Consider the following 144,179-nt stretch of genomic DNA (forward strand, 5'->3'; position numbering starts at 1 on the left):
TTCTCTCCAAAGGAGGGCCTCATAGCCTTGGAACCTTTATTCTTGCCTTGACTTCCCATTTTAGAACCAGAACCTTTTCAAAACCTCAGGAGCAGACAGCGGTGTGGGGTGTGGGCTCTGTGCTAGGGCCTCTTGAATACCAAGCCTGCAATCCATCCGTTCTCCAGCGAGGTCGTTTGTTTCAAAACTAGTGGCTGCAGGAGCCACTGGGGAGTGAGATCATTTAGCAGCAAAAATATTCTTTCTCAGCAAATTGCTTGAAGCCGGGGAAGAAGCTTCCAGGTGGGTGATGCTAAGCACAGAGTGGAAGGAGGGGAAACCCTAACCTCAGGTTGTTTTTCTCTGATCTTGTGGGAACCAGCCACCCGTTCACGGGCTCTTCCATGTATCACAACATACATTTTTTCTTTTCTTAATCAGATTTGTGTATCTTTGTTGATTGATTTTCTTTCACAAAACTCAATATTTTTCCAGGTGCCTCTACCTTTTGTCCTTTCAACTGCCACTCACTCAAGAACGGCTCTTTGGAAAACGTCAGACTAGAAGCATATATATTTTCTATTTGTCTCTAGTTCCTTTGTACAGTTTTAACTTATTTTATCTTCCTGTTATTTTTATTACTTTAATTGAAGTGGTGGCATTATCCAATTTGCAAAGAAACCCCCAAATCAAGTTGGCTTGTCTCTGGATAATATAAAATATGCTATTTGATGGTGCATGATTTAAAAAATGAACATTAGGATTTATCTGTTTAATTTGTGGGATGGATTTGGTAGATGCTTTCATATTGAAAGAAGGCTTATTGGTTGTGTTTGCAAGATGCAATTTTCTCTTGCATTCCAGACAGGTTGCCATATAGACCAGGCAGCTTTCTGGAGACGCTTTCTGTGCTGCAAGCAAACCACAGGTGTTGTCTTGGCTGCCTGTTGCTTGAAGCACAGGGCCTGGGGACTCTGAAAGCCGCACCAGGTACTTCACCCGTAGCTCCTCTGACGTCCTCTGCCAGGCAGCATAGCCTGAGGGAGAAAAGCTCTCCAATGTGAATGCACAAGAGGAATCTGCAGGGAGAGGCTGAACTCGCCATAGCCATTAAAATTTGGTTTGGGGGTGAGTGGATGCAGAGCCGGCTCTCTGGGACCTGAGACGCCGCCCGAGTACCACTCAGAACCTCTTGGCCTCCATGCCTTAATCTGGCTGCTGCTTCACAGCCAGCTTTTTGGGGCTTCCCCCGTCTTCACACAGGTGCACCTGACAGCACCTCACAGGTGCACTGGCCAGGCCAGTGAGTCCCTGTTTATTCCACGTCATGGAATGCCTTAGGACTCCCTCAGTGCCCATGTTTACGCAGCCCAGGAGGATGGGAGACACTGCCCAACGGGGCATATCTTTGAGCACTGAGTGGATAATTTCTTTCCACTTTTGTTGTCATCCCACACCTGCATATAGTTTCTCAGCAGGCCATCCTACAAGGCTACGTCATCAGTTGCGCTCAGAGATGAGCAGCTAGACCGTGCAGCTCCTGTTGGTTTTACCTCCCTCTTCCCTCATTTTCCTCGGTCCTCACTTCTGCTTCCTGGGTTTGCATCCTCTAACAAGGGTTGTAGCACATGGGCTTTTGCTCCAAGTTGTTCCTTATGTGGAACCCAGGCTAAAGGTATAGATGCTGTGGGGGTGGCAGCCAAGTGGATACCCAGCAAAATCGGGACAACTGGGCTTGGCAACTTCTCATTAGTTGTCTTATTGGAGCATCTGATGACTTCAGGGGGAATGACTATGCCCTGCGGTGCCTTGGGAAGGGCTTGCAGATTTCAGAGAATGGGTCAGGGAATGGGATACAAAAAAAAAAAAAAAAAAAAAAAGTGCATTGTTTGTACCCATGCCAAGATGCTCCAGACCCCAGGGCTGCCTGGATCAAACACATGGCTTTGTCCCAATGGCGGATGGCGGGTGGGCCAAGTCTGAAGAGGCCAAGACCCCCCCACTCCTGCTCCAGTTCTACACATCTGCTTCCCACCTTGGAAGCACCATTCTTATGGCTGCAGTCTTTGAACTCTGATGAGGTGTGTGAAACACCCCATCGACACATCATATCAGATATCTTTTGAAATGAAAATCTCTTAGATGGTTTCAACTCATTCCAAATGTCACATGTATCCTCCAGGCTGAACATCAATCTTCCCTCCACCCTTGATATTGTTTGAAATGCAGTGTGGGTCTTTGGGCAGAAAAGCTGGCAAAATGGTAAGTTGGGGATTGACCTGGGGCTTGATTGTACTGGTGCTGTGCTTATCCAGGCACTAATCTTCCTTCATCCTATTTGGGGTCCTGCTAGCTTCTCCTCTGTTAAGCCCCGGCTCCTGTGCAGCACCGTCCTCGTCTCTCCTCTCCTCTCCTCTCTAAATTATCCTTGTCCTTTCAGGACTGACTCAGGTCCTGCATTCTGCAGCAGACAAAACTTGATTCTTGCATTCCATCCTGATGCCCCCAACACATGCAAATGTGAGCCACATAGCCTAGCCCTGCCTTGCATTGTCCTCCAACTGGTCCATGTGCGGGAATCTCATCTCCCTAATAAGCCTCTTCCTTCTGTGTGCCCTGATCAATGTCTAGCTGAGTGCCAGATACTAGAAATTTGGTAAATCTTTATGGATTGGCTTAGGGGCTTTGGAAAAAGGAAAGAGATATTTTCAATATTTGCTCCTCCTTCTCCACCCCATTTCGTATCCATTCTTTCCCTCTCCATTCCAGCCACATGTTTACTTGCGTGGATTTATGCAGACCCACCCCGTGACCCTGGAGATGGCAGTATCAGACCCATTGTCAGAGGGTTTGGTTAATCACCTGCTATTTCTCCAAAGGCACTTGGCATAAAACAAAAACAAATCAAATGCACAAATCGTGTCCTATATAAAACAAAACGAACGCCATAAAATGGGAGAAAAATTTAAGCTACAATGAATACTAACTCTAACCTATAAATAAGACCTGGACTATTTTCTGATCCTATTTTGAACTGGGAGCTATTGTAAAATGAAGAAAGAAACTTAAAATAATAGCAATTTAAGGCAAAGTGTGTGTTATTAAAAGTTCGTGCTGTTGAAGAGCCAAACTCCGATGCTAGTACCGAGATTTAATATGTACTTCACACAAAAATAAATCATGTAATATTTTCATGGCAGACATAGAATTTTATGGCTTTTATGACTATCATGGAATTGGGATTCATATTTTATAGACAGCTCTAATAACATCAAGAAATGCTCTGGGAAAAATGGGGGCTTAGAGGAAGACGAGTGATCACTCAGCAGAAGCCGACATCAAGCGTAATTAAAGCCCAAAGGTAAGGATGTTCCCCATCCCATGGGCTCCCGGCAGGTGTAGCGGGGGCAGTGGAGCCTGTGAAGATGGTAGCTCCATGAAGGGTGATCTTGGCAAAACAGGACTCCCCCAGAGCTGATCCTGAAATTACCCACCGTTGGGGTGGGAGTAGGAGCAATGCATTAAGGAGGAAAACACTGGCAAGGATGTTCTCAGGCTCGATCTCCTTGCTGGGGGCACAGGCTCTGTTTTTGCAGGGAGCGGATGTAATTTTGCAGGGGCTCCTAGGACTTCCTACCTCACCCACCCATCATCCCAGCAAGCTACCATCCCCCTGCAGCTGGACTTTTTAGAAGTTATAAAAGAGCTGAAAATACTCTAACGGTAACCAGCAGCTGTAGGCACTTTGCTGGGCTTTACAAGGATTACCTGGTTGCATCCTCACAGCCACCTATCGGGTGGAGGGCTGGGGGGCTTCTCTGTTTTCCTCACCTGGGCACAAACTCCCTGAACCCTCTACTGGTTGGTGAGCTCAGTGGAGAGTGTGTGTCCTTGATGAGCTACAGATGAAGACATGATGATAAAATTGTCTTCCCCTCTGAACCACAGATTACAAAATAACTTCTACTCCTGGGCAGACTGACACACATGCCGGCCTCCTGGTGGCCTCTCACTCCAGCCACAGGCTGACCCTGGCTTGAGCCCCCCTCAGCATCTCCCCCAGTCGCAGAGTGACCACCAGCCCTGCGTCTCCCTGAGCTCAGCCCCAGGCTGACCCCCTAATGCAGTCCTGGTACAAGTGCAGTGCTGATTCCAAAGGGACAAGCAGAGACTGAGTGGAGGGCTCTCTGTCACCTGTGCCACTACCACCCAGGTCCATCTACAAGGACCTCATCTCTTGACCATTCTCAGGAAACGTGCCTCTCCACGTCCTCAGAGACACGCAGCTCCTTCAGGCACAGCCTGTGCTGATCTTGTCCTCCAGCCCCATCTGGGTTCCAGACCCAACCCTGAGACTGTGACCTTGGCCAGTACCCTTCACGGGCCCGCCGTCTCACCTGTGAGAGGGGATGAACGCGCCTCCTACCTGCCCTCCTTGCCTTCCTCTGCGGCATTGTTGTGAGTACCTGGAGTCAGCCGAAGTGAAAGCTCTTTGTTAATTGTAGTGTACTGCCAGTGGGGAGAGTGCAGACATACCTGTGCGGTCCTTCTCCCCGGGGAACCCAGGCAGGCATGAGCAAGGCACAAGGCCAAGGCGGGCGTCTGCCCTGGGGGCTGTCACCTGCTCTTTCAGCCTCCCCACACCTTTCAAATGAGACTCCTGTGTCCACTCAGAACTGATGTACATCAGAGAATAGTATTTTGCAGCAATATTTCTGCTCTGCTCTCAGAAATATAAGAGCCTTGCCTTGGACAGTGTCTGTACAGGCACATGGAGGAGGAAGCCTGGATTCTGAAGGGCTGAGGGCCAAGCAGTTTTCCTTCCCCAGGCTGGGCCCTGGCCTGTCTTCCAGGTGGCCCTCTTGTGAGGCCTGACCTCTCTGTAACCCGAACGAGTGAGCTGTGATGAATGAGAGGCCACGGTCTCAACAGAGGCACTGTGCCCGAAGGAGAGCCACGGCCCAGGCCCCGGGTGTGCGGATCCCACGTCCCTGTGAATCGGGTCCCAGGAAGGATGTGGTCCTGAGTTGGGGCTAAGGCTCACAGAGGGCACCCTTCTTGGAAGCCGTGGCCCCAGGCCTCTGCCTTACTCCAATCCTGGCTCTTTGTAGATGGAGGAAGAGATTTCCAGTGCTGCCTGGGTGGTGCAGCTCTTTAGGACACTTAAAAACCTCTCTTTAAAGGTTTATGGTCATTTACATTCTTATTAAATTGCTTTGATAAAATATCCAACCACAGCCCCCTCCATCTGACTCTTACCTTGGTAAGATATAATTTGCAGTTGATTATTGTTCAAACATCCTTGGCACCACATTACGATCTGCTCATACATCTCACCCTCTCTCTGCCAATTTGGAGCAGAGGGAAAAAAATGGTTTCTTTGACCTTTGACTTGTTGGAGGTGGGACGTTCGGTCATCAGGGCCGTCGAGAATCAAACACCCCCATCTGCCGCCAACAGAGACAGAAATGGATGCGTGCAGCTCTGAACTGAGCTTGTATTTTTTTTCCCCTCGTGGTAAGATACAGGTATTTTTCAGAGTTGGAAAATGTCTTGAATAAATGAGCTTCGTATATATATGTTTTTAATGTGATTTGCCTGTATTTATTTGGGTGATCACAATTTATGCCAAGTGAAAAGGTTAAGCGTCCTGGAAACTGAATTATTCCATTTATTTGCAGACATGATGCAGTGCAGGACAGCAGAAGGGTGCATCCTCATCTTGCCCGGCCCCTGACCTCACCCCTGACCTGGACGTGGGCAGCAGAGCTCCGAGCTGCCCCCTCCGCACCCCAGGCTAGGGTGACCACCCTCGGGGGAAGGTTCAGGAGCCTGGCAAGTTCCTAGGGTATATGGGGGTGTCCACATGACTTAAACAAGCACTTACTGAGTGTCTTCTCTGCACTCTCTGCTCCCATTCCCAGGTTCCCAGAAGCCATCCTCCCAGGCCTGCGCTTTTGAGATCTTGCCTCAAGAGGAACAGCACCCATACTCTCGCATCCTTCATCCCCTCAGTTTGCAAACTTGTCTCCACATTGGTTCTTTCCTCACACCTAGTGAACAGCCCCAGGTGAACGCAGGCCGGGACGGGCGTCCACTTCATGACTTGCTGGGAGCTGTCCTGACTTGCGAGAGTGAGGCCTCTGGTCCACTGTGGAGGGGCTGGGACCCAGGGCTCCAAGGCCCTGGCATGATGCTTTCTGCTCCCACTCCCCCTTCTCCAGCAGGTCCATTTCCTTGGTGGCCTCTGGCAGAGACGGAGCAGCCTTTCGATTCCAAGGAAAGGCTCTCCTAGGGGAGGGCCAGCCTGGGAGGAGTCTGAGGAGGGGGCTCCCTGTGCCCCCCATCTGGTCTCTACCCTGTGCACGTGGCCGGTCTCGTGTGGGCTCAAGCCAAGCCTCTGCTGCCTCCGTGCGCGTGACTGTCCCGGGCCTTGGCCTCTTGGCTGGCTTCCCCATCACTTTCATATTACCCTGGAGTAATTGGATATTGGCAACCAATTACTGAATTTTTCACGTCAGCTTCATCAGTGACTCTTAGACAACCGCGCCAGAGTCTCTTTCGATGAAGAGAGGAATTATAATAATTCGCATTAATGTTCTGTCAGACATGGAAAGCCGAGGCACGCGGCCTGTGGAGGACGGGGAGGAAGGAGAAGAGGCAGCCCAGGCGCCTGGTGTAGGGACTGAGCCTCCCCTCCACCTGCTCACATCATGACCCCAAAGCTGTGTCGCTTTCTGCCCCTCCAGGTGTGCTCATGCATCTGTCCCTTCATTAGGAAAGAGGGATGTCCTGCCTCTGGGTAGAGGAATTGGGAAAGGCATCCTGCAGTGAATGTGGACATACAGAACCTGTGAGAGATGATCTCAGTGGTTGTAGAGGATGCTGACGGAAGGGAGAGGGGTGCTGAGGAAGTAGAGGGAGCTGACCCTGCTGGCCTGGCCACGTGATGCCCAGCCTTACCTTGGACACCACTGGCAGACACTCCCTCTGCATGCTGGAGGCTTCCTGCGTCTCATGTGACCCATGCCCAGGGCAGGCCAATGTGCAGGGCTCTTGGATAGCCCAGGAATAAAGGGCAGGAGGCAGTGGATGAATACCCAGGGCCTCATCCCCCAGTGGGACCCTCTCAATGCATGTTGCTTAGAGGATGCCCTGTGGGATTGGCTCTGGGTGTCCACAGAGATGTTTCCCCAGAACTCACACTTTGTTGGGTATCTTCTTTTCCCTGGCGCTGTTCCCTACTTCCCTACCCCCTGGGATCACCTCCCAAATCAACGCCTTGCCCAATTTCCTTGTCTCAGAATTTATTTTTGTAGCAACCGAAAGGATGGCAGCTGATGTTTGAAGATGGGACAGTTCTGACCAGAGAGCTGAGGGCACCAGCATCCTGCACTTTCAGGCTCCACACTGCCGGTCGGTGCCTTGAGCCACCTTCCCGCCTTCCTTCCCATCCTCTGCTCTGCTCTGCCCCAGCCCTCGGCCCATGCATGCTCTCCATGGTGGGCAATCTGATTTATCTGGAGTGTCTGGGCTGAGGAAGGAGATGAGCACTTCTCGCTGGGAGGGATTTTCAGCTCATTTCACAGATAAAATCAATCAGATCTAAACCGCACGCACTGCGGCCGCGAGAGGGAAACCCAAACAGCAGGGGCCAACAGGAGGCTCTTCCCTCCCTTTCCTTCTGGCTCTACTTCGGCCTGAGAGCAGCGGGAGCCATGGGCCCTCGGGCTGTGGAAGCTGCAGAGGCCCTGCTTCTCTCGGGATAATTGGCACAGGCCTGACTCAGAAGCTCAGATGGAGGATGGGCTGCAGCTAGTGGAGAAGGAAGAGGCCCCCAAATGCACTACTTTTGTCTTCTGGATGGTGTTGGTGGAGGTGAGGGGATGGTATGGGCACAACAATACCAATTATAAATTTACTTCTTCCTTTTGTTTTCCTCAATGATACTGAATGGAAGAAATCAGAAGCAGAAGGTGGATGGCTGAAGGGCAGTGCTTGGATCCAGTTCTCCTGGGCTGTCTAAGGCCTCTGGCCATTGGGTGGTGCAGATTTCTCTGCATTTCCAAACTGTCTGCATGGAGGAAAAGGGTCTAGACAGCCAGACCTTTCTAGGCTGACTTGGGGTCAGTCCTGCCACCCAGGAACTGGGACCTGTGTTGACACTGCATCTCCCAGCCTGAAATCTACCAGTAGCATCCACCTCTGGCATTCACACATCAGGAACATGGCCTTTCTCAGCCTGCAGCAGTTCTGTAAAGCTGGACAGAGCTACAACTCAGACCAAGAAAGTTCTGAAGGAGTCTGAGGGAGCAGGTATCTGATTTCCTATTCCAGCTTGAGGATGGTGGCTTTGGTCTCATCCCATCTTCCCAGCTCATAGCAGGTAGGAGGGAGACACTGCTTCCTTATGATTGGTCATTCTTTACTGTCTCTTTACAGACCCAGGTAGGTTCCATTGATAAGGCCTGTATCTCCTACAAGTGTCTCCTGTTCTCATCCAAGGAAGCAACCATGCTTGGTGAATTGCAGAAGTACCAGGGTTGCGCCCTTGTGGGTATCAGACCAGCTTCTTCAGGGAGTGAGCTGAAGTTGGCTAGTCAGCATCCATACCCTTTCTTCTGGCATCAGTACCTCCTTTACACTAGAGACCACTTCTCCCCCCTTCAGTTCATGTGGTTCAACTGGACTAGCCCAAATGATGGTCACATGATCTAAGCCAAGCCAGTTAGGACATCTAAGTCTTTTCAAGGAGAAACACTTGAAAGAGAGAGTCATCTCTCCTCCAGTTACTGAAAGGAGTGGATGTTGGTCTGTAGCTTCTGGCAGACATCTTGGCACCATGAGGAAAAGGCCTACCTGAAAATGAAGCCAATGCAGAAGGAAACAGAGGGAGAGATGGAGAGAGACAGAGTCAGATGACATTATCTGATCAGGGGTCTGGCAGGGCCTGAGGCCAGATCTAGTCCTGGACTCACACGAGCTTACAAATTCTCTTTCTCTCTTTTTTTCTTTTTGGCCACACTGCACAGCATGTGGGATCTTAGTTCCCTGACCAGAGATCGAACTCACACCCCTTACGTTGAAGGCACAGAGTCTTAACCATTGGACCACCAGGGAAGTCCAAATTCTCTTTTTTTGCTTAAACCAATTTGGTTTTCAGTATTCTCACTTGCAGCTGGCATGAGATAATTACCTATGGCTCAAAGGTGGCCTGTCAATTTCAATTAAATTCATTCTATTTAAATCAATTTGACAAACATTTACTCAGTTCTTTTCAAGCCTTGTTCTAGTTGTTAAGAGAACAAACCTGATTTTTGTCCTTAAGGAGCTTACAGTCAAGAGTGGAAAACAGATACCCTAGGAACTACTTTCAACGTAAGGAAATAAATACTCAAAGGTTCTTGTTAAAAGAGTGCATGCAAATGTACACATTAATCCACTAATTAGAAGTTGAAAACAATATGATGTGCGGACACAAGGAAGTGAGAGATTAATTCTGATGGAAGAAACCCAAGAAGGCTCAGAGGAAGGGGTAGTGTTTAATCTTGGCCTTGAAGAATGAATAGGACTTTGTTAAGAGGAGAATTAATGAATAAACAAATTAATAATTTAATGCAGCACAAGTTTATATTAAGTGATCTACTATGTGCATTGGCACAGCGCAAAGCACTGGCAGTTAAAGGGTGAGTCATGTATAGGTCATGACCCTGCAGGCTTCCTGTTTAGCAGAGAGGGTAACTCCTGCCGACAACTTATAATGGGATGTGCTTGTAGCTCAGGCCTAGTGAAGTCATCTAGAAGGAGAATGCAGAGCAATCAGTTATGAAGAGAGTCACACTAAGAATAGAAAACAGCCCAAGAAAACATGTAGAATTGGAGAAATGAGGAAAGTACGTGAATACCTTGAGCCAGGAGCTGCCTGTGGGGAGTGATGGATTGAGAAAGTGGTGGAGAATCTAGAACGTTGGACTAAGGGTCTGTGACATTATGGGATGAGCCGTGGGAAACCATTGGAGAATGTGGCCAGAAGTGTGATATCAGAGTTGGCCTTGGGAAAATTAATCTGGCCTGGGGAAAAGGAGGTACTGGGGCAGGTACTTGTGCTCCTGAATGCAAGTAAGAGAAACCAGAGCCAAATCTGGTGCTCAGTGTGAGGAAAGGAAGTGGTGTTGTCGGAGACCCTGGGACTAAGATCAACCTTCCCCTTGACCAGAAGCAGCCAGCTTCTTCCACACAGGGCTGGAGGATGTGCCTTTGGTGTTCCCAGGTCCATGCTCTTGTTTTGAACAAGAGAGAAAAGGATTCTTCCCCTGTTGCAATTTGAAACCATTCTGGAGGGAACATTGACTGGCCTATCTTAGGTCTTGTGCCTACGCTGAGCAATTATTTAGACCAGGATGGAGAATCGATACTTAGCTCAGCTTGAATCAAGTGACTATTTTCAGCCAAGACAGGGATGAGGGGGAGGCTTTATCAGAGAAAAGAGCCACTCTCCCTAGATTGGCAAATGTCTCAGGGCTGGCCCCTGGAGAGGTTCTTCTGGGCTGTGAAATCCCAGGTGATCTGCTTCATAGAGCTGGGCGTCCTCTAGGAGGGAGCAGTTGGGTCTGAGTGAGATCTGTGGGGGGAGGGCTAGAGAGATGTGGAGCATGTGGGAGGGGCAGGGAAAGCGGCAACGTGGGTGAGGGCTGAGCCAGTGGAACCATGCTTCCTTACCCACCTGCCCACACAGGCCATTCAAAAGCTTATGGTGGAAGGTGGGCCTCCACACGTGCTGCAGACCCACCCCAGGTGGCTTGCTGGAGGATGTCACAGCTTCTGCCCTTTGCCCATGAGTGTTTAGAACTACTCCAACAATTTTAGGAAGGGAATGACACACTCTTACTAGTTTGTTCAATATTTTATAACATGGCCTGGATGTTACGTATTTAACTGACAAAAAGCACTGGGGCGGCGGGGGGGAGAGGATGAAATTTAATGGGCTGCCTCTTCATCCCATATAAGGCTAGTCTTCATGAAAAAATGAAACACTTTGAAAAGTAGGAGCCCCAGAGGAAATGTGTCCCCGCCTTGGGTCTTAGGGCTAACATCTTTACAGCACACCAGTTAGAGTCCTACCCTCCGTGTGGGGTAACAGCAATTAGGCTGGCACCCCCAGCTCGGGCCCCGGCAGCCTGGCTGACAGACACGTCAGATTAATACATCACCAGGTATGAAAGCGCAGTTAGAATTTGACTGAGGTACTTCCAGCCTGAGAAAGGGAACGATTTATCAATGCAAACTTAATAACATCTATTTGAATCTAACTAAAAATCAATATTTCATTACCAAATTGTTAGTGAGAATGAAGAAAAATTGCGGAAGTCGGGCAGTTTGGTGCTAGGGAAGCATCAGGAGTTCAATGTGAAGACGGGATGATTCATGAGGCCGAGCTGGAGTAAGGGTGGAGGAGGACGAGTGCAGAAAACTTGGAGGGGCCCCCTCGCTCATGACCTTGGCCGTGAGGGGGGGAAACACAAGAAAATGAGAGTGACTGTCAGTTCCCTTCAGGGATGGAGCCCTCCATAAATCACAGGAAGCAGAGCAGAGGAGCAGGGCTGGGGCGGAGGGGCCGCTGATTTAACTCTTAGGACCCTGACGTCTGAGTTGTGTTTCCCAGCATGGGGCTGGGTAACGAATGGATGAGATCTGGGGTCGGGGGTCGCCTGGTGGTTATATATGCAAATGCAGGAGGGGTAGGTAGACAGGGAGAGATTATCCTCCACTCGATACAGCTAATCCCAGGACCAGCACACTCCCCTCTCCCATCAGAAAACAGGAAATGACAGCTTGCGTCTGGTCTGACACTGACATAAATCAGCTGGTTGGAGGTCTGCTTTAGGTGAGGTTTGGGGGAAGATTTTCAGTCTGAACATACAGATAGGAAAATGCTTTGCAGTGCCATGACTGGAGTGCAGTCTCAATATGGAAAAAAATCCTTGAATTTGTTTCAAAACCTGAGCTAGAAATGAAACCTGAGGATTTGTCTTTGACCTTACTGTTCATCCCGTTCCTCTCTGTGTTTAGTCCCCTTGTGCTGGCCACGCATGCCTAGCGAGACATTTAAAGAATATGTGTTCATCCTTTAGCAAGAAATAAAGGAGAATTACATAAGATGTGACTCTTATATGTATAACCCCGTAAATTAAAATCGAACCCCTGCTGATTTCATCTGCTGAGGGGGTGTGCATGGGGGGGACCCCACAGCACCTGGGATGGGAATCATGGTCCCCACCTGTGCACTGGCATTTTGGAATCATGGGAAAGGAGGTGTATTTGGCATTGTTGGCCTAAGTTTCAGGCCCTAATTACAACATAATTCACTTTAAAAAGTAAGGGTTAGCCTCTTACTCCCCTCAAAGAAAATGTGATATATTTTGACAGAAGATGGGAATATGCTTGTTTTACTCAAGGCTTTTTCTAGAGCAGAGCTAGTCTGCTAGGGAACCAAGGATGTGAAGCTGTGGATTGGGCATACAGTATGCTAGCATCGTCTTGGAAGTATGATAGGCAAGGGCAGAAAATTCTTCACATCAGTTCTTTATGGGAATGGAGAGCGCCATCCCCATCCTAAACTCCTGGGGGCATCTACAGCCATGTATCCAGGCACGTGGTGCCCATCAACACTGGGGAGCACTGCTGTTATGCCAGGCATGCCACTGAGCTCTTTTGCGAATTTCCTTATTTACAACCCTGTGAGGTAGGTACTGTTACTGTTATCTCCACTGAAAGGAACCAGGGCTAGGGATGCCAGGTGACCTGCCCCAGCTCAGACAGGAAGTGGCAGAGCAGGATTCAAACCCAAGTTCACCTTCTGAGCACATCACCCTCCCGTCCCCACATACAAGGCTGCAGTGAGGTCCAGGTAGGGTGGTTTTTGGTGTGATAACATCGTTGCTGCCTCTGGGCCTCTTCAGTAGGATGCACTCTTGTCCTGAGTCAGCATCACATTGCAGCACGAGCCAGCAGCCTGTGCGGTGCCATGGTCCTCACTGATGTTGAGTGTCAGTCCTCATCTATTTCATGATTTTCAGCAGAGCCAGCCCCAGGATTGTTATTGGAAACCTCAGGGCCCTGTTTGTATACATCTTTGTGACACGGATGGGAATCCAAAAAAGGGCTGAAAAACTGTAGTCTTGGCAAAGACATCCCTGGGTTCATCTTGACAATGGAATGGTCTGCCCTCCTCTGAGGCATAAGCAAACTCTCAGTTAGGGTGGGTGCCCAAGGGCGTTCTGCAGAAATCAGTGTCTACCACCTTCTTCCCGGGATTCATAAGCTGGGAGGCGTTCCCAGGGCAGGATTTAGGGTTCCTATCTTGGGTGTTGGCAGGACTAGTCACCGTGCCCACCAGCGTTTGAAAATATGAGCTGGAATTGACGCCAATAATCAAGAGAGTAAGTACCTCCCAGAATATTGTCTCTAAAAGTCTTTTGCAAAATTGCAGGGTCCTGATACATTTTTAAAGATGGCAAAAGTTGCCTGACTGAGAATGTCAGTGGGGTCCCTGCAGGGAGCCACTTCCATTCACCCTCTGCAACTGCCTGTGGGGAGCCTGCGGGGAAACATATTCATTGCCCCCAGTGCCAGGGTACGGAGTCCAAGCACTTACACCATAGGGTTCCTCATAGCTGAAAGTGGGCTATAGAATCCCCATGTGTATTGGAACCATGACTCACTGGCTGGAAACATGACTATTTTTAAGTGGAAGAAAGCAAAAAACACGTTCAGCATCGTCACATTCACCTCAAGTCATCGCATGTGCACAATGGGCCACACTAACAGGCAAGAACACTTAACAGAGGGGGTACGTGGGGGCGGGGGGGTTGACACCACACACCAGCACAGCTTGGAATCAGCGGCTGCAACCCATCAACTCCTGTCTGAACATGCTGGAGGGTCTTGGTGAAACTTGACCTTGCCCAGGCTTATCAGCACCTGTTTGTCGGTGATACTCTCACTGTGTTCATCACTCACCAAGGGCCATTTTGAGTTAAGTGCCTTCAGTTGGGAATTTTTATGGTCCCTGGAATTTTCCAAGGCTTCACAAAAAACTTCAGAGGGGGCCCAAATTCCAGTGAAATCCTGGCTTAGGATATACTAGATAAATATACAGAAATGCTTGGGAAAGTCTGGCTGTGTTGGGTATTGCTGAAGAAGGGATCACTGGAACTTGGAACATTGATGCAGTGTCCATGGGCTGCTATATCCATGTGGCAGAAGGTAGGTTTCTCATGGTTCTTTTATAAGTTGTGAAATGTTGCAGGAAATCAAAGTATATGAGGTGATAGATGCAAAGTACTTACCCCAGTTCCAGGAACAGAGTAAGCAATTGACACGTAATAGTAATAATAATTGCTTTATTATTTCTATCACTACTGCCTCTACTACTATTAGTACTTCTCCTACAGTTATGGCTTCAATTCAAGTCTGGACTTATTTCAACTACCTTCATCTAAATACACAACCAACAAGACTGGGCTTTGTATATACTTCATCATTTGTAACTTTTCATTCTAGATGTCTTTCTGGGTATTTAAGAACAAGGTGGATGCCAGGAAGAAGGACTGTACAGCTCTAAAAAGAGTGAGGTGTATCTCCATGTATGTGGTGGATGAGCTCCATGATTTATAGTTTTGTAAAACAAAGCAAGATAGAGAAAAAATACGTATGATGCACTATTATTTAAGAGAAAGGGGGTACTAATATATATTGCATATTAAATAAGTGAACTATACCATAGGTATAGTTATAAGAGGAGGGAAGAAATAGAGTGGGAGAGCGATAGAAACTAGACTTGTCTGAAAAATTGATTTGGAGCCGGATACATATTTCACATAATTGTCAAACACAATTTACTCAAAATAAAACAGCAGTTCCTAAAAACAAAAAGCAAAATGAAAGAGAGGAAACTGAATGTGTGTTGAGCTGGTTAATCTACAGAGAAAATTTAGTTGAGTTTAAAATAGAGTCCTTAGTGGCTTATATCTTAGGAAAACACTATAAACCCTGAAAACATGGTTTTCAGTATTATATTGTTGATATTAGTATTGTCATTTTGAAACTCACTCTCTCACACAGACATGTATGTATTAGGAAAAAGCAATGAAGTAATTATATTAATGCAATTAGAATATTATTATCATAAGAAAATATATAAATGTAATATCAAAATTAAGACCTAAATTGACATTTAAAATGTCAATTTGAATTTGTGATATAATTTTCTCTTAGGGAAGGAGAATTATTTCCTATCTGTTCACTGAAAAGCTCTTACAATGATCAGCTCAGTAGTATTGAGAAACCTTACCACCAGATTGCGGTCGCTAAATACCATTTTCCACCAGAATGGCTTATTTAAGATTGTTTGTACACAGCAAGAACTGTGTGAGGTAGACTTAGAACATTTTGTCATATAAGAAAGCAAGAAAGCCATCAAGGATGACTGGGGTCATATGAAAGAACTTCTACTGGCCAGAGATGTGACAAATTCTGATGACCAGAGAGTGTTGATATGAATGCTAACTGAAGTGAACTGTTCACTGTGATACTTAAAAAATCAAATAGGCTACCTTTGGAGGCCAGAAAATCCTCTCATTCTGAAAACTGGTAAATAGAAAGAATCCAGCATTTAAGTTGCCCTTCCCTTAAGAACTATACTTCAGGGTAGCCAAATAGTTGTTAAGAGAAAATTATCCTTTACAGAAATATTGCAGCTAATAAAGGAAGAAAGAATGATAAAAATGTCAGTCCCTGCAAAAAGAAAAAAAGATTCAGACAATGATTTTTAATGGCTCCTAACACCACAAGAAAAGAGACAACTGAGCATCACATGCTTCCTGATAGAAGCACACAGGGCCACCTCTGAAATGGTCTTGCAAAAAAGGAAAAAAAAAAGAAAAAACCCTGAATCATAGCCAGCTTCTAGATCTAAGTGCCATTTTACAGGAAGTACAGGGGATAGAGAAACATGCTAAAGGACACACTGGAGATGCAATCAGCATAAAGCAAAATCCAGCATAAAAAAATGTCTCTAGGACAAATGACACAGTTTCTTCAACAAATAAAAATATAGGGAGAAAAAAATAGAGACAGTTTAGAGATTAAAGATCAAATAAACCAATTGTAAACAAATACATAAACAAAATATCCCCCATTGTCTCATAAATATTTTAAAACTGACCAGTTATTTGATCATGTTAAGAACTGATTCTCATTGTTTAGATGTGAGAATGCTGTTTTTAGAAATACAAATGGAAATATTGATTAAACTGAAAATCAATATTTATTTATCAATTTCAACTTTTTGGAAGTATAAATGGAAATACTTCCTGGGATTTGTGTATGTCACAATAGTTCACCTTGGTGGTGGTGGTGAGGGGTGTAAGTATGGGGCAATAGATGAAACAAGACAGGCCATGATGGTCATTGTCACAGGTGGGTGGCATATATATTGGATCTCATCATATTATTCTCTTTATTGTGTGTGTGTTGAATTGTTCCATACGCCAAGTGAAACAGAAGTGTGTGTTAATGAGATAAGCCCTGTTTCTCACACATCTATGGAGTACATATATTTTGTCTGATGCTGTACTCAAGCTAGGGGATGAAATGGCTCTGACATGTCCTGTACTCTGGAAACTTGTTGCAGATGGAAAGCCAAGCCTAGGGTCGAGGGAAGAGTGGGGCGTGCTGAGGGTATAGGGGAAGATGCCACTGCTCTGCTCTGCTGGCAGTGTGCCTTCCAGAGAGATCTGACACCACAGGAGCCACTTCTCCCCAGTCATTTACCTCCCATGACTCAGCAGAGTCACAGAATGAAGGGAGTTGGAATTTTCCCTTTGAAAACTCCCTGGTGCAATGGCCTACCTCAACAAATATACTCCTTTCTGGCTAGTGAAAATATACATTGTTGAACCAGTTTGTACCCATGCCCCTCAAACTCCTAGTATACTCAGAACCCTGTACTTCATGGGCAGGCCACTAAACCATAAAGAGTGAGGACACCTAGCATAGCACCTTAGAGTAAGCAAAGAACTTGTGCTCACCAGGACACATGCTGAGTCAAGTCCTTTACTGCGTCTCAGGAGACCATGGCTACTTCTTGCTCCTGGGGTACCAGGTGGGCAGAGCAAAACCTGCCAATGTACTTTATCCCCTTTAGGGATGTTCATGGTAATTCTGGTTCAGGGAAGTCTGTCTTGAAACAGATAGATGAAGGCTCACCACCTTGGGCGACTGGGGAGGAAACTGTCATGCACCTCAGGGGACACTGTTGTAAAGGAGGAAAAACAATTTTCCCTGCATCCTTCTAGGATCTCAGCAAGGACCCCCCTGCCCCCATAGCAAAAAACAGATTAATGAGAGCAAAAGAAACAGAATTTATTAACATGTATACCTTGTGTGTACATGGGAGATGCCCAGGGAAAATGAGTAACTCTCAGACATGGATTAGAACTCAGGCTTAGAAACCATCTTCAGCTGAAAATGAAAGAAAGAAAGGTGTGGGGCAGGCCAATTATGGGGAGGTAGCTAGGAAGGGCAAAAGCACCATCTCCATTGATAAGGCTCTAAGTTGTGCCTGGCGATTAACCTTGGTCCTCCCTGGTAGAGAGAAGAGGAGGAACACATTAGTAAATTTATATCCTGCTCTTAGGCAGGTAGGTGAGGAATGCTTATACTGAAGTGGGGAATTTTGAGGTGGCATATTCCTGCCACCCTTCACTGTAATCTAATTAAGACACTTTTAGTCCTTTGTCCTAATGTGTGCCTATACCCTTAGGCTATTGCTGTTCAGGATGTGCTATAAGCTTGCTGCTCTTTCTGGCCAATCCTGATTCCCGGGAGAAATCCATGACTTATAACTTGAATCCAGAAGACAAATTTATAGGTGGTGAAATGACAGGCAGCTGGGAGGAAGCCCGTGACCACACGGCCCTAGGCTCCACGTTGTGAAGAGGACCTTGAGCTTCCCAGCAGGTTCTTGGAATCAGTGATATATGATGATTTTGTGGGCAGCAACACATTTAGCATGGCCCAGGAAGTATCTGTAGTGTTCCAGTTCATGGGCTTGGCCAAGGACATCATTTTGTGGCTTAAGACTCAGGAAATATAAGGCGGCCATTTTTCACATTTCTTCTTGCTGTGACTTGTGGCTACAGATTTCATCAGTGATGGATAAAGAGCCATGTGCTCTTTGGTTCTCAAGGACGTGCTTTTTCTTTAAACCACTCCTTCTGTTAGAGGGGTTCTGTGCACTGTAGGGGAACCAAAGCACCCTGTAGACAGAAACTTCTGCAGAAACCGATCATGTCCCTTTGCCCACTGAGGATGGAGTTAGATTCTGTTGTTTCCACATGGCTGTCTTTGACTAGAGTCTTTACTCCAGCAAAGAAAGGGCTCCTGGAGGGCTCACCCCACATCCACAGAGGGGTTGTCACAGAGAGCAGGCATGTGGTGACTGCAACAGTGGGATCTGGTTCTGCCCATGGCAAGGTTGCCCCCTCAGGGATGCAGGAGGCTGAACTGGCCATCGCCTGGCACAGGCTGGGATTGTGGAGCAGGTCAGGGAAGTGGACCTTCAGAGAAGGAGAAGGAGGGTGGGAGATGAAAGCAGGCTGTCTTCCAGCAACCGTCCAGAAGTGTTGACGGGGGCATGGGATGGGTTCACCTGGCGTATTTGTGTGCAGCTCCGGGTCCTCTGGCTACACAGCCAGTTTCTGCTCTCACTCTGTGCTAGAACTATGATGGCAAGAACACTTTGACACTAAATTCAGCCTTGACCATGACATCGTGGGAGTGGGCTTTGGATTTATGTGATAAATGTTTAATAAGGGAAACCAGTGCGGAAGCATTAGAAAGAAAACATAAGAGTCTGGTAGTCTAGTGGGCTCACTATCTCTGTCTTCTTCACCATTTTTTTCTTTGACCAGTTAAAGCAAGAAGGCATTTACTGGACAGCATAAGAGCGGGCCCTTTCTTCATCAATAATGAAGCATCTGGTATTCAAGTTCTACTTGTTCCCCATGCAAATGCCTTTCCACAGACAAAGAGAAGATTTCTTGGGGATTTTATATGATACATTTATCACTTCCATATGCAAGTCACAGAATTCTTTAGGCTTTTTTCTTACTACCAGGTTCAAAGATGTTGTAGGTCATCATCAACCACTTTAATGTCCTCTAAGGGCATGCAACTGTTTCCATGAATAGCCAAAAAAGTGGGGGGGGGGGGGGGGCTGAAGTGAACGCTGTCTCTGTGTGTGCATGCACGTGTGTGTGTTTGTGTGTGGGTGTGTGTGTGTGTGTGTAGAGTGGACATATTTCATGTCCAAGGCAGACCCTAAGGTGTGAGATTTTTGCGTAGGATTTCAACTCTTTCCTGTCTTGCCTTCAAAGCTATATAGTGTGATCATCTGTGTATGTGATGCAGAATGTACCTAAAAACCCTTTGACTCCAAGTTTCATGATACAGCTGTCTTAATTTGGCTTTCAAATACAGAGACACAGGGGCCTCTATGATATCAAACTCCAGAATTATTTGCAAATTTTAGAATATGCTTCAATTTTGCCTTCTTAAGGATCTGCAGCTCGGAAACAATATGAAAAAAATCCAGTTAATCATGATGAGATTAAAGGATTTTTAAAAGCTGAATTGGAGCCACATTTACATTCCCTGATAATTTCTTAATTTTCTTTCAAATCACCTTTCATCTTCATAAAATGAACTGTAAAAATCCTTCTGAATTCCATAATGTGCCAAGAAAAATGGGGAAAAATTAAGGAGGCCCCTACCTTTTAATCATTCTGTTCAATAAAGTGCTTTCACTGCACGCCAGGAAAAAAATGGAGGCTCTGGTGTCTGAGGTATTCTGTGCCATAAACTCCCATAATAGAAACAGATGGTGAAACTGCCTTGGAAGTGAAGAAACTAGTGTACACGCAGCTCACCCTAACATATGAAGAGATTCAGGGCTGACACATGAAGGAATGCGTTTGGCGCGGCGCCAGCGGTACACTCTAATTCAGCCGCGAGTGCTCAAGCTTAGGATGGGAGACCCAGAATTTCAGGATCTGGAACTCCAGGAGCTCCAGGATTTAGAACTCTGTGCAAGGCTCCTAGGGTCTTTCCAGCCTGCCCAAGGAGCACCACATTCTCAGTGTTTCAGGTGGCCACAAACTCTAGTAGGGAACTCACTCTGGCTTTTCTAAATGGTTCATAAAAACAATAGTGGAGAATTGCCAGCTTTGCAGGAGCTTCCTTTAACTAAGTTCGGATTTGCTTTTTACCTAGAGCTGCCACCAGTGGCTGCTGAAAGAGAGAAAAAATCTTCACTACAAAGAGACATCAGTGAGAATGATTGTAGATGGAAGGGAAGTGACACAGGGTACCAGTTTTACATGTGGCCCCTTTTGACTGGATGACACAATACATGCAAGGAAACTCTCCTGGATATTGTATTTTCCAAGTAAAGCCTAACACAATTTCCATCATCATATTCCAATGACATTAATACATACATTTTCTGCCTTGCTATGTTAGGGCGGACTAAAATTCTGTCACAAACAGATTCCAAAATGTAATGACACCAACACAATAGGCTTTTCTTTTTCACACATAGAGCTGTCTAGGGAGTCCAGGTGTTGGGAGGCTGCCCTACATGGGGGGACCCAGGCTCCGTCCACCTTGTGGCTCCACCATTGCATGGGGTCTTGTCACCTCCACTGCTGTCCTTAAACCTGTGCTTCAGACACATTTCCCTTTGTCTCATATTTTGCTGGGCAAAATCACTTGACTGCCACGTGCCTAGGATGTGGAGAGAGGGACTTCGGGGTCAGCTGCAGTGTGGGACACTGATGTAAGAGCCTCAGGCATCCCCAGGAGTGTCTTGCATGGACTCCACATAGTCAGGCCTGTCTGCAACTGATGGTCTCTCTTCTCTCCCAAGAAATGCAGTATCCTCTGATCTTCCATCCCCACTGAGAACTGTGGTTCTTGCAGGTCTGCCAAGCCCAGAGGAGCCCAGTGGTTCTGCATTTCCTTTAGCCAGAGTCACCTGATTCTCATAAAAAATGAGAAGAATGTTCATCCTTCCACAGGGCTCAGCCCTGGTGCCAACATGGGGCTGGTGGAAGCCTCAACATTTGTTCTTTTTTATCTCTGACCCCAGGCACTGAGGTCATAACATTTTCCACTTTACTTGCATGGAGATCGTGTCAGTAATTGGAGACCCCTGTTGGGAGATGTGGGAAAACTCAAGCTCTACCAGCCAATCTCAGTTTAGGTTCAGCCTGGACCACCCGTGTCCCTTTAGAATTCTCTTTCCAAGCTCTGGCCCATGCTCTGTGTTTCCCAAATCCAGGCCATGTGAGAGGAGTGGATGATAGTTCCACTCAGAACAGGGCCTTCTGGAAAGCAGGATTTACTTCCTGCCATTAGCGTTCCTTGGTCCAGAGAGGAGGCAATTCTAGTCTCTGCAATGCCTGGTCCTAGGATGCCTGTATGAGAATTTGGGAGAAGAAGACAGACTGGACCACTCTGATGTTAGCCTGCAATGCCTCCTTTGCCCTTTCCTGTGCTGTGACCAGGGACACTGTGAACAGGAGTGCAGGCCAAAAGGATGTGGGAACCAGGCCCTTGCTTAGCCAGGCTAGTTTGGAAAAAAATCCAGGTTTGGGGGACCTGAAGCTTAAACAGTTTGGGGGCCCTTAAGAAAAAGAACATAAAATTATGAATATGAAATTGCTAGTGTTGCTCCCAGGCTTGTGCCTGCATGGGGAGCTGGGGGTGGGTAAAAGCAGGCTGTGTGTCTGTGTGAGGCACACCAGCCAGTTAGCCTGGCTGGAAATAGGAGGTGGTGGAGGGCACCTGGGCTGAAGACCTTTCTGAGAGCGGCTGATGGAGATAAAGGAGGCCCTTCTGGAAGAGAGACCCCTCCTGCTCTGTAATGGGACGAAAAGCTGACTGCATAGGTGCTGCACCCCTGCAAGGCTAACTCAGCACTCAGCACTGGTTGAAGGAAAGGGGAGTGTACCTGGTGTTCCTTCTGCTTCTCCTACCAGATTTCGCTGACCAACCATTTCCTACCCTGGTCACCCCCAAGCTACAAGTCCCCCTTTGGATGAAATTTGTAATGGGCTTTCAGCCGAGCTTATGGCTTCCACCACAGAGTCTCAAGAGTAAACATAACATTATCTCCCCAGGAAGTTCTCCCACTCCTGTGCCTGGAATGGTGTAAGGAACAGCCTGTGTGCAGTAAATGTTGTGAGGAAGGTGGATTGGATGTGTGGAAGGACAAAGAGGTAGAAAATCAGACATTGCCTTCCAGTTTCTCTCTCGTTTGGTTTTTCCTCTTTCACTTGGATAGATCGTGAGCGAGGTGTGTACCTGACTCATCATTAGTGACCCCTTATGCCTGGCAGAGGGTTCAGCAGGAACCGAGTGGGCTGCTGTTGACGTTTGCGTGGCGTTGGAAAGGTGGCAGCCTCTGTGCACGGGGAAAAGGTGGGTTTACAGAAGGCAGCTCTTACGGCAGTCAGAAGACATGGGCGTGCCCCGGCCACCTCTGTGGGCCCGAGGCAGGGGCAGGACTAGGAGCCTCCCTCACCACCCATTTCTTCTCCTCCTAGCCTCTGTCCACACCCAGCTCCCCTGAGAGCCTTATTCAGGCCCCAGAGGCTCAGCCAGCCTCTCGGGAAGCTCCCCTTTTCGTATTTAGAAGCATCGAGGGTGGAGCGTGAGGGGCCAGGTTAGTGCAGAATGTTGGGCTCAGGGACCCCAGTAAGATGTTTCCCAACTGATTCTCCAGGCCTGCAAACAGATGGGTTCCCTCAGGGCCCTGCTCTGTGTCTGGGGGAAGGCAATGCCCAGGACTGGTTGAATTCCAGTGAGAATGTTGCCGGCGTTGATTTGCGGTTTGACAGTCAAAAATAATCCAAGCATCGCTTTGCATGTGATTTATACAAGTGTCTTAATTGGCATCCTGATTATATGATTGCGTGAAGTGCTGTTTTCAAGAAGGTGTATCTCTAAATAGAAAAAAGAAGGCATATACAGCTGCAACGTGTGCGTAAAGCTCCCCGTGAACTATGCCTTCCCCCTGCTCTTTTGCACCAACACCACATTTTCCGGTTTCTGCCTCTGTGCTGGACCTTTAGTGGGAGACATTTCTCCCAGTTCCATAAGTCTTTCAGCAGACACGGCGCTGGGTCTGCGGTTTCTCTCTGAATCTGCTGTATTTTTCTCTGCTGCACCATCTCCGAGACGTGGCCTCTCCTAGCCTGATTACAGCTAATTATTTTAGAAATGCATTTTAAAGGCAAGTTATCTTAACTTTATAACTAATCTGATGGAGAAGATCGAAGGAAAACCTGAAACTCATAAAACGTTCCAGAACATTATATTGTATGCAGTCCAGAATGTGACACATGGGGTCTTTAATAATTCACTGCTTGTTACCATTAAACAACTGTTAACATGCTCAAATAATTAGTGATGCTTGCTTGACATGTTTGCATCTTTAATAATTGATGCATTTATCTTAATTACTAACAGCATTATGATTGTAATATGCATCTTTTTTCTATCTTAAAATTTTAACAAAAACTGACTTTTTGCCAAAAATGATTATCCTCTAAGTTTTAATTACTCATTGTAATTAAATTGCAAGCTGCAGGATTTTACTAAAATATCTTTCACAAAAATATTTAATGGAAAAGAGGTGATTTGTTGTTTATGCAGCCAAGTTAGTAAATATTTCATAAGTTTGATATTACCCATTCAGCGTGGATATAAAATAACATAGCTTTCAAGATATGAGTCAATTTAAAAGTCCTCCAGAGCTGAAAATTTTTCTACCATTTCTACCCAAAATATTATTCCCCCTCCCCACCAGCCTTGTACCACTCTGTGTGTGAGACAAAGTTTCTGTTAACCAGCCAGGGATATCTGAATCTCAACATCTGTTACAGGAGGTAGTGTTGATTGGAAATCAATGGAAGGGCGATGTCCACACTTTTCCTCCATCTCCTGCCTGTGAACCTGGTTGACTGTGTAAGTGAGCTCAGAAAACAGCATTAGGGTGACATTTTATTAAAATGTTCCTCCTTGGAGGGGTAGACAGACATCCCACTGGCCAGGCTTTGTTAAGCTGCCACACAGCCTGCTGGAAGGTTATTAATTGACTCAAGAATACCCATGGCTGTAGAGAACATTAGCCCCAGGACAGTTCTGGAAGATGATGAGAAACAACTGCCTCATTTTACCAATGAGGAAAAGGAGACTTGCGAGCCTTTGGCCCAAGTACGCACAAAGTGATCAAGGTAGATCTTTAGATCTTTAGATGGCAAGACCAGAGCTCTGCCTATCACACTTGGGAACCTTCCCTTTGACCTGTGGCATGTTCTTGAGAATTCATCAGGGCTTCTGTCCTAGGCAGAATCACTGTTAGCACACTGCCCAGTTGCATGGAAGGCAGGGTCAGGGGCATTCCTAGACTTTCTGAATCCTTACTGGGATCCCATTCATTTGGACTGATCCCATACTTTCCTTGCCCTGCAGGGCTCACCTTGGCTGGAGGCATCAAAAAGTAGAATGGTTGGGACTTGAGAGAAGCCCCAACAAGTTCCCTTGGCTGGCTAGTCACTGCTGTGAGTCATCAGAGGTTTTCAAGATGCAAAGCAAGCAATTAACGTGGTTCTCTGGAAATGACAAGCAGACCCAGAGAAAAATCTGAGTTTGGGCAGAGAGAGGCCTGGCCAGCTGAGGACCCAGGCTCAGCCCACACCGCTCAGCATCCTGAACATAAAAATTATTTTCTTTGTCGGTGAAGCTCTCTGACTTCTTGGGGACCTGAGAAAGGGCCATGGCCAAGGGATTTCTACAATGCTAGCTAGTATGGGGAGATAGCTCCTCACCATCAAATTCATCAGTTGAGATGCATTTAGTTGCAAGCAGCAGAAAATTTTGACTTCACTATTTTATCAAACTGGGACCAGAGCTGCAAGGGTAAGGTGGGACCCTCCATTCACAGTATAATAAACTCATCGAGTCAAGGATGCTTGTTCTCTCCATCTCCCCACTCTACCACCCCCAGAAGCTGCTTCAACACAAGCCTGGGTCCTTTGGGTCACACGATGGCTGTAGCTCTCACATCCCTGCAGCTGTCACATCCAGACACAACAGGCAGAGAAAGAAGGATGGGCCCATCTCTCCCAGTGCCTTCCTCTTAGGAATGAGAACACCATCCCAGAGGGCCCTGCAGATTTCCATTGGCTGGATTTGGGTCTGATGCTGCCTCCAGAACCAGTCACTGGTGAATAGGATGGAATGACCAGGATTGGCTCAGACTCGTCATCCAGAGGTGGACTTGGTACTGGGTGTCCATCATTGTAACCAACGTGCTCCCCCAGGTCAAGCCTCCCATATTCAGCAGTCACGTGCTGAGAACAGCCTCCATGCTTGACATTCTAGGCGAGATAAAATGAATAGACACCGACTCTGCCCTAAGAGGGTTTCAGTTAATAAGGAAATGAGACATGTTCATAAAAAAAATAAAAAAAAACAAAAGAAAACAAAACAAAAACCTAAATGGGAGCCAACTGCAATTGTTTAGAAGAATAACTAAGTGCTTGGCTCAGCACAATTCACCAAGAATTTTCTAAACATCTTCTCTGTGTATAGATATAGTTTAGGTGTTATTGAGGAGACAAAAGAACATAAAAAATGCATTCTTCCTGTTAAGGGGCTTAGTTAAGGAGACAGGATACGCAGAGAAGGGGGCTGTCTTTGTCTTTCCCTGACTCCAGACAGAGGTAGGGAGGGCTCCTGGCTAGTTTAAAGGAGTATTTATGGGGAGTCATTTCAAAGCTTCTGCTGGGCTTTTGCATGGCTAAGAGAGAGGCCCTTAAGAGGTGTCTATCAGTTGAGAAAGCTTTTCACTCTAAGTAACAGAGAACCAGATTAACTGTGCTTGAACGTCAAGGACATTTATTGTTAAGAAGTCTAGAGGTTGGCAGTCAGCTCAGCAATGTAATCAAGGTTTCAGGATTTTCCCATCTTTCCATTCTCTCCCCTTTAGCCGGTTGGATTTTCATGCATGTGTTTTGCCTCATGATGGCACAATGGCCTTGCAGCTCTAGGCATCAAATCTGTGTTCAAAGCGGGAAGAAGGAGGAAGGCCCTGCTGGCCCACCCTCCTTTTGCACCCATCCTTTTCATCAGGAGCAAAATGTCATTCTCAGACATCCGCCAGCAGACATCCCTCACATCTCACTGGTCAGAGCTGGGCCTCCTGGGCCCCCCATGTGCAAGGAGCCTGGTGACCCATAGTAAGAGAAGGAAAGGAAACAGGGGTTGGAAAGACTGAGGTTTTGCCACCCAGCAGTGCCTACCATGGGAGGTGAGGTTCAGCAATGCACCTTCGTCTTATTTCCGGCAGGAAGACCAGAGGGGACCAGAGTGAGAGCAGAAAGAGGAAGGAAGGGACCAGAAGCGCCCTTCGAGGTACTGTGAGTCATTGACTTCACTGCAAGAGAGTTTCTGTGCACATGATGGAGCAGTTGCACAAATTCTTTTTCCTTATAGTTTAGACAGCACTGTGTTGAGAACGGATGCTGGTTTTGGTTGGGGGGGTGCGTGTGTGTGCGCGCACGTGTATGTGAGTGAACGTATGTGTGCACGTGTTTGATCCAACTCATTAGACAATTGGAAGAATCAAAACAAAACAAAATACAAAACAACAACTACCTGTAACTCCCATCTCTGGGAGACCTTTACATGGATGGCTTTGCTAAATCTGGTGTTGTGCCTGCTTTGCATCTGCGTCCTATATTTACTGCAATTATAGGGAAGAGTATGTGATACTATGTAACAATGAGGGGATGGGTGATTAAAGTCGGGTGGGGGCATAATCTAGAGCCTTCTCTTTCAAGAGTATATCAGAGAGAAAGCTGAACCTTGACCTAGAATAAGGCTGGTGCTCGGATCACACAAGTGACAGTGCATCAAATGTCCCTGGTCAGTGGTTTTGAGACATTATTCTAGTTAGTGTAAACCTGAAGAAAGGACTCCACAGGCAATCCCATAATGTAAGGTGGATTTTGGCAGAGCTGCTCTGGTTGGGGCAGGGGGAACACACCTGCCCACCCCCAGACTCTCCTCTCACTGCCAGAAGCAAATCCTGAGCCCAGGATTTGCGTGCATGGATTTGGTAAGGGGTGCTTCCAGGGGAACTGGGAAGGCAGAAGGAGAAGCGGAACACGGGACAGGAAGAGGCTGGGCACAGGTGGAAGGCCAGGCAACGTCTCACCGAGGGTGGTGCGTGCCTGATCCCACAGAGGACCCTGGAGTGTTAGTGAAGACGAAAGCTTTCAATCCGAGGCAAAGGGGCTGTGGCGTTCCCGCCTGTCAGCTTTGGGTTAAGGATAACCTGCACCTGCACCCTGTCTGTGGCAGTGAGGAAATTCCTGGGCATTTCATACTCAAAGGGGACAAAGCAGGGCTCCAGCCTCCCCAGGGCAGGTCTCCCCAAGTGAGCTGTTAACGCTGGCACACCCAAGTCAGAGGCACACAGTAAAATGGGATCTGCAGGGATCTGGGCAGAGCGATGAAATCCTGCCTCTGTAGGAAACGAGACTGAAACTGGGGAGAGGAGCACCCAGGGCAGGGAGGACTCCTGGAGCCAAGGGAACAGTCTGCCTCTCCAGGGAACCCACTAGCTTCTTTCCCTGAACCTCATCCCAGGGACCTGCAGAGAAATAGAAAACCTGCAGTGAGGGAGGGGGAGGGGAAGGAGACTAGCGTCTGTGGCCCCGAAGAGCACTTTTCTATGGATGTGTTTTTCTTTCAGACTTTATAGTTAATTTATTTATCTGACCACTCGGGAAAGGAAGAAAAGTACCATTTTATGAGTCCAGGACAGAATCAAAACAATAGCACATTTAGGTGCCTTAATTTTTCTGTTTCCAGAGATTTATTTCATTTTATTATATTTGACAGCAGTCAACAAACAACAAATAGGGGGCTGAGTGCCGCTCTCTCAGCACATAATGGTCTGTATTCTCTGCGCACAGGGCAGAGATTTTTTTTCCCTGCACACACATTTGGAACTTGCCTCATTGATCCTGAAAAGTAACATACAGAACTCCATTCTCCCGGCACAAGCCAGCAAAGTACCTCCAGCGGGTGGATGCCCGTGGGACCGTGAGCGGGAGGAGGGAGCTGTGAGTGAGCGAGTGTGTGGGACCTAGTTTCAGGGCTTGGGCGGGTGGGGTGTCATGTGGGAGTGTGGTGTGTGTGCACGAGCCTGTGGCGTGATCACGATTGCACATGATGGGTGCAGGGTGCAGGGTGCAGGTAACCACTCTGGGAGGCTCCTGAGAACGTGCGGCCTTGGAGAGAGGGTCCTTGTCTTTGGGGCGGGCCAAACACCCTGAATCTGTTAAAGCTTATGTCAATGTTGAAGGAGGGTCCTGACCTCACAGGAGTGGCCACCAGGGCCATAACCGGGCACTCCTATGTCCCGGGTGGTCAGCTGGAAGTCTCATGGAGGCAGTATCTACATGCATGTTGTATTCCCCCTTGTTCCAAGCCCACATCAGCTTATGCAGGGATTCCAGTTCTCCCCTTACCTCTCCCTTGGTTGTCTTAGCGCGTTCCCAGGGTGCCGGCATCTCTCCTGGGCTGCTGTCCCTGCCCCCTCCCCCCAGCCCCCGCCCCGCCCCCGTGCTTACTGCTGCTGTTGCCTGGTCCCTGCAGGAGGATGTCTGCTCCGCCCACTGACTCCACCGGAAGCTCAGAGACCACCCACCTCCGGGGGCTGACGCTGTGCTAGCCACCAGGCACCAGGCAGGAAAAAGGCATAGGCCCTTTTACTAGTTAACCTCCAACATAGCTGAGGCCAGGCTGTGACACTGGCAAGGCTTTACTAAAGGCTTGGAATAGCATCAGGAAATGCAGACGTAGAAGAGCACTAGACATAGCTGCCCCATATCCCACAGGCCCAGGCCAGCCTCACAAGGTGTTCTCAGGGCCTGGGCAGCCTGCAACTCCCTGTAAGTGAGCCTCTGTGCACCAGGGACTGGGTTATAAAAGGGACACCACCTTGTAAAAGGCAGTATCCACACACATGCCTCCATTGCCTTGGACCTAGATCCGGCCGGCAAAGAGGCCTGGAGAAGGAGAAAGTCCCCAGCCTGAGGCCAGTCTTGTTAGTTTCTGTTCCTTGATTCCTCTTCTCTGATGATTGATAGTGGGTGAGCCTCATTCTTTCAGGAGAAACTGTCCACCCTTCTCGAATTATGGCCATAGGAGATCAGTTGCAAAAGCGTGGCAGAGTCCACTCGAGAGGGCTGTATTGTTTAAACTGACCTTGCCCGCACTGAGGCATCAGTAGCACAGAGCAAGTCTAGTCCGCATCCTGTCTGGCCATGGCGAGCCTCTTTGGCCGTCTTCTTCCTGCAATTTGAGGGTGCTCAGCTATGGCCCACAGTAACTGCTGGTCCCTGACATGCCACCACTTACAGGTCCTCTCCTATCTAAATCCAGAAATATAAAAGCTCCCCTTCCACCACCCCGCCACTGCCTCCCGGAGCAACGACACCATGTGTGATCTCAGGCTGGATCAATCTCACACTCCAATTTACTTCCCCCGTCCAAACCCCAGTTCCTGCATTCAGGGCCGTCGTGAACTCTGCTTTTCCTGAGCACATGGAGCTGGTAAGTGTTTTCCGTTCACACCCTGCAAAGACATTCAGGTAGGTTCACCAGAAAGATGAAACAGTTCTCTCTAAAGGCATTTTAAAATTTCCACCTCCTTAGAGAGAGAAAACTTGTGGAAACACTGAGAGAGCAGTTATTCCAAGGTTTGCTCTTCCCATGGAAGAAGTGAAAACAAGCCTTATACAGCTCATCCCAGGAAGCACGTGAGGTTTGGACTGATTTAGTCAGGAATTCAGTTAGATAAAAGGAGCAGAGTGGCTGCAGTGGGCCTGACACTGTGTATAGCCCTTGGCCACAGGGAAGGATGGGGCCGGGTCCTGGTCCCCCAGGAGTTCCCGGTGCTCAGGAGGACACAGGAACGTCCTCAGAGGCCCTGTGGTGAGCAGACCAAGGCAGATGCTGCCACCGGGGTGCGGGGAGTGGCAGGGACACGGGGGTGGCAGACCAGCTCCCACTGGCGAGGGAGCGTCCCAGAGGCCTCTGCTCCCCGTCATGCTTACTTACTGCTCAACACTTTAGGGGCAAGAGATGCAAAGCCTGCTCCCTGGGTCAGATCTGTGAAGTTAAACAGGATATCTGAGTCTAGCTGCAAGTGAAAGGGCTCTAAACACTGATTCCACTTTTTCATCTTAAAGTAAATGCATAGAAAAGGCCAGAACCTGGGGAAAATAGATGGGACTCATTCCCTTTCTGCATTAAGTGAGAACAGTGCAGCACCTCACACACAGACACAGGGGGTTTACAGAGCAGCTCAGCCTGCATCTAACATAGACCCTCCAGCAATGGAGAGGATGCAGAGGGGCCTCCTGAAACCCGCACCTGCCCTGTGATTTGTGCAGGGTCCCACGTCTCGGGTGAGGGCCCATGAGTTTCCATGCTCTTTGCCGTCTACACCTGCCAAGGTCTTGTGACCTTCTGAATGATGATCTGTCCCCTGCAGGAGGGTCAGCCAGCCTAGACAGGTCCCTCCATGGACCCTCTATCTGCAGGCCTTGCCCTGTGCCCCGTGCCAGGACAAGACAGTGTGATGTGCAGGTCTGGGGGAAGAAACAGGCCCCGCCACAGCAGGTCTTGGGAACTGCACAAGCCCCACCTACTCGGCTGCAGAAAACGAGTGGCCCACGTGTGTGTTAGAGACTGTGGACTTGATCTATCAGTGGGGAGCATGTGCAACACTCAGGTTTACTAGGGCAGGGAAATAAATTCATGGCTTTCATTTTGCTTAGTGTTGAAACTCCAGCGATCAGAGCCCCTCCCCCCCCCGGCTCCCTCCCTGTGTTTCATCCGTGAGGTGTGACACAGGAAGGGCTCTGAGGGCTGGGCATGACTGATGCCTGGCAGTGGGGGAAGCTGTGGGGAGAACGGGCTGAGCTCGGGCCGGACGTCGGGACCCAGCCGACCACCGCCACCACCCCATCTTTGCCGGTCCACCTCCCCCCCACCCCACCCCGGGGTCAACAGTCAGAATGAGAAAGAACCATGGATTGAGGTCGCAAGAGTACACAGTAGCCAAGCTTCAGAGCAAGGCCATTGGCCTCTGTATCCCTACAGAGAAGTCACAGAGCGCATGAGACCTTTACTCCCGAGTCTCACTGTCCCAGACCGCCCAGGCCAAATGGTGCAAGTGAACTGGAGAGCTGGGAAACCACAGGTCCATCCTGAGCTTCTTCAGGGGTCCTGCAGGCCAGGGATGGTCCCAGACTCAGGAGCCTTAGGGCGATGGGACACAGGGTGGGAGCATTTCATGAGGTGGGCACACGAGGTGGTCTCCACCCGGTCACCTTGGGGCACCTGGGATGCTCACACACTGGGGCCAGTGACTCTGCTTGGATCTCAAGTCCCCCCTGCATTCCTCTCTGAAAAGCAAACCCTGGAGAGAAGGCTAAAAGGGAAGTGCCAGATTCTTTCACGGTTGAGTGCCTTTTTGAAGGTTGGCCATCGGAGCGTGTATGACCTGGGAAGGCGCTCTGGGCTTCCAGCCCATATCAAGGAGGGGAATCTGAACCCCAAAGTCAGAGGCTTCCAGGAAGAAAATATTTGTCTATCTTTTCAATAGGGTTGCTGAAGGCTGTGCCCTGGGGGCGCTCGGGGGACAGGATTGCACAGCCACTCTGGGGCTGGCAACCACAGAGCCCGAGACACTAAGATGTAACTTTAATGGTCTCCACTAATTCATGGGCTGCCTTCATGCACTTAGAAAGAGAACCTTCCTTCTCATGACATGTCCATTTATTCAGAATTAGCATGTAAAACCCTAAATTAGGCATCCTGCACTCGGGTTCTGACAGAGCCATTACTTTTTGTGCTGAGAGAGTTGAGTTAATTTTAAATGATTGAGACCCAACACCTGAGAGAAGCTAGCATCTTCAAACAGATCAGGCGTCCGTGGGCTCCGCTAATGCAGGAACACAAACTGGATTAAAATCCATTTCTCCTCCACTGGCCAGATGCACATATATGATGGTGCTGAGAGAGACCTGGTGTTGCCATTAATTCTGCCACAGCCAGTTTCTGGCAGAAACAGGCCAGGTAAACAGAAGGGTGAGTTTCAAGTGAAATCTGCCCACATGACCCAGGTAAGGAGTGGGAGGCTTCATGGGACCTAGTCCCTGTTTGCCAGTCACGGTGCTGGGCACGCAGGCCTCATCCTCAAGGAGTCCTGAGTGGTAGAGACAAGACAAATGAAAATGATGTTACAGTTGAATGGGAGCAGGAACCAGGCCCATTGCTTCTGTTCTCAAGGCCTCTCGCCCATGTTCCCACCTGCTCACAGGCAGGACGTCAGGCAGTTAGTTGTCCATCGACTTCGGAGCGGCTTCTGGGATTTGCTGAGGCGTCCTTTACATTGTGTGTGGCCAGTGCCCTCTAAAGGGTGGTCACTGATATGCTGCCTGCTGTGACCTGAAGTGTCTACCACCCCCCACCATGCTGGGTGCCCGCTGTCCCCTCCGCTAGGTCGCTTTAAGATTAAACTTGCAGCCATTGACTAGAAACTGGCAACAGATTCAGCCAAATGAGAACACGTGAGCTGCCTCTCTACCTGCCGGGGGGCGGGGGGGGGCCGGGGGGGGCGGGGGGGCTGTCCCCAGGGAATAAGCAGTGCGGGTCAGAGACTCCGCCAGCGGAGTCCAGAGCTGCCTCTCTCCCTGAGTGTGGGGCCCATTCCGGGAGCGCCCACGCTCTGCCCGCACATCCCAGGGGTCCGCGTTTTCCCTAAGAAACCCCCGTTCTCCTTGATCCCCTACCTCTGCCCTTCCCCGACCTGGCCAGGGTTGCAACCCTCCTAGTTGCCTACCCACGCTGTCCCCAATGTCATTCAAGGTCGCGTGTGTGACCACCCTGACCAGGTGCTAAATACTTCTGAACTTGCAAATCATCAGACCATCGACATGAATTGCTGATTTTGTTGTCTGCAGATATTTGAGCTTCTCTTTGAGCAAATCTAACAAGTATGTTGATGAGATCAGTGGGGCTACCAAAGTGTTATTGGCGGCTAGATTTCCAGCTATTTTCAAGTCTTTTGCAGGCCTTATTCTCTCTTAACCAGAGCTCCTCTGGCCAGAGTGGAGGGGTCAGAGCATGAGAACTTGCGCCATGTGGAGGGGCAGTGTGTGCTTCTGAGAATTGGGGACCTTTGGGTGAGGGTCCTGGGGTTGCTGTCTACCCTGGAGTCTGGGCCAGTGCAACTCAGGGCTTCTTGGAACGGCAGAGTCGTGTGCTGGGATCAGCATTCAGCAGACTGCCTGGAGCTGCGCTGAGCCTCCTAGGAGCCTAACCTGATCAACTTTCAGCCTGAGCTTGAACTAAATCCAATAGAGATTGGGTTGGAGCAAGAGACAGCTGTCTGCCTGGGGCCTGTAGGCTGCAGCTGCTGTGGGTGGCAAACCAGGAATATTTACGTCTCACCCCCTCACCCTGGTGTGAAATGCAAAACTGCCAACACGTTGCAAAGACTCCTGTGGGGCTCTGCTCCTGACCTTGGTAACTGGAAGAAGCCAGGTTTCCCACTGTGCCTGTCCCAGGATGACCGCAGCCCAGCTCAGCCCGGACTTCCAAAGGCCGCCTGGCCGCCCCATGCCTGCAAAGGACTCCCATTCATCTGCCGGGAAACAGGCGGCGGCACCGAGGAGTGTCGTGTTCAGTTTTAAAATGCCACAAATAACAGATTTATAGATTTTTCTAAATACATTATTTTAGCTTGACAGCATTAATCATTCATGCTTCCTTCTTTCATTTTTCTACCTGCAATGGATTATTGAAACAGAAAATAACAACGAGAAAGGCTAGAAGCAGTATCAAAATGTCAAGTTTGTACTTACAGTTGTATGGGCCCAGACAGGGTCAAGAGCCCCAATTATTTGTGTATGTACACAGTGTTACGACACGAAAGGTTATGTCACCTGCAGCTATTTTCCTGCAGATTTAAATAGGACTGATATTCAGCTGTACAGTGAGCTGCTGACATGGAACAGAGAATTGTAAAAGGCTGCAAACTCTGGTGTCAGAACCTAAAATACGAATGGGGTGATTGCAAGGTGTAGCTGTGGGCAACACCGCACGTCGTGGTGCGAATCCGCTCAATTACTTTGGGTTCTTCTAACCTGCCTTTTTCATTTACACATCAGGCACAGAGTGAAATCACAGGGCCAAGCTGGGGGTGAAACATCGGGACTGCCTACTTGCCAAGGCACCTTCTAGAGGCCAAGATAAAGCACACGAACCGAGCTAGTTAACCAGCTTGGATGGACACAGGTAGGTGTGTGGATGGACACAGGTGTGAGTCTGCAAGGGGTCATGGGTGCCCTGTGGCTGATGAAGTGGGATGGATGGGCTGAGGAAGGCCTGTGTGTATTCGGTAATGATCGCTCCCTTTGAGAATATAGCCCATTACATGGAAGGATCTGTGGAAATAATTTGCCATTTGGTTAAAATGCAGAATTGAATTTTTATTTTAGTTTTTTATTTTTTGGTCAGTGAACCACAACTCTGTCTTGCTCGTAAGTATTCAATGAATATTTGTGGTCAAAAGATGAATGGAATCGTACGTGGGAATAATATATGAGATTCTACCAAGTCCTTTCACAGACGACTCACATCTCCTTTGATCCCCTCCATCACCCAATAAGATATGTTCTAGCCACAAGTACACAACAGTAAAAAAATAGGTCGAGGCTCTGGAGCTCAAGCAATCGTTAAGTGTCACTCAGCTATTAATTGGCAGAGAGGGCTCAACCCCGCTGTTCAGATTTCTTTATCCCATTTGCTGTGGGTACACCGTGAGGATACCCCGGCTGACCCCACCTCAAGGGGTGGGGAACCTGAGTAGGTTAACGAGGGGTGGGGTCGGCCTATGTTCTGTCCCTGGTTTGGGAGCTTTGAGAAGCCATTTGCTGGATGGAAACTGCAGATGGAGAGAAGACCTTAGAAGGCAGTAATTCTCAAAGCCAACATAGTTTGTGGTGCCACAGAAATGCCACCTCTAAACAGAGTGGGATGCAAAGAAGTATCTTTTAAACCTTAGTCTGTCTAGGAATTCCTTCACTGGGCACCATCCTATCTCCCCACATTTATTGCCACATCTTCAAACTTCTTATACTCCAGCCATGCTGCTCTCCGTTGATGTTTGGGGACATGTCCCACAGTTTTGCTAGTTCTGTCCCTACTGCCCTACTGCTTTCCTCTCCACCCTCTATCCCTTTCTTTCCTGCTGTCAAATCTTTGCCCTCTTTCTTGGCCTTGCTCGAGGCTCCACCTCCTTCAGGAATTATCACCAGGCAATTCTTCCTGCATTAGGACTAATGGAAGAAACCAGTGTTGATTCCTGTGGACTTAAGCAGAAAGAAGAAGTTATGTAGGATTAGAACGATACATAAGTATTACTAGGAAACAAAGGGAAAAGGAGTTTCCAGGCCCCACAATGTGATCTACTGAATGGGTAAACCAAATGGATACACTGCATTGTATCCACACAAGGAAGGAAGGACTCATAATGCTACAATAGGGATGGACCTTGAAAACAGTGTTAAGTGAAAGTAGCCAGTCACAAAAGGCTGCAGGTTATGTGATTCCATTTATATGAAATGTCCAGTGCAGGCAAATCTATAGCGATGCAAAGTATATGAGTGATTGCCAAGGTCTGGAGGAAGAGGGGGTTGGGGGGGGGTGATTGCTAATGGGTGTGAATTTCCTTTTCATGGGGACGGAAATCTTCCGAAATTAGCGGTGATTGTTAACTCTGAATATACTAAGAATCACTGAAATCTACACTTTAAAAGGATATATTTTATGACATGTGAGCTACAGATTAAAAATAGAAGGATGGGAGCCGGGACAAGATGCTCTCAGGAGGATCTCCTTGTTCCCCTCATCCCTCATCTGCTTCCTTCTCTCTTGGTGAACGGCTTGCCTGCTTTTTTTTGCTCCCCAATCCACACAGGAGAAAATAGCCTCCTGCAGCTCCTTGAATTTACATTTTCTTTGCACAAGAGGCCAATCAGAAGAAGAGACTAGGATCTCTTGGTCCCAATTCCAAATTTTCAGGAACGGAGCTAATTGGCCTAGATTGGGTCAACCATTTGACAAGTGATATAACTGGGGCTGGGAAGGAGGAGGGTTAAGTAGTCTCTCTTGTCATACAGAGTGAGAGGAGAAGGAGCTTCCAGAAAAGGGATGGGGAAGCGCAAACCATCCAGTGTGGACCATCCACCACCATCTTGATCTTCTCATATACTGCTAAGATATCCAGATCTGTTACGTAGATAGATGTAGACATACACATATAGATATTCTTTTTAACGTCTCTGTGTTATTTGGGTATACTTTTCTACCTGGCACTTCTTGACTTCTAACACTTCTTTCCCTATTGTATTTTTGGTTTGTTTGTTTGTCTGTTTCCTTGGCTATGAGTCTTATTTTCTTAATTATATTAGAACTTTATCAGGTACACAGGTTATTGTCTCCTTTCATCCCTCCCTTTACCTTTTATATCTCATGTATAGCATCAGATATAGCCCTGGAGGTTTACTCTAGGATTCAATGTGGGGAGTGGGGTTTAGTTGGGCTTAGATCCAGATTTTATACAAGATTATACAATTTTAGAGGCCTTCTTTAAGAATACATTTTGCCTACAAAAATAGAATTGTAAATATTTACTTAGTAGAAAATAAATCATCAAAAAACACATTTGAAAAAGCTGACACAGGACTTCCTAGATGTCACAGTGGTTAAGAATCCGCCTGCCAACGCAGGGGGCACGGATTTGATCCCTGCTCCAGGAAGATCCCACATGCCGCGGAGCAACTAAGCCCGTGAGCCACAACTATTGAGCCCGTGTGCCACAGCTGCTGAAGCCTGTGCACCTAGAGCCTGTGCTCTGAAACAAGAGAAGACAACACAATGAGGAGCCCGCGCACCACAATGAAGAGTAGCCTCTGCTCGCTGCAACTAGAGAAAGCCCATGTGCAGCAACGAAGACACAAAGCAGTGAAGAAAGAAAAAAAGAAAGAAAGAAAGAAAGAAAGAGAGAGAGAAAGAATGGAAGAACAAAAGAAAGAAAGAAAAAGCTTACAAATATCAGAAATATCTCAGAAAATAGCACATTTAATCAACTAATTTTTATTAATTAACATTCTGACAAATCCTATAGTACATTTTTTCCTACTTTTTTTTTTTTTTGGTCTGCATTCTCTTTGATCAACAATTTTATAACATCATCTTTTACAGTGGGGATAGAAAGATTCTTCTAGCATGCATAAAGCATGCACATTCACACTCAGATGGATTTGCTGAATGACATAATCTTACAGATTTGTGCCTTACAAACATAAGATTTCTTCACTGAAAAGGAAAAGGAAGTATGCTGTGTTTATAATAGCGTGGTTTCTGTTAAATATATCCCTAATAGGAGAAGACTTCCTCTTTGACTAGGCATCAGTAATAGTTGATCCTACAATAATAATTCTACATGTCCGATGATTGGAAGATTTTCCAGAGTCGAGCTTCTGGCTCCATAACCCCAAACCTTGTTAATTCTCCACAGTCCACATATTTCTTGTGTAGGTGCCGTGGGAAACACGTGTATTTCAATAGAGACCCTGGTGCTGCAGTTCCATGACTGGCATGGGGAAGATTGGTATAAACACGAGAAGTATTCCTCAAGTCACTCCTACCAGCAAGCACACAACTACACGCGGAAGTGACTATGCATCCTTTCATAAATACATCCCTCCAACCCCAAATGGATGTAACCACACTCAGTGTGCCTTCAGTCAGGTCCCAAAACACCATGGCTGCTCCAACTCTAACCTACGCAGGAGGACTTATGGTGGAGGGGAAGTTAAAGCAGAAAGAGACAGTGTTCTCAACGAGTCGTAGTTAAAACCCCTAAAATCTTCAAAAACACATGACCATATGATCACATTCAGGGCTTGGCAGGAGCCTGTGCAGAGAAGGTGCCCTGAATTCAGGGCACATCATCTTCAAGTTACAATCACTTCTGTTCACAGTGTGTTTTTGGACATCAGAGAAGGGAGAGACGGGGGGACTTGGATGTACACTTTTTCTTCCCTTTTCAAGTGAAGTTAAGAGTTGTGAATTGGAAGATAACAGTCATTGATCTTGGCCCAATCTCTTCAAGCAGTGTCCTAAAAAATGGAAGAGGGAATCCATCTCTCTCAGATCTCAACACAACTTTGTGTCTAACCCTCAGGCCTGCTGCTTAGTAGGCCCCAGTGACTATCTGCTCAGAGAACTGGGGTTTCTGATAAGCTGATGGATGGTTTAATGGATGAGTGCCATGGCTCTTGATGTGAGGATCAAATGAGATAATGGATCTAAAAGCCTTTTGTAAATAGAAAGTTGCTGTACCAAAAATAGGTCTAGCAAAAGAGTTCAATTTGCTTAAGATACTCCCTATACCATGGAAGATAATCATTAATATTTTTGGACAACATCCTTCTCATCCAGCAAGCCAATTAGAAGGAGGTACTTATTTTCAAGGGGGGAAGGTCTGAAGGCTATTGCTGACTCATGTGGTCCTTTGTCATAAGGAATATGTGAAGGATGGGAAGGAGGGACCCCAAACCACAGCCCAGGTTTTAAATAATGCCAATATTTTCAGAGGGGTACCTGCCATGAGCTGAAAATATATTTTGAATACTTAATAAAAAACAGATATTAACCCATAGATGTTTCATTTAAAAGTGAGGCTCATCTTCTTCTCTCCCACACCCAACCCCCAGCCCACCAATGCTCTGTCACCTTTAGCTCCTTAGTCTGGCCAGGGCTTTTATTTGTTTGAGGGTGACTTAGCAAGATAACTAATAAAATAATGAGTCAGCGGAGCATGGGAATTGTTTTATCAGATACATGTGCAAGTGACCAAACACCCACAGGGAGGCTTACATAAAAAAGAGAATTTTCTCATTGGATTATATAAGTGGAAACTTCAGAGTTAGATGGTTTCAGGCACAGCTGGATTTAGGGTATACATGATGTCACCAAGACTTGGTCTCTCTCCCAGCTCAGCCCTGCCATGCATAGTGGTACAGTGATTAACATAAGCTCTAGATCTCCAACCTATTGGGTTCAAGTCCACTGGAAACCCAGAGAACTTTGTTCCCAAAAGTCACAGCAAAGTTACTGTGGCCCTTAAGCCCTGATAAGCTCATAGGTCCATGTCTGAACCAAATGCTGTGGCCAGCGGAAGAGTGGTGGTGTGATTGGTCAGGACTGAGGCCTGGGCCCACCCTGGTGGAGAGAGGAGTATCAGCCCCACACTGACAACATGGACTGAAAGTGGGGAAACGGTGGTCCTTCAAAAAGCAGATGCTGGATGGAAGGCACAGCCAACCACCAACCGATGGCTGCTCTCTCCAACCTCACTTAGAAACAATTGCTCTGAGACTTAAATGCAGAAGGACCAGCCTCCCACACTCACTATAAAGTCGTCTGAACTGTCCTCCAGGGCAATCGGCTTGGGAGAGTGGGGAACCACTCCATCAACAAGTTTGTCTTAATCAACCCACCTAAGCAAAGATGACAGCCCCCCACCCCCATCCAAGGTGTATGTGTGAATACATAAAACGGCGTTAACAAAGACAGCTGTTAATTGTGATTCTTCACAAAGGTGGTGTAAACAGAAGACTGCCAATGGAAAGTTTTAGTTAGGTTAATTCCAGAATGCAGTTGAAATGTGGTGAATATTGATTGTAATGGCCTCTGTTTTAAATATAATTAATTCGTGATCTACATAATTGCTCATTACCTGTACCTTAATTATGGGGCATAAAGCATTGTTTATCACTACCGAGGTACGGAGAGGGGGACAGGTTCACTCTGATATCTTAGGGTCCTTGGTATTTTTGTTGAAGAGAGCAGCGGGCAGTTCATTTTCTCTAGAGCAAGAGAGAGAGTGAGAGAGAGAAAAAAACAAGCTGTGTCTCCAGTGACAGCCAGTATGCAGAGACAGCCTGATAAACACAGGGCATTTATGATTCTTTTATGACTACATTTTCTGACAAGATAAAGTAAATACTCTTTTGTGGGACTTTACAACGGCACAAGGCTAAAGCTACTGTCCAAAGACACTGAAAAATTTGCGTATAAATAAACTGTGCTTCAGACTGGCTCATGGGTGAGGAGGATCGCCCAGCAGTTTGACAATTTTCATATAATACCATGAAAAATTTCATGGTTTTTCTTCATCTTACCGCTAGTACCAGCACAATACATCTTTTCTTGGGGAAAAAAAAATTATATAAATCTGTGATACTTTCTGTTTTTTTCCCACATACCGTAAATTCTAAAGGTAGTGCATATGTGCCTATTACTGTTAGTCTGGTTTTGTTAAAAGCCCAAGCAAGAAAACCTGAAAACCATTACATATGCAAGAATATCATGTTGCCAGAAACTCTGAGTTAGGTGAAGTTTTAGTGATTTTTGATTCTGGAGGGCTTTTCAGAAGTTCTTTTACACAGACTGTGTGGGAGATGGGTAAGACAAGGGGTGGTCTGTGGTCAGCCTTGTTTTTGCATGAGCTCAAGACTTTCCTGTGGAAGAGAGGGGTGCCCCAATGTGAGGAGCTGTGCAGGAAATCTGCATGCCGGAAGTGACTTCATTGGGTCATAGAAACAGAAGGAAATGAAGGGAGGGGCTGTTCAACCTCTCTGGAGATATTTCTGGAAGGGATCTAGTTACCCCAGGCCACAAATTCTGTTCCCACATGGCCAAATGGAGGTTTGGCCCATTCCTCCTTAAACAGGCAACTACTTACAGCAGAATGTCTCACAAGGCCTTGCCATGGTAAGGCCTTCTTGTTCATGTTTTCGTGATGCAAGCACATGAGTCCCACATCCTCAATCCTCAGATCAGGGGGCTGCCTGGTACCTCACATGGGTAGTATAGCCACTGAAAGAATCAACTAAGCAATGCATGGTAGTGTGCTATTTACCAAGGACAAGTGCTTTACTTTACCTCAGTTTACAAACCTGCATTAGGCCCCCAAGAATCTCTGGAAATTGAAACAAACAGAAACTTTCAAACAAGTAGACAATAGAAGTTAGGGGAGAATTTTTTTTTTCCTGAAATAAAAGCCAGAGGAAAAAATGATTAAATGTTTTTAACAAAATCTTTTAATTTATTTCATGCACGTTTCCTTTATCTTCTGTAGTGTGAGAGAATGGTTAATAGAATCCAGGTTTATGGCCAATAGAAAAAGAAAAAAAACAAAAAAACCCAGAAAATGAAATAAGAGACAGTTCCAGATAAATGAAAATGCAATGTTCCACGCAGGTACTACTTCCTTTATATTGATCATAGAGACAGAAGCTTACAGTTTCTCTCAGTAGAAAATCCTGTGTGGCCTTACTAAATACAGGTTGACAAATACTAAGAGGCTATCTGGCAGGAGCTGGGAATGCCATGTTTCCCCGTGTGGACCCCCACCCTGGGGATAGCTCAGTGCCTCTGAGCAAGGCACTGTTTACTGAGATGCGAACCTCACTTGCCAGCCGCATGGAATCGTGTGTTAGCTGGCTCCAGCCGCCATAACAACGTGCCACAGACGGGGTGGCTTAAACAAGAGGCGTTTATGGTCTCATAGTTCTGGAGGCCGGAAGTCCGAGATCAAGGTGTCGGTAGGGTCGGTGTCTCCTGGGGCCTCTCCCTGGCTCACAGATGGCCGCCTTCTCCCTGTGTCTTCCCATGGTCTTCCCTCCGTGTGCATCTGTGTCCTGGTTGCTTTGTCTTATAAGGACGCCGCCACTCATATTGGATTATGGTCCACCCTCAAGCCTCTTTTTAACTTAATTACCTCTTTAAAGACCCAAATACAATCACATTCTGAGGTACTGGGAGTTAAGACTTCAACATATGAAGTTGAGGGGCACAGAAATCAGCCCATAATAGATATTAGGAAAGGATAAGCAGAGGTAGGGGAATTATAAACTATTAGGTAGATACAAAAGACCCTCCCCTCATCCCCGCCCAGTGCAACGTGGATGGGTGCATTCAGACCAGTAGTTCTTTGTGGGGGGAGGGTGGGATTTTTCCACCCCGGAGGGACATTTGGAAACATCTGGAGGCCTTTTTGGTTGTCACACTGGCGGGGGGTGGCCCCTGGCATCTAGAGACTAGAGGTCAGATAGACTATTATAGATCTCAGACATAATTATTGCCAAAGTCAAAAACCTAATCTAGAGGGATTGGCCCCTTTTCCTTTCTTGTTATTCAACTTGCCTACCTGGAGGGGGAGGAGAGTCGGGGGTGAAAAAGAGGCAGAAAGACTTCCTCGTGCAGCGTCCTCGCTACCAGCTGCTAACCCATTAGTTGAGCTCATGTCTGACCTCAAAACATTTGGCGGAGCCCAGGCTGCCACAGTGATTCTCTGAGACCATTTTTCTGCAGTTCCACTTTCCCTTTTAGAATTGTGATTATTTCCCTTTTCAGGTTTCTAGAAAGCTCTTTGTGTGTCCAAAGGGCTGATACCAAAATGAGTGATTTAAGTGGGAGCTGCCTCCACAAAGGCCACGGGCAGCTGCGAAAACCCCACTCCCTGTGTGCCTACCGCCCAGCCGTAGGCTGGCCTCTGCCTCCCACCCCTGTTTCCATCCATTCCTGCCATATCTAAATGTAGCCCTCTCCCCAGTGACCCAGGGAGAGATCAAAGTGTTCCTTACATCCCTGTGACGTGGGTAGAGCAGGATCACCTCCTGGTAGTAAATGGGGCTTGGAAATGGCAGGGAAGGAGGGGTTGTGCAGAGGTTGGCAGACCCGGGAGACCTTGCCCAAGGGCCCAGGGAGGTGGAGGAGGTCCTGTTCCTCCATGTTCTGGGTCTCTGCGGGGAGGGCAGTAGGGAATGAACACCTCCTACCAGCAGGGGGAGCATGATTCAGCACATCCTCCGGGCCACTGTGCCAGGCCCTTGGCTCAGGCCTTCTGCTGCTCAGTCCTTTTACATGCTCAGCAGCCTCTGGGGTTTCCCTTCTCTTGATGGGCTAGTCCTGGGATGAGAAGCCCTTTGTCCTCCAGCTAGCGTTCTGGAAGAGCAGGGAGAGGAAAGTTTTTGTAGTTGAGCCTCTGTCTCAGGCTGGGTTCCCTGGGGAGGCTCAGGTGGCTGCAGGCAGAACGTTCACTGGGGGAAACCCCTGTATAGGGCAGGAGCGGGCAGAGGGGGACGCTGACCTCAATGCCTCACAACCGGCTTGTCCCACAGGATGCTCGCTTGGGGTCTGGGAACCACTACAGAGCTGTTCCGAATTGAGCAGCAGGCTGGACCTCTGCACCCTCGCACTGACTGGTCACTGCTGTGGGCCCTCCCGCGGGAAGGGGCGTGACCTTTCAGGGGAGCCCATCCCAGGGAGAGGTGAGCTATGCGTCGGGGCGTGGGCACCTGAAGGAGGGGTCTGAGCAAAGCACCCCAGCATCGACTTTGACAAATCTCAAGTTAGATACTTAGAGGGATGCTATCAATTGGGTCACCCCATTAAATAACAAGTAATTTCACTTTTCACTGAGACATTCACTTGGTCATCATAGCAAAGGAGATGCAAAGGTAACAAAAGGGAGGGAAGCATTTTTTTTTTTCACCACAGAAGGGGGCAGGGAGGGGTGAGCTGGGACAGGTGGCTGGGCTGCAGAACCTCCTTTCCCAGGCTGCCCACAGAGGGGAGGGCCCTGCATCCGGAATGCGGCTTTAGAAGGTGGGAGGGAGACCACTGGGTTGAGGGAGGAGCAAGTGTGCTATGGTCACAGGACCACCCAGAACATCACTAAAGTCACTACTTCATGAATTCATGGTTAAAATGGATGACTTTATGGAATTCATTGTGAGGTGGAATAAAGCTGACAGTAACTAAGGCTAAAATGTAATGTGTGCTTGCCACACGTCAAGCCCTACTGTAAGTACTCTACGTGTGTGGTAACTATCCATTCCCAGCGCGCCCTATAAGGCAGGTACTGCTGGTAACCTCTTGGTACCTTTACTTCCTCACTTATAAAATGGGGCAAAGCAACCAGTCTAAGTCACTTAGCTAGTATGCAGTGGAGCTGAAGGTTAGCCAACGGTCCCCACCCCACCCCTGCAAGCTCAGTCCCTGTGCTGCCTACAAAGAACAGGGATCACGTGGGGTGAGGTTGAGACAAGGCAGAGAGGGCTTCTGACGACCCTCAGGTGTGTTCCTGGGATTCAGGTTCACCACACCCATGAGGAGGGATAGTTGGATTTTACGAGTAAACCAGAAACCATCATCCTGCTTTGTAAACCAGGAAACAGGCTTAGCTTGGGGAGTGTTCCCCTACAAGTGGAGGTGGAGGGGGCAGATACTGGGGCCTTTTAGAGGGATAATATTCTGGCCTATGCTAAGCCCTGCTATTTGAAGGTCTCTTGGAAATGAATGATGAGAGCGCCACTTTCTACTGCTGTAAAAATATTGTCCAGTAAACTAATATCATGCATTCCTATCATAGCATTCCAGAGTGGGGAGGGGCTTTGAGAATACTTGCTGCTCCTCCACTCCTTACAGATTGGGGACATGAGGTGCAGAGAGGGGAAGTCACTTGCCTAAGGATGCACAGCTGGTTAATTAGGTCCCCACGTTTCGGAAAACAAGTAAATATCCTATTCATGAAACAAACTATTTTGGAGGGTGAGGGAAGAGAAGGGGATTACTTGATTATCAGAGAAATCGATCAACAGAGTCACCATTTAATTAAAAAATATATCAAAACCTTTCTTGATAATGATCGACCTGTTACACTGGAGCAATTAAAATGGTGATTTTATTTACTGAGTTACTGCCAACTTCTATGATTTTTTTTTTGTAATACCCTTGTGATAACTCAATTGGAAATGTGCGGTAAGACGCAATAATGATAATGCCTTTTCTTAAGATAACTTGTGACATAGCCAACCAGGGAGTTTATCTGATGGGTCTGTTGCACAACCGTGGTCCCCTCTGTACCATTCTGTCTCCAATGGCTCTGGAGGGACTGGTTAGGAGTCTTAGAAGGGGCCTGTCTTTGAACTGGTGAGACACACACCCATGTGTTCAAAAGCTTTTTGGCTGCTTCACATTAGAGGTAATTAGAAATGGATGCTTTTTGAGATTTAAATATTAACTTTTTAAAATTAAATTTTTATTTAAAATTTCACAAAACAGAAAACAACCCCCCCCCTCCAATCCCACTCTCTAGACACTCTCAAGGAGTGAAAGTCTAGAATTTTCCAAGCTGGCAAGCCCAGATGCTTCCTGGTGATGGCGGGTGCGTGTGTCCTGGCGTGCAGAGGCTCACAGCCATGTGGATGCTGGGCTTTCTAAGGGGAAATGATGAGCGTCTGTTCACTGAAATGTCAATTGGCCCCCATTTCCCTAGTTATGTGCCCCAGTACTCTCATGTCTCAAGACATTTTGTTGGACAACGGATGAGAAAGAATTCCATAATCAATTAAATTTGGGAAATGCTGCACACAATACTGCCCTCTTGTATGAACGTACTGAAAGCTCTGAGATATTCTGAATCAATATATCAATTTAATTTTTGGTTCATCATTTTTCCAATTTATCTGACCACAGTACCCTGTCTTCATGTCATACCTATGAAACACTTGAAGAATCCGTTTTGAAAAACTCTTAATTGGGCAGAACCAGCCTGAAACTGATTATCAATCAAAGGAGGCATGGCAAGAGAACGAACCATCTGCCAGGGGTCAGGAGACCTGGATTCTGGTTTAGACTCTTCCATTAATTAGCTCTGTGACGTTGGGGAAATCACATTCCTCCGGAACTTAGTTTACCTGCCTATAAAATAAAGGGCTGAAGTTAGAAAATTCCTAAGGCCCTTCTGGGTTTGATAGACAATGATTTTTCTAGTTTGTAGAGGCTCGGTGGGCTGTCTGTCCTTTCGTCACCTATCAACTGCTCATGTTGGCAGTCTTGGGCTTGGCCCTGGAATCTCCCCAGGCCAGGTGAAGTGAATCATGGTCCTGGAGGCCACTGGGATGAGATTAATGCCTGTACGTGTTCAGCCTACGGGAGGGTGGTGGCAGCATGGTCAGTGCCTCTCTTGAGACTCCACCTTTCACATGGATCTCTGTGGTAAGTGCTGCAGGAGAGAGGCAGCACCCTGGCCCCTTGGTCCCTGGAGCAGGAGGTCTAGATAGGGAAAGAAGGCAGGCCCACATGCACACAAGTGACCATGCCCACAGCAGTGGGTGCAAATGAGACAGATGGGGACCTGGGACCTGGGGACCATTTGCTGCAGTGCTTCCACCTGGATAAACATTTCCTAGAGCAACAAAATACAAAGAAACAATAAGGGACTAAAAATAACTGGGTGCATGCCTGCAGTTGAGGCAAATTATGAACAAGGTACAAAGAGACCAAAAAGCCCAACTGCCACTTCTGAAGAGCTGGGAGCAAAAGCAGGATACTGCACACAACACCACCACAGGGGTGGGCAAACCACCTAAGCCACCCTTCTGGCCCCACCCCTGGCCCCGGCCCTACCCTCACCCATATAGGGAACCAGCCAGCCTCCCTTCGGGCAGCAAGCAAGCAGGGGCACCTGTTACTTGTTCTCGCCGCCCCCCTGCTGCAGCAGGGGCCTCAGTAAAGCCTTGCTTGAATTTCTTGTCTGGCCTCTTATCAATTTCTATTGATTAAGGAGTCCAAGAACTCTGGTCGGTAACACTAACAGTTGGCAGGTGCTTTGGGAGCTCCTAGAGGGAGACTCACGGGGGCCAGGAGGGCATAGAGATCCCACCCACGCAGGATGGAAGACTCAAGCGAGGCTGATTGGAAAGCAAAGAGGACGGCCTGGAAAAGGCACTGGGGCAGAACTGCACGAGGCCTCTTTGGGGGAGTTGGTGAATCTCTGTACTGATGTGAGTTGTGGTCAGCAAGAGTGGGAAATGATGTGGAACCACGGGCTGCGGAAAAACAGTGAAAGCTTATAAATGTCATGTGATCAGCCTGCAGGGTTGTTCAGGCCGTTGGGAGCCATTGAAACGTCTTAGGGAAAATGGCATTTTAGTAAACGAACCTTGGGACAGGATTGGAGCTTGATAACAGAGCAGGCACCGTACACAAGCTTCAAAAATGGCCCCAGACATGGAGGCCTGGATGAATGTTAGCCCTGCTTCCCAGCCTGTGGGTTTGCCGAGGCTCAGCACTCCCCAGGCAAGAGCACCTTAGGACAGAACACTCGGTGCCAGCTCACACTCTGCTGAGAGTGAGCAGAAGGAGGAACCCAGTTCCTCCAGGCTCAGGAGCGGTGAATTTGAGGCAAGAATATCTCAAGAGCAGAAGATTTGGGGGAGTGGGAAGGAGGCCTGCCAATTCCACCTTAAAACAAGTGAGCTCTATCTGCCACTTCTTTACAATCTAGCCATGCCGCAGGTTCCGATGGAGAGGATGCGTTGTCATGTACTATTTTAACTTGTCATAATAAAAAGGAACAGAGTCTAATGGTTGATGTCGTGGGGCATGGGGAAATGAGTGAGATGCCTGGATAAGATGGGAGAGATATAGCTTCTGTCCCATGAAGACCACAGGACGTAGCTGGACACTCCTGGGTAAACTTTTCTTTCATTCTCTTGAAATTCATTTTCAGGAAAACAGAGTAGAACAGCTTTCATAGTAACTTTATAAACAGTGATCAAAAGACCAAGTTTTCTGACCTCTTTTCTTAGTAGGGATGCTGTTAGGGTCTAAGAATCAGAGGACCTCAACTCTCTCAGGGGATATCTGCTCTCTTCTCTTCGGTCACTTACAAGCCTGGACAGCCACATCCACACCGCCCTGAAAGGGTGTTCGTGGGGTTGCCCTAAGTTCAGTGGATTGAGCAAGGACTCTGAATCTGGGAAGACTTTCTTAGACACCTCGTGCTAGTTCTTTGTCCTTCTTTGCCACGTGCCATGTTAGGTACCAACCTCCAATACGCATCACCAGTGCTCTCTCCTCCAGCTCTGCACGGAGGCTGCTGAAGCCCTTTGTGAACGTCTGTTGGCAGCTGCTGGTCCACTTGCCCGGTGATGACTGGACACGTCTGGCCCAGGTCTCTGGGAGCAAATCCCGAAATGCCTGCCTTGGGGGTTCTGTAGGAAGCTGGACATCTAGATGTATGTGTACCAGCTACAATGCCTTTGTTTGGAAGTAATAGGAACTCTAACTCAAACTAGTAAGAACCATAAAAGGGATTTATTGGCTCAGGTAACAAGGAAGTCCAAATGTAAGAAAGACTTTAGGGCCAGCGCAATTCTTTGCTTTCTGCCTCTCTATTCTGCTGCTTTCTGCCCCAGCTTCATCTCGTAGCTACTACCTCCCTTTGCGAAAAAGAGGGCTGCCAACAAATCCTGGGGTGATGTGTTTTCTTGACCAAACCCAGGGAAGAGAGAGAGAGGAGGAGCGTTTCTGTCCTAGAAGAGTGGATTTTGTCCTAGAAGAGTGGATAAAAGAAGAGAAATCTTCTTTTATCAGAGTTCTAAGAAAACCTCTTTTCATATCTCATTGATCTGAGATGCAACCCAAGGCCATTCTTGAACCAATCATGATGGCTAGGGGGCTGGGCTTTACTGCTTGTCTTACCAATCAGCACTTCCCATCAGGAGCCGAAGGGCTGGTCAATTCCCAGCTACACATCTGATACAGAATGAAGGAGGGGCAATTTTACAGGGGGAAAGGAGGGAATTTTCAGTTTAGAAAGGTTTAAGCTGAATGCTGGGGAGGCAGTCAGGAGCTGACTTATCAGAAGTTTGACCCCATGTGGAAAGCTGTCCAGTTAACCATCACCTCTGAAGTACTACTTGTACACATACACCAAAACTGCTCCTTTGTGTGTGTGCCTAGATCCGTTAGAATACTTCCGGCTGCAAGTAACAGAAAATACTGACTCCAGCTGTCTGAAATAATAAAGGAACATATTATGTCACTTTGAGAGGTAGGGTGTCCCCAGGAGATGGCCTCAACCATCACCAATGGCCCAGGTTGCTCCCAACTCTCTCCTCTCCTGTCCTCAGTATCTGCTTCACCCTAAGGCTGCTTCCCCTTATATTTACAAGGTGGCTGTTTCAGCTGCAGATGTGATAACCAGAAGAACAAGGAGAAACCACGTCTTGTGCTTCTCTCTTGGGGGAGAGGACATTTTCCCCAAAGTACCACCCTCATTGAGAGACTCCCACTCAGGCTTCATTGGCCAGAATTAGGAGATACATGGGACTGACTTAAAATTAAAATGTTGTGGCTGAAATGGATGTTGGTCACTATTGCACCTAGTTAGAAAAAGTAATGAAATTTGTACCTGCTGAGTAGGTACAAATGAGGTGTAGCGTCTCTACATTGGGGTAGGTCTGGGGAAAACCATGTCCTTCCTGATATGGAAGTGTTTCCATTCCTGCAAACCTAGGCTCAAATTCCAACTCCATTACTCAGTAGCAGGTGGCCTCAGCTGGCGTTTCTTAACCTCTCTGGGTCTCAGTTTTGCCATCTGTAATCAAAGGGATAATAATCGATCTTGAATTATAAAAGCTTGTGAATATCAGTGGAGAGATCCCCTTGACACACCGCCCACCTCGGCACACAGTAGCTCTCAAAAATGAGTCGCGAGACCTTCCTGGCATGTCCTGCAGGTCCCCTGGGTCTGCCTGCTTCGGTGTGGATTGCCTCTGCTTACTCAGTGTTGAGGGTGAATCTTTCTGATGTCTGTAGCTAAAGTGAGAGGCAGAACTTGGAAGGTTTGGGGGCTTCTCTCTTTTTGGCTGAGCCCTTTGATGAATTTCACCCTCAACAGTTTCTTAATGACTCTAGGAGGGTCACTTTTCTCTAATCATTATTTTTGCAAAAAGGCCCCAATATATATTCTCCTGCCTGAAAAAAAAAATTTAAAAGCGTTTGTGTCAGAACCTATTTTTGGTGCTTTACAAGTCAGATCTTCCCTCCTTGGCTTCTCTAGTCCCTCAGGACTTTTAGATTTACTATTTAAATATTTATAAACTGTTACAATTATTTATTAAAGGTTTATGTTGTTATTATATTTAGTATGGAATATGCATTTCTTCCTCCAAAAATAACAGGACTTTCCATTAAACATGTGTTAATGATGCAGTAAATTGTCTCTTAAGGCAACAGAGAAAGTTTCCCTCTCCTTTGACAACCCTAAGTACACTTATTGAAAAGTAGGGGTTCTACTTCACTGGAAAATGCATTGCTCCTGACTCCCCAAATGTTATTCTATGCAGACTTAGGACATTTTTAGTGCTTCCACAGAGAAATTTTACCATCTGAAATCACTGTGTAGTCAAAAACAAAAAATGCTCTTATAGTTGGTAGCCCTTGCTTTTTTCCACAACTACTGTTGGTGCATGTGCGTGTACACACAGTGTGCACGTGGACACACACGTGTGCTGTGTGTGTGCATGGGTGAGTGCATATGTCTCGGTCTCATTTTAGGTTAATTAACTAATTCATTCATCCATGTATTCAAAGTAAGCTACCCTGTACTAACACTGCTCTGTACCAAAGACAAAGGAATGGATAAGAAACACTCTGCCCCCAGAGACTCGGGGGTCCAAAGAAGGAGGAAACAATAAGTAATAAAATAACAACCGTGTCAAAGTAATCATCAAGCAGTGTACAGATGTGTGTACAATGCTGTGGGAACAGAGAGGAACAGTTAATATTGCAGAGGAATGACTTTTTGGTATATATGTAGATCTACATGTAATATACAGGGCTTGATTTGGGAAGAATTAGGGGGCTTTTTCTTGGAATTAGATTTTTCTTCCACCACTCGGTTGCTAGCTCATCCATCTGGTTGTGTTTCCAGACTATGGTCTAGCTCCATAGTTCTCACCCAAGGGTGATTCTGCCCTCCAGAGACCTTTGGTAATTCCCGGAGCCATTTTCGGTTGCCATGAATGAGAGGGGGCTATTGGCATCTAGTGGGGGGAGGCCAGGCATGCTTCTAAACACCTTGCAGTGGCCAGGACAGCCCGCGCCCCACCCCATGACAAAGAATTATCTGGCCCCAAATCTCAGGAGTGTCAAGGTTGAGGCTGGGCACCCCTGGTGTGGCTCAGAGGGTCCTGAGTCAGGACTGACGCCTAAATGAGGCCAGCAAGACAGGCTTGAGTTACTTGGAAGGAGAGCCTAGTGCAGTCCCAGGGAGGTAGTCCAAGGGCCAGGGGGGTGAACACTGGCCCTTCCCTGTGACCTGGTAATTTCTCATCTAGAAATCTGCCCTAAAGGAAATGGTCAGAGTGGCTGATGCTGAATTATCAAAATTGCAGTAACAACAGTAACAAGAAAATTAAAAACCTAAATAGTCAATGCTAATAGATTAGCTAAATAAATTATGACATATTATGGATTTTAAAGATGTCTGCAAGTAACTTTATTAACACATACAATGTATGTAATTTTAAATTCAGTGGAAAGGAATGCCCCTCCCCGCAACACCCTCTGCCCCGACATACACAAACAGTTACACACAGAAAAAGAACAAGAGAAATAGACCTATGCATTATTGCATAGGTAGGTGGTAGGATTAGAAGCAGTGTCTTCTTTAAATTTAATTTTCTGTATTATCCAAGTTGGCAAAAATAAACATTAATAGGAAAAGTTTTTCTTTGGTTTGTTTCCATTTAAAAATATTTTTAATGTCAGTTCCTTTTTAAAGAAGGCTCATAAAACTTGGAGCCAACATATGTCGATTATATCTCAATAAAAGTTCTTAAAAAACAAAAAAAAGACTTGGAGCTGAGAGACCAGAATACTAGGCCTGGCCTGTCCACCAATAGATGCCATGACTTGGGGCAACCAGCATCCATTTCTGGGATACCTGAGGACCCCAATAATCTCTCCCTTCCTGTCTCTCAGAGTGGTTCTAAGAGGCTGATAAAAAACATTTCATGGGGATTGAAAAGCCTGAGAGAGGAAGCGTTTTGAGATGATCCTCTGGCAGGAAAAATTTGATCAATGCCTAATGGACCTGGGTCTAGCCTGGCAGGTCCTAGGACACCCGGGAGGCACCCTGGGTCATTGCACTTTACAGACAAATGTTCCCACCTTTGTGGGAGGGAAGAAGAGGCTCCTCTGGAAACTTCAAGTCGATCCCACAGCCTGTTTCTGTTTGTGGTTGGAATCTGAGGGCTACACTTCCTGGGCCATCAGGGCGTGTTCAAGAAGAAAATCAGTCCAGGAGAAGAGTGGCCAGAATTTCCAACAAGGGGCTGTTTTTGTCCTTCTGCCTACCCCCAGATGTGGGTACCCAAGCTGCTGCCTGAAATACAAATCCTAGCCAACGACGATGACACCCGCTGCCTGCTGCCCAGGGCTCTGCATCCGCTGTGCTCCGGTACATTGGTCGTTGGTTCCCTGGAGGCTGGGGAAGCTTTCTTTGCAGTCACTGGGAAATTAGCTCAGAAAACCAGTCTCCCCGACATCCCTGGCACCTTTGCCGGCAGGCAGGTGTCTACTTGCTTTTTTCGAAAGGGTTTGCCAGTAGAGAGTCTGCCGGAGGCACATGTAAATCCAGAAATTTCTGGGGTTTGGCTTAGAGGACCCAGAGGGGCCTGGAAGGCAGTGATTTCAGCTCCGTGTGGCGTCTGCGAGAGTCAGTGCGGCTGCCAGTCCATTTTTCCCACTCAGAGAGTTGGGGCACCTACTAAATAATTGAAGTATTAGTAACAGTTTCTTTCCCCTTCTGCAGGCACTCCCAAAGGTCTGCTGTTTTCTTTGCAGGAACAGTTGGCATTAAATACGCTGGGTGTCAGTGCAGCAGTGAGGTGGTTAATTTTGACTGAATATTATGCTATATAACCACTTGGCATTTAACTTGAAAAATGGCTTTCTGCTTCACCTGTCAGCATACCCAGTTCTCATCAAATAAGTGAGTGAGAAAAATTTTTAAATTTCAATTTCCTGATGCTATTAGACACTACTTCTTCCATACTTAAACAGTTTAGCAGTGCATGTATAGGTTTTGGTATTCAGACCATGCCTCAGACTACATGCTATTACAATAGCTTTTTTGTTTAAAGGGTAAAGAGATGCATGGATCTTTATCTTGAGGTTAGGAAAATGTATTGCAGGAACACGGCCAATCAGGTTCTGAATAACTTTGAAACATGGTACCGTCACCCCAATGTAGTACAAGGAATCCCAGTGCCTACTGTAGAGGATTTGAGACTGTCAGAAGGAAGCCTTAGAAATGAAGTAAATGTGCAGAGTAATCCTGCGTGGTACTTCAGGGGGAAATTGATCACTCATGTTAGCATTAATCTATTTTTACTGTTTCTTTTGTCAATTATAATTCGGTAAACAATGCCAGAGACTCACGTTCATGAACTCTCTATGTTTAAGATTAAAACCCCAGGCTCATTCACTATGTGAGTTAGAGAGCTTCCATTCTTCAGAGTTCAAACATTTTGATTAGCATCACCTTATTTTGTTCATCCATCCCTAAAATAAAAAGCGAGAGGAGTGAAGATGACAATATTTGATTTCTACGTCTAAGAACCACCTTCAATAACTCCTTCACTTTATGGTAGCTGTGCCCTGGACAGGACGGGGGAAGATCTGGGTTTAGCCGAATTTGGCAAACTATGGCCTGGGGCAAAATCCAGCCCACGGCTGGGGCTGGCCTCACCTGTTTCTGGAAACAAAATGCTATAGGGACATAACCATTCTTTCACATACTGTCTCTGGTTGTTGCAGAATTGAGAGGATGAAACAGAGACCCACAAAGCCTAAAATATTTACTCTATGGCCCTAATGAAAAAAACTGCCACCCCCTCAATTTAGAATCCCCCATTTTCATTCTCCTCCCTCTTTTTCCTGGGGCAAATTTTTCCAGATCCTTAATGGACATGTTTCTGGAAAGAATGAGTGGCCTGAGAAGTTATGCACTTATAAAGAAGCTTTCTTTCTTTACTTATGCCAAATGGAGGGCTGTGCAATTATCCCTATTTTACAGATGAGAAAGCTGAAGCTGAGAGCGGTCACGTGGCCTGCAGATTAATTCAGATCTGGGACGAGAAGCACAGACTCCATGTTGCACCGGAGCTGCAGGAGTTAAAGTTAGCAAACGTGAGCTGAAGAAGAGTCCCTAGCATACAGCAAATCTTCAATCCTTGTTAAATAGTATTAGTCCCCTTATTTTTATTAGTCCGTGACCCGTACCCGAGTGCACCCAGCTGTCAGGAAGAAGGGATGCCCGCTGCTGTCAGACTTTCCAGCGACAAAGAGACCCAGGCCGTCAGCCCGAGTGGGGTTATTTGTCTCCATCGGAAACATGAACCACGTTTCCTCATAATGGGCTCCATATTTTGGCCAAGCAGCTTCAGATGTCTGGCCAATAGGAAACCCGTGTCCTTCCTGCACAATTTCAGCCCTAAGAATCTGTGACTCTCTCTCCCTAGAGGCCTGCAGAACGAGAGGGAGGGACAGCTAGAAATCAATAAATGGATTACACACCTTCGCGCCTCTGCCATTTGTCATCTCTGACCTACACGGATGTTCTGGGGCTTACACTAACCTGACCTACTTCACGTGCTTCCATCGTCTTCCTTATCCTCCGCTTTGACCCGTCCGTGTGTTGTTCCCAGTTCTGAGCGGCTGGGTGGTGGGGAAAGAGAGAAAGAGAGAGGAAGGGAGGGAGGTAGCAGAATTCAGAGAGAGAGAAAGAGAGAGAGAGAGAAAGAGAGAGAGGTTGGGAGAGAATGCCCCAAAGTGCTGGCTCCAGCTGACCGGTATTGGATGCCAGGTGCCAACAGCATCCTAAGCCCTCTGAGGTCAGCTCAGTAACGGGTACTCTTCATTGGCTGCCAGGGAAGGCAGATTGCTGCTCCCAGAGGGAAAATAGCCCTCACATGCAGCCCTGCTCTATTTCTCTGAAGACCAGTGAGAAGGAAGGGGGGTGAATTAACCAAGACACTCAACATATGGTCTCCAGGGTGACGTGCAAACTCCACAGAATGCCCTTTGAGGCCACTCATTCGTCTGCTCGCAATATATCCTGTGAGTGCCCACTGTGTGCTGGGCACTGGGCTGGGAGGAGACGGAGAGGGGAACTGACAGCTCCTGCCCCCAGGAGCTCGGCACCACACATCTTATCAGCCCCAGCTCCAGTTTAATCTGGGAGACTAGTTATGAGGGTGTCGGAAGAGTAAACTGGCAATGGAGAGGGTACCAGATACTGGCGATTGTAGGCTCCTAGGGCTGGAGGGGTGATGAGAAGCGGTAACTGTTCAGGATTTGGGGCTGTTCCCATAAGCTGGGGCCATGGAGATGATGCAACCACCGGCAGAAATGCCACCCCTCCATGAATCCGAGGCTCTTAGAGGTCCCTGCAGATGGTCTTTCAGGCTCACTCCCTGAAGCTCCTGCCTGCCAAGCAGCAAACTGGAGAGAGTTAGGAAAGCAGGGTGGTAGGTTACAGTGGGGAGGAAAGTCCAGCTGGGAGGAAAGTGCCCTGTGATTTGGCTGGGATTCTGAAGGTGATGGATGGTTTCTCAAGTGCAACAGAGGTGAGGAATCAGGAGGGTGGGCTTTCCTTCCAGGGCTGGTCTCCGTGCCAGAATGGGCTTCAGCGTCCTCATTTGTAATATGGGACAGCTGGGGAAGCCCCAGGGTGTTACCCTTAGATGTCATCACAGGGAACAGAGTTAATGATCACCACTTAAAAGACAGAGCTTTAGGAAAAGGAAATTGCCCAAGCCAGCTCAGAAGGGTCATGTACGAGGCCTGATAGGGCTGCCCCAACAGCTGGTGCTCGGAGACTCTGCAACTGAGGGCCTGAGTCTGGGACGCACAGTGTGGTCTTGTGTGAATGATGCAGTTCTGAGGCATGAAAGTATATGTGCTTGGCAGTCACAAAGCACTGCTTTTGCAGAAAAGCAAAACGACAGTTCAACCTACTGAGCCCTGACATTGCAGCGGCTCCAGGCCACCAGGGCCTCCCCTCACCAGAAGTTTCGGGGTGATTTCCGAAGAACCTAGGTGCAGGGCGTGCTGTGGGCTTCCCCACGCAGGCCCTCACCCCAACCCAGCTCAGCCCATCCAGAGCATCTCAGAGTCCCGAGATGATCTGTACACGCGCCTCAAGGTTCCCCCACCCCCCTGCGTGATTTATGTCTCAGGCCACACCTCGAGCTTTCTGTTGGACGCTGATGTCCTGTCCTTCATCTCTTTCTTTAATCATGAGAGAGTAATTGCAGATATTTAAACACTCGAGTTTCCTGCAGGAATTTCTATACTGGGTTTTATAGGCCTTTTATAACAGAACAAATCACAGTTTGGATGAAATTCTGGGAATTCTCTTGCAGGATAATCACCCTCAGATTGCCTCCCCACTGCTAGCTTAATGTGGCTGTCCAAGTCCGGGATGTACTGGGGAGCCAATTTGTTTTAAGAAATTAACAAAACCAATACCTAAGTACCGCACTGAACATAAAGTTTTTATTCATTTTGGTGAGAACGGAAAAAAAAAAAGATCCCCAACATTCTACTACTCACAAAACAGCTCTCGAAAATCATTTTTATGAAATTGAATCTTTCTCCCCAAATGATTCCCTGATGCTAAGCGGGAGGCAGCATAGCCTGCAATAATCCCTCCCTTGTATTTGTCTGGTAACCAGCTCGAACTCCGCAGGCTTTGCCTGACCCAGAGGTCTCATTGCACCATCTTCATACTTTTGTATTTTATTTATTGATGTTTTTTACGGAAATGCAGGGAGCCATGTTGATGAGGGAGAATTCTCAAAAGGGAAAAGCCATTTGAGGACTGAGAATTTAGACACACAAGAAGCAGTATGTATCGCTCACACCCTACACCCCACACATACACAAATTACAATTTTTTTTTTTTTGAATGTGTCCGAGAAATGAGAAGAGGAAGAAGGATGTGCTTTCAAGGAGTTGGATGTTTGAAAACTTCTTTAAAAGCAACGATATTTCCTTCTGGAGGGCTTGTCTCCCCGTTCCTTGCTAGTACCTGAGAAGCCCCTCAATTATGCTCTCTCTCTCCACCACCATAGTTACTTGGGAAACAAATGTCATTTGAAGCAACTTCTTTTTGTCCGCCTGGAGCTGCAAAGCTGGCTGAGAGATCTCTGCGTGGAATTCCCTTATGGTGCATGAGGCCCGCAGGGGCCCCTTCCTTGTGCTCTGGAAGGCGAGTCTCCCTGTTGGACACTGACGGGTTGTGGGTCCTGGCCTGGGCCAGGTGCAAGTGGACGGAGGGAAGTTTCCAGGGCCCTATTCTGCCAAGGGTTTAGGGGCACTGAAGCACCTTCCTGGTCTGACTGTAGAGTGAGGAGGCACTGTGGGGAACAGAGACATTGAGAGGACAGCAGGACAATCACGGCTGGGAGCATATCCCCTGCCCCGCCCCACACAGGTGCACGTGCATGGCTGTGGTCCTTGTGGGTAGGCGTCTGTGCAGAGGAAGGACAGAGAGAGTGACCAATGTATTCCAGTTAACAAGTGCTCAGTACGTCTGCCATGGGGGCAGGTACTCGGCCCTCTGGGGACGGCTAAGTACTGATGCCCTACCACTGAAACCTGGGAGACAACTTGCACTATCCCAAGACCCACATGGGTTGACTGGCCTTCTCTAGGCAAGGACGCTCCCTGAGATAGGTGTCACCACCTAACCCAGCCTTCTGGGCAGCAGGGGACAGAATTGCCACATTTCTCATGAGTTCCAGGCCAGGCCATTTATTGGGCAGTGCAGGCTCTGCGTTTACCCCCTCCTCACCCCTGGCAAGCACATATGCCCCAGTGCACCCTCTGCTGCCCAGGACGTGCCCACCAGCCAGGCGAGGGCCTCACCTGAGCGTCCTGGTAGGACCGGTGCAGATCCTGGCCACCCACAAAGGGATTCTCTTGAAGCTTGTGGACACTTCCGACCTTGAATCTGCTCCTACATATCCCAGACTTGTGGTCTGCTTTTGCATCCGTTGCTACCCGGCTGGTCCCTGAGTCTGGTGCCTGGAGAGTCCTTCTCAGCCCTGAGGTCTGTGTTGGAGCTCCCTGGGCCACTCTGGTATGATGCAGCTGGATGTGAGTGAGCTTGGCTTTCTGGAGCCCCAGACACACCACTGACTCTGGACCTGCCCTGGTCTGTGGGCCAGGACTTCCCCAGGTGGTTGAAACTCACGGCTGGGGAAGGTTCCTGGTAGCCTTCACTGGAGTCCCTGCCTAGAGTGGAGAACCTTGCAGGCATCAATATGCACACGTGGTAGAGAGCTTTGAGACAGGGCAGCATTTGGCTGCGTTCCGCACCAGGCCAGCTCCAGCCGAGGCTGCCTTTCCCTCAGGCTGCCTCCTCCGTGCCCCCTGCTGGCCCCTTTGCACACTTCCCGTGGCTTTGAGCTAGATCACCCTCACGGAGGCCTGCCGCTTCCCCATCAGAGCACAAGGCTGCCCCCATCTAGGGAAAATGTTTCACCTGGGGCTCGCCCTGTCTCCCTGTAAAGTCTCTCTGGTCTCAGCAGGACCCAGATCCCAGAGCAGGCAAGGAGCCGGGATTCAGTGGAGCACGTGGGGAGGAGCCCTGGGAGGGCTGAGCCGTCGTGACCTGCTCTCGGCACAGGCCTGTCTCCACGGGGATCTGGGGAACACTGTTTTCTCGAAAGAATATGTTTTTAATGAACTGGCTTTATTTATCGCAGCCGGGTTCTCTCTTGCTCATGCAGCCGCGTTAAAGAGAATTTTATTTGTTTGCTTCCTTGGCTTGTGGGATCTTAGTTCCCTGACCAGGGACCGAACCTGAGTCCCCTGCCATGGAAGCACGGAGTCCTAACCACTGGACTGCCAGGTAAGTCCCTGAAGAGAATTATAAATGATCAGCTTCCATTTACCTGAGGCCGGGCTCTTCCCTGTGGTCCTCCACAGTGGCTGGAGGGAGCAGGGATGGAAAACAACAGACCCAAGGTCCAGCTGCCCGCAGGCCAGACCCCAGGTCTCAGTGGGAGACACAGCCCGAGTCCAGGCTCCCCTTCCTGACGGCCGCACACCATCCTGCCCACTCCCCTCTCCTTGCTGCAGACCCCGGGGCAGGAGACGGACATCATTTTGGATGTGGTTTGCCGAAGCAGGGTCTGAATTGAATCTCGCTGGTGTCTCTGGTCCAGCAGCTCGCTGGGGACAGGAAACGTTGTGGGCTTCTGCGCCCTCACTAATTCCATTGTGAGGCTTTCAATGTCACTCTCTTTAAATCCCTGTCAGAAAGCCCTTCAGGACAGCTGGTTTTATTTACTGTCAATAGAACCGCTCTTTGGTTAATACCAGCCTAAACGCCATCAGGGAGGGAAGCACGGCATCTTATAAACTGGACATCCACCTGCTAAAGGAAGCAACCCCCCGCCTCTCTCTGGCATATGTGCAGATGAGAAAATTTATGGAGCCCATTTTCATATCTTTCCACTAATGGGAGGATTTTAAGACCTTTCTAAGTATAGAAGCGGTAAATCCTGGTTCATATTTCACCCCAAAACAGAAAATAAAAATACTTTTCGGTTGCGAGAGGAGAGTCGCCGGGCCCATGCCTGCAGTTTGGGTAGCACAGTTCCCAACAACATCAACACAAAAAAACCGCATTGTAGCAATCAGCTCTTTAATGAGCCTCTAACTCGGTTTCTACCTTATCCCAAAGGTATAGGGAATAGCACTGCTTTTTTTAAAATATCAAGAAAACATCATTTGCTCTAAAATGTCCCTAAAAGCAGGTCTAAATTGCCAATAAAGGCTAGGTAATTGTATCAGCATGGATCAGAAAGCATTTCTCAGGCCCCATGAAAGAGTTTGCAGGGCTGACGTGTGGGGAAGCGGTGGCTGCACCCTCAGTTCTTGGGAAACAGCTCGCCTGGTGGAGGGAGGCGGGCAGAGGGAGAGAGATTTTCACAATGCCATTTCCTTTGTAAAGCCAAATGCCTTTCTCATCCCCTCGTTTTGTTCTAATTAGTTAAACTTAATTCCTTCTGAGAAGTTGTCCGTAAACTCAGGTTAAATCAAAGAAACTTTCCAGCTGTTTGTTTTCCAAAAGCAGATCTTTCTCATTGCCCCTCTGAAGCCCCTGGTTCTGAATTACTTAATAATTTCTCTCCCCGTCCAGGTTTATGACATATGGAAAAGTAAAATACACGGGTGGCTTGTCTTCTTAATAACAAGGCCAGCCTTGTCCTCCACCCTAGAGTTCTGTAATCACTTGACTAGCAAACACATATACAGTATAAATATTTAAGAAAAAGTAAATTCCATTAAGCTGCTGTGTGATAGATGCAGCGGTAGGTACTTATCTGTGAAATATTAAACTCTAGACATTTATATCCATACAAAAAAGAGTTTCCTGCCATTTGATGAGAATTATGTGCCTGGCACTAATAAAATATTAAACTCCAATTTAAAAGATAAGTATCTTATCCACTTTTTTCATAATAAAACACTTTACGGTGCTCAGGAAAGCCAATATGCATCGGAATTTCCATACAGTACTGTATTTACAAACTTTCATAAAAGTTTTGTGTCTGCATTTATCAGTAGCTGGTTTCACACTAGCACCCTGATTATTTTCCCTAATGACATGGTGCATTTCAATAATGCATGATGGAAGGTGTACAAACAGTCTTTGTTTTTCTGTATGATAATTCCATAGTTTTGGTTAGTGGCTCTCGCTGTCAGTTAATTAAATGGAGGTGGTCACTAAGATTGCATTATCCTTTTCAGTCTCCATTATATAAATTAATGTCAAACTGATGCAATGTTTCATGTTTAAAATAACAGATACAAGTGTTAAAAATTATAGCCTGCAGTTTTCCTATTTGACAATGCATTATTTTCAGCTGCAAATGTCAGTTTCTAACCCCTGCCAAGAATATTGTGGAGAGGGCAATGAGTAATAAGTGTTAGTTATCAAATTTAGTGTCTTTTGAAATTTGCCTAGTGTTGCCAGGGTGGGGGTGGGGAAGCAGTCAGTGCGTACGTGTGAATTTACGGAGGTTCTGTTTCCAGAGCCCTGTGGGCTAAGAAGCAGTCAGCCTTTCCCCGGCAAGAGCTGCCTCAGAGCACAATGTCAAGTCCTAGCAGAGGCCCGGGAGGGCCAGCCTTGGGTGGTGTCCCAGCTGTCTCTGCCGGTAGGGATATTTCAGACATTGGAACAGCTAGAACTTATGTGATATTCCTGAGGGGCAAGACATTGTCAAATGGCCTCACCTAATTTGACCTGGACTTCGTAAGCCCCAGTCTTTTCGTTCTGACATAAATCTCACCTTTGATTTAGCTGGGCTTGGCCATTGATGGAACGCTCCTGACACCCCGAGATCGTTCCGTCTCTGACAGTGGAAGTCACATGCGGAAGTCTCCCCGTCCCTGTAGAGATTGGCTTTGACAAAAAGATTTCTATTAGCAGCCTTCTCTCTCTTTGTTTTGATAGATGTCAAAAGACAGCTCTGCCTTAAGAAATGTAATTACTCAAGAGGATGATTGGAGGTAAAAAGCTAGGAGAGGTAAATAGTAGGATGTTTTAAATAAACAAAAATCACCGCAGGGGCAAAACCCTTATGCTGTCACCTGCAGGTTTGGGATTGAGAAGTGAAAGGTACTTCCCTAGGCTGTGTCCCTGGGCTCATGACCAAACCAACAATTTTAGCTTGGGTGATACGTGTAGTGTAGGACTAGATAAAAGGTTCTAATATCCATGATATTGGATGGTGCCAGAGTGACACTGAAGTTGCGATCAGCCAGAAGAGACCTTTGCACATTGTGAAACCTAGGTCTTCAGCAGGAAGTACCACCTGTCAGAGGAGGGGGGTGGGGATGCCTGACTCCTCTGCCACCCCGCTGATGCTTGGCCAGTGGTGACCAAATTGTCCTCTGAACACCACCCTTTCAACACATCAGAGAAAGGTACTGCCCAGTTCTAGCAGGGGCACCAGAGGCGGCTATCTGCAGAGACTTTAAAATAATAAACATCTTGTAGCCAAAAGGACAGTAGGTTTGCGAGCCCTCTTTCCATTGGTTGTGAGTCCCAATGAAGTAGACAAAAGCATGTTTTACTTTATCTTGCGAATATTAGTGCAAATGGTCATTTTTTCAGGTGTGAGGGCCCATTGGTAACCGTGACCAGTGACTGTTGCATTATTTGGCCACAGACATCAGCTGATTCTCAAGAGGAGCTCTGTCTCTCCTTCTCTTCCAGGAGATGAGCAGCAGTGGAGTTTCCTTATTTCTGTAAATTACTGTAGAAACAATGGGCTGCAATTATCATCACATTTGAAAAGCATCCCCTAATTACACTCAGGATAAACTGCACTTAATACCTATGATATCTATTATGCGCAAATCAGTGTGATGCCCTAGCATGCACTGATCCCTTTATCTTCCAATATTTCGAAGAAATAATTGCTCTGTAAAGAGTTCCTTAAAAGCCTGGCCTGCTGGGGTTCTCCTTGGCAGCTGTTTCATAGGCTGTAGTCTGAGGGGGATGGCACGGCTTGGGCTCTTAAATTTTGGGAGGTGCAGCTCTGCAGAGTCCCGCCTCAGCCACTCACTAGCTGTGTGATCTCAAGTGAGTTTCCTAACCTCTTTGAGCCACTATTTCCTTCTCCATGAAATGGGGGCAGGAATAAGACTTATGGTGTAGCATTATCATGGTGATTAAATGCGTCAACACATTTAAAGCATCTAAATTGTTCTGGTGTGTGATTCAGAGCTTCTGGAAGGCTTGGTCCTGGAAGGTTCCCCCAAACAGCCTCTTGCAAAGAGTGACAGTGTTGAACTAAAGCAGCATTGCCTGGGGGCGACAGTATAGATCTGAGTCTGGTCAGACCCCCCCACAGGGGAGGGCAGTCCACTCCAGGCTCACAGGGCATCCTCTAGAGATCTTGGGCAGGTTTCTGGTTCAGCCTGAGTCCTGGGGAAAGAGGCCTGAATTCGGTTGCTGGTTGCTTCATGCCTATGACCAGTGGAGCTGGAATCAGAACGCTGCTCACTTAGCCTGACCAGGAGACTCAAGTGAAGCAAATCACATAAAAAGGGGTTTTGAAAAGTAAACTGAGTGGAAAATAAGATGTTAATAATAATAACACTATATTATTAAAAACATGGCCCTAATTTATTTATCGTTTAGTGCCCCCTCTGTTCCCTTCTCTCCCGCCCACTGCCTCTGCTTTAGATGAGACCCTGCCCAGGCTTTGATCTGACCCTTCATCTGCCTCGCATCTCATAGCAGAAAAATCCTCCTAATACAAACGGAAACACAGCATCTTGGGTGAAGTCCGTGCTTCCTCGTTGCCCCAGGCTCAAGTTCAGGCTCTTGGCACGGCTCCTTTCTCCAGCCCTGACTAGCTCTCTAGTCTTACCTCTACCCACTCACCCCTTATCTTCATGCTCCAGCCAGGTGGACACTTCTGTTGTTCTTGGAAAATGCCACATCTTCCCTCTGCTCCTGTCTTTGCAGAACATTGAGTAGCTATAGGCAAAGACTCTAGAACTAGCCTCTTGGGATTCAAATCCCTGCCTATCACTGAGAAGCCGGGAGGCCTAGGGCAAATTATTTAACTTCTCTGAGCCTTAGTTTTCCCACCAATACTGTGGAACATCTACTTCACAGGGTTATAATGAGGATTAATTAGTGAAGATATAAAATCAGCTAGGGTATTGGGTTGCTTTTTTTCTTGTGAGTCGCTCTTAGGAAAGGGCGACTCCTGGGCCAGATGTGCAGATTAGTCTCCTGAGCTGGGAGAAGCCTCTCTCTCTGTCTTTTTCATCTGTGGACCCTTGAAGGCTTAGGTTTAAGCCCCCTTCCCCAGGAAGCTCCTCAGCTCTCCATCCCACGTGGCTCTCTCCCACCCCACATGCTTTAGCTCTGTGTTAGTTACTATTCAGTCTCCCAAGATGTGATCCTAGTAGGACCTTAAAATGTCAGAGAAGCCCAAAGCCGAATGGAAACTTGTGGTTTCCAGACCTGGCCTTTGACATGACTGAAACACCATAATTTTTTTAAATTGTTTCTACATGATATGTGATCGTATTTATCTGGCATGTGATTATAGAGTTACATTGAGAACCATTCCAGTCTTGCTCTAATGCTCTTTTTGTCTGGAAAAAAAAAAAACACAAAGCAGGATGAAGAGGAGTATAGTTCTCTATGATATGACCCTTAATTAAGAAATGTTACATGGAAGAAGAAAATGAGGAAGATGGAGAAGAAGAAGACAAACAAGAAGGAGACAGAGGGAAAGAAGGAAGGAAGGAGGGAGGGAGGGAGGGAGGTAGCTGAGATCCCCTGTCTAATTCCCCTAGACCCAGCTCACTTTCCTCCATCTACCTTGAAGCTGAGCTCATGGAAAAACTGATGCCTGAAATCTGATCTGTTCTGTGTGACAAGGACAGGGTGGATGGCTTCTGTCTGCAATTTAAGGTAAAATTAACGCATATGCTTCTTCGGTATTTTCACAGCATAAGACTTCCAGCCAAATGTGAGTGTTTCCACACACTTCCTTCTTGAGAAGACAGATTTGCATATGCATTAAGGCCATTTTATCAGAAGGCACACGCAGAGGAATGACACATCTCATTGACAGCGCCCGGGTGACGGATAACTCCACACAAAACATACATTTGTGAGGAAAATAGGAGGAGGAATAGAATTAAGGGCCGGTGTGCTAGCGGCAGCGTGTTTTGTGTGACGAACCACAGATTGCACTGCCTGACTCACTTCCCCGTGCTGGCTCTGCCTGAGCCGTGAGTCAGGTGGCGACAGGTGCTCCCAGTTTGGATCTACCTGCACTCCCTGTCGGGGCCGCTGGACACCTGTCTCTTTCACGCCGGGGGCGCAGTGAGCCCCACCTGCCTGTGGTTCCTGTGGTCTGGCCCCAGATCACGGTTTCACCTCCCATCACCTACCCAGGTACTGTGCACACACATGTGTCCCTGAGCCCAGAATGCCCTCCCTGCAGCCTGTCACATGGGGGGTCCAGAGGAGAAGTTCCTGGCAGCCCGTGCTCCTTAAGCTTGGGGACCCCTCACTCTCAGGGCCCATGAGGGCCGGGACAGGTGGAGGCTGGGGCAGGAGGGGAGGCCAGCTAGCCATCAAAGGCATTTCAGGGAGCACCTAAAAAGTCCAGATCTCCAAGTGTCCAGTAATATACTGTGATTTCTTTTCTCATTCTCAATAAAAAATCACTTTCATATGAATACTTTTCTTATAAACGGCCCCCCAAATTGTGAAAGCGTCAGGGTCCACAAATTCTCCATCTGCCCTGTGCAGGCTCCTTTCCATCAGCTGAATTCTCAGCATAGATTTCACCTTCTCTGAGGCCTTTTGTATTATTGCTGCCAAGCCCCAGTTACTCCATACTTTACCCTGGTTTATAGGACTTAATGACACTAAAAATTGCCCCATTCATTTATTTATTCATGTCTTGCTTGCCTGTTCCATATCCCGACTGCCTTTGAACCCAGGACCCTGGTCTGGTCACTCATCCTCATGTCTTTCCATCTACAGCCACTTACAGCAGGTGTGATGTACATGGTGGTTGGATGCCCTGTCTGCCCATGACTTTCTCTGCTCTCTGGAAATGTCATTTACTTCTCTGGATTACAAGCTTCCTTGTGAATGCAGGGGTTGGTGAAGTATATGAAATTTTCTATCCATGCTTTTTGTGCCCCAGGAACTGTGCTAAAGTTCAAGGTCCTCAGAGAACATGACAGGAGCATTTCCTGCTTTCAGGGAGCGCAGTTTATGGGAGACACAGACATTTCATAGAAAAGCACACAGTGGTTTAATGAGAGTTGTAAGGGGTAACGGAAGGCTCACGTGAGGAGCAACAGTCCTCATCTAGCATGTGTTCCTGGTGCTGCAAGCTCGGTCCTGCCTCGGTACCTTGGAGAGCGGCACACTCAGCAGGCACCGTGCCCTCCCCCCACCCCCCACCCCCAGAACCTCACTGTCTTTCGCTCACTCTTCCTAAGAGCAGACATGGGGAGAAGAAATTTCCTGCCACTCCCTCGTGTCCCGCCACCACACCTATCTCCATGTTCAAGGGTCCTGGAGACCCCTCAGATAGCCATGTTACGACTGGAAGTGCCATCTTCTTTCACTTCCAAGCCGAGTGATTGCCTCCAGGGACTCTGGGGGATGCGGTTTCGAAGGAGAACTGATGACCTATGACCCAAGGTGGGTGACGTGGTTGACCAAACCAACTCAGAGGGGTCTTCCCATTCTAACCATCTGGGAAATTCAAGTGAAAAATTAAACACAGGTAAAACCCAAACCTTCCTTTAAAAAAAAAAAAATATATATATATATGTATATATATATATATATACATATATATATTTATTTATTTATTGGCTGTGTTGGGGCTGTGTTGGGGCTGCATTGGGTCTTTGTTGCTGTGCACAGGCTCCCTCCAGTTGTGGCAGGTGGGGGCTACTCTTTGTTGCGGTGCACTCGCTTCTCACTGCTGTGGACTCCCCTATCACGGGTTCTAGGCAAGTGGGCTTTAGTAGTTGCGGCGCATCGGCTCAGTAGTTGTCGCTTGCAGGCTCTAGAGCGCAGGCTCAGTAGTTGTGGCACATGGGCTTAGTTGCTCCAAGGCATGTGGGATCTTTCTGGTCCAGGGATCAAACCCGTGTCCCCTGCATTGGCAGGCAGATTCTTAACCACTGCGCCACCAGGGAGGTCCCAAACCTTCCCTTTTTATTAAAAGTCTATATAATATATGTAGATAGCAAATATGTATTTGTTATTTTAATTGAAGTATAGTTGATTTACAATGTTGCATTAGTTTCAAGTGTACAGCAAAGTGATTCAGCTAAACATATATGTGTGTATATAATCTTTTTCAGGTTCTTTTTCATTATAGGTTATTACGAGATATTGAGTATAGTTCTATACAGTAGATCCTTGTTGGTTATCTATTTTATATATTTGTTAATTTCAGACTCCCAATTTATCCCCCCGCCCGCCTCCCTTGTGGTAACCATAAGTTTGTTTTCTATGTCAGTGAGTCTATTTCTGTTTTGGAAATAAGTTAATTTGTATCATTTTTTTTTTTTTAGATTCCACATACAAGTGATATCATATGACATTTGTCTTTGATTCAATGTGTATTTGTTTCTTCAGAAGGGCGGGGTGAGCTATGTTGGCTGTCTTCCATTTTGCGAATCTCTGGACCTGGCTTGCCTGGGATATCTCAAGCACAGATTCACCTCTTTGATTCCCTCAGGGCTACTGGTGACCTGAAGAGTGGCAACTGGGTCACATGCTCATAAACTTGATGGCTGAAAGCTTATGCCAACAATGAACACTCAGCCAGCCTTTGTTAAATGTTGAAATGTCGCTGCAGGCATGCACATGTGCTGTTCCTAGGTCTCCCTCTGTGGGAGTGAACAATGCAATTTGGGGTGGGGGGCACCCTAGCAAATTGTATACAATTGGCCAGACTGGCCTTGTATTTAATCATATTAATCTGCACTAGTGGTGTATATGATCAAAACTTGCTAACCCTTTCAGCTGTTTTTCACAATGCAGATGCAGCCAGTCAGAGGCACAGACCCAGGTATTTGAAGCTCTGTCTCCATTCTGTTCTTCCAGCCAGCACTCAGCTGAAGCATGTGGCTCACAGTGGGAGGGTCAGAGCCACCACAGATCACCAAGCATAATTTGTGAGAGGGCAAAATAGCTTAGTGCAATTAACCCTATTGTCAGTGGTTAAGATTCTTGCAATGACAGGTGTATCAGAAGTGCAAGATATAAGAACTGTTTGTTGCTCAATTCCCCAACTAGAACTCTATTAGTTTGCTAAGAAATTGTAGAAAACTCAAAATTTTTCTATCACATGTTTCACTGGGTGCTGAGTCTACCTTATTGCTCTGTATTAATTTTATTTTTCCATTGGGGACTTTGGTGATAGCTCACGTCTTCACTCTCTCTAACCTGGTGGCTTCCCTACATCTTTAGGAGAGAATTTGTAATTGCTGGAATATTCTTGGCCATCCTTCATTTGGAATTTATGTGGTAATTTCAGCAAAACCGAGACCTTGTGCAGCAGTTTTCATCTTTTTCAAGGCTGCCTCTATTTCTTGAGATGCTGGAGGGTTTCCAATTATTCCTTCTGGTCTCTTTGGATGTGAATCGTAACAGATCAGCTGAGAGTCGCAGTTCAACATTGTTAAGCTTATCAATATAAATATAATGTTAAACCCCTTTTAGATAATTGGAGCTATGTGTGAAAATGTGACCAATTTGTGCATAAATTGGTCCTACACTTCTTCCTGGCAAAGACAGAGAGCGAGGGAAAGAGAGACCAACCATATGTGAGGCTGGTTCGCTTCTTCTCAAGGACTTTTCTGCACCTTGAATCCTTGATCTGGTTTTGTAGCTGTTGACAGTTGGAAACCCGCAGAGGTTATGTAAAACCATAAGGTCCTTTGCCCCTTGAACCAAATTCTTCTGTCCTAGAGGCTATAGAGTGAATACCAACAGGGCACTTACACATCACACCAACGGGGAAGATGCAGGCAGTCTTGAGAATTAAACGTCTCTGCTTGGACCACTACCAAATTCAAACAACCAAATGGAGAGACTGACGCCCATGGAGAGGGGAAGTGAGGGTGCTGAGGGAAATCCTGGAACTGACTCCTCCTGCTTGGAAACCTTGCTGTCACTTCAGGATCCTGGAAAGCTCAGACTATCTTTTTTGCGTGAGTGTTCGTGTGTGTGTGTGTGTGTGTGTGTGTCTATGTGTTGAGGGGTGGGAGGTGAAGGGTGGGAACTCGTCCATTTCTCCAGTTGTGGGTCCTCCGGAGTGGTGGAGGCCTGAGATGATTATACAGCTGCCTGAAGCATTTTACAGCTTAAGAAACGTGTTTGACAAAATCAATCCTCTCGACAATATTAAGCTGAGTATTATTACTCAAACTTTACAGGTAAAGAAATGGAGGTTCTCAGATGAAGACTAAAAACAAAACAAAAACAAACATTTGAGTATACTCAGAACACTGTCTGAAGTCCACTCCATAGTTTTTAAATTTTTAAGAAGGGTGTTTCTTTACCTGCAACAAAGCTGTGATGGAGGTTCAATTAAGGAAGATGTAGCTGAGGCTCATGTAGTCTTTGGGGTCATCTGGCAGGTTTCTGACAGGCCTGATGGTGGGGGCAACACCTTGTTTCCACCAGCTGACTGGCTAGAGGGTTCCGGGAACTGGAGGCATTCAGGTGGGGGCAGAGCTTTACGCCCCTGGGCCCCCGTAGTGTTCTGGGCTCATCTCAGGACCCAGAACAACAGACCCACTCAGGTATTACAGTGATCTGGGGGAAATGTAGACCAAAGTCCAGAGTCAGCTGGGGAGGTCCACTCTGCCATGGCCACTGGACAGAGCTGGGAGCCATGCCAGGAGACAGACCTCTACACTCCAGCTCACTGAGAAAACACAGTGGCTACCTTCAAGCCCCATAGCTTTGACCTCTGACTTTAGGGGTGTTCAGGGTGGGAGGATATATAACAGTTTTCCCCAAACGAAAAGGGACCCAGAGACACTTTTCCCTGGAAAGAACTTTTTCTGGGAAAACCTAAGGTGACTAGTTCAACTTGTTGTTAGAGTTCCAAATGAAGCCCAGGATTTCATGGTCATTAGAATTTCCTCAGTTCCTCACCTTTTGTCTTCAATCTACAGGAAAGGGTGTGTATAAAGAGGTTTCTTGGACATCAAATGTTCTGTTGAAGCAGGGAGATGAGTGAAGCAGACATGAATCAGAAAACATACGGATCCAATTTTGGTTTAAAAATTAATGGGAAAACACATTCTCATCAAACTCAAAACAATGAAAAATATTTCTTAAGCAGGCAAAAACTCCAAAATACAGCTGGGTTGGCCCAACTCCGCACAGATTCCTTAACGCCCCTGATCTCCTTCTTTGGTTTTCAAAAATAGCAAGATGAGCTGAAGCATGTGTGGAATGAATTAGGGCAACACCAGTTAGGTGTGGGCCTCCAGCAGGATGGACCACCAGGACAGGGACCTGGAAAGACACTGGTGATGGTTGATGCTTTTACCACCAGCCACTCTGGTACTGTGACCTGAAGGCAGGTCCTGGGATTGAAGAGATGCCAGAAGGTAAGAGTGACAGCGATGTTAGGCTCATTCAGCAACGAAGAATCTCATAAAATGGAAAAGTGAAAACACACCAAGGAGAAGCTCATCTTCTGTCATCCGTCCGTTGGGTGAGACCTCGCCCTAGGGGAAGAACAGTTTATCAGGCACAATTCCCAGTCAGTCCTCCCCCAGTAAACTCCTCCCGTATCCCTCCCACTCTCCTCCAGCCACAGATCTGCAAAACCCTGGTCTCTGAGCTGCCTTCCAGGATGGCTCTTCCAAACTGAAGCTATCCCCCAGTGTCAGGCCTGCTGAAGGATCAAGGATGAGGCAATCTGTTGATAGAAATGACAGGCGAGGGGCAGGGAAGGTCTGAGCTGTCAGCCTCATGGCGTATTCAGCCAGCCAGACCGGAGCCTCTAAATTGCCCACCGTCTCCTAGATTTTGCTGGTTGAAATGTTCCTGGACTCCATCCTCCTCAAATCCCTGAACCACCTCCTCATCTTGCCCCTCCTTCTCAGCCGATGATCATGCCTCTTATTTTAGGACAAGACAAAAGCCACCAGCTGTACTGCACCCGAACCTGTCACCATACCTGACACTCCACCCACACCAAACCCCATTCTTTTGTCTTTCCTCCGTGTCAGGAAAGAGAGAGACCCCTCTGTCCAAGTGGATCCTTCCAGCTGTGTGTGTGCTGGGTCCTGTCTCTCTGCCTCCTCTGGGGCCCCGAGAATCTCCACTCTCTACTCCATCTCAGACATCTCTCTCCTCCTGCACGGTGTTGAAACGCTCCATCTCGGAGCCAGACTGCCAGGCATTGTGACCTTGAGGATGGCACCCAGCTTCCCTGTGCCTGGTGTCCCCATCTGCAAAAAGGAGATAATACAAGTTTCCATCGAATGTGCTTGTTTTGGAGATTGAAAGAGTTAGTCCACAGAAAACACTCATAATAGTGGCTGGCTCGTTATAAGCATTAAATAAGTGTAGGTCATCCCGCTTCCTTTCTGCTAAATTTAAGAGTGCTCAGCCTCTCACATTTAAGAAGGAATTCTTTCTCACACTCACAGCCATCTCCAACTACTGTCCTCACCTTTGCTGTCAGATTTCTTGGGTGGGAGAGCTAAGTACACCTGTGTTTTCTTCCTCCGAAATTCAGCGTCCAACTGTCCCTGCTTCTCTGCACCGAAGCTGCTTACACAATGCACTTCCTGCCCTAGATCCAAAGGACATATTTCCACTCATGTCACCTGACCTCTCTTCTCCCTTGGCCCTGGTGACCTGTCTGCCCTCTTCTAATACAACTCCATCAGCCTTTACATTCTTCCTCAGGGCAAGTCCTCCTTAGTGCCTCTTCCTCTGCGGGTCATGCAAATAAGATGCTTTTTAGGACCTTGACCTCCCCATTTCCCACCCGCTGACCCCTGCTTGCCTCTCCAGCGAGGTCCTCTCTCCTGGGCTCCACTGAGAAAGGACCCTCAGATGCTTCACAGGCACCCAGCTCTGCCCCTCCCCTTCATTCCCCAAGCTTTAGGAGTCTCTACATCCATGGGGTGTATCACTGAGCACCCTTAGTCCAAACACGTGGCCTATGGGTCATTCTTAAGCCTATCCTCTCCCTCACACTGATCCTGTTTCCCAAATACCCATAAGATCCCTGGGCATGTCTCCAATTCTAATTCAGACTGCTTCCATCCCTCCCCTGAATTCCTGCAATTTCCTATCAAGTGCTATGGCTCTGGCCTCCAGCCATTCACCCTCCACTCATCCTCCACACTCCAACAGGGAGCGCTTTCCCCGTGTGCCTGTCACTGCCACCACGTCCCCATCCCCACTGAATGACCATGGATGGTTTTCCATCGCTCTGAGAATAAGGGTCCACGCCCTAACCTGATTTCAAAGACTTTGACTTACTAGTGTCTGCTAAAGTTGCCAATGGGAATTCTCCATCTCTCCTTTTATACTCTCTCCTCCAGCCATACAGCTTAGTGGATATTTGTCATGTATTGGTTGCCCAGCCTCTGAATAATTTACTTTGGTTAGGGGAAATCTTTAATGTGAATCTACACCCAAAGGGATGTAGATGTTCCCTTTCTCTGCTCTTGGTCACCTTATGTGAGATTGTGTGTCTCAGATTGGCCAGACAGGTGACCAGTGATGGTGACCTTTGTGACAATGTCCTAATGAACCTTTCCTATAGGATAAACTTGACTAGGGTCTTAATGGTCCAGCTTCCTTTGGCTCCTGCCTTATTCCTCAGCCCTCCTGTCCTTCAATATGCTCTCGAATACTCTTCCAACAAACTCCTTTTCCTCTGAAGTTATCCAGAGTTGGTTTCTAGTGTGTGTAATTAAGAACTCATGGTTATAAGCAGTTTCTTGAAGACCCTCAAACATACAAGGTACCCGAGGTGCCCTTGGAATGTGCATCACTTAGCTCACTCCACCTCACCCTTCAGACCTGGATTTAAGGATCCCTTCTTTGTTGGACCCTCACCTGACCTTCCTCACTTAGATCAGCTTAGGTGCCACTGTGGAATGTTTCTGGAGCATTCTGTGGTCTTTTCTATCATGGCATTTGTGGCCCTTTCATGTGCCTGCTTGCTAACTGGTCTCCATCACTGGCTGCAAGACAGTCAAGGACCTCACCTGTCTTGCTTACTCCCGCTTTCCCAGGACCCAGCGTGGCATTCGTCACGTAGCAGTTCTCACTAAATGTTTGCTGAGTGAGTGGATGGGCTGAGCCTCATTCCAGTGTCTGAAGTGGTGTTCTCTGAATCTTTCTGTAAACTCACAAATCCTTGGTTTCTAGCGTGAGGCTTGTCTAACTCATCCACAAGCCCTCCCTCCTAGACCTTTCAACCCATTCTCTTTGGTAGACACCCACGACGATGGCCACACTGGCAGGCCTGGATTCTCTCCTGGGAGGAACAGATCTGTGATGTGTCATTATGTGGACCTGTGCGTGGGGTGCTGTGGAAGCTCTTGACCAAGAACCAGCTAGGGTGTAACACCCTACTAGAGGCACTGGCAAGATCGAGAGAGCTGGAAAGGAGCAGCAGTGAGGAGGTGTCAGTCTCCCCCAGTAGAATGTCAGTTCTGTGCGAACAGAGTCCTTTTTTTAAGTTTATTTTTTATTTTATATTGGAGTATATTTGATTTACAATGTTGTGTTAGTTTCAGGTGTACAGCAAAGTGAATCAGTTATACACACACATACATCCATTCTTTTTTAGATTTTTTCCCCATATAGGTTATTAAAGAATATTGAGTAGAGTTCCCTGTGCTATACAGTAGGTCCTTGTTGATGATTTTATATATAGTAGTATATGTGTTTTAATCCCAAACTCCTGATTAATCCCTCCCACCACATGGTCCCTTTGGTAATCATAAGTTTGTTTTTGAAGTCTGTGAGTCTGTTTCTGTTTTGTAAATAAGTTCATTTATATATATATATATATTTTTTTAGATTCCACATGTAAGTGATACCATATGATGTTTGTCTTCCTCTGTCTGATGAAGCCCTTTTTATTCCCTGCTCTATCTCCAGGCCTAGAGCAGTGCTTAGCATATGGTGAGTACTCAATATACATTGACTGATTGATTGATTGATTGAATGTGTATTACTTACAATAAAGCAACATACAATACGTGTAAGCATTTTCTTGATAATTCAAAGAGAGGCCATTCAGAAAATATTCTGGAGAGTAAAGCATGTAAATAGCAAAGGGTTGCCCAGCACCTGTTATCACTGGTTTAAGATCGGCAAAGTGCAAGTGTCACTTTATTTAGATCACATCGGGATGATTTAATATAAGGACTTTCATGATGTCACTTAAGCACCTGGACGTCTAATTCCTTCTTCCTCCCAATATCCTGATTATTGCTTGTGAATTCTCCGGATTTGGGGTTTATGTTTCAGAGGCACACACCCCACGGGAAGGGATGCAAGGCTGTCCTCATCCACTTGTCTTTTCCACAAAAACACCTTTCCCTTCTAATCCATTCTTGTTTCATTGCCTTCCCTGTTGCTCTACCCAGCTCCTCCTGCAAGGCTTCCTTCAAGTCTGACTTCCTCCAAAAAATCTCTCTGGATCCCCGCAGCCCATCTTCTGCCCAACTTCAAACACCTCCGGGACCCGATTTCATCTGGACTTCTGCTCTGGTTGTGTCATTTACAAGTTGTCTGACAAAGACAAAACGAAGTCCGAGACAAAACTGTCTGTTCATTCATAACCATACAGTAAGGGAACCCGTCTGGGCAGGCGTTCAAGGGCATTGGAAAGGAGAACATACTTTATAAAGTAAAAAGGGGAGCTATTGAGACAGTCTCTGATTGGCAAAGGCTTATCAAGGTGGGGTTTTGGAAGCGGGGGAGACTTTCTAACGGATCTTGAGGTACGTTTGGTAATCCTTGATTGGCTGCAGTTTGGGAGAGGAAGACTTGTCAGGGCTGGGGTGGAGGATTTTCTGTGCTGGGCCACTTCCTGGAAGCAGTGGGGGCAGGGCTGCTGGCTGCCATGGCCGGCCGTCTCTCAAGTCTGAGCGCAGCTTATGGGCTGCCATGAGGCAGAAATCATGTCTCACACGTTCCTTGTATGTGCTTTACTTCTTGGCATACAGCCAGCACTCAGCCCTACTTCCAGATTTAACGTGAAGACTTGTTGAATTGGCTTTGGGGGAGAAAAGGTACTGTATGACATATTCACCTAGTATATTCGTGTCTCTGTGTGTAAATTCCCATATCAGAAAAATGTGAAGATCGATTTGAGGAAAAAGCATAAATGGCTATGTATTGTACGTCACTGCTTTCGATATCCCCCATCAAAGAAATCCATTTTTAAATATGTGTGTCCTCAAAGTCTAGCTGGTTTTGAGGTGTCTGGCCAAGTATTGAGGCACTGGCAAAGCAGCAGTTAGGAGACGGTGTGTCCTACAGAGGACCATCCTGGCTGAACCCTCCCCAAGTTACAACTGAGCTTCACTGGCTCTGTTCCTCCATGAGCCCGCCCATGCCCATCAGGATGGAGGTTCTCTAACAGAAGTGGGAGTTGTCCTACAGCTTTGGGGAACCAGATGCAGTGCAGAGAAGGGGCATGTTGCCACAGGGCTGCCTGTGTGAATGAAGATGGAAAGTGCCCTTTGGCATTATGGAGTCGAGGGTGTTACTGTTCTAAAGTGTGAAACACAATTTAGTGGTGAAAACCCACAGAGCGTGAGATAACTTTGGGGAAAATAGGTACTCAATAAACATTTGTTACCTGAAGGACTGAACAGAGGCATGTTCTTAAAAGCGGGTGCCAGATCTCCACCTCCCAGCAGCTCTGCACCCACTGCCCTGATGCCATCATGCATTCTGACCACACATTGGGTATGGGATGTGATGACAGCACCAGGGTGACCAGTAGGGAATGGCATCTGGTGGGGAGGGGTGTTTCCTAGACTTAGGTCAAGCTTAGTGATACCGAGGAGCTGGGCTGCTGGGAGACAAGACAACATGTAACATAGCTAAACTGTTCTGTCCTTGAATGGATCAGGTACTTGGGGTAGGAGGAGAGCACCCTTAAGGAGGATGGCATTGAACTTGGCTGTCTCTGCAAAAAGAAACCACATCCAGCACAAAATCTCTCCAGTCACTGGCTATGACTTTGCATCTCTTGTTGAAATTTTTTTTCTCCTCAAAATTAAATGACAGAGTCATTGTGCACTTGGAGCTTCCATGGTATAAATGCGGTGGTCAGTCTTTTGATAAATAGACTTTGAAATGCTCTACATATGCCTACAAGGAGCTTTTATCCATTTGGCTAATTTTATTCTTTGTAAGGCACAAAAGACAGGGGAAATGGCCCTGTGATTAGATCTGGCTCTGGACTAAGAGAGGGAAGTGGAATTTGAGCTGCCCTACAAAGCACGAGCAAAGCATCCTTTGTACAAAAGGTAAAATCAGAGCATCAGGGGATCCTGGGGCTGGGAGGGACCTTGGAGTCCCTCTGGTTCTGGGACTCTCAACATTAACCTTCCAGACAGGGGCTCAGAGTTGCCTGGGGAAGCTTTGCATCATGCACATGCCTGTTGGGCCAAATTTATCAGAATCCCTGGACAAAAAGACCGACCATTTGTATTTTTTAAAGTGCTCCCTGGGCTAGAGGTGGGGGAGGGTAATATAATAAAGTAAGCTTGCTCTCACATTACCAGATTCAAACCCAGGCTCTACTACTGCTCTGTGCCTCTGTTGCTTTTCTTACGAACAGGTGGGAAAATATACCTATCTTACAGGGTAGATGGGACCGTGACACCCCTGTGGTGTTTTCAGAGCAGAAGCAGTAAGCATCCACCATAATGAAGACCAAGGCAAGGAAGAAGGCTAAGTTGGCAAACCACTGACCCAACTCAGTTGTCCTCCCAGCCCAGAAGGGCCTTCCTCGGTATCCCTAAGGGTGTCACCCTTTCCTTTCCTCCTCTGAACAGCCTGGTTATTGGAGGATGTATCCTGATGTGATCTTATGCAGCTCTGCCTCTGGACGCTGCTGCCGGGTGACCCTGGTCCTCATCCTTAGGCCATCTGTGGTCCGGGTCCTGGGCAGTGCTGGGTTTGGCTCACTAAACCTGGAGAGCAGGAGTTCAGGTGGCAGGTCCTCCAGGGCCACTGTGGAAGGCTGTTTGTCACAGGAAAGCTCAGTGATACCTCAGTGCAGAGCTTTTGCATGGTTCTCTGATGTTAACCTCCAAGGGTGTCTCCTTACCCTGGTGTCTTATTCAAGCTTCCCCACCACCTCTTGGAATCCCCCCTCGGCCAAGCCATGCCTGATGGGTAGATGCGAACCAATACGTGCTCTGGGAGGGAAGCACGCACCTTCCCGGCTGCAGCTCTTGACGAGCAGTGCACACATGTGCTGAGGAATCAGGACGTAAAAAAGAACACGGCGATTTCATCAATGAGCCATTCCAGCATTTAACCAAATGTTAAATTTCTCAGGCCAATTCAACCAGGAGTTAAAGTATCCTTCCTGAGGGTAAGACACAGAGCTAGATGCCAAGAGGGAGGCTATGGTGACATGGCCTAGAGATGGGGTAAAGCAGGGATGTCTGTGGTGACAGTGCTGGGGAAAGGGCTGAAGGTGAAGTTCTTGCGTGGACTGGGTATAAATTGATGAGATTTAATTCAGGCTGAATTCATAGCCACGTTACCTGTGCAGTCTTACCTGAGCCCCGTGCTTACACAGGACCCACATTTGGTTTATTGTCCTGCTGTCGCCATCTCGAAATTCTTAATTATCTTGGTACAAAGGTCTGCATTTTCATCGTGCACTGGGCTCTGCAAATCAGGTACCTGGTCCTGGATTGAACTGTAAATGTACATGACCTACTGACACCAACACGGTCCTGCCCCTCCTCCTCCTCCCTCAATGGTCAAAACCAATGGCCTCCCTTGGCTCCAGGAACAAGGGAACAAGGAAACCTGAGCACCTCCATCACCATGGTCCCTGCCTGCCTCTTGTTGTCAAAGGATATGCCAATTTGCTGCATTTGCCCCAAAATTGTACAAGAAGAGCCTCCCACCCCCCCAACACACACACACTCATCCAGAAGTTCATACCTTGACTGGGAGAAGACTGCTGTTTCTGCATCCTCAGCTACCCTCAGAGGTTCAGGAAGCTTTGTTTAGCCAAACAAAGATGAGGATGCGTCAGCTGTTTGCCCTGAAGCCTAGTCCAGCCTGGCTGCTGAGAGGCAGCATTAAGGAACACGTCATGATTTTGATGGCTGTTCATCTTGAATTTTCACATTGATCTGCTCTTTGCTCTGAGGCAGCAGACCAGGCCAGGACGCACATTTTATGGAGGAGAACACTGAGGGTCTGAAAACAAGTGGTTATTTGCTCTCCCCAGTGCTCTGCTCCACTGAAGCATGAGGGAGAATCCCACCCACAGCCTGTCATGGTCATCACTTCCATGCCCTTCTCAGGCGCAGCACTGTGCTAGCACCTTTGGAAGGAATCTCCCCCTGACTTTAAGGAGAAGTGTGCACGCCGTGAGGTGGTGGGGAGGGCTTCTACGGGAGCCTGGAAGGGGTTAGCTCCCTGCCAAGAACCTCCGCTGGAACACGAAGGAGAAAGTGACTCTGAAAATATCATCAGGCTTGGAGAGCTGGGCTCGGCAGCCCGTCCTTCCTGCGGCAGCACCTTCCGGCCAAGCACACCCTCTGAGGTCCTCTAATCATTAGCAGACAAAGCCAGCCGCTTCTGGGGACCAGAGGAGATGCGCAGAGAGTCACAGAACTCCACTGTTGTAGAGCTTTAAGGGATGCTGGAGGAAACAGGCTGGGTCACCTCTCTCACTGCCCAGGTGAGCGGGCTGCAGCCTAGGGAGGAGGAGTGGGCTCCCACAGACCCCTCGGAAGCACTTCTTGGAAACTCTCCCACCCATCAACTCTCCATGCCCTGAGGGCTCTCCTGGGCAGTTGAGCCCTGGCTTTTAACCCAGGACCCAGTGGTTTGGACCAGAGGCATGTGCCTAACCCCAGTGGGCCTGCCTCGGTCTTTCCCTTGAGTTTGTAATCTGGATCTGTGGTTCTGGTTGACTAATGATGGCCCTGGAGCGCTGAGAACATCTAGAGGCTGGCCCAACCCTCCTCCACCACATGGATACAGAAGGGGACAAAGCCTGTTAGTGGAGGCCACAGTGCACTCACCCTCCTGGCCCCGTCTGCTTCTAAGCACCTCCTCCCGAGGAATGATGCCCACCTGGGATTATCCTCCAGGCTGCCTGTGTGAGGTATGCGAGGCGCAGCCCTGGGGGCCCAAGGGTGATGACTACAGAGAGTCCCCTCCTCTGGGCTTTTTCTGCCTCATTTGACAGCTCTTCTGTTTTGTATTGTTCCGACCCCTGTGCCCAATGTGTACCCTTCCTTTAATTTCCACAACAAATTACTCACTTAGACATTCTGTGCACTGAATTTCCTGAAATTACTTTGGTGAGTTAATATGAGTGCACGGACAGTGGACAAATTCTTGTCCCTAAAAGAGATGTGAGTGTAGCACCAGCACCAGCACCAGCTCTGTCTGCCTGCTGTCACTCTCCTCTCAAGTGTCCGATCACTTAAGGGCGATGGTCAAGCTCTCCTCCCAGCTGTCTTGTCTCCCAAAACCTCAGCTCCTCAGAGTCTCAACTTTCCCTCGGAGTTTCATGGAAGAACTTTGAATCTAATGGCAGTGGCCTTTCAGAGGGGACTCCATCAGGTGCGGGGAGACTCAGGCTGTTTTCACCCCGGCATCCCTGGTTGTGATGCAGTCACACCTGGAGTTCAGGCATCCTGTCCCTGAAGGCTACTTCGAGGTGACTCCATAAGAAGCCTTACACCCCACCATGACAGATCCAGTGTCTGGCACCCAAGTAAGTTCATATTTTTGTCACTCTCAAATGCACTTTTTTTTGATGCTTGATTGAGATATTCCATAAAATTTAACCATTTAAAATGTACGGTTTCATAAGTTTTTGTACAGGTTTACAGTAACACAATGGCCACAGAAGCAAGACTTTGAAAATTTCCATCACCCCCAAATCCTCTTGGGTGCATTTGTAGTCAGTATCACACTTACCCCGAGCCCTGCACAACCATTGGTCTCCTTTCTGCTGCTATAGCATTTCAAATAAATGAAATCAGACAGAATGTGATGTCTTCTGTCTGACTTTCACATAGCATAATGCTTTTGGGTTCATCCATGTGGTAGCATGTATCAGTACTTCCTTCTTTTTTTATTCATTGATAAGTACTATTCCATTGCATGGATATACCACAATTTGTTTACCCACTTGCAAGCTGGTGGATATTTGGGTTATTTCCAGCTTTAGACTCTTATGAATAAAGCTACTGAGAATGGTTGTGTACACGTCTTTGCATGGGCATGTGTTTTCATTTCTCTTAGGAAATAAATAGCTAGGAGTAGCATTTCTGGATCATAAGCTACATGCATGTTTAATTTTATAAGAAACTGACAAATTGTTTTCCAAATGGCTGAACCATTTTGCTTTCTCAGCCTCACTATGTAGGACTTGTAATTTTCCCAAGTCTTCACTGACACTTGATATTGGCAACTTTTGTATGTTACTTATTTTAATGGGCATATATCTCTTTTTTAATTTACACTTCCCGAATGACCAATTATATCGATCATCTTTTTATACACATATTTGCCTTCCTTGAATTGTCTTTGTTGAAGGATTTTTTGAAGCCTTTGATCATCTAGTAGTCATGTGATTTTTTTTTACTGAGTTATAAGAATTATTTACATATTCTTGCCTTTTTATTTTATTAATTTTTTTCCAGTGACAAAGTTTTTAATTTTGATGAAGTCCAGTTTGTCTTTTTTTTTTCTTTTATGTGGTTTATGCCTTTTGTGTCCTACCTAAGAAGTCTTTGCCTAGCCCAATTTTTTTCCAGAAGTTTTGGTTTTAGTTCTTACATTAGGTGATCCATTTTTTTTCTTTTTCCTCTTTTTTTAATTTAATTTTTTATTTTATATTGGAGTGTAGTTTATTTACAATATTATGTTAGTTTCAGATGTACAGCAAAGTAATTCAGTTTTACATATACATATGTCCATTCTTTTTTCAGATTCTTTTCCCATGTAGGTTATTACAGAATATTGAGTAGAGTTCCCTGTGCTATAGAGTAGGTCCTTATTGATTATCTATTTTACATACAGTAGTGTGTATATGTTAATCCCAAAGTCCTAATTTATCCCCCCCCACACACACATTTCCCCTTTGGTAACCATAAGCTTGTTTTTGAAGTCTGTGAGTCTACTTCTGTTTCGTAAATAAGTTCATTTGTATCTTTTTTATAAGATTCCCCATATAAATAATATCATGTGATATTTGTCTCTGTCTGACTTACTTCACTTAGCATGACAATCTCTAAGTCCATCCATGTTGCTGCAAATGACATTATCTCATTCTTTTTTATGGCTGAGTAATATTCCATTAGGTATATGTACCACATCTTCTTTATCTATTCCTCTGTTGATGGGTGTTTACGTTGCTTCCGTGTCCTGTTTATTGTAAATACTGCTGCAATGAACATTGGGGCGCATGTATATTTGCGAGGTGATCTGCTTTGAATTGCTTTTGTGTGTGGAGGAATGGGTCGAGGTTCATGTTTCCTGCCATATCTATCTAGTTTTTCCAGCACTATTTATTGAAAAGACCATCGTTCCCTCCACGGAATTACCCTGACACCAGTGCCCTGGCAGGTAAACCTTGGTAGCTGTTGCAACCATCACAAAAGACCCCCTTTCCCAAGTAAACATGCACCTGGGGAGGAAAAACGAGACTTTTCTTCTAAAGTGGAGGCCGAGTGTCTGTGAGTTGGGCCTCAGATTGCTGAAGGTCAGGCACGCCTTTGCTAAGAACGCTACTTTCCATGGCTTCTACCATCTTATAATAGGGTATAAATGCCTGCCTCCCTCCCACCTTCCTTTCCTTCTCCTATCTTCCTTCTGGTTAGAAAGAGCAATAATAACTTGCAGGAGACCAAGAAGGTCCACTTAGAATCTTCAAATATCAAAGCCAAAAGGAACCAAGAATATAATGAAGCACAATTCCCTCACCTGTAAAATCAGGGAAGAGAGGCCCAGAAAGGTTAAGCAACGTGCCCGATGTCACAGAGCAAGGAAATGGCAGAGATGGGACCAGATCCCAGGTTTCCCAACCGCTTCTGGAGTCTGACACTCCTCGTCCACCCCACAGCCTCCTCCTCACAACTTCTCTGAACACCAGTGGCTCAACAGTTCTTGGAACTTCACAAAACCATCTGGAGGAGGAGAGTTCTCAAGCAGAGTCTGACGCAGACCTGGCTGTGGAAGGCAGAGAGGCAGGAGGCTTGAGTTACCGGCATCGACTCCTTTCCACAATGGTCATCTGAAACTGCTCAGTTGCTGCTAATTGTTTCCACACTGTCACATATTTCAGACCGTAGGGGATTTCCCATCATCCAGACTTCTACCAGACTCTTAGTCCTTCATTTGTGGCTGGTGGCGTGGCCACCACTGGTTGTAGATAGAGTGTGTAGCAGGTACAGATGTATCACAGCAGCAGTGGGAGTGGACACTGTCCCCACCACGTGACTTCAGGGTCTTGGTTGGAAGGGCGAGTGTCAATCTCTGCTTCTGGAGCTACCCAGGCTGGCGGCAACACCCTAGGGGAGTGAGTTGTCCAAGAACATCAGCCCTGGCAGTGACATCACAGGCCACCGTATCTGACTCCATCCTTTGCCCATGGGGAAACTGAGTCCTGCAGGGGATGTGATGTGTTCCTAATATCACACGACAAAGTTGCGCCATGAACTTTAAAGTACAGAAATTCAACTCTATACGTCATTAATTCTTTCCTCTGTTTGATGAGACAAAATAAAAATTGTATTTTTATTTGTGCTTTTTATTATATACTTTCAACTGTGTTGGCATTGACACATAGAAATTACTGAATAATGTTATCTTCAGAAATCTATATATACTGTGCTTTGTGGCTGATTTATAGTATATGTAGCCAAACTAACCCTTGAAATGAGATTTTCAACGTACCTAGTGTCTCAGAACCTAACCCTCTGTGAAAGATGTGACTCTGTGTAGCTGTTTAATTTGGGGTGAAGGAGGGGAAGCCTGACTCCTAATTAAGTACTCGTTCCCCAGCACCAAGCTGCCTTTATCTTCTAGGGAAGTGTCCAATTTTTGCCTGTTTGCCCCTCCCCAAGACAAAAAGGAAAAACGGGGAAAGGGGGTGCAGGATGGTGGTTTTCCCAGGAAGTTTGCAGATGGAGGGAAGTATAAGTAGCAAACATCCACGAAGTAGAGTTTCTGATGGACTCAATAATAAGGGTTTAATCTGCAAAGCACCTCCCACCCCCAACTCCCCGCCCACCATGGCTGCACTTGGCTCCCAGGGCGAGAGCAGCCCGCGCCACATCTCTTTAATGCTGGGTCTTCCTCTGGGTTCTTCGTCTCTCTGGGAAGTGACTGTGTACAGGGAGAGTGTAATTGGCAGGCTGTGACACTCCTGTCTGCAAGTGTCTCTCTAAGTACAGCACATTTCAGCCTTTATCTGGTGATGGCTGCTACCTGAGAAAGGCCCTGGGCCATCTCAAAGGGCTTGTAGCAGCTAATTGTGCCTGTTAGGACCAGCAATTAGCTAGAAACTATGGACTTCGAAGCTCCAACACCCACCAGCTTTCAGCTCGTTTCTCTCCCTTTCACTTAACTAGCCGCGCCTAATAGAGGCAGTGAAGGACAGGTAGGGGAGAGGCAGTCAGGACAAGGGGGGCGGGGGCTAGCCGGTCTTCATCACTGACGCCCCCTCTGAGTCCCACACTCCGCCCCCGCCCAAGAGAACCGGCGAAGAGAAGCAGGCACCAGATGCTGATGTCATGCCATAAATACTCCCTGTTTATTGCAGGACCGGGGCTGGAGGCTTATTAATCGGTATTGGGAGGCATGCTACCCCTGTTTGTACAGTTTAAGCGTGAGTTGGAAGATGACAATAAAAAACTAATTAGGCGCAGGTCATAAAGGAGATCACACATGCATGGTGTCTGCTTGGTTACTATGGGCACACGATGGTTTCGGTGGAAACGTGAGGCAGAACATCTGAAAATTAAGACAATAAATCAGTTTCATTGAATAAAAGCCATGCATTTACCCATTAATTAAGGATAATGGTATCCTATAAGCTTTTGTGTACCACAGGTAATTTGTTATACCTTACCATAATAACATACATTGAAGATTAAAAATTTGGTACACTTTACAGGTATTTGATTAACACACTCTGTTTCCAGAAAGAACTAAAGATGTGAGCCCAATCCCGCATTCAGGCTCCCGTGATCGTTTTGATCCAGTGACCCAGGCCTAATTATCGGGTGTTCCTCCCCACTGGCCAAATGAATCTCCATCCCTGGAACAGGGATACAGCCTGGTGTAGTGAATGTGTGGTTTTTCTTTTTTTTCTTTTTCTTTTAGCTGCCGACCGTTCTACCCCCTTTTATACAAAACAGCATCCTGAGCTTGGGCGAGGGGGACTGCCATTCGTTCCCCTGTTGTTTGCTGTCTTGATGGGGCTGTCAGTCAAGTGCTCAAGGTGGGCATGCAATCAGGGCTCAGCCAAAGAAGTTCACTGTCCCAGATATTGGACCCAGTGAGCAGAGAAATGGAAGAACAAAGACAGGACCATCGATGGGGTTCTGCCTTGGAGACCTCTAAGCCTTTCCTCAGTCGCTTTTGGTGATAAGCAGAATAACGGGCCTCCAAAGGCGTTCACAGCCTAATCTCTAGAACCTAAAACTATGTTAGTTTACAGGGCAGAGGGACTCTGCAGTTGTGATTAAGGGTGCAGATTTTGAGGTAGGGAAATTAGCTTGAATTGTCCAGGGGTGCCTGGTGTAATCACGTGAGTCCTTAAAAGAGCAGCACCTTTCCTAGCTGGGTCAGAAAAAGAGACGACAATAAAAGAAGTGTCAGAGATGGGACATGAGAAGGACTCAGCCACCATTCCTGATCATTCCTGAAGCTGGGGGAAGGTGCCCTGAACCAAGGAATGTGGGCGGCACTAGAAGCTGGGGAAGGCAATAAAACACATTGTCCATCCTAGAGCCTCCAGAAAGGAATGTAGCCCTCCAGACGTTTTAGCCCTGTGAAATCTGTGTTACATCTATAGAACTGTAAAAGCATAAATTTGTTTTGTTTAAGCCACTGAATTTATTTGTTACAGCAGCAATGAAAAACTAATACACCCCTTGAGCCTATGTCCTCAGTCTTAATCAGCATGTTTCTGCTGCTTGTAACCAACCCCAAGGGAACTGGAAAAAGCAACTGTGCCTTCTAAGGCTTCAAGCAAATATAGATGGGCCATATGCATAAGCTACTGGCTCAGGACAGGCTTGCTAACCTAGCAAATGAAACGGAGCTAGAAATGAAAGACACTACCTACTCTAGCTTCCTATGTTTCCAGCACAAAACTACATCCTAAACCACCCACAGACACATTTACAATCTATGCTGGGAAGATTCTCCTCCACTAACCCCCTTCTTCCTTCCACCTATCCTTAATCTTTAGTTCTCAAAACATGAATGTCCCAACCCAACTGACACCTCAAAATTTCATTCACTTCTGGGAAAGGCACAGACGTGTGATTTTTTTTTAAAGCTCACCTGAAGATTCTGATGTCCATGGGGTTCTGATGCTGGAGAGGATCACTGATCTAATTCAAAGACATCATTTCCTGATAAAGTAATTGAGACTGGAAGAATGTAAGCATCCTTCCCAATGGTCCCAGGCCTTGCAGTGGTAGAGAACTCTGGGATTCCAGCTCCAGGTTCAGTGCATATCCCGTGACCAGGGCTGCTGTGTTTCCCCAGGGCATTATAGAATCAGTGTGTCCTCCGTGATCTTTCATCTGGCAATCCTTCATTGAAGCATTGCATTCATTTACAGTTTAATGTAATCATGTTATATTTGGATTTAACTCTCTACCATCTCACTAGGTGCTTTTGATTAGTCTTACCCACTCCATACTCCTTTTCTTATCTTTGGGTTGACTATTTTATTACTCCTTCCAGTGTTTCTTCTACTACTTTGGAAGTTATATACTCATTTACTATTCTTTTCTGGTTACTGTAGCGCAGTGGTTTTCAACTAGAGAGATTCCTCCCACCATAAGGGAAGTTTGGCACAGTCTGGAGACAAGTTTGGATGTCATAATTATGACAGCAGAATTTAGGGAGGGTGTTGTTGAATACATATATATATATATATATATATATATATATATATATATATATATATATATGTTGGGTTGGCCAAAAGTTTCGTTCAGGTTTTTCCATAACATCTTATGTATATATCCAGGCATACCTCGGAGAGATTATAGACTTGATTTCAGACCACTGCAATAAAGTGAGTCATACAAATTTTTTTGGTTTCCCAGTGCAAGCTATGTTTACACTATACTGTACTATATTAAGTGTGCCATTGCATTATGTCTAAAAGAACAATTTAGATACCTAAACTAAAAATTACTTTATTGCTAATAAATGCTAATCATCATATGACAACACACGGTTGCCACAAACCTTCAATTTCTGAAACAGGCAATATCTGTGAGGAGCAATGAAGCGGAACACAGTAAACCGAGGTACGCCTATATATAAGCATGGAAATTTATGATAAGACATTGGCTCATACAATTATGGAGGCTAAGAAGTCCCACCATCTGCTGTCTGCAAGCTAGAGACCTAGCTGGTGGTGTAGTTTGAAGGCCTGGGAGCCAGGCATGCCAAGGGCAGGGGGAGATGGACGCCCCAACTCCATCAGTCAGGCAGAGAAAGTGAATCCTCCCTTCTTCCACCTTCTTCTATTCAGGCCCTCAACAGATTGTTTCATGCCCACCCACCCTGGGGACAGCAATCTACTCTGCTCTGTCTACAGATTCAAATGCGAATCTCTTCTGGAAACACTCTCACAGACACACCCAGAAATGGTATTCAACCAGATATCTGGGAATCCCATAATCCAGTCGAGTTGACACATGAAATTTACTCTCACAGATTGCTCATGGTAGCTAGTTAGGAGGGGCCGGAGCTGCTGATAAACATTCTACAGTATGCAGAAAAGTCTCCCACAGCTAAGAATATATGGCCCCACATGTCATAGGCCAAGGCTGAGAAACCCTGCCCTGGAGATGACAACTTTCATCCTTGACTTATCAAAATCTAATGTCAATTTGGTAACTTTACATATTTCTAGACAATGAACTAGAATACTTTACTTCCTTTGCCCAATTTCAAGTCATGTGCTATTGGTGTTGGGCATTCTCTCTACATTTTAAATGCCACAAAATATCTTTGTTATTGTTTGATACAGCCGGTTCTTCATGTAGATTTGCCCAGAGCTCTTCATTCCTCCTGCATCTCTGACCTTCCATCTGGTATCCTTTTCCTTCTACCTAAACAATTCCCTTTTCTGTTTCTTATAATGAAGATCTGCTAGTGAGTTCTCTCAGCTTTTGCTTGTCTGAAAATGTCTTTATTGCACTTGGTTTTGGTTTTTCTGATATTAGTGTATTTATCAATGTCTACATGGAGAAAAACTTTGCTCCCCAAGAATAAAAGCAAGCATCCTTCTACCACAACCATAGTACCATTATTACACATAAGAGATTAACAATGATTTAATGATATCTAAAATAGAGTTAGCATTCAAATTTCCATAGTTGCCCCCAAAATGGTTGGATCCTTTTATAAAGATTTACCTGGTTGCTATGTCTCTTTAGTCTTTTTCAGTCTAGAATTCTGACCATTTATTTTAAAAAAATATTGTTATTACTTTTGTTCTTTCATGACAGTGTCATTTTAGAAGAATCAGGCCAGATGTCTGGTAGAACATCTCACATGCTGGATTTCTAATTATTTCTTCATGATTTGATTTAGGTTCACTATTTTGGCAATATTACATTGGAGACATATGTACTTATCCACATATCAGGAGGCACGTAGTGTCAGATTATCTACTAGTGATGGTCACTTAGTTAAACTGGTGACGTCCAGGTCTCTTTAGCTGAAGATTTTTCTTTGGTGGTAAGTAGGCAATAAAAAGCAAATATACATTTCCCTTTGTCATCAGTAAGGTATCTTCCTTATTGAGACTATGACATATCATCATCCCTAGCAAACTTCACCCAGGTATTTAGCATCCATTAATGACTCTTGTCTCTCTCAGCTATTGGACTGGGGATTGCAAATGGTTTTCTAATTTTATAGTCCCTCTATATTGGATTGATTACTTTTCAAAGGATCTCTGGTTTCCTTTAGTGGGAAATGGTACTTAGAAACCAAGATCTGGGCTGTTGGTGTGCTCCTCACTAACTGGTTGCTACTGCTTCTAACTTCCTTTAGGGGAAATAATTAGGAAATATATTTTTTTTTCTCAAACCTCTGAGTTCGTACTGATAAGCTCCAGTTCAATAGAAAATTGATTTCATATTTACAGTTCCCTCCTCCCACAAAGAGAACCCAAGTTTGCAAAAACATATTGGCACATTTTCCTTATTCTGTAATGCACAAAATACTTTCAGATTGTATATTAATATCACCACCATCTACAAACTTCCTAAATAAAGATCGATATTCCTTTAGAAAAATTTTTAAATATGTATTTTTAACTTTAGACTACATCTCTGTAGGAATGTGTGATTAGAGACTGTGTTCAAAAGTTGCTTAACATTTTTCTCTTCATGGTTATGTTATCTTTACTATCAACTGAAAGTACAGTTTGATTAATTTGTTTCTGTGTGATATATTTTCACATTTGATTTCATCCTTTTGATAGTATTTTATTTTGTCTATAAATATTTACAAAATTCAAAACTGTGGTTCAAAATTCAAAACTATGATTCAAAATTCAATTCTATGTAAAAAGATATTCTCAGGGAAGTCTCACTCATATAAATATTACCTCATCCCACTCCTATTCATCTTCAGAGGAAAATTTTTTCATTAGTTTCTAGTATATTATCCTGTATTTCTTTCTGCAAAAATAAATATATATGTATGTATGTATGTATGTATATATACACATTATTATGTGTATTTATATATTATAATAGCATATACATGTTATTTCACAATCTTTTTAAAATAAAAGGTAGCATGTTCCCTATATATCTTGTTCTTTAAAGTTGATAAAACATTCAAAAAAAATCACACTAGTAGCTTATAGAGACAGTCTTCATTCTTTCTTAGAGCTAAATATTATTCTGCTGTGTAAATATACCAAGGTTTATTCAGATAGTCTTCCATGTATGAGCAGTCAAGTTGGTATGACTTTCCATTACTTCAGGGTAAATTCCTAATAGTGGGGCTGCATTGCTCTTAAAAAACAATTGTGGGCATTTTTTTCCCCTAATTTTACCTGTATATTTTTCCACATAAATGCTAAAAGTCTTGTTCAGATCGTGGGGAAAAGGTATTGGTATTTTATTGTGATCATTATAAATTTATACATTAACTTGGTGAGATGATGTCTTTATGATGCTAACTTTTTTTCTGCATAAGAACAGAGAATGCATTTCCATTTGTTCAGGTATACTTTTGAGTATTTCAGAGTGTTTCTAAGTTTTCTTCATGTAGGTTTTGCACATTTATTATTACATTTATTTATAAGAATTTATCTTTGTTGTTATTTTAAGGGGGCTTTTATCTTTACATCATCTATGGTTGTTATTTGTATACGTAAAGGCTAATTTTATGCTAATTTTAGACCTTTCTACCTTACTGAGTTCTGTGTACTGAGTTCTGTGTCTCTCTGTGTTGATATTGCTCTTGATATTGACTTACTGGGGTTTCCAGGTGCATTGTCATATTATATACACATAGAGGAAGTTTTACTTTTTTCCAGTCCTCATGCTTCTCATAGTTCTGAAATTATCAGCCAATCAAGTCAGACAAAATTTTTAAAAGTACACAACAGTAGCAGTAGTGAAGATGATGGGATCACTGCTTTCTTCTGAACCTTAGTAGAAATACTTCTAATGTTTATCCATGAGATAAATGTTACTTTTTGGACTGAAGAATAAATATTTTTACCATTAAGAAAGTATCCATAAATTCTGATTCTATTGAATGTTTTCATTAAGAATGAATTTTGGCTTTTGCTTAAGGCCTCTTTAGCATCTATGGAGATAATCATGTTCTCTGCTAATGTTATGAATTATGTTAATGAACTTTCTATTATTAAACCATCTTTGAATTCCTGAAATAAGTACCACTTGGTGTAATGTATTATTTTTATCTTTTTTTGAATTTCCATTATAATAAGTTCAAACTTTCAGGATATTTAAGAACAGTGCAATGGAGTTTCTTTACCCAGACTCACAAATTGTTAACAGTTTGCCATATTTGCATGTGTGTACTTCCTTGAAAAAAGGTCATTTTATTACATAAGTACCACACAGCTTTACAAATCAGGAAATTTAACATTGATGTGATACCATTATTTAACTATAGCCTAAATTTTAATTTTACCAAATATCCCCATAATGTTCTTTATAGGAATTCTCCTTCAGTCCAGTGTCTAATCCAGGACCACTGTTTAGAATTTAGTTAGAGCATCTCTTTAGTTCCCTTTAATCTGGAACATTTTCTATTCCTTTATTCTCTTTCATGACATTGGCATTTTTGAAGAGAAACAGGATAATAGTTTTGTAAAATGTCCTTCAATTTGAAGGTTGTTTTCTAATGATTAGGTTTAGGTTATGTGTCTTGGGCTGGACTTCTACGGCAGTAACTTTGTTATATTCAGTACATCATGTCAGTAGACACTTGGTGTCAATTTGTTATATTATTTTGTTGGAGTTTTAGCTATACCTCTTTGATTACTTTGCTATTTGTTCCAGGGATTAAGATATACAGCCTTAATTTTTTATATTAACTTTGTTCACCAGGTTTCTCCACTGTAATGTTACTATGTTTTCTTCTGTAATTACTAAATACTTCTCTGGAATGAATTTTGGTTGAATTACTTTAGACTTTTAGTCAATTTAAGCTACTGTAACAAAAATACCATAAACTGAGTGGTTTGTAAACAATAAGTATTTATTTCTCACAGTTCTGGAGGCTGCAAAATCCAAGATCATGTTGCTGGAAGATTTGATGAGTGGTGAGGGCCTGTTTCCTTTTTGATGGCTGTGTTCTCACTATAAACTTACATAGTAGAAGGGGCAAGCTAGCTCTCTGGCATCCTTGAAGGACACTAATCCCAATTACGAGTGTTCCACCCTCAGGACCTAAGCACCTCCTAAAGGCCTCACATCCTAATACTATCACTTTGGGATTTAGTACTTCAAACATGAATTTTGGGGAAACACAAGTATTCAATCTACAGCACTGTCTAAAACTTTCCTGCTTTCACAAAAACTTTCAGCCATGGTTTTAGTTTTCAATGGTTTCATCAATTATCCTTATCTAAAATAATGGTTACACTGTTTTTTTAATTGTGCTTTTCTAATTTGATTATTTGTTCATGGTTTTATAGCTAGCATTCTTTTCTACAGAAGAATATTACTATGAGTTTTTGTTTATTTTTAATTTCTGGTATTATAATCCATCTCCATCATTATTTTTGTTGCCAAACTTGCCCTGCTTGTGAAGAGTGAGAGCCCAGGTAAGCTTATTTTTGTGTTCTTTTGACATATCATCATCCTTTTTTGAGTACTATCATTCTTTTCAATTGTTTCTCTGTTGTATATTTTCCCATCCTTTTACTTTCAATATATCTGGTCTTTATATTTAATGTGTATCTGTTATAGACAACATATCATTTGATGATGCTTTTTAAAAATCCTTCCTGATAATCTCTTCCTTTTAATTGGAGTGTTTAGTCCTTTATATTTAATGTGATTATTTAACAGATGAATTGTAAAATTTGTATCTTCCATTTTACTATTTGTTTTTAGTTTTTCCTTTCTGATTTTTGTTTTTTGGTTTTCCTTTCCTGTCTTCTTTTGGTTTAGTTAAACATATTTTGTGATTTTATTTTTCATATTTATTAGATTATTAGTTATACCAATATGATTTTTTTTTTACTATTGATCTAGGGATTGAAATATTCACCTTTAATTTTTCACAGTAAACCTATAGTTAGATTTGTTTGTCTTCCTCTGTTCCCTACTCTGTCCTGTCTACTATCTATCTACCTATCTATCTATTATCTATCTATCTATCTATCTATCTATCTATCTATCTATCTATCTATCCATCTATCTAATCTATCTATCATCTATCCATGACTTCAAATAGCTATATGGGATTTGTTAATTAAAAGAAGAAAATATTTTACATTTCACACATGTTTACAATTTATGGGACTCTTCATTCCTTTCTGAAAATCTAAGTTTCAACATGGTATTACTTACTTCCAGAATTTCTTCTAGAGTTACTTTTGTCCACTAGAAACACTATTTTATTAGTTTTAATTGATCTAAAGTGTCTTTATTTCACCTTCATGTTTGAGGGGTGTTTTCACTGGATAAAGAATTCTGTATTGACAGATTTTTATTTCTTTTAGTATTTTAGAGATGCCATTCCACTGTCTTCTGACTGCCAGTGCTTCTGACGATGTTGGCAGCCATTAATGTTGTTTCTCCCCTTAGTATGATTTACTGTTTTCCTTTAGCTGCTTTCAAGATTTCCTCTTTATTTTAGATTTTCAGTAGTTTGTGTATGGTGTGCCTAGGTGGGATTTTCTTTGCATTGCTTTACTTGGGGCTTGCTGAGTTTTCAAATCAGTAAATCTGCCTTTCACCAAATTCGGAAAAATTGGGGGCATTATTCCCTCAAATATATTTTTGTCACCTATTCTGAATCTTCTCTTTTGGGGATCCCAATTATATATATGTTAGATCTTTTTGCATTGTCCCACAGATTTCTGAGCTTCTGTTCTTATTTTTAATTCATTTTTTCCTGACCTTTAGATTAGATAATTTCTATTGATCTGTCTTCAAATTCAGTGACTCTTTCATCTGTCATCACTAACATACTGCTTATCATGCCCTGCGATTTTTTTTTTTATTCTTGCCATTTATTGATGAGGAAATTGGTGCAATAGGAGCTACTCTATCATTACCAGAAGCAGGATTCTCCTGAAAAAAAAAGGTGTATTATTTTTAATGAATTTAAATTTCATTCTTGAAGGATATTTTGAGAGGTATAGAATTCTTGTTTAACACACATTTTCTTTTAGCATAAAAAATTAATATATTTTGGTTTTGGTTTCTATTTTTTTTCCATTTAAGAGTCAGTTTTCAGTCTCATTACTGCTCTTCTGACAATAATCTCCTGGTTTACCTGGATTTTAAAGGATTTTTTTTTTTTGGTTTATTCTTTAGTTTTATTATTATATGCATATGTATACATTTCTTTCTCTTCTTTATCCTCTTTGACATTTGTTCAGCTTCTTGAATCTGAACATGATATCATTCATCAGTTCTATAAAATTCTCAAACATTATTTCTTCAAATTTCTATGCCCCATTCCCTCTCTCTCTCTCCCCTCCTTCTGTAACTCCAATTGAATTATATTAGACTTCTCACTGTATCATCTAAGGCTCTTATTCCCCTTACGTTGTTTTCTTTCCTATCAGCTTAGGATAGGATACCATTTTAGATATCCTATCCTAAAATCCATTAGGTCATATTTCTGTATATTTCTTTTGATACATCCTCCATTTTACTAGTTTTCTCTTTAGTTGATTGCAATTTGATGTAAAACTTATACACTGAGTTCTTAATTTCATTTGTATTTATTGTCCTTAGAATGTCTCCTTTTATTCTGCTATGTCATTTTATCAGAAATTCTACCCTCTGTAAAAATTTCAGATCTTTTCTTTTTTCTCTTTGGACATACAAGGTATAACTTTTTAGCATAATTATTTTAAAAGCTGTGTCTTATGTTTTCATTGTTTGGAGCCATGGTGGATCTGTTTCTACTGTCTTATTTCTGCTAGTTCCCTTTTATCTTGTTTTGCCAAGCAATAAAACACAATCTCCTTTCTTTCCTATGCTAGGCACCATACTGAGCAATATTCATGACCACACTTGATACTACAATTAGCTGTGGCATCATCCCTCCTTTGCAAATGAGAAAGCTGATGCTCAAGACATTAAGTACCATCCCAAAGACACACAGATATAAGTAAATCTCCTAGAATTCAGATCCATATCTATCTGTCTTTAAAGCTAAATGCTGGGTTTTTATCCCATGGCTACTTAGGAGAGATTGAGCTGGTGAGACCTTATTGTCCCAACTGAAAGAGCCAAAACCAAATCAAACAATTGACAAGGATAAATATAGTGGTCAACTATATTTCTTCTCAAATTCCCTTTGCACAGTGACTCTGTAGCACTACACTGGCAGTGAGCAGTTTTTGGTCTATGACCTGGAGCTGGACAGCTGGCTCCCTTAGTGATAAGTGTGAAATAGGAGAAGCAGCAGTTTTATGATCATTTTAGGGAGGCTTCTCTGAGATTTAGAGCTGAGCAGTGCTGAGGTGCCTATCACCTTCTGCCAAGGCAGAAGGCAGCCAGGAACAGCTAGCATAACAGACCCCAGGGCTTTCTTTATAGCTCCACATTCCAAGTCCTCTCTATATAGGTGCTTAAACACACACACACACACACACACACACACACACACACACACAGTAATAGATAACATTTATTGAACAATGTATGATCCACGCAATTCTAGAACTTCACATTTATTAACGCACTTAGTCTCATAACAATACTAGGAGGTAAATTGTATTATTGTTGGCATTTTACTGATGAAAAAACCATGGCACAGAGAGGTTGTGTATCTTTTCTAAAATGGCTCAGCTATTCAGAGTTAGGCACAAGACCCATTCAGACTGTCTCATCCCAGAGCCCACAGGATTAACCAGTAGTTAACTGCATTGCTAGTTTGTTCCCTCTTGTGTTGGTGGCCTTGTGGTGAGTGGAAAAGTATACAAATAAAAAAGTATAGAAAAAAAAAAGTATAGAAATAAAACATAAGATGTGAATGAGAGGTCTGGCAGAGGCCAAGTCCTGGCTCAACTGAGACCCAAGACACAGGAGCTGCGGAAGAGTCAGTGGTCAGTGGAAAGCCCTAGGGGTTGACTGTTGAGGTTAATGTACAGCTATAGCAGATTACACCCCAGCACAAAGAGAAACATTAAAATAGCCAACACTGAAGTCCATGGCTGAGATGGTGTGGAGTGGGAGCTGGCTCCACCAGGGAGGTTGAGCCCATATTTCTGCTTAGCTATTGCCAGTAACATTTGTATCTCTTCAAAGCTGCCTTTTACTACAGATTTTAAATATACTGTTTAATAAAAATTAATGCTTTCACTCAGAATCTCTTATGAAACAATCCTTCCACATGTAGATAAATGTGTCAGAAGAGATTCAAGGGTTTTACTTGTAAAGTATCTCAGGGTCTGGGCAATTTTTACCCTTATAAAAGATACTATTTTACTATTTATTCATTCTTCCCCCCTTAATTTCCCTTTAGCTTTCTCTCTTTGTATATGTTTGTAGTGGGCTTGCCCTATATCTTGGGTTCCTTTCAAGTGATAATTGTCAACCAGTTTTAAATTGCATTAGGTGGTGGTTCTGGGAGCAAGGGGCCTAGCTCATCAGCTGAGTAATGGCAAGAATATCGTGTGGGTGAGCTGTGGAAGTTCCTGTCCTAAGGTGAGTACTCCTGCCTGAGAGCACAGACTGGGCCCAGCTGGGGCCAACAGCCTGCTGGGTATGGAGACCCAAAGGTGGTCCCTTCAGCCAGAGCCAGCATGTGGAATCAACGGCCAGACTTTTCAGAGAATGTCACTGCACTTGAGGCTACCTGGCCTCCTTAGCTTTGTCATGGAGAAGATACGGGGGGCCTCGGCCTGGTTGACGGCAGGTTCTCAAGCTCTGGTGTCCCTGCTTTTGTTAGCTCTAGAAGATATGAATTAACATAAAAGTTAGGTCAATTCTTATCCAAACTCTCAGGCTTCGCACTCTGCCAGGTACACAGATGCAGGTGGAGCCATGCTAGGGAAATATAGGCTGAGTGTTCCATACATTTTGGAGCCTGGCTTGTTTAAGACCTCTTGCTTGGCTCTGAGTTAAGCAGAATTTTGTGTAGGGGAGGTGGGGGTATGGACTGTGTTGTTGGTGGAGAGAGAAGCCCTGTGGTCCTAGAGAAGGAGCACAGGGCTGGGGGGTCAGGACATTAAAGTCTTGGCTAACTTAAATCTAAACTAACTCCAGAATTCCTCAAATACTGAACTACTGGAGCCCAAGGGACATTTCCTATCTTGCCACATGAAGAAGCAGTGAAGTGTAGCAAAGGGCACATCCATTAGAGTCCAACAGACTTGGAACTCCCCAGACTGTGTCTATTACTTACCTGTGTCTCTGGCCAAATCACTTGTGTTCCTACGTAAAACGACACTGATAATGCCTGCCGTGCACCCAGGGATGCCCAATCAGGACACACTAAGACAACACTTGTCTGAGCTTCTAGAATGATCCTGACATGCACTGTCCTGATGTGGTGCCCCAAAGGATAAAAGCACATCAAGAGGATCTCCCTGATGGTGCAGTGGTTAAGAATCCATCTGCCAACACAGTGGACACAGGATCGATGCCTGGTCCAAAAAGGTGCCACATGCCACAAAGCAACTAAGCCCATACACCACAACTACTGAGCCTGAGCTGTAGTGCCACAACTACTGAAGCCCACATGCCCTAGAGCCTGCGTGTCACAACTACTGAGCCTGTGCTCTACAGCCCACGTGCCATAACTACTGAGCCTGCATGCTGCAACTACTGAAGCTCGCACGCCTAAAGCCTGTGCTCTGCACCGAGAGGCCACCGCACTGAGAAGCCCGTGCACCACAAAGAAGAGTAGCCCCAGCTCACCGCAACTAGAGAAAGCCCTTGTGCAGCAACAAAGACCCAATGCAGCCAAAAAAAAAAAGAGAAAAATAGCACATCAAGGGAGCAAGGATGTCACTTGATTGCCAGCTGCACATCCCATTCCCCTTTCACAATGACTCTGAGGGGAGATGTGATTCCCAGTTTCCAGATGAGAACCCTAAGAGTTCATTGAGCTATAAGCTCACTCAAGATAGGGAAGGTTATTTCCAAGTCCCATCTCTAGCACACAGTAGGGTCTCAACGGGTGTCTGTTGGGTAAACAAAGGAACACACTGACCTCATTCAGCCTGTATTTTACCGAGTCAGCTGACACCCTCCTCCTTCCTTCCTTGGATGGTGAGTGTTATGCAACCCCACAGCTGTTGTTCTGCAGCCACTTGTCGTGATGCGAGAGGGTGCCCCCTTTCTGACCTCCTGAGCTATCACAGTCACTGGTATGAAAACCAATCCTTTGCTACCTCACTCTCTGGCAGGTAGGGACTGATGCCTTTTACCATTTATGAAAAAAAATGTAAATGGCTACAAAAGCTATTTTTATAATGTTTTTATCTATTCCGTGACTGACATCAATAACACATAACAGTTTCATTGACATTGTATCACATCCAATGGGCCCAGTGACCTGATTCAATGTCAGTAGAAAAGCCTCGTACATCATCTCTGTGGCTGGATTGTAACAGATCCATTACTGACGCTTCAGCCCCAGAAGAGCACCAGAACTGATGCCAAGTCCATTTCAAGGGTTTGCCTCCTTCCTGAGCTTCTTTTTTCAGAACTTAGTTCTCTGACCATGAACATCCCCTGTAGCTCACCCTCTTAAACTGGTCCACCCTCAACTTGCTTTTAGACTTGGTGATTCGTGAAGGGTGGGGCAGGTCTGCGCATGAGGCAGTTAGCAGGGCACACAGTAGGAGCTCAACTGTGCATCAACGAGAGAAGGAAGGGGGAAGAAGGAAGGATGGAAAGCACACATGCCTCTCAACTACAGAATACAGTAAAAGACTCTGGCGCAGGTCCCCGTGCTCCTCACAGCCCCGACGGAGCTAACACATCAGGGGCCACTTCACTAGGGTCCCTGAAGGAGTAAATGTTGTTGGTAGGACAGAAAATAGCAAAGGCTTTAGAATGCTTTTGCAAAATACAAACCTAGAGTGAGGGCATGCTTTGCCCCAGACTTCAGCCCCAGGACCTGGAAGCTGGCCAGCATGTGGGGAAGAGAAGAGGCCGGCCGGCCAGGCCTCTGTGCTGGGCACACGGAGAGGCCCCCGATCAGCAAGCCCACCCTTGGTTCTCCTCATCTTCTCAGCCATGCAAAACGGGAATGAACACTGACTCCACAGTCTTACGTGGGTTTAAGCCAGCCCTCACTAATACCGCAATATATTTGTCATTTGCTCACTGGTAAGCCTGTTTAGTAGTCAAAACTGTAGAAAATTGAATATACACTCACTGTATAAAAATGATATGCTTGGTTAGTGATAGTTTAGAAGAAATAAGTACATCTATCATAGAATAGCAGGCTGTCAGGTCTTTATATGTAAGAAAAATATTGAACACAAATGTGATAAATGTTGGGCACCATTTATAAAAGTTGTCCGACAAAGTTGGTTTGTAATAAGCTTTTCTGAGCAAAGGGGAAAATGAAAGGAAAAGAAAGAGGCAATGGGAAGAAGGAAGCAAGAGAAAATGAAAGCAGGGATGGAGGAAGAGGAAAAGAGAGCATGACGGTCTCTGTGATGATCAAAGACACAGGGGCTGCAGGTGCTGCCCCTGCTCTGACATCACTGCAGCCCCTGCCTGCCCATCAGTGCCCCTGCTTGGGAAAACCGCCTTCCCAAACAGGAGTTCAGACAGGGAAGGATAAATCTGCTGCAAGAGATTGGATCCCAGGGGGGCCAGTTTGAACTTGATTTCAAGCCCTACCCACGGGCCAAGATATGCTCCCAACCAGCCTCCCACCTGCCTTATCTGTGGCCTCCGCCCTCCAATGCACCCTCTCTCTGCCCCAGTCAGGTAGACACAGACCCTATTTGACTGTGTCCGCATCCCAGGAAATCGCTGATGAACACCCATCTGAACCACCAGGAAAGGCAGCTGGGATGGATCTCACTGTGGCCCAGAGGGGAGAGGTAGGAGGTTTGAGGTCAGCAACATGAACTGATGACAAACTACAGGACATGGGGATAGATCCATAAATAAGAAACTTCCTTATGGGGAGGGACTCTAGGAACAATGGTGAGGGCGCCAGGTGGGGACCCCAGGGCAGTAAGGGCTCCGAGCATGTGGCGAGGGGCAGGAGGCCCCTGGACTGGTCAGGCCGGGCCAGCTCTGCCCTCTGCACTGAGTCCTGGGACCAACGCAGGGTCCCTGTCTGGGGAGGGAGGCCAGGCTCAGACATGGAAGCAGTGCGGAGGTGGTGGAGGCCGTGATTATCAGGTTCAAGGAGACAAGTGGACAGTGAGTGAGCTGGCAGATGACAGAGGAGGCAGAAGGTGTGTTCCTGGAGAAAATGGAGTGACGGGGCCTTGAGGCCGGAGTGGACAAGGAGTGCTTCCACTGGGGAAGAGCCCACGGTGGAGCGGAGGGGTCTGCGTCTGTTTGACTGGGGCAAAGAGAGGGTACATTGGAGGGCAGGGGCCACCGATAAGGTGGGTGGGAGGCTGGTTCGGAGCATATCTTGGCCTGGTGGTGGGGCCTGGGATCCAATAAATATAGGGACCCACCGAGGGTTTTGGAGCTGGGCAGAGTGAGAGAGGAAGCCAGTGAAGGGCGGGGTGGGGTGCCTCTCGCTCCCAAGAGAGTAGCCAGATTCCAGTACACCCACCTCTGCCCTGTGGCCCTGGCCCTCCTGTGGTGCCTCTGCCCTGTCTGGGATCTGAACTGCAAGGAGACTCAGAAGGGCTCGGGGAGAATGATGATAGGATGGTGGGTGCAGGTTAGGACAAGGGTGGGAAGGTAAGCATCTCCTCTGCCCAGACTCCTCTCACCCTTAGGAGAAAGGGCACTGGGTAGAGGAGTTCTGTGACTTGTGTTACCTCTTCTTTAATCACCTGGTAATTCTTTTTTTTTTTTTTTTTACTTTAGCCAACACTTCGATAGTACTCACTACCTCCCAGAAATTGTTTGAAACACTTTATATACATCATGTCATCATCATAACAACCCTAAATGTGGCAGGTACTATACGTATGCCCATTTTATAGACAAAGAAACTGAGGCAGATGGGACAGTAAGCAATGTGTCCAAGTCAGCCTGCTAGTAAGTGGTATAGCTGGCTTTTGAATAGCACAAGTCTAATCTTTGCTTCACTGGATAACCCTCCTCTCCCAAGTCACCCCTCAAGGAAACACTAGTCTTTCCTGGAGGGGAACTAGGTGTCCAGAGAGAGCATTTTGACTGTCCTGTCTGTCCCTTTCAGGAGCTTGCCCTCACTGAAAATGGGAAAGTGGTCTGAGAAGGCGAGGGCCTGAGTAAAGAAGGCCTCCCACATGGCATCCGGGGAGGTCAGGCCTACACCCAGCTTCTGTGGCCCTAAGCTTTATAACTCTGGGTTTAGGCTCACTGCTCTCAGCTCCAGGGTCCTCCTCATTTTCAGGGAAGTTTTTCTCACGGGGCAGCAAAGATGGGCCAGCTTGGCCAGTCTCCAATGTCATAACTCCTGACCAGGAGTTTTCATTTCTTTTACTGAGCAATGTTCTCCTCAGGACTTCTTTGGGACTCTTGCATCCAGCTGTGCCTGAAACCTGGTCCCCTTGGACTTCCCAATCTGTGATTCAACAGGGTTTTTTTTTTTTTCTTTCCTTAAAATGCAAGCAAGTCACAACATATGATGCATTGTGTAGGAAGTCCCCTCTGACTGGTCTCTCTAGAGGGAGGTCACTGTGGCTTTAATGACCAGTAGATCTGATAGGAGAACAGCTGATCTCTTCCCTAGCAGATGAGGAGATGCAATTCACTTTTAGAGTTTGACCACTTACACTCCAATTCTATGGGGTACCAAAATTGATTCTTGAGAAGGTGGCATTTGAGATTCAATCCTCAGTGAACTAAGGAACCAGTGGGCTGAGACCATGTCTCCATAGACATGCAACTCAAGGTCAAGAGACTCTGTTACTTGGAGCTGCAGGGGGCAAGAGGAAATGGTAGCATACCTTTTTGGAATTTTCAGTGCTTTAACCAAGTGGAGGAACTAATGGTGGAATGTCAGGCACATTATCAAGCAACAAGAGTAAATTTAGAACCAGGGAAGGTTTTCAGGTTTGGCCCCAGCACCGATGATGAATTGACAGTTTTCTTGACAGCTGTGGAATACGAACCCATTCTGAGCACACAGTGGGGCAGCCAGGGCACAGCCTGTCTGGGCAGCACAGAGTTGTAAACACATCCCTGAGCTGTGGTGCTTGCAGGATTCTCAGGGGAGGACTGAGGTGAGGACCGGCCTTGAAAGACACAGGGTCCAAATGTTTACAGCCCAGTCCCGCCCCACCAAGGCCCCAGCAGCCTGTTTCTGTGGGCAGAGGTCCTGGCAGGTGAGATTCAAATGCCAGATGACAAATTCTACCCATGCCCAGCTCAGACCCAGCCAAGGCCAGCTGAGTAAGAGGCCTAGTGAATATTTACTAACTGGGTAAATTGAATCCACTGGGAAGCTTGGAGAAGCCATTCCCTGAGGATGCAGTCACGAGCATCTGCTCTACTTGATAGAGTGGCCAAGATTCCTCAAAGCCATCACGATTTGAATTTGGGGAGCATTGATCCAAAGATACAAGAGACCCTCCAAGATGAATCATTTCATTCAACAAGGGAGCCTCCATCATTCTGTTTGTAAGGTTGGATTTTGCTGGGATGTGTTTCTTAAAGAAGGACTGACACTCTCATTAGTGTGGTCCAATGCATCCCAGGAAGGTGAGTGGAGCCCTGGGATGGGCCTGGAGGAGAAAGGAAGAGGAATGGAGAAGAAGGAGAGGGAGGGGAGCAAAGGGGAGAAGAAGGACACGGGGAGAAGGCAGCCATCTGCAAGCCAGGAAGAGAGGTCTCACCAGAATCTAACCATGCTGATACCCTGATTTCAGACTTTCAGCTTCCCGAACAGTGAGAAAATTAATGTCTATTGTGTAAACCCCTCAGTTTGTGGTATTTTATGTAGCCCAAGCTCACAGAGATTCAGATTACATGGACTCACCTATATAAATGTTAGAATCAGCTTGTCAATTTCCGTGAAGTCTATTGTTGGTCTCAATAAATTCTAAGCTGAATTCATTAATTTATTTTGGGAAAATTGGTAGATTTTCAATGCTGAGTCCCACCTTTCCAGCACACCATCCATGTCTCTTGGATTTGAGTCTTTAGCCCGTTTTCTTAAGGCTTTCCTGGGGCAGGTCCACCTTCTACAAATTTCTCCATTTCTGAATCTCTGACTCACTGCACTGTCTTATATATATATATATATATCTACTCTCTTATCTCCAGCTATTGTTATTACCACACAACTGAGGAGGATGTAGACACCCATGGAAATGTAATGGCCTATTTGTAAGTAAAAAACAAATGAAAAGCCAAGGCCAGAACTCAGGTCCCCTGACATTGCATCCACTTCATAGCCAGGCCATAGTAGCAAAGCTATCACATCCCAAAGGCCAGTCTCCATCCATCACACCAATCTCCTGCCTGTCAAGCCCTACAAGATCAACATGACTTCTGTATATTCAGATGGCTGCCCATGAGGTCAGGATATCCATTCATAGGTTTACTGAATGCCAAGTTCAAAGCTATATGCTAGATACACCAAAATGAATGAATAAGATCCCTTACCTAAGAATATTTCATAATGAAGTCAGATGTGTGCACTCAAGTTACAGATGTCATAAGGGGTAGAAGATGTGCCTGGGGTAGAAGTTGTGCCTAGGTGTGTCTATGCATTGATTTGCAATGCGGGTTTTGATTGGCAGAACCCAGACCAAGGCAGAGACGCCACAGTTTCAGAAAGAGAAAATGAGAGCTCCTGTGAGCTGTCAAAGCCAGTGATGGCTTTTCATTCAATTTACATGTACCAGGATTGTAGGCACTCATGAAAAGTGATCGGTAACAAATGGAGAACTGAGAGAAAGAGAGACTTCTTTACACAAAGCACAATCACTGTGAGGATTCCTTTCCACACCCAGGCTCCCAATGCACCACACCAAGCATGTGCACATGTGTGCACGTGTGTGTTGGGGGATGGGGTTGCAGACACCATGGGGCCTCCTGGACAGCAGGGACAGGGGATGTCTGCTGGTGGATGTAGAGTGGGAATGCACACCTGGGTGACTCCAAGGAGGCCCTGAGGGTGTCAGTGCTCTGATGGCTTGATGTTCAGCTGAAGGGAAAATTACTCCAAAACACAGTTTATTCAATTATAGACTCCCTTCACTGTGCTGCCAAGACCTGTGCAGGAGGTGAGAGACACCTCACTGAACAAGACAGCACTGCTGCCCCAAGAACTGCCTTCCCAGAGTGGGAGAACAGACAATGATAAATACATAAGGAGAGAGTGAAAAAGAGGAAATCAAAAGAGTACATTGGAATAGAGAGTGGTTGGGAGGGAGGGAGGGAGGTGGAGTACTCAGGGAGGGGCTCTCTGGAGACATGAGACTGGTGGCATTTGAGCTGAGACCTGGGCATGTGCTCAGTGAAGGAGAGCACAGTAAAAGATGGGAAGAGGAGTAGGGGCTGCAGTTAGTCCTTGAGGCCATGGCAGGGGTGGGTGAAGGTGAAGGAAGGGACAGGATCAATGAAGACTTGTAGATCTGGCCTTGCCACCTGAGTGGATGGAAGTACCAATAACAATGAGGCTGAAGGCTGGGAGAGGGGCAGGTGTGGGACAGGGCAGAGTCCCCAAAGTTCTACTTTAGACTATAAAGTTTAAAATACCATTTTAGAATCCAGGAGGAGCTATAAGATGAAATAGTACTATTACTTCCAGCTCCTCTTTCTTACAACTAAAGTCCCTGGACATGACACAGCAAACAATCACAGGAAAACTGTGAAAGGTGGAAAGCAGAAGGCAGGCTGCCCAGGAACCTCAGGCCTTGAGGAACAATGCAGAGGCATGAACAAACATACTCAAGAAGCTGAGTGAACCCTAAACAGAATAAATCCAAAGAAATCCATGCCAAGATCATAATCGAATTTCTGAAAACTAAAGACAGAGAAAAAACTTTTGAAAGAGACTAAAAAGTAAGCACTCCACTCAACAACAGCAGAATACACATTCTTTTCCCGTTCCCATAAACATATACCAAGATAAGCTATATGTGAGGCCATAAAATAAACCTTGACAAATTTGAAAGAATTGAATTCATACAGAGTATGTTCCCTGGCCATAATAGACTCAAAATAGAAATCAATAAGAGAAATAAAACTGGAACATCTCCAGGCACTTGGACCTTAAATAATATACTTTTAAATAATCAATGGGTTAAAAGGAAGTCTCTAGAGAAATTTTAAAAATACACTGAAGTGAATGAAAATAAAATACAATGTATCACATTTTGTGACTGCATCTAAATCAGTGCTGAGAGGGAAATTTAGAGCACTAAGTATTAATATTAGAGAAGAGTAAATGCCTCAAATTAATAATTAAATTTTCTACTCCATAAACTAGAAAAAGACCAAAATAAACCTAAAGCAAGAAGTAAGAAAATATAAAAAGATGATACCAGAAATCAATGAAATTGAAAAACAGGAACTCAATGGAACAAAAAGATGGTTTTTCCCAGAAAAACCAATAAAAACTCCTGTTAAGACTGAAAAAGTTAAAGAGAAAGAAGACACAAATCACTAACAGAAATGAAACAGAGGCTGTTACCACAGCCTTTAGAAGGATAAGAAGGGTATATTATGAACAACTTTACACCCTTAAATTTGAGGATTGTAAAAAAGAAAAAACCAGAAAAGAAAAAAACAAAAACAGTCCCCCAAAACTATGATCTAACAAAACTCAACCAATAGACATTCTGAATAGCCCCATAACCATTGATGCAATTAAATTTGTACTTAAAAAGCTACCAAAAAGGGAATCTCCATGATCAGATGATTTCACTAGAGATTCCTATGAAACTTTAAAGAAAAATTGGCACCAATTATACAAATAAAAGAAGAGGGAGTACTTTACAATTTATTTTATGAGGCCAGTATTAAACTGGTTAAAAAAGCCAAATGGAAGTACAAAAGAAGAAGAAGAAGAAAGGGAAGGAGAAAAGGATAAAGAAGAAAACTACAGATTAGAAGTAAACTTATGCACAGACGATCTCAACAAAATATTAGAAAATCAAATCCAGCAAGGTATAAAAATAATTATGCATGGGGATTGTATTCATTTTGGCTGCCGTAACAAAATATCACAGACGGGTGGCTTAGACATCAGAAATTTATTTTCTCACATTTCTGGAGGCTGGAAGTCTAAGATCCTATATAGAGTCAGCATGGTTGGTTTCTTCTAAGGCCTCTCTCTTTGGCTTGTAGATGACCACCTTCTTGCTGTGTCCTCGAATGTCATCCTTTGATCTGTGTTGCCTGTGTCCCAGTCTCTAATTCTTATAAGGACACTAATCATATTGGATAAAGGCCCACCCTAATGACCCTATTTTAACTTAATTACTTTTTAAAAGACCTTATCTTCAAACACAGTCACATTCTGTGGTACAGGGGGTTAGGACTTCAACATATGAATTTTCAGGAGACACAATTCAGCCCATAACAAGGATTTATTTCAGGTATGAAAATTTTGTTTGATGTGTGAAGTCGGTTAAGTCCAGGAAGTTGGAGAACAATGACCTTGGTCTTCAGCAGGATGGTAGTTGCTGATGCTCATGAACTGTGACAGGGGAGTGATATGGATGTAAGCCCAGCTGGAGCAGCTGAGGAGAAAAGGAGAGAGCACAGATTGTGGAGAACATTTCCAAGGTTCTCTAGAAATTTGTCCCCTGAAAGCCTGAGTGGGGAAAATTTAGTCAAGTGAGTAATATTTGAGGTTTGGGAACCTGAGTATATCCTTGGGTAGGAACTCCCTAAAGAACAATTTGGGCATCCTAGATTTTTCTGATCTGTTACCTAGCATTGGAGCTGAAGTGATACGATGTGTGACCCAAGGCCAAGTTCTAGTTCTGCCACTATCTTGCTGTGTGATCTTGAGCAAGTGCCCTCCCTTATGGGGGCCTGAGGAGGAATATGTGTCTTGTTTTTCTTTCTTGTTAGCCCCCATTCTCCCACAACTAATAGTGCAATTCTGCCTCTAGACGTGAACTAGAAGAGTCCCAACATTGTACCTCATTGGTACTCCTACAGCTGTGTGCCTCCCCAGAAGACAAGGGCATGTGGCTGAAGCCCATGCCTCCATCTCGGGACCACAGCAGCTATGTGAAGCCCCTGCCCAAGTGGTTCTGGATTGGAGGCCAAGCCTGAATTTCCCTCTTCCTTGGGTCTCACCCCTCAAGTGCAGACTGTAAACCCTGGGTTTGAATTGTGGCCAAGAGTCTGCTGTCTGTAAGCAGAACAGAGCATGACATGCAGGCTGGGTATTCACCTGGTGAATGGGAGGCCCTTCAGGATGCAAGAGAGAGCAGAGGTGGGAAGGGAGCAGTCTGTAGCCTGGGGAGGGGGCTTGTGCAGTCGTGGGGGGGTAGAACTGAGTACGTTCTCCTTGTGTAGACAGAATTCCAAGGCGTTTGGGAATTCTAAACTCAAACATGACCTCACAGGCTGTTATAAAACCTATATTTATCCAGGTATAAGGATATAACATGTTTTATTTAACAGTTTGTTACTTGATTTGTAACATTTAAAAATATTTGTACTCATATGGGGATCCCTGTAAGTGTTAGGTAGGATTGGGTCTATGACAGGACCCTTGGGAGAAATGTCCTCTCTTTACATAGAAGTAACAGAAGACCCTTGAGACCCTTCCACCGGAATCTTCTTTTCCTTGTCCTTTAAGTGCCAAAGGTCAATCATGTGACCTAAGCTCAACTGATCATATTCTTTCTTCCTAGACTTAGACTTGGGAGTAAGTAAACAGATGTAGGTGATGTTCATTCTAGCAGGGGTGGATTCTGGGGTTAAGTGGCCCCTGTTCTGGCTCCAGTTTTACTGCTCTGCCTCAGACTCCAGGCTGTGTATCCTGTAGGTACTGGAAGCTATTTGATATCTTCTCTTCTGTGTTTAATTTGGTCAGTTGATTTCTGTTGCTTATCCTCAGAGAACCCTTGGGTATTTCCTATGTCAATTTTCTGCTTTGTCAATGATCTGAAAGGGTCCTTCCAGCTCTGATGCTCAATAGCCCATGTTCCTGAAGCTGCAGAAGCTACTCAGCTTCTTCCAAATGATAAGTTCATCTTTGTAGATGGGAGGTTTCTCAGCTAATGATGTCCACAGAGCACGAGTTGTATAGATCTGGTGGATGAGATAATGAGTAGGATATGGCATTGGTCCTGGAGGTGGGGGAATAAAGATGTGTCTGGGGATGTGAAGTGGACCACTGTTAGGGAATTTCTGGATTTGGCCTTTGTACCAAAGGAAACTCTGTGTCCAACATTGCTTAATGGATTCTGGATGACCCTAAGCCACTCTGCCCACAGGCAAGGAGAATCCAACTCCAGCAGCATCCTTTCATATGATGATTCAGTTCAGCCCCATCTAGCAAGTTCAGATCAGTACTATTTGAATGCTCTGTAGGTCACTGGATCCTTCAAGGTGAGTGTAAATTAGCATCTGCCCTCAAGGAGCTTATAGGCCATCTACTGCTTTGCCAGGCACCTTTCCCTTTTTCTTGCTCTTAGTCCTCCTAGCAAGAGAGCATTTGCACCAACCCCCAGAGTCTGAGATTTACAGCACACACACATTTTAAGAATTCCAAAACTGATATCTGATTTTGCAGAATTTATATAACCAAAACCTGCACCTTTATATACAGCTTCAGCCGCCTCCTTAACTCACCCCAACCACAAATATGGAGAGAGGGTGATTCAGTAGAACTCCATTTGGCCAAGGCTAGAGTTGTGTCTAAAATACTTCTGTGAATTGATGGCAGACAAAACCTCCTCACTATCCAGATCTGAGACTGTTACTGGATTGCAAAGTGGTGGTGTTTGTGTTGTCCCCTCAGTTCTTAACATTGAGGTTCTGGCAGTTGGTGGTGGGGGGGAGGGTAGTGACTGGCAGCATTGTGGGGAGGGGTGCTTGGGGGCTTGATGAGTTTGTTCTTTCATACACAGCTCACTCTGTTCCTAGCCCCCTTTACAGATGACAAGAGGTGCCAGACAGTGGAAAGTAAGATGTGTGGTGCTGCAGGCAGAAACTGGATATGGTGTAATTACTATACATTAAAATAGATGAGATTTGGATATAAAAGCAGAGCAGACCATATCTTACGTGATGCTGAGACTGGAAGCATCACCCCCACTCTGCTTGTGCATGTGCCTGAAAGAGCATTCTAGTTTCTGAAAATGGCTCATGGGCCAATCTGAAGTCCAAATAAACACCTCATTGCTGGGAGTGGGAGGGGAGCGGGCTCTCACCAAGGCAGGCGAGAGTGGATGTGAATCAGAAACCACACTCATATGAGCCATCTTTTGGTTTGAACTTTTACTCAAATATGAGGAATTGCACTTCTCTTTTCAGAACCAAGCTAAAGCCATACTAATTCCTGTGTTTTTTTTTTTTGTTTGTTTTTTTGTTTTTTTTTTTTGGTGGGGGGTGGGGAGAGCAATTCAACCTCCCAAGATTTTCCTGAACAATTGTGCCAGATTAGGTCAAGGGAGAATATGTAACCACATGCCCCAAGTAGCTTACTAGTTTATTTGACGGTCTAAAGACCAGTGAGAATAACTTTTGAAAATACAACTTGTAATTGAGTGTTTTTACATATGGCTCAACTAAGGATGTCAAAAAAAACAGGGGGATCAATTATTGGTCAAAAAATTCATTGGGAAGGTACAACTTGAACTAACTTTGAAGAGGGGATTCAACTAGACAAAGGGATGAAACATGTACCATCTAGTAAGGGGTGGCAAACAGCATGAAAAATATCTCAGAGGTAAGTTCTGGGATGGTATATGTGTGAACAGCAGGGGAAGGATACTGTTACTGGTATAAAACCAAGGGATATCAAACGCTAGATAGGGACTGGACTGGAATCTAGTGATTCCCTCATTGCCCTTATCAACCCTAAGCATCTCTGATCCTAAGATACCAGGATAAAATAAAGGGCTAAACTTCAGAGAGTGGGAGTTTCCATGGAAGTGGTGCATGATGCGATTTATTGGAGAGGGTCCCATAAGAGAAATACTGATCCTCAGCTTTTGACTGGGTTTTACATTTCTTTTTTGTTAGTCTTTTGATCATAGCACCTCAGCCAAGGGAAAGACAGAATAAAGCAGTCTTAAGTTCTCTGTGACGCATTATTTAATTTTTAGAAAAGATGTCACACTGGGTGTCCTGCTCACCAGACGGCTGGCTTCCTGTGGGTCTGACATTGAATTTCATGATCTCTTTCCCAAGTGGCAGAGCACACACAGCTGTCACCACTGAGATCCATCTCTTTGGGTGGTTTTCTAAAATTGCTCTTAACATGCATTTAAATATATGAAAGTCATTCCTGGAGGTAAGGCCATTTTGAATGCAAGGTGATCATCACAACCCTTGCAATCACAGAGCCAGAGGAATATGGGGCAACTAGTTAGAAGAAACTTGAAATAAAGCCTGGCCTGCGGACATCATAACCAGCACTCATAAGCTGAGATGACATGTCATGTGTTTCTACTTGGGCTCCATTGGCATCTGGCTAGGAGACATTGACTTAGCTGCACCTCCACACTCATCACACACACACACACACACACACACACACACACACACACACACAATTCTGCCCAAGTACTGATGAAGACAAATGGGGAAAAAAGGAAACACATTGTCACCCCAAACAGAAGCTAACAGACATTAATGCTAGCAGGTGGAAGGAGTTCTACCCAAATGACGATATCTTTAGAGATACAAAGAAAATTGTGAAAAACACAATTATAATGACATCCTTTAAGTTGTTTTTGTCTTTGAGAGATCAAACAGGAAAAAAGTGAGAAAATCTGAATATAATACTTTACTTTATAGAGAATATACCTTATTTCCTAGCACCCATGTAATGGTTATTAAAAGCTAACCTTATACTAGTCAACAAAAAGCATTGATACATTTTTAAAAATCAGAAGTTTGTGTTTCACACCTAACCAAAGTATAATTAAAGTAATAATTAATGACAAATATTTAGTAAAAATAACAATCATGAGGAAATTAACACTCCCTTAAATACCTACTTGTCAACTAAAAATTCAAAATTTAATTATATATTTATATTTACATAAGAATGACAGTGAAAAATCTACATATCAAATCTTAAAAATGGTCAGTTTGAGAGAAAAATTTAAAACATTACATATTTTCATTTTTAACAAAAATTTTAATTAGCTGAACATTAACTCAAAGACTCAGAAATATAACAATAAAAGATCCACAGAAAAAATAGAACCGATTAAGACAAAAATTTAAATGAATTAGAAAAAGTAGAAGAGTAGAATATATTATGTATATGCACATACTGTGTGCATGTGTATATATATAATATTTTAAGATACTTTTTCTGAAAGTTTTAGACATTCCAAAAAAGTACATGACCAGTATAAATACTGGGAAAAAGAAAACAAAATTATTATAATTTACAGTTAGTCAGATTATTTCCCCCTAAATGCTAAGACAAATGAGAAATGATTAAAACTAACATGAAATGTTATTGGATTAATAAATTACATGATTTTTTTTTTTAAATTTGACAGCATTACTTTAAGGTCTATGGAAGAAACAATAAGTTAAAATGTCAAGAAAAAAATTATATGCAGTAATTCAGGAAGTTTTGCCTTTTACGTATTCTACATTTACAATAATAAAATTAGTGTGGTTTGGTTTTCTATGACAAACCAATGGATCAGAAGAAAAATTTCAGAAGTATGCTGAGGTTTATGCAATATAGAATTTAAAATCTGTGGATAAATGGCTCATTTGACGTGTTGCAACAATGGCCAACTTTTTTCAAATGGAAATATAATCAATAATTCATACCAATAATCAAAACAAGTTTCATATAGATAAAATATTTAAATGTAAATAATAAAATCATAGAAGTACTAGAAGCAAACGTGGGTATATATATCATTGGCAGATGGGTGGGATGTTTATTCTAAAGTATATAATATTTTACCATTTGTTGTTTCGATTTTAGTTACAATTTGATACTTATATAATTGAAATAATATTTGTTGTATCAAATCCACATATTAACTCTTATGATGTCTACTTTTAGTGTCTTGCTCGGAAAACTGTGTGTGTTTGCTTGTGTGTGCATGTGCTTGTGTGTGTGTGTGTGTGTGTGTGTACGTTCTAAAAACAGGGACCCCATGACAATCAAACTAGCATAACATATGAGTACAGATTTTGCCATGTGGCACACTTAAAATCCAACTTCATGTGACCTTAGGCAATTTAACATTTTTATGTCCCAATTTTCTTATCTGTGAAATGGAAATAATAACATTACCTAACACATTGGACTGTCTGGAGGATTAAGTTAGTTAGCATATGTAAAGTACTTAGAATAGTAGTGGCAAATTTAACCATTATTTAATGTTACTATTAAAATAATACTAATGTACATTAAAAGATTCTTTAGAAATGAAAAAAATATACATGGCCAAAAAGTACACTTAAAATAACTAAAATTATTTTACATGTATTTGGTCAAAGAAATGCAGTTAAAATAGTAATGGGTTCATATTTTTCACCTATAAAAGTGGCAAAGACAAAAATGATCAGTTTTCAAAGTTAGCAAATTGACAGAAAAATAAACACCTCATAAATTGGTATCAGACTTCATAGGGTAACCTGGCAATATCTACCAAAATATTATTGATGTATGTACTTTTAATCCACTCTTTCCTCTCCAGGAATGTATCTTATGGAAATTATTATATATAGACAAATATCCAGCCTCAAATATAATTTTTCTAGTACTGTTTAGAGAGGTGATATAATTTCTGTCTTAAATACTTGATAGAATTCACTTTTGAACTAGTGCTTTTTTCGGAAATGTTATTAATTATTGATTCAATTTCTTTAGTGGATAAAGACCTATTCATATTGGCTCTTTCTCTGTATCTGAGTTTTAATAGATTTGTCTTTCAAGGAATTGGTCCATTTCATCTAGGGCATCAAATTTATGGGTGTAGAGTTGTTCATAATATTCCTTTATCATCCTTTTAATATCCACGGGATCAGTAGTGAAGACCCCTTTTCATTTTTGATGCTAGTAATTCATGTATTCTCTCTTTTTCCCTTGGTTGGCCTGGCTAAAGGTTTACAGTTTTATTGATCTTTTCAAAGACAAGCTGTTGATTTTCCTCTATTGATTTCTCATTTTAAATTTCATTAATTTCTGCTCTAATTTTTAGTATTTCATTTATTATACTTACTTTGGATTTAATTTTCTCTTCTTTCCCTGGTTCCTAAGGGGAAAGCTTAGACTATTGATTTTAAATCATTCTTCTTTATTATTATATACATTCAATGCTATAAATTTTCCTCTAAATACTGCTTTTACTGCATCTCACAAATGTTAAGTTGCATTTTCATTTTCATTTAGCTCAAACTATTTTTTAATTTCTTTTAACATTTCTTTGACCCATGTGTCATGTAGACATGTACTACTCCATCTCCAGATATTTGGGGATTTTCCAACTGTCTTTCTGTCATTGACTTCTAGTTTAATTTCATTGTGGTTTGAGAGCAGACATTGTATAATTTATATTCTTTTAAATTTATTGAAGGTATTACACATTCCAGAATGTGGTATATTTTGGCAAACATTCCATAGGAACTTTGGAAGAGCATGTATTCTGCTATTGTTGGATGAATTACTCTGTAAATGTCAACTAGATCCAGTTCACTTACAGTTCTGTTCAGTTTGACTATATCCTTCCCGATTTTCTGCCTGCTGAATCTGTCAATTACTGATACAGGGCTGCTAAAGTCTAAAACTATAACCGGATTTATTTATCAGTTTATCAGTCTTTGCCTCATGTATTTTGACTCTCACAGTAGGTATTGTCATGTCCTCCTGGAGAATTTACCCTTTGATCTTCATATAATTCCCCTCTTTATGTTTGATAATTTTCCTTGCTCTGAAGTCCGTTTGGCCTGGAATTAGTATGGTGTTTTGATTCTGATAAGTGTTACTATGATACATCTTTCTCCATCCCTTTAGTTTTAATCTAATTGTCTGTCTTTTTATTGAAAGTGGTTTTTGGTAGACGGCATGTGATTGACTTTTTTTTTAATCTATTCTGACATTTTCTTTTAATTTGTTTAAATTAATAGTTTAATTTAAACCATTCACATTTAATGTGATTATTGATATACATGGAGTAATAACTACTATATTTGTAATTTTTTAATTCTTATCCTTGTTCCGTGTTTCTTTTCTTTTTTTCTCTCTTTCTACTCTTTTTCTGCTTTCTCTGGTTTCAGTTGAGCATTTTATATGATTTCACTTTCTCTCCTCTCTTAGAACATATCAATTATACTTCAACTTTTTTTTTAATAGTTGCACTTTTTTTTTAAAGCTCTTTATTGGAATATAATTGCTTTACACTGTTGTGCCAATTTTTGAGGTACACTAGAGTTTGCATTATACATTTACAACTAATCTAAGTCTACTTTCAAATAAGTATCCAACTTTCTTGGTAAGTATAGTTACCATAGAACAGAGTATCCCCAGTTCCTCCCTTCTGTCCCTTACAACATTACTGTCATTCATTTTCCTTATCTATAAGCTGTAATCACCCAATATATCATTGGTATTATCATTTTGACAATCTATTTATTAGATCAATTAAAAATAAGAAAAATACTTAAAAATTTTACCTTCTTTTATTCCTTCTCTAATGCTCTTCCTTTCTTCATGTAGATCCAGGTTCCTGACCTACATCATTTTCCTCTTCTCTAACTTGGTGTTGTTTATAATAGTAAACATTTGGAGACAACAGACATGTTCAACAATTGGATAAAACTGTGGTAAATTCATGTAATGAAAATCTATGAAACCATCTATGAAAATGATTGTGAACCTCCATCCTTCCCCTGTTGTCCACCTCCTGGTGGTCCAATAATTAATCATAGCTGAGGAAAGTTCAGTGGGGATAAATTCCAGGCACCTTACTATTTCTGCTTCCTCTCGTACTTCTGAGAATGTTCCCACTGTTGGTGGAGGAGGAGGGGTTGCCAGGAAGGAGAAGAGTACCCAACCAGATGCAGCAGACACAGAATGCAGATTTCTGGGCCTGGGTGAGAGGGGGCCCTGAGAGCAAGGGTTCCCCATTAAGGCCTGGGAAGTTCAGCTCAGCTCAGGCTTTTTCTCTGACTAGTGATTCTGGGGTTGTTACTAGAGGGACTGGAATATGACTGATTCTCCCCACCAAGCATTGCCTTTGCCTGCCCCTAATTCAGAGAACTAGGCCTTTTGTTCTCCTGGCTTCAGAAAAGGAAAAGACTCCAAAACCAGAGGAGGAAAAGGCATCTTTTTCTTCAGAATTTCAATAGACTTGGAGGAATTTCAACAACCCTTGGAAAAATTTCAGGACCCCAGGTACAGACAACATTTTAAGGAAAATGTCATGACTAAGAGTCTCCTCCCAAATCTAGAAAAGAATTTCAGGTGGGAATGAAGGGAGAGAAACAGAGAAATCTATGTTCCCTGCAGGGGTCTCTGTGACTTGTACCCTAGGCTGAGCCCCAGAGAATGAGAAACAACACAGACAAGGTTGTAGGAACTCTAAAGCAGTTGTGACCTGCACAGTTCCCTGGAAAGAGACCGGGGAGGCAGGAAGCTCAGTGGAGACAGACAAGGCTTTGGGCAATCTGGTGGAAAATCCAGATAGCAGGTAAGTACAGAAGAAGCAAATATTTCAATCCCTGTGTGCTGGGGGGCAGCATGGAAGTTGCTGGATGAATTGTCTTTGGGCAGGGGACGTGGGATATCACATAGTGAGTGGAATGGACCAATGACTCAGACTAGACATGAGGATGGGCATCCTGATGAATGTCAGTATAGACAAATGACACTGAGACATTAGGAACCTGGGCCTTAAAACCTAGAAGCAAGGGGTGTGGAAGGGGTTTGGAGGAGCCCTTACCTTTACTGTAAATTTCTCCTACAACCCTGGTAAAATGATTGCTCAGAATAAAAGATAACTGAATTACAAAAAAATAAAGTTATGTTTATTGAACACTTGTGTTTGTGCAGCAAGATTCTTATTTGATCATTTTTATGGTAATGTTAACCCCAGACTTCCCTAGGGTAATAACATGAAGAGAGGGAAGAGTAAAGACAACTATTAGCAGTTGCTGCATCTGAAAATACCCTCCCACTAAGGGTTAAGGCAGGCCATTTCTTACCCACACCGAAGAAGCCACAGCCCTGATTGTAAATAAGGCATTAATGTGTGCATCAAAGACAATGTCGAGATTGCATAAAAAATGAGCAGTTCACACCTTTTTTTTTCAAAGTTAACTTTTTTCAGCTTAAAAACCTGATAAATGATTTCAATTAACAGTTACAGAAAAAGAAAATTATATTGCAAATTCATGCAAAATCTTCCTACAAAATCACTTGCCTAATTACACAAATCAGTTCTTCAGACTTAGAATCTAGCCTCAAAATAGAAAGTATGGATGTTCCAGCAGCAGTTGCACAGTAAGGTGGGAACCTCAGGGTGGTCTGCTCTGGCCCCTCTTTTATCAGGATAAAACGAGGTAAAGATCACAGAAAACCAGCTTTTCGGGACCCAGTGTTGCTCCATAGAAAACTCAGCACAGTGCCTAAGGAGGTGCTCCATATCCAGCTCTTTCTCCTCTTTAGGCAAAATGAATAATAAACTCCTTCACCCAAGGGAGAGTTGTAGAATATGTTAGTTCTGGAGCAACTGAGAATTACCAAGCAGTACCAAACACACATGTGGATGCTATCACTTACACCATGATCCTAATAAATAATCATTACCCTGTCGTCCTCATCACAACCATCATCACTGCTGCAGAACCTTGCAGCCATTTGGAGTGACCCTGATGTAGTAGAAAACGAATTTGGGTTGGAAGGCCAGGATGCTAGATTGACTCAGACTTTAGCTGCCTGTTTAACTTTGGCAGGTTGCTTCTCTGCTCTGGGACTCACTTTATGCATGTATATCTGAGTGGGTAGTCTAGATGGACCAAGGATTCTTCTTTTTGGCATTCTCTATTGTCTCATGCTTGCCCCTACCTTCGTAGCTTATGAGTATTTAAGGTTTTTGAGGGGAAAATCTTATCTTGTTGACCATAGTGTCCCTCAGGAGGTCTGTCAGCTCTGTCTTAGTGTAGTGCCTGACATTATTGGCCAACGTGAGTTAGAGTTTTGTTTTGTTTTGCTTTGGGAGGGGTCTGGAAGGAAAAGATAGGAGAGGTAGTGGTATGTGCTGTCCACTTAGAGGCACTGGTTTCCCTCACCCTGCTCCCATGCTCAGGAGGGTAGAGTCCTAGAACTTTGTCCTCAGTTTCTTGCAAAAGCATGGGAGCCATGCAGCATGTCTTCTTGCGTTCAGCCCCAGACCCGTATTTCCCCAAAGAGCTGGGAATTGCTTTTATGTGTTATTCCTAAGACTTAGCTGTGCCGTGGAGGTGGAGTGGCCTCAATTTGTTTGTTTCTTAATGGTAGCGCTGCCCCACCAAGTCTGCATCCTTAATGCCATTTATGACTAAAGGATGAACCTAGGATAGGGACTCTGCGAGTCATCCCTACTCCTCCTTGATAGAGGTAACATTTTTTTTCCCTCCCTTCCTTGACTCCCCCCCCTCGAGTCCCCCCCACCCTCCCTGAGAGATAACATTTTTTACAAACACAGATACAGTAAAACACACTCCAACACACAACAAAAAAGCATCCAGAAGTACAGGAGATGGGAAAAGAAGGCTGGAGAAGGGAAAAGAAGGGGAATTTCCTAGAAGACTCCTGACTGAAGAAAACTAAGGCATTTGAGTACAAACCTTGGTGCTGAGCTTCTGGGGATCCTGGGAAATAGAGGGACTAGAGACACATGGGGTCTCAGAGCAATGTCATAGTGGTACCTGAAGTGAAATGTACTTCCAGGTCCTGGGTTTTGAGATGTACTGAGTGATATAATGAGCGAGAGTTTTCTGGATCAGCTCTTGCTGCATAATCAATCATCCATTTTAAGTCTATTAATGGCTGAAAATAACAACCTAAAGTTTTTTATTTCCTTTGAGTCTGTAGGTCAGCTGTACTGTTCTGTTGATCTGGGCCAAGACCAGCTAATCCCAGCCAGGGAAACGCATGCGTCTGTGGTCAGCTGGTGGATCAGCTATGTCAGCTGCTCTTAGCCCCAGCTGGCAGAACTTTTTTCTCCTTCATGTGGTCTCTCATCTTCCAGCAGGCTAACTGGGGCTTGTCCAATGGTTACAGAGTTCCGAAAGGGACTGGAGAAGTGCAAGAGGTTTTGGGGTGCTAAACTCAGAACTGGCACAGGATCACTTCTTCAGCACTCTCTTGGCCAAAAGTGAGTCATACGGGCAGCACAGAGGGGAGGGACAATAGTCTATTTCTTCATGGGCGGAGCTGCAAAGTCACATCGCAAAGGTCATGGACACAGGGAGGTAAAGAATTTGAGCCACTTTTGCAATCAACCTATCACAGTCAAGCCTCTGTCCGCAATTATTCACACTCTTTCTTCACACAAAGCACATTACACCCCTCCTGAGACCCCTACCTCCCAACTCTTATCCAATCACGGCATCATACTCCAAACCTAAGATCTCTGATCCGCATCAGCTCCAGACCTTAATTCTGTTGATCCTGAGTCCCATGAATGAAGAGCCAAGTTATCAGTCCTCACACATCCTACATACACTGTTGAAATGAACAATAAAACCCCAATAAGAACACTCATTCAAAAGTGGCAAGAATGGGAGGCGTTGTGGCAGTCACTGTTCTACAGGGAGTTCTGAAATCCCACTGGGTAAATGATGGGGTATATTACTTGATGAGGCAATGATTCTACTCCCCTGGAGTGGCTGCCCCATCCATTGGTTTTCATAGGTCTTGGCTTCACTGTTTGAGACATCCTTCCTTTTCTAGCATCCTCTGGCTACTTCTAAATAAGTGGCCTGCCTTGGCAGTAAGTTGCTTTCTTAGCCTGCTTCTTGACCTTATGAAGTTGGAGGCATAGGAGTCTCTAAAATTTTTAAAAATCTCAGTCCTTTTATTACACACTAGTAGCATTTGCCAATTCAATTTGCTTTAAAACTTTGCACACTTTCTATGTACCTAATTATTATTTATCCCATGTGTTGAAAGCCACAACTAAAATAGCCTCTGAGACAGACTCCTTTCTAAACTGACTTCTAGTTTGGGACCTGGCTTCTGTATTCTTAAGCTTCCCTTTGAGTCCAGCTGAGACGGTCTATATAAACTTAAAATTTTTGGTTTTATCTTTGTTCTTACGACTCATTTTATTTACTTTTAAATAAACATTTTAAAATATTTTTAAATAAAATATTTATTTTAAAAAATCAGTATACAATAAAATTGACATATACATGTGTCACAATACATGGAGAGATTTGCATAACCATAATTATCATAAGTATAGAGAACCTTTCCATCACCCTAAAAACTCCTCTGTGCTCGCACTTTCCTCCACCCCTGACAACAACTGATCTGTTTTCCATCATTATATTTTGTCTTTTTAAGAATGTCACATAAATGGAACCATAGAGTATGTAAGTTTTTGACACTAGGCTTACTCAAGCATAATAACTTTGAGTTATTGCTTGTATCAAAAACACGTTCACTATTAGTACTCAGTAGAATTCTGGTGTGTGAATGTACTCAGTTTATTTAACCGTTCACCCACTGAAAGATATTTGGGTTGTTTCCAGTTTGGGACAATTATGAATAGAAATTCTCTAAACAACTGTACATAGGTCTTCATGTGGATATAAGGGTTTTTTTTTTTTTTTTTGGATTTTGTTTTGTTTTTTAAATTTTTCTGGGATAAATACCTATGAATGGGATCACTGGCTCATAGGGAAGGGTATGCTTGCCTTTATAAGAAACTACCATTTTGCATTCCTACCATCAGTGTATGAAAGTTTCAGTTGCTTTTCATCCTCGTCAACACTTGGTATTCTGGTGTTTGTGGAACCATTTTCTAATTGTATTTTTTTAATGTTGAATTTTGAGAGTTCTTTATATATACTACATATGCATCCTTCATTAAATATGTGGTTTGCAAATATTTTTCCCCAAGATGTGGCTTTTTTCCCCATCTTGTTAACCTGATCTTTCTCAAAGCAAACATTTTAAATGTTGATAAAGTCCATTTATGGATTTTTTCACTTGGATGAATCATGTTGTAGACATCAGTTCTAAGAACATATTCACCAAGCCCTTGGTCCCGAAGATCTCCTCATGTTTTCTGAAATGTTTTATAACTTTACATTTAAGTCTATGATTGATTTTGAGTCAATTTTTCTACAGGAATTTTTGTATGAGGGGTGTGGTTTAGAACAAGGTTTATTTTTTTGGCATATGACTATCTAATTGCTCCAACACTATTTGTTCAGGGGACTATCGTTTATCCATTTAATTGCCTTTCCACCTTTGTTAAATCAGTTGTCTAAGCTTATGAGTGGCTATTTATTTTCTCAATTCCCTTCTGCTGACCTGTCTATCCCTCACCAATTCCACAGAGTCTTGATGATTATGGCTCCAAAATAAGTATGGAAAGAGGGTAAAACAATTCCTTCCACTTTATTCTACTTTATTGGAATCACCTTGGCTATTCTAGTTCTTTTACCTTTCCATGTATATTTGAGAATAATCTTGCATATATCAAGAAAAAATCTTGCTGAGGTTTTGATAGGAATTGTGTTAAATCTGTATATTAATTTGGGGAGAATACATATCTTTACTGAGTTAAGTCTTCCAATACACGAGAATGGAACATGTCTTCATTAATTTAGACCTTCTTTGATTTTTCTTTCATTAGCATTTTGTAGTTTTGGGCATACACATTTTGCTACATTTACACCTACTTTATTTTTTGAGTGATTGTAAATGGTATTGTATTTTTTATTTACTTTCACTTGTCCAAAAATACAACTGATTCTTGTATATTGATTCTGTATCCTGTGAATTTGCTGAATTCATTAATAATTTCTAAGGTAATTTTTGTAGATCTTTGTTGTTTTCTTTTTTCTAGACCAAAAGATTTTAATATCTGAAAATATACAAACTCAATTATTTCACTTATTAATTTAACTAAATGTAATTGCAGAGATCACAAAAAGAAATTTAGACAGTCAGCTTTTAAGATAAACAAGGGGGAAAAAATGACCTCATAGGCTTGATGGTCTAGAGTTAATAATACCTACAAATATGTAGGCATAAGGAATGGTTACTATCCCCAAGATTCTTTGCTGTTTTGCATTGTAGACAATCATGTCATCTACAGACTGACACAGTTTTATTTCCTCCTTTCCAGTCTATATGGCTATTATCTCCATTTCTTGCCTTATTTCTCTGTCTAGCTCTTCCAGGACTGTGTTGAATGGCAATGAGAGTGGAATTCTGGCCTTATTCCCAGTCTTAGTGAGGAAACATTAAGTCTTTCACTATAAACTATGATTTTAGTTATAGATTTTTAAAATAGATGCTCTATATTAATTTGAGGAGATTTCTCATTCCTAGTTGACTGAAACTTTTTATCATCAATGGGTATTGAATTTTATGGAATTATTTTTGCAGTAATTGATATGATCATGTGATTTCTATTCCTTAGCAGTTAACATGGTGCATTACACTGATTAATTTTCAAGTATTAAATCAACTTGGCATCCCCAGATAATCTTCACTTGGGAAATATATAATTATTATTATATGTTATATACTGTTTGTTTGGAAGTCCTATTGTTTTATGTGTATATGTTTATAATTATTATATATTTACTAACCCTATTATCATTATAGAATGTCCTTTTATGTCCCTAGGAACAATTTTTGCTTTATAGTCTATTTTCCTGGAACAAGCATAGCCATTTCCAACTCACTTTGATAACTGTTCTCATGGTATATCATTTTTTGTCCTTTTTCTTTCAAACTCTTTGTGTCTTTAAATCTAAACAGTCTTTTATATAGGCAGTGTATAGTTTGGTCATGTTTTTAAATTTTATTCTCCCAATCTCTGCCTTTTAATTGAAAAGGTTAATCCATTTACATTTAAGATAATTACTGGTAAAATAGGGTTTATGGCTCTCATTTTGCTGTTTTTTTCTCTATGTCTGGGTATGTTTTGTTTCTTAATTCCTCCATTATTGTCTTATTTTGTGTTAATTAGATATTTTCTTGTGTACCATCTTAATATTCTTGTCATTTCTTTGACTGTATATTTTTCAGTTATTTTCTAAGTTGTTTCCTTGGGGACTGCTATTAACATTTTAATGTATAAAATTTTACTTTGGGTTAATACCAACTTAATTTCACTAGTGTGCAAAACATTGCTGCAATATAACTCTATCCCCTTACTCTTTTATGCTGTTATTGTCATAAATCATGTCTTTATACAATGTGTGAAAATCAACATATATTTATAATTATATTATAATTATTGCTTTATGTGGTTGGCTTTTCAAATAGAGAAAAAGAAGTTACATACAAACATATCTATATTATAATTTGTATTTATTGATATGTATATTATAATTTGTATTTATGGATGTAGTTACCTTTAATTATTCATATGTTTTCAATTTACTGTCTACTGTCCCTTTACTTCAGCCTGAAGGGCTCCCTTAAGTATTTCTTGTAGTGCAGGTCTGCTAGAGATGTATTTTTTTTTTAATTTTTTTATTTCTATTTTTTAAGAACTTTTATTGAGATATAATTGACATACAATAAACTGCATATATTTAAAGTGTACAATTTGATTTTTTTTCTTATTAGTACTGTATATATGGCAATCCCAATATCCCAATTCATCCCATCCCAACCCCCCCACCCCCACTTTCCCCCCTTGGTGTCCATATTTTTTTCTCTAAACCTGTGTCTCTATTTCTGCCTTGCAAACTGGTTGATCTGTACCATTTTTCTATATTCTGCATATATGCATTAATAGACAATTTTTTTTTTCTCTTTCTGACTTACTTCATGCTGCATGACAGTCTCTAGGTCTATCTATGTCTCTACAAATGTCCCAGTTTCATTCCTTTTTATGGCTGAGTAATATTCCATTGTGTATATGTACCACATCTTCTTTATCCATTCATCTGTGGATGGACATTTAGGTTGTTTCCATGACCTGGCTACTGTAATAGTGATGCAATGAACATTTGGGTGCATGTGTCTTCTTGAATTATGATTTCTCTGGGTATATGGCCAGTAGTGGGATTACTGGGTCACATGGTAATGCTATTTTTAGTTTTTCAAGGAATCTCCATACTGTTCTCCATAGTAGTTGTATCAATTTACATTTCTACCAACAGTGCAAGAGGGTTCCCAAGATGTATTTTTTATTTTTCTTAATTTCTCCTTCATTTTTGAAGGATAGCATTTTTTTTTTTTGTATATGTAATTCTTGGCTGTTTTTTATTTCATACTTTGAAAATGTCATCCCAATGCCTTCTGGACTTTGTGCATTGTGACAAGAAAGCTGCTGTTAATCTTATTGAGGATTCCTTGTACATAATGAGTTCCTTTTCTCTGCTGCTTTCAAGATTCTCTTTGTTTTTGAACTTCAACAGTTTGATTATGATTTTTAGGTGTAGATATCTGAGTTTATTCTACTTGGAGTTTGTTGATCTCCTTGTATATGTAGATTAATATTTTTAATTAAATTTGGGAATATTTTTTCCATCAAATATTTATTATTCTTCTTTCTCTCTCTCCTCCTCTTCTCTCATTCTGAATTCCTATTATGCCTATGTTGGTATTTGGATGTTGTCCATGGGTCTCTTATGCTCTGCTAATTTTTCTTCACTCTTTTTTCTTTTTGTTCCTCAGACTGGGTAATCTCAATTGACTTGTCTTCAAGTTTGCTGAGTCTTTATTCTGCCTGCTTAAATATGTTGTTAAGTCCCTCTAGTAAAGTTTTACTTTCAGTTATTGTACTTTCAAGTCCAGCAATTCTATTTAGTTATTTAAAAAATAATTTATATCTCTTTATTTATATTCTATATTTGTTGAGATATCTTCTCATATTTTAGTTCTTTAGAGTTTTTTCCTTTAGCTAATTAAAGTGGCTGATTTAAAGTCTTTGATATTAAGTTCAATGCTTGGGCTTCCTGAAGGTGATTTTATTGATTGCATTTTTCATGTACATCATCCTTACTTTCTTGCTTCTTCATATCTCTTGTAATTTTTGTCAAAAATAGCTTATTTTAAATATTATAATGTTGTAACACTGAAAATCAGATTCCCTTCTTCTCATTGTTTGTTGTTTTTGCTGTTTTTCATAGTAGTTTCTGTTTGTTTGTTTGTTTAGTGATTTTTCTAAACTAATTATGTAAACATATATTCTTAATGTGTGTGGCCACTAAAGTCTCTATTTAGTTAGCATAGTGATCAGTTAATAATTGGACAGAGATTTCCTAAGCATCCTAGATAAATAATTCTCCCACTTTTGCTGAGGGGCTCTGCATGAGTTTTGAGGCATGCTTTCAACTCTCAGACAGGTAATTGACAACCCTGCCTTAGCTTTCACTTGCTACTTGTGCAGAACCTAAGTCATCCAGAAGTGAGACCTAAGGACTTTCTCCAGTATTTCTTGAGCATGTACATAGCCCTATGCACATGCTTACCTTTCTAGATTCCCAAGCATATGTTGCAGCTATCCCCTATGGATATCTCATTCCTCAGCTTTCCCTTCTATGCTTTTCCCTTTAAGCTAGTCTTTTTGCCTCAAGTGTTATCTATTGAATCAGGCAGCCACAATGTTAAAATACTTGCCTATAAATGTTCTTGTTTCTTTTTTTTGACAAACTCACCCTGGAAAGAGACTTTTAACAGTAAGGAGCTCCAAGTCTAGTCAAATAAAGACAAGACCTTAAGTGAGATCTTGTCAGGAAACACCAGACAGGTCAAATGATAATTCTTTGATTATCTGCTCCATTTGGTACAAGAAATGTGGACTGTTACTTTTCAAGGCAACTGATGAAATGAGTAGTGAGGGAATAGAACTAGGGTAAAGTAAAACATGAAGAAATGTGTGGTTCTTTCTGTGATTCAGCCACCTTGTATAATTGTGAATCCCTGGCTAAATTCCAAAGGTTTGAAAAAGCTAATTCTGACAATTTTTTTCGCCAGTTTTTAAACTGGGTTTTATATAGGGCCTAATTTTCAGAGGTCCTTACTCCATTATTTTTGCCAACATTAACTAGTTCTGTAAATTATTGTTTCACATATTTTGCTAGTCTGTTGTTTGTTACCTACATATTTAGCATTGCCATGAATTTTTGGAAGAGTAACTCTTGTCATTAATGTCCCTTTCTGTCTTTGCTCTGAAATCTACTTTATCTGATATTAGTATAGCCACTCCTACTTTTTAAAATTAATGTTTGCATAGTATGTCTTTTTCCCATAGTTTAACTTTTAACCTCTGTACAGTTTTATATTTAAACTGAATTTTGTTTAGACAGCGCATAGCTGAGCCATGTTTTTTCATCCACTGTGCTGATCTCTGTCTTTCAACTAAGTTTTTAGACCTTTTACATTTACTGTAACTATTAATGTGTTATGTTTAAGTCTGCCATTTAATTTTTTTCTTTATTTTCTGGTTATTCTCTCTGATTGTGTTTCTCTTTTATTTTTCTGCATTCCTGTGGGATACTTGAACATTTTTATAGAGTTACATTTTGATATATAGTGTTATTCAGTGTATCTTTTTTTCTTCCAGCATTATTGAAATATAACTGACATACATATATACATCATGAAATGATTATCACAAAAAGTTTAGTGAACATTCATTATCTCATATAGATACAAAATTAAAGAAATAGGAAAAATGTTTGTGATGAGAACTCTTAAGATTTAGTCTCTTAACAACTTTTATAGGTAACATACAGCAGTTATTTCATATATAACTTATAGCATGCTTATCATGTTGCACATTACATTCTTAGTACTTATTTATCTTATAATTAGCAGTTTGTACCTTTTGACTGTCTCCATCCAATTCTTCCTCCCTCCTTCACTGACCTCTGATAACCATCAATCTGATCTCTTGTCTACAAGTTTATTTATTTATGTATTTACTTGTTTGTTTTTGAAGTACAATTTACCTACAAAACTATGTTAGTTTCTGTTATACAATATAGTGATTCAATATATCTATACATTTCAAAATGATCACCAGAATTAACCTAGTTAGGATATCTCAACATACAAAGATATTATGTAGTTGTAGAATATAGTTGACTATATTCTCCATACTCTGCATTTCATATCTGTGTCTGAGTTATTTTGCAACTGGATGTTTGTACCTCTTAATGTCTCTCAACTATTTCTTTCCAGCACCACCCCCTCTCCCTCTGGCAACCACCTGTTTGTTCTCTGTTTCTATAACTACATTTCTGTTGTGTTATTTTTTTTTTTCAGTTGTTTTGTTTTTTAGATTCCAGGTATAACTGAAATCATACACTATTTGCCTTTCTACGTCTGACATTTCACTGAGCATATTTCCTCTGTGATGATTTATGTTGTCACAAATGGTAAGATTTCATTCTGTTTTATGGCTGAGTAATATTTCATTGTATGCATTATATATACACTTTATCCACTCATCTATTGATAGGCACATAGATTGCTTCCATATCTTGGATATTGTAAATAATGCTGCAGTGAGTTTAGGGGGGTATCTATTTTTTCTAATTAATGTTTTTGTTTTCTTCAGATAAGTACCCAGGGATGGAATTGCTGGATTTTATGGTAGTTCTATTTTTAATTTTTTGAGGAATCTTCCTAATGTTTTCCATAGTAGCTTCACCAATTCACATTTCTAACTAACAGTATACAATATATCGCTTTTCTTCACATCCTTGCCAACACTTATTATTTGTTGTCTTGATAATAGCCATTCTGACAAGGTTGAAGTGATATCTTGTGGTCTTGATTTGCATTTCCCTGATGATTCATGATGTTGAGCAAATTTTCACAAGCCTATTGGCCATCAGTATGTCTTCTTTGGAAAAATGTCTATTCAGATCCCCTGCCCATTCTTTAATCAGGTTGTTTGCTTTTTGATGTTGAGTTGTATGAGTTCTTTGTATATTTTGGATATTAACCCCCATCAGATATATTGTTTGCAAATATATTCTTCCATTCAGTAGGCTGCCTTTCTGTTTTGTTAATAGTTTCCTTTGCTGTGCAAATGCTTTTAGTTCAATGTAGTCCTGTTTGTTTATTTTTGTTTTTGTTTCCTTTGCCTGAGGAGACATATCCCCCCACCCCAAAATGTACTAGAACCAAGGTCAAATAGCTTACCACCTATGTTTTCTCCTAGATGTTGTGTGGTTCAGGTCTGACATTTAAATCTTTAATCCATTTTGAATTTATTCTTGTGCACAGTATGGGAGAGAAATCCAGTTTGATCCTTTTTTCATGTAGCTATTCAGTTTTCTCAACACCATTTATTAAAGAGGCTGTCTTATCCCCACTGCATATGCTTGCCTCCTTTGTCATAGATCAATTGCCTATACCAGGGTGTGTTCATTTCTGGGCACTCTATTCAGTTTCATTGCTCTCTGTGTTTGTTTTTGTGCCAGTATCATACAGTTTTGATTACTGTAGCTTTGATAGTTTGAAATCAGGAAGTATGATACTTCCAGCTTTGTTCTTCTTTCTCAAGATTGTTTTGGCTATTTGAGGTCTTTGTGTTTCCATACAAATTTTAGAATTATTTGTTCTAGTTCTGTGAAAAATGCCATTGGTATTTTGATAGGGATTGCATTGAATCTGTAGGTAGCCTTATATAGTATGGCCATTTTAACAATATTAATTTAAAATTAATATGGGACTTCCTAGGTGGTGCAGTGGTTAAGAATCCACCTTATGCATGGGACATGGGTTCGACCCTGGCCCCAGGAAGATACCACATGCCACAGAGCAACTAAGCCCATGCACCACAACTATTGAGCCTGTGCTCTAGAGCTTGTGCTCCACAACAAGAGAGGCCATTACAGTGAGGAGCCTGCTCACCACAACGAAGAGTAGCCCCCACTCACTGCAATTAGAGAAAGCCCATGTGCAGCAACGAAGACCCAACACAGCCAATAAAGTAAATAAATAAACAAATTCATTAAAAAAATTAATATGAACATGGTATATCTTTCCATCTGTGTGTCATCTTCAATTTCTTTCACCAGTGTCATAGATGCTTAAGTACAGATTATTTACTTCCTTACTTAAATTTATTCCTAGATATATTTTTCTTTTTGATGCAATGGTAAATGGGATTGTTCCCTTAATTTTTCTTTGTGATATTTCTTTGTGTATAGAAATGCAACAGATTTCTGTATATTAATTTTGTATCCTGAAAATTTACTGAATTCATTGATGAGTTCTAGTAGTTCTGTGTGTGTGCATGTGTGTGGCATCTTTAGGATTTTCTATGTATAATATGTCATTTGCAAACTGTGAGTTTTGTTTCCTCCTTTCCAACCTGAATTTCTTTTTCTTGTTTGATTACTGTGACTATGAACTCCAATAATATGTTGAATAAAAGTGGCAAGAATGGGCATCCATATCTTGCTCCTGATTTTAGAGGAAATGTTTTTACCTTTTCACCTTTGAGTATGATGTTAGCTGTAGGCTTGTCATACATGACCTTTATTATGTTGAATCCTGTTCCCTCTGTACCCACTTTGTTGGGAGTTTTTTTTTTAGTCATACATGGATGTTGAATTTTATCAAAGCTTTTGCTGCATCTTTTAAGATGATCATGTGATTTTTATTCTTCAGTGTGTTAATATGGTATATCATATTGATTGATTTGTGGATATTGGACCATCCTTTCATCCTTGGGATAAATCCTACTTGATTATCGTGTATAATCCTTTTAATGTATTGTTGAATTCACCTTGCTAGTATTTTGTTGAGAATTTTTGCATCTATGTACTTTAGTGATATTGGCCTCTAATTTTCTTTTTTTGTGTGATACCTTTGTTTGGTTCTGGTATCAGGGTGATGCTGGCCTCATAGGATGAGTTTGAAAGCATTCCTTCCTCTGCATATTTTGGAATAGCTTAAGAGGATAGAAGTTAACTCTTCTCTAAATGTTTGGTAGAATTTAACTGTGAAGCCATCTGGTCCCGGACTTTTGTTTGAGGGAGGTTTTGTTGTTGTTGTTATTACTGATTCAATTTCATTACTGGTAAAATATCTGTTCATATTTTCTATTTCTTCCTGGTTCAGTTTTGAGAGATTGTACTTTTCTATGAATTTATTCATCTTTTTCTAGGTTGTCCATTTTATTGCCATATGTAATTGTTTGTAGTAATCTTATGATCCTTTATATTTCTGTGGTGTCAGTTTTGACTTCTTTTACTTTCTAATTTCACTGACTTCTGTTCTCTCTTAAGGTTGAATGTATTGTAACAACTCTGCATTTTCACCCAACCCTCCCCACCCCCGCCAGCTTACTGTTTTTAACTTCATATTTTACATATTTTTGTTTTGTGTATTAACTACTCATTGTGGCTATAGATGATTTTATACTACTTTTGTCTTTTTTCTAAAGATTTTTTTGATGTGGACCATTTTTAAAGTCTTTTATTGAATTTATTACAATATTGCTTCTGTTTCATACTTTGCTTTTTTGGCCATGAGGCTTGAGGGAGCCTAGCTCCCTCACCAAGGATAGAACCCATACCTTCTGCATTGGAAGGCAAAGTCTTAACCACTGGACTGCCAGGGAAGTCCCTATACTACTTTGGTCTTTTATCCTTCCTAATAGCTTTATACATGGTTAATTTACTGCCTTTACTGTGCATTTACAGTTACCAATGAGATTTTTTCCTTTGTAATTTTTATTTTTCCAATTGTGGACTTTTTAAATTTTCATTTAGAGAAGTTCCCTTAACATTTCTTATAAAGCTGGTTTGGTGGTGCTGAACTCTTTCATTTTTTGCTTGTCTATAAAACTTTTGATCTCTCCATCAAATCTGAATGAAAGTCTTACTGGGTAGAACATTCTTGGTTTCAGGTTTTTCCTTTTCATCACCTTAACTATATCATGCCACTTTCTTCTGGCCTGCAAAGTTTCTGCTGAAAAGTCAACTAATAAACTCATGGGCGTTTGTTTGTACATAACTTGTTGAAAGCTTGTTTCCCTTGTGGCTTTTAATATTCTCTCTTTATCTTTAATTTTTGCCATTTTAATTACAATGTGTCTTGGTGTGGCCCTCTTTGGATTAATTCTGTTTGGGATTCTCTGTATTTCCTGGACTCGGATATCTATTTTCTTCCCAGATTAGGAAAGTTTTCAGTTATTATGTCTTCATATATGTTCTCTGCCCCCTTCTCTCTCTCTTCTCCTTCTGGGGCTCCTCTAATGCAAGTATTAGTATGCTTGATGTTGTTATAGAGATCTCTCAAGCTGTCATTTCTTTTTATTACTTTTCTTTTTTCTGTTTCAGTGGTTTCCACTACCCTATCTTCCAGCTTAGTGGTGCATTCCTCTGTATCATCTAATCTAGTGCTAATTTCTTCTAGTGTACTTTTTTATTTCAGTTATTGTAATTTTCTTCTCTGTTTGGTTCTTCTTTATATTTTCTAACTCATAGTTTACAACTTCCATCTTATCTTGTTCATCTAAACTTCTCCCGAGTTTTTGAACATCTTTATGATCATCACCTTGCATTCTTTACTGGGTAGATTGCTTATCTCAACTTTACTTAGTTCCTTTTTTTGGGGGGGGGGTGGATTTTATCATGTTCCTTCATTTAGAATACATTCTTCTGTCATCTCAATTTGCCTAATTTGCTGTTTTTATTTCTGTTTTTGGTAGGTTGGTTATGTTTCTCAGCCTTAGAGAACTGGCCTTTTGAAGACATCCTATGTGTCCCAGAAACACACTCCCCTCTGATCACCAGACCTATATGTTCTAGGGGGTCCTCCCATATGGGCTGCATGTGTCCCTCTGTTGTGGTGGGCTGACTACTGTGGGTGGTCTTGTAGGTGTGAGTGGCCCCTGATCAGGATGGTTTCCTGGCCGTGCCTTGTGTGGAGGTGGCTGGCTCCTAGTGGTCAGGGCAGGGTCATGAAGTAGCTTGCTGCAGAGCTGTGGGGGCCCCAGGGCTGGTGCTGGCCGACTTGTGGGTGGAGCAGGTTTTAGGGTAGGTGGTTTCAGGGCTGGGCATCCCAGATCTAGTGTCAGCCTGCTGGTGGGCAGAGCTGGTTTCTTACACAGCTATCCATGGGGTCTGAGGTATCCTAAAGCTGGTGTTGGCCTTCTGGTCAGTGGGGCTGGATTCCAGGCCAGTTCACCGAAGGGTTCAATTGTGTTGGCCTGCTTGTGGGTGGGGCTGGGGCCCAGAGGAATCCCAGGGCTGATGTTGGCCTGCTGGTAGATGAAGGCATGTCCTGGGGTCTCTGGATATAGGGCTCTGGGGGTCCTGGTGTCAGCCCACCAGTGTGTGGGGCCAAATCCCGGGGAAGCTGGCTACGGGGTTCAAGGTGTGCCAGAGCTGGTGTTGGCCTGCTCATGGGCTGGGCTGGGTGATCTTCAGGGTTGATGCTGACCTTCTTGTGAGTGAGCTGCATCCTGACATGGCAAGCTGAGGGACTATGGTGTTACCAGAGCTGGTGCTTGCCCACTGGTGGACAAAGCTGAGTCCTGGGTTCTCTAACTGTAGGTCCCAGGGTTCCTGAAATTGGTGTCAGCCCACTGTTGTAATGAGGCTGAGCACAGAGGCTCCTGGGGCTGGTGCCTGCCTCCTGGTGGGTGGATCTGTGTCCCAGGGTTTCTGGCTGTAGAGCCCAGGGGCTCCAGGAGCTAGCACCAGTGTACTAATGTGTGGGGCCATGTTCTGGGCCCTCTGGTGGATAGAGCCAGGTTTTAGGGTAGCTGTGGGCTCAGGAGGTCTTAAGGCAGCCAACATGATGGTCGGGGGACTGTGTCACTGATCAGCTAGTTTCTTGGCCTGAGGCATCCCATTACCAGTGCTGGCAGATTGGTGGGCAGGACTGGTTCTCAAGCTAATAAGCTAGAGGGAAGATTTAAAAATGGTGTTTGCTAGCACCAGTGTCCACATGGTAGAAAGAGCTTCAAGATTGGCTGCTGCCAGTGTCTATGTCCCCGGCATGAGCTCCAGTGGTCTCTTGATTCTCCAGGAGGCTCTCCAAAATTAGCAGGCGGGGCTAACCCAGGCTCCTTTCCAATCACTGCTTGTGCCCTGGGTCCTGGATCTTGTTAGAATTTAAGAGTGAAGCCTCTATTTCCCACAGCCTTCTGGCTTTTCTGAATGCAGGCCCACTGGCCTTCAAAGCCAAATATTCTGGGGGCTTGTTTTCCCACTTCAGGACCCCCACGTGGGGTTTGTATCCCTTGCTGCTTGGGGAGAATGTCTGTAATTACTCAAATTATTGTAATTTCCTCCTGTTTGTGGGTCATCCATCTAGGGGTGTGGGTCTTGACTATACCACATATCGACCCCTCTTGCCCATCTCATTGTGATTCCTTCTTTATATCTTTAGTTGTAGATCTTTTTTGCTAGTCTTCCAGTCTTTCTTATCAGTAGTTTCTTTGTAAATAGTTGAAGTTTTGGTGTCCCCATGGAAGGAGGTAAGCTCAGGGTCTTCCTACTCTGCCTTCTTGGCCACTCCTCTGTTGACTGTATCTTTGATCAACCTTTCTAGTAGTTGTGCTTGGTTACATACATATCCAAGTCTACTGGTGTCTACCTTTTACCATTTCAAATGAAGTGTAGAATTTATACCTCCTTTTACATCCCTTTACCCTCTCCATTTATAATATAATTATTTTAAATGTTCTCTCTTTATATATTGAAAATCATATTAGACTGTATTTTTTCCTTCAATGATAAAACATTATTCAGAGAACACAAGAGAAGTAAATTTTATTTTGTTGACCTGTATTTTTGCCCTTATCATCTTCTTTCTTCCTTCCCAGTGTTTCAAGACTCTTTCTTTTATTATCTCCTTTCTTTTTAAAGAACTTCCATAAACAATCTTTCAGGATAAGTTTGCTGACAACAAATTCTCTTAGTTTTCCTTCATTTGAGAATGTTTTATTCCCTCTTCATTCCCAAAAGATATTTTCACTGGACTTAGAATTCTGGGTTAACAATTATTTTATTTCAGTTCTTGAAAAATATTGTGCCACTTCCTTCTGGTCTTCATGGTTTCTGACAATAAATCTGCTATCATCTGAGGTTTTTTTTTTTTTTTCCCCCTCTGTGGGTAATGCATTGTTTTTTCTCTAACTGGTTTCAACATTTTTGCTCTGTCTTTAATTTTCAGATGGTTAATTATAATATGTTTTGCTTGGCATGGATTTCTTTGGGTTTGTCCTATTTGGAATTTGCTTAGCTTTTTGAATCTATGTTTATATTTGTTGCCAAATTTGGGAGTTTTTCAGCCATTAATTTCTCCTAATACTTTTTCAGCACTTCATTCTTTCTCTTCTTTTGGAACTCCAATGACACAAAAGGTGAACTTTTTGTTATGGTCCCATTCACCACCAATTTGATGGTACTTTGGATGCTAGTCATTTCCCAATATGCATAATGCTATTTACTTTCAGAGACATGAAAAAGCTGCTTTGTGCATTTTGTATAGATTGGAAGAAGCAGGATGGGGTGTGCTTACTCCATTTTACCCAGAACTAGAACCTCACATTTTATTCTGAGAGTCTTTATTCAACTGGAGAGTCTGGAGAGAAAATACCGTTTTATTTTCTAATCCTGCAAGTTTTTGCCCTTCTATATTCTAAGTTCTGATTGCAAATTGGCTACTATTTACTTTAAGTCTTGTCTCTCTTTTATGATCTTACCATATACAACTAGGTGTAATCAGCTAACACTTTCAAAACTCTCGCTGCAAAACGTTTTTCCAATGTCAAAAACAAGTCAATTTTCATCTCCCATGTTACCATAGAAATGTTTTTTAACAATTGTTTGGCCATTTAATAACACAGGTTGCCATTTCCCTCCTTTTGTTAAGGGTTTCATTGTTGTTTTTCCAGCTTTACTCTCTACCCACCTCCCAAACCAATGCTACATGCTTCAGGGTTTTGTTAGAGCAGAGCCCCACTCTTAGAGACTGATTTCCATATTCATTTGCTTTGGAGATGTGACCACTCCAAAATTAAGTGGTTAAAAAGGAACTATTTGTAATTTCTCATGAGCTTAAGGCTCAGCTGCATGGCTTGACTTAGTAGATCTTAGCTGGGTCTGCTAATGTGTCTGTGGTTAGCTAGATGGCCAACCAGAGGTGATGCAAATAGAACATCACTGGTTTTTGAGGGAAACAGAGGGACACACAGGAAGAACATGGATGCCACTCAGCAGGTTTGCCTCCATGGGACTCACATGGTCGCGGAGAATGCAACATCTCCTGGCCACTTGGAATTTCAAAATCTTAAAGATCTTACATATTATGAAAATCTATTCCAGACTCTTCTGAACCTCTCTTGGTGATAAAATATTCTAATCCATTTCTGGGAGGCTGTTAAAACCCATTTATTTAGTCTTCTGTGACTCCTGTCAGCTCACTAGGGACTATGTATTTGGAGGCTTCATGAAGCTGAACATGGCAGTTGGAATGCTTTTGTCCTAATGAGGTCCTCAGTTTTTGTGCCACTGGCTTGAGTTATGCAGCTTCATTTAATGACCCTAGACAACCTGGGGTTGGCAGATCCTTCTGTAGAGGTCCAGGTAATAGAGACACAGGAATGGTAGTAGACACATTCAAGATGGGGTTGGGTGTCAGAAAGTGTTCAGGGCCTTGGAGCAAGGAAGCCATCCCCAGGCAGTGGGCTTCGAGAGCCACTGTCTTATAAGTAAAACACATTGTCCTTTTTACTTTAATTTGCCTTTTTTTTTTTTTTTTAAGTGAGATTAGGTCATTGCCTCTGCACTGCTTTCTCAAGAACTGACACATCCAAGCTAATGATGAGAGACAATATTTTAATGTTAATTAGATATTCCATGTGTCTTAGTTCATCAGAGAGCTATTGCTCTTTTATGTATCAGATGAAAGCACAGCTCTTGCTTGGAGGAAAACAGAATACACAGAAAAGAAAGTATTTTCAGTTTTGTAATTATTCAAATTATTGTTGCTTTTTAGAAAAATTCAGAAGACTTTGAGAGGGCAGAAGGATACTTAGCAATAAGACAACTGCATGGCAGGAAGCCACTGCAGAGCCTCGAAGACCCTCTTCATTCTCTTTCAGAAAACATTGTTAAAAGCTGTAATCTCCAATTAGATAACAGTCTCTCTAAGAGTTATTGAGAGTGACCTTGTTAGACAAACAAGAGGTGGTAGGACTAAGCCTCCTTCTGAAGGATCTACCCAGGAGAAAAGAGCCAAAAGCACACCAAAATCCCACTGGACTTTGGACTCTAAAGTGTCAACACCCAAGTAGGAAGAAAGACACTGCATACACATAGTGAGTAAGTACTTCTTTAAGGTCACTTGAAAATAATGATTGGAAAAATAATGAAGACAATTCTGTTTCCTCTGTGAGCTCCACTTTCCCATCAATAAAATGAACATATTGGACTAACTCAGGAATTCTAAATAAAGGCTGAGCCCTCTCTTCTCTAACCTCTAAGATGTATAGTACAGTTCCATGGTCAGGGTGGGGGTGCTTTCAAATTGCATATGTCCAAATGAGCCCCTGTTACTGATGGGAATATGTTGCACCCTTCTGGCAGGTTGGAGGAACCAAAAAAGCTGAAAGTCAGTGTACTGGGCAATTTAATTGTCCTACCAACTCTTTGCTTCCTTGATCTGAGAATTAACTGACCTCACTTGATAGGTGAATAAGTGAATGAATAAATGGTTGGCATTTATGAATAAAACACTTACAGTTTTCATTTTTTACTTTTGAAGTTTTTTTTTTTCAATAATTTGAAATAATTTTGGATTTACAGAAAAGTTGCAAGGAGAGTCCTAAATGCCTTTTACCCAGTTTTCCTTAATGTTTATATTTTACATAAATGTGGTAGATTTGTAAAAACATTGGTGAATTACTATTAACTAATCCAAACTTTGTTTGGACTTATCAGTTTTCCCACTAATGTCCCCTCCAGTATCAAATCCAAGATACTACATTGCATTCAGAAAATATTTATTTTTGTGTGTAAATTTCTATGCTAAGTGTTGTTTGGTTGGGTTTATGAATCAAAGAATGATACATGGCCCCCACGCTCTAGAAGTTCATGAGTCTGGAAGGCAAAACCATATGTGCAGAGAAGTTCATGGATCCTTGCACCTAGATTTTCAAAACATAATGCATGAGGTTTGAGGGCAGGTCATTCGGCCTGGCGCTAAGCCTTATGTGCTGGCAGCCTCCAGATGTAGCGGGCATGGCAGGCTTCTTCCCTTAGGATGCTGTGACCAGAACCAGTAAGTGTATGCGGTGAGTCAGTCAAATGAGTTACTGAAAAATGGTCAAACAAGTTACTGTTCCTCACGTAGCTAATACTTTATTTATTTATTTGCTTCTTTGCATTAGGCAGACTCAACTTGAGATGCATGGATAACTGTCCATCATCAGAAAGAATAACCCAAATAAAATTGGCAAAACTTTTAAAACAGTGAACATCTGCTGTAATGAGGGTGTGGGAAAATGGGCACTCCACTGAACTGCCACTGGGAGAATGAACTGATGTATTCTTCAAGGTTAACAGGGAAATTGTACTTCATGTCATCAAACTATGCCTACTCATTGACCCAGTTAGCCAAGATACTCAGTACAGTGTTGTTTATAATAGCAGCAAATTAGAAGTAGCATAAACATTTAGCCAAGACTGTTTAGACAAATTATAGAACATACATATAAAATTAATACACAGCTTAAAACAATAAATTGTGAAAGAATATTTCATGACACAGATGGTTATGCAATACTCTTCCAAAGAAAGAACTTTACAAATAGTTATGTACAGTATGACATATTTTTGTTTATATATATTTGTATCTTGAAAGTTATTTTTGCTAAATATATCAGTAGTGGTTTTCTCTGGGAAGTGGAAATTGTTAAAAACAGCTTTATTGAGATAGACTTCACATGTCATACAATTTCCCCATTTAAGTTGTGGAATTCAGTTTTTAGTACATTTACAGAGTTGTATACTTATCATCACAATCTAATTTTAGAACACTTTCTCCACCCCAAAAAAAATCTTGCAATGCAGTCATTTCCTATTACACTTTTCTGCAGGTCTTGGGATCGTGAACCAGTAACTTACTTTCTGTCCCCATAGTTTTGCCTGTTCTGGACATTTCATATCAATGAAATCATACAAGATGTGGCCTTTTGTGACTGACTTCTTTTGCTTAGTATAATGTTTCTAACTAAGGTTCAGGCCATGTTACAGAATGTATCAAGCAACTCATTCCTTTTTTATTGCTGAATTATAATATTGCATTTTATGTATATATCACATTCTTTTACTTCATTCATCATTTGTTTCAATTTTGTGGCTATTATGAATAATGCTGCTATGAATATTTGTTTGTGTACAATTTGTGTTGGAGCCCTACATTTTTAATTCTTCGGTCTATACCTAGGAGTGAAATTGTGAGGTCATATGATAATTCCATGTTTAACTTTTTGAGGACTTCCAAACTATTTTGTAAAATGGCTGCACCATTTTCCATTCACATCAGAAATACAAGAGGGTTTCAGTTTCTTCACATTCTCTATTGTCTGTCTTTTTAAAATATAGCCATTGTAGTATATGTAAAGTGGTATCTTAGAGTTTTGGTTTGTAGTTCCTTAGAGTTTAATGATATTGAACATCTTTACATGTGCCTATTGGACATTTATATACCTTCTTTAGGGAACTGTCTATTCAGATCATGCATCCAATTTTTAATTGGGGTATTCATCTTTTTATTATTAAGATGTATAAATTCTTTGTATATTCTTGATATGTCCTTTTTGAGATATATGATTTTCAAATATTTTTTCTCATTCTGTAGGTTGTCTTTCACTTTCCTGATTAAATAATTTGCAACACAAAAATTTTTAATTTTGACAAAATCCAATTTATTTCTTTTTTTCTTTTGTCCCTTATGCTTTTGGTCTTGCATCTAAGAGAGCATTTCCTAAGACAAATCACAAAAATTTTTCCATGTTTTCTTCTAAGAATTTTATAGTTTTAGCTCTTACATTTAAATTTATTACCAATGTTGAGTTACTTTTTGTGTATAGCGTGAGGTAGGGGTCCAAATTCATTCTTCTGCATTTGGATATTTCAGTTGTCCCAGAACCATTTGTTGAAAAGACTATTCTTTCTCCATTGTGGTCTTACTACCCTTGTTGAAACTCAGTTGATCCTTGTCTATGCAAGGATTTGTTTACTGGACTCTCAATTTTATTCCTTTTGTCACAACCAAACTGTCTTGGTTACCATACTTTTTAGTAAGTTATGAAATAGGTAACTATGTAGTAAGTTAGGATATGTGTGTGTTCTTTTCTAAGATTATTTTGCTATTCTGGGACCTTGCATTTCCACATGAATTTTGTGATAATTTCTGATCTTAAATTTCTGCAATTTCTACAAAAAGTTAACTGGATTTTGATTGGGATTATATTGAATCCGAAGATCAATTTGGACAGTATTGCCATCTTAATTAACAATATTAAGTCTTCCTATCCATGGCCATGGGATACCTTTCCATTATTTAGATCTTCTTTGATTTTTTCAACAATATTTTGTACTTTTCACTATATAAGTTTTGTACTTTTTTGTTCAATTTATTTCTAAGTGTTTTATTCTTTCTAATTTTATTGCAAATGGAATTGTTTTAATTTCATTATCAGATTGTTTATTGCTAGTGTATAGAAATTAAATTGGTTTTTGTATATTGATCCTATATCCTACAACCTTGCTTAACTCATTTATCAATCCTAATAAGTTTGTGTGTATGTGTGTGTGCGTGTGTGTGTGTTCCTTAAGAGTTTCTATATGCACATAGAAGCAGTGATGCCTTCTCCTTTCCAATCTTGGTGCTTTTCTTTTCTTTGTTTTTTTAACCTAATTTTCCAGGCTAAGACTTGGGTAGAATATGCTGTGAAGAAGTGGCAAAAGAGTCTTCTTATTTTTTCTTTCTTTTTTCTTATCTTGATCGAAAGGCATTCCTCCTTCCACCATCAATTTTGATATTGCTGATTTTCTAAAACTTTTTCTCCCTTTGCTTATATGTATGTGTTAAATTTTCTATAATGTACTAATCATTTTTGCAATTTAAATGTTAGTAAGAAAAAGGAATAAATGTCAAAGATCCTAGCAGCTAACATTATCCAGGTTTGTGGTGGGGCAGATAGGAAAGGGGAACCCCGAATGACCTGCTTTTGTTGCGGGGATCATGTGCAGTGTCTTCACACTCCCATTTCCTTGCTGATCCAAGGCAGCCAACCAACAAGTCGAAGGGGAGAGAGGAGCGAAGTTATCCATAAATTTGAGAACCATGCCATACTTTCCAAGGAACCTAAGGAGACATAGTCCCAGGGTAAGGAAATATACTGCTAAAAACTGGATGGTCATAAGCAAAGGAATTGGGTGGTGCCAGAAGCAGGTTGGGCTTCCCCAAAAACAGACCCTGAAACAAGGATTTAAGTGCAAATCATTTATTTGGGAATTGATCCTGTGAAGCACCCATAAGGGAAAGAAGAAGTGAAACTGGGAAGGGAACAAAGCCAGTGCATTGTGTCAATGTGTAAGATTTGTCGGTGGGCAACTGGGGACTCCAGAAAACTGTGAAACACACCTTAAGGTTGTCCCATTTGAGGGTCAAGGAAGCTGGGGTGTTTATCCTCAACTACCACTTGCTCTTTGAAAGACATCAGGCCTGTCTGAGGGGCCACCATACTCCTGCTGGCAGAGTCACAGGGCTAACTGTGAAAGCCCTATTCATGTTTGGGAACTAGAAATGCTGAGGGGATATGCCATCTGCTAAGAGGATGATCTACTTTTATTCAGTAGTCCTCTCTGGGGCCCCTTAACCAGCTGGGTTTTTAATGAATTTAAAATATAATATGGTTTAAGTAGTGGTTTGGATGATCATACTTTGCAACAAACTTTAAGCCTCCAGGGAAGGGAACCATTTCTTATCTAGCTCCCCTCCCCACTCCTCTGCATTTTGCCTGGGGCCAGACATAGAATGGGGATTCCATAGACTTTTGTTGAATTGGCCAAGGAAATACAACTGTGTCTAGATCACACCTCTGTAATTGGCAAATGTGAGTCTGGGGCCATGTTTAAGAATAATGGCAAAGGTTTTAACTAAAACAAGCCAAGCACTGTGTCCCTGCAGCTGGGGTGGGGATGGAGACAGTGGGAGTACAGGCCTTCTAACCTTTAAGAAAGGAGACTCCTATGTGCTATATCCCCCTGTGGATCTAGTCTTGTATTCATCAGGGCTCTTTCATAAACAGAGCCATAAATCAAACCAACCTCGAAGAAAAAGGAACCTATAAGTTCATTCCACTGGGAAGTTCCAGGGATGCCCTCAGGCAGGGTCATCAACAAATCACTAGGACCCAATGTGTCTTCCTCTCTCAGTTCTGCTTTAGTTCCTGTGTGCTTCCCTCTCAGGCAGGGTTTCCTCCTGTGGTGTCCTCTGGCAAGCCCAGAGTGATGTGCTCCAAGTCTCTCAACCCCCACTAAAAGAATGTCTTTCTCATTAACTCTAAAAAAAGGCAAGTGTTAAGTCACCTTGGCCTGGTTCAGGTCATGTGCCCTTCCTGCAACAACACCAGCCAGGGGGACCATGGTCTGACTGCACAGGACTAGGTTCTGCGTCCATTCTTAGAGGGAAGAGATGAGAGAGATGAGGTCAGTTGCACGAAGACCATACGCATTGAGAATAAGAGAAGACACCCCCCTCCCCCCGCCCCGCAAAGCGAAACAAAACAAAACAAAACAAAACACAGGTGACACTGAGCAAGCCAAAATGACCGAGCTCCAGGTTGCAATCCATGCCAGCATTCTCTCTGCCTATGGACACCCTCTTCTGCCTTTAAGACCCATTAATTCGTTTGTTCTTGGTTCTCTATTCTCTCTATATATATATGCATGTGTATATATATAGAGAGAGACTTAAACTTATATACACATATATACATATAGTGTATATATAGTATATATAGATATAGACTTAAACCTATTATGTAACAAGCATTGAGCTAGCCAGAGAACTATCAATCATATTATCACAGGCTAAGTGTATATTTAAATGTGAATGATGTGTGGAGACCAGAAAGCTGATCTAACGACTGACCACAGAAGTTATTTCTTGGCTGCCTATTTAGTGGTCCAGCTGGTACCAGGCTAACCCACCTCCAGCAAGAGGGGTTGCCCTCAAAATCAACCTCCCATGAGTCAAAGGTCCCCAAGATCTTCCATGGCTGGGCAGCTGACATATCCTAGAAACCGCTCTAAACAATACAAAATAAACATGCAAAAGATTGCTTATAAGAGATTGATAAACATACAGTCATAGTAAGCTATTTAATGCAACTCCTAATAATTGCAAAGAAAGCAACAAAAATTATTAAGGATAAAGTGCATTTAAACAAAGCTGATATGTTTGTGCTCATATATGCAGAGAACACTAAAACCAACAAAATAGAACATATATTATTTGCAAGCATACATGAAATACTAACCAAAATGACAATATTCCAGTTCATGACGTTCGTCTCAGAAAATGCCAAAGTGTTAATATCATAGACGCAACATTCTCTGACTATAAGGCAATCAGTTAAAAAATCAGTAACAAACATAAGTTAAAAAACCCCCACAGTTTTAGGGGGAAAATATATGTTTCTAAATAACTCATGCATCAAAAAAGTAAAAATGGAAATTTGATAATATTTAAAGTTGAACAAAAATGAAAATGCTACATACTAAGCCAGAGCAAAATAAATACTCTTAAAGATTTTTGTTAGAGAAAGAAGCCTGAAACATTATGAGGTAAGCACTATACTGAAAAAGTAAAAAAAAAAAAAAAAAGAACAGTACAGTAAATCAAAGAATATAGAAAAAGAATCAATAAAGGTAAGAGAAAAGATTAATGAGACAGGAAACAAAGAAATGATAAAGAAAATCAAATCTGTTTTTTTTTTTTTTGAAAGGACTGTAAAAATAGACAAACCTCTGGCAAGACTGAGCAAGGCAAAAAAAGATCAAGTGCAAATAATTTTAGGCCTGAAAGAGGAGCCACAACTACAGATATTGTAGAGATGTAAAAAATAGAAAATACTTGGAAATTTTATGGCTCTAAATTTGAAAACAGGCAAAAAAAACCATTTTCTAGGGAAAAAAGACTTCTGAAACTGACTCAAGATGGAAGAAAACCTTCACTATATACTTATATCTATATCTATAATTAGATATAGATGATAGATAGACAGACAGATATCTGTCAAAGGACTTGTGTGAGGAATGCTCAATTAACTCTTACAACTATTATTATATAAGAAGGCAGCCTAATTTTTTAAAAAGGCTAAAGATTTGAACAGACACTTCAAATAGGAAGAGGTGGATGCCAATAATCTTATGAAAAAGTGCTCAATATTAGTATCTCTGATGAAATGCAAATCAATAAAACAATGAAATACCATTTCAGACACAGCAGAATGGCTAAAATTAAAATTCCCAAAACACCAGATGCTGGCGAGGATGTGGAAAAACCAGAGCTCTCATACATTGCTGGTGGAATGTAAAACGATGATAAACCACTTTAGAGAACTCTTTGGCATTTTCTTACAAAGTTAATCATGTGCATATCATAGGACTAAGCAATTCCACTCTGAGATATTTATCCAAAGAGTTGTACAGCAATGTTTATAGTAGAAGTACCTGTAATAGCCCCAAACTGAAACAACATAAATGTCCATCAAGAGAGAAATAAACAAATTGTGTATATTCATACAATGCAACTTTACCTAGAAAGAAAAAGAATGAACTACTGATAAACCAGTAACACAGATAAATCTCAGAAAGAATTATTTTGAGTGAAAGAAGCCAGACATAAAATAATGCATACTATAAGATTTTTTAAAAATGATGTTTTACAAGAGGCAAAACTAGCTTATGATGAAAGAAATCATAGCAGGTATTGCCTGGGGAGAGAGTGAGGAGCATTGGCTGAAAGAGTTCATGGAGGATTTTTCTAGAGTGATGAAAATATTCTGTATCTTCAAGGGGATGTGGGTCATGTGGGTGTATGCATTTGTCAAAACTCATCAAATTATATACTTAAGAACCTGCCTGTCACAATATATAAATTATACCTCAATAAAATATCTTAAAAACCAACTGAAAAAAAGAGAAAGAAAATGAATCAGTGGTTAAATATTTGCACACACATATGCGTACACATACATACACACAACTAGCAAAAAAAAAAGGGAGGGGGTGTTAAATGGTTTTACAACGTTCTACCAACCTTCAAGGGATAGATTTGCTCAGTAATGATTCCACAAGCTGGGGAGCCTTCCCTCCATGCCAATAGCATGGGTCATTTGTGCCTCAGTGTGTGGGGTGGCTGGGGTAGGAAAGCTCAGGGACCACAGCAAGGGAGGGGAGAGTGGACTAGAATGAGGCTGGAGGACTCCTGGGGCCATGCCTCCTGGGTCCTGGAAGCACATGTGGCAGACAGACATGGGCAGTTGACGATGGAAGTGTCACGTTCTTTCTTGCTCATGAAACCTTAATTTCATTGAGGTAGGAGTCAACCTTGAGATTCAGGGAAAGTTGGGCCCTGCCTCAAGTCCAGGAGATGAACATTCATTAATGTAACCAATGGAAACACTATTATCCTTACCTTGATTTGTTTTAGGGATGGAAGGTGACACAATTCTCGCCAGTGGGATGTGAATGGAGTCTGCTAGTGGAGAGGCAGGAGTGGATGGAGAGGCTTTCAGAAACCTTTCCTGGACTTTAAAAAGGACCAAGAGAAGAGACATTCTATCCTCTGGCTTTGGGCACTGCTGTGTGTGAATGTGATACCTGGAGTTCCTGCAGACATCTTTGTTCCTAGGGGACCAGCCCCAAGAGCAAAGCCCATGTGGAGGATGCCAGGAAAGCTGGAAGGATGCTACATTCTTGATGATGTTACTGAACCACCAAATGAACCAAATCTGAACATTTCTTACCTCTGGACTTTTATGGAAGATCATAAATGCTCTTGTTGTTTGAGCCATTTTGAGTTGATTCTGTTACTCTATCGCTTGCCACCCAAAGCATCCTAAATAATTCTTCATAACAAGGATTTGAATATTTATTTGATTTGAGTAACGAGAAGCTACTGGTAAATTTTAAGCAAGGGATGGGACATGCTTAGGTTATGGTCTAAAATGATGACTCTGCCTGCAGAGTGGACTAGGGGGAGAAGGACAGAGGGCGAATAAGCAACTGATGGGAACAGCCCACCGAAGAGATGAGGACAATGGCATTTTGCACTTTGTTGGTGGAGTTGATGATGGGGAGAAGTGAATGGATTCACATCTACTTAGGAAGAAAAATCTCCTGTGTTGCCTCCTTCAGAAAGCCTTCTCTGACTTTTGCAAGTAAGCCCTGGTTTTAAACTCTCCATCCTCTAAGCCCTCCCGTGATGGTTGTGTGGCCTTCCCTTTGGACACTGGTTCTATATATCATTCAAACATGCCCCTCCCATGACCTGTGAGCTCTCTGAGGATGGAGACCCAGCCTCGTCCATTTCTCACTCCCATGAGTGCCCGGTGCAGTGCCTGACCCTCAGGGCCACTCAGCCATTGCCCAGCTTGCCTGAAAGAAGACAGACAGTGTGCCTGCTCTGTCTGGTTGGTAGGCGAGCTTCACAGTTAGTTCTCCTCCACTCTCCCATCCATCTGTGCCCCCTACAGAGAACCTGGCACCGTGAGGCATGGGACCAACTCAGTATCAGGAGGAGCAGTGAGAGGGGCCCCGAGCTC

Source organism: Hippopotamus amphibius, chromosome 16 (genome assembly GCF_030028045.1).
Source record: "Hippopotamus amphibius kiboko isolate mHipAmp2 chromosome 16, mHipAmp2.hap2, whole genome shotgun sequence".
NCBI classification, from domain to species: Eukaryota; Metazoa; Chordata; class Mammalia; order Artiodactyla; family Hippopotamidae; genus Hippopotamus; species Hippopotamus amphibius.